The sequence below is a fragment of the Bombina bombina genome, chromosome 4, assembly GCF_027579735.1.
Source record: "Bombina bombina isolate aBomBom1 chromosome 4, aBomBom1.pri, whole genome shotgun sequence".
Taxonomy (NCBI): Eukaryota; Metazoa; Chordata; class Amphibia; order Anura; family Bombinatoridae; genus Bombina; species Bombina bombina.
The window spans coordinates 858,210,913-858,355,091 of NC_069502.1; the positions used below are offsets into that span (position 1 = coordinate 858,210,913).

The 144,179-nt window shown below is 40.2% G+C and overlaps 1 protein-coding gene, 1 long non-coding RNA gene and 1 other non-coding gene across 3 annotated transcripts; 2 read left to right on the forward strand and 1 right to left on the reverse strand.

Annotated features, from left to right (window-relative positions):
• Positions 1-2,557: 2,557 nt before the first annotated feature.
• Positions 2,558-10,263, reverse strand: LOC128655658 (uncharacterized). Its single transcript, XR_008401870.1, has 3 exons — positions 9,939-10,263; positions 9,497-9,595; positions 2,558-2,576 (listed from the first exon to the last, which is right to left on the reverse strand). It is a non-coding gene; the product is annotated as an uncharacterized LOC128655658 (long non-coding RNA).
• A 6,488-nt stretch (positions 10,264-16,751) lies between these two features.
• Positions 16,752-111,581, forward strand: LOC128655659 (gastrula zinc finger protein XlCGF17.1-like). Its single transcript, XM_053709244.1, has 5 exons — positions 16,752-17,051; positions 41,170-41,277; positions 45,191-45,295; positions 74,136-74,249; positions 110,402-111,581. The coding sequence occupies exons 1-5, from the start codon at positions 17,000-17,002 to the stop codon at positions 111,115-111,117; spliced, it is 1,095 nt and encodes a 364-aa protein (XP_053565219.1). The 5' UTR covers positions 16,752-16,999; the 3' UTR covers positions 111,118-111,581.
• Positions 73,023-73,189, forward strand: LOC128658504 (U1 spliceosomal RNA). Its single transcript, XR_008402195.1, has one exon. It is a non-coding gene; the product is annotated as a U1 spliceosomal RNA (small nuclear RNA).
• Positions 111,582-144,179: the final 32,598 nt, after the last annotated feature.

The window sequence follows — 144,179 nt, forward strand, 5'->3', positions numbered from 1 at the left end:
AAGCAACGCCAAAGCCATATATGTCTGCTATTTCTGAACAAAGGAGATCCCAGAGAAGCATTTACAACCATTTGTGACATAATTGCACAAGCTGTTTGTAAATAATTTCATTGAGAAACCTAAAATTGTTAAAAATTTAACTTTTTTTTTTTATTTGCTCGCATTTGGCGGTGAAATGGTGGCATGAAATGTACCAAAATGGGCCTAGATCAATACTTTGGGTTGTCTATTACACTACACTAAAGCTAAAATTAACCCTTCAAGGTCTCTACAAGCTCCCTAATTAACCCCTTCACTGCTGGGCATAATACACGTGTGGTGCACAGCGGTATTTAGTGGCCTTCTAATTACCAAAAAGCAATGCCAAAGCCATATATGTCTGCTATTTCTGAACACAGAGGATCCCAGAGAAGCATTTACAACCATTTGTGCCATAATTGCACAAACTGTTTGTAAATAATTTCAGTGAGAAACCTAAAGTTTGTGACAAAATTTGTGAAAAAGTGAACGATTTTTTTTTCATTTGCTCGCATTTGGCAGTGAAATGGTGGCATGAAATATACTAAAATGGGCCTAGATCAATACTTTGGGTTGTCTTCTAAAAAAAAATATATACATATCAAGGGATATTCAGAGATTCCGGACAGATATCAGTGTTCCAATGTAACTAGCGCTAATTTTGAAAAAAAGTGGTTTGGAAATAGCAAAGTGCTACTTGTATTTATTGCCCTATAACTTGCAAAAAAAGCAAAGATCATGTAAACATTGGGTATTTCTAAACTCAGGACAAAATGTAGAAACTATTTAGCATGGGTGTTTTTTGGTGGTTGTAGATGTGTAACAGATTTTGGGGGTCAAAGTTAGAAAAAGTGTGTTTTTTTCAATTTTTTTCCTCATATTTTATAATTTTTTTTATAGTAAATTATAAGATATGATGAAAATAATGGTATCTTTAGAAAGTCCATTTAATGGCGAGAAAAACGGTATATAATATGTGTGGGTACAGTAAATGAGTAAGAGGAAAATTACAGCTAAACACAAACACTGCAGAAATGTAAAAATAGCCATTGTCATTAAAGGACCAGTCAACACTGCAGATTTGCATAATCAACAAATGCCAGATAACAAGACAATGCAATAGCACTTTGTCAGAAAAAATATATACTACTCATTTGAAGTTCAGACTATTTTAAAAGCTATGTCTATTTCCACTCCCCCTGTACCATGTGACAGCCATTAGCCAATCACAAATGCATACACGTACCATGTGACAGCAATCAGCCATTCACAAATGCATACACACTTATTCTTGCACATGCTCAGTAGGAGCTGGTGACTCAAAAAGTTTAAATATAAAAAGACTGTGCATATTTTGGTAATGGAAGTAAATTGGAAAGTTGTTTAAAATTGCATGCTCTATCTGAATAATGAAAGTTTAATTTTGATTGAGTGTCCCTTTAAGGGTAAGAAAATTAAAAAATGGTCCGGTCATTAAGGGGTTAAATATTTGATCATTTCTTTTTTATTTTGTGTAATTCAGTGTTTATTTTTTTTGTAATTTAGTGAATTGTATTTAATTAAAGTAATTTATTTAATTTTAGTGTAATGTTAGGTTTTACTGTAAGACAGGTTAGGTTTTATTTTACAGGTACGTTTGAATTTATTTTAACTAGGTAGTTAGTAAATAGTTAATAACTATTTACTAACTAGTCTACCTAATTAAAATAAATACAAACTTAGCTGTGAAATAAAAATTAAACCTAAGGTAGCTACAATGTAACTATTAGTTATATTGTAGCTAGCTTAGAGTTTATTTTACAGGTAAGTATTTAGTTTTAAATAGTAATTAGTTAGGTAATGATAGTAAGTTTTATTTAGATTTATTTTAATTATATTAAAGTTAGGGTTAGGTTTAGGGGTTAATATATTTATTTAGTGATGTGGGAGGCCAGAGGTTTAGGGGTTAATAACTAATGTAGGTGGAGACGATGTTAGGGGCGCCAGATTAGGGGTTAATAAGTGTAGGTAGGTGGCGGCGATGTCGGGGGCAGCAGATTAGGGGTGTTTAGACTCAGGGTTTATGATAGGGTGTTAGGTTTAAACATAAATTTTCTTTCCCCATAGGAATCAATGGGGCTGCGTTACGGAGCTTTACGCTCCTTTATTGCAGGTGTTAGGCTTTTTTTTAGCCGGCTATCCCCATTGATGTCTATGGGGAAATCGTGCACGAGCGCGTAAAACCAGCTCAAAGCAGCACTGGTATTTGTGTGCGGTATGGAGCTCAACGGAACCATATTGCCCGCTAACGCAGGTTTTTGTAAAAACTGTAATAGCTGCGATATTAAAGGTGAGTGGTGGAAATAACTTGCAAGTTATTACCGAGCCGCTCATAACGCAAAACTCATAATCTGGCCGATAGTTATTTATAGCGTGAAATCATTTCAGAATCCGGAGTTTTCCCAATTGTGAAGCTTATACCATAGATCGCTCACCTGCAGAGACATCTGATGGCTGAATATTCTGTACAAGGTTTGCAGCTCCTGTGTCTAGATTTTCATCACTGTGACCTGTCAGTTCTAATAAAGAATAAAATAAGGTTTTTGGTTAAATGGATTTACAGGAACACAAAACACAAATGTTTTGTCTTTCATAATTAAAATAGAGCATACAATTTTAAACAACTTTCCAATTTAATTCTATTATTTAATTTGCTTCATTCTCTTGGTATCCTATGTTAAAAGGAGCAGCAATGCACTACTGGGAACTAGCTGAATGCACTGGTTGAGCCAATACCATGAGGCATATATTTGCAGCCACCAATCAGCAGCTTCTGAGCCTATCTAGGTATGCTTTTAAACAAAGGATACCAAAGAACAAATCAAATTAGATAATAGAATTCAATTGGAAAACTGCTTAAAGGGATATGAAAAAACATTTTTTCTTCTTTAAAGGGACAGTCTACACCAAAATTTTTCTTAGATAATCCATTTATTACCCATTCCCCATTTTTGCATAACCAACACAGTTATATTAAAGTGAATGTAAATTTTGATGCTTAAGTGCCCGGTTTTTAAAACTTCGATTAAAAACAGGGGCACTTTAATTCATAAAAATTTTCATTTCACTCCTGTTGTGAAAAAATCTTACCTTTTAATCTTCACAGCAGCTCCAGCTTCCTCCACCCGTTTCAAAGCCTCTTCTTGGGTCTAAAATGAGGCATCGGCTTCCTCCAATCACAGCAGTGAATCAGACACTGAATCCCCCGGGGGGGAAGCTGTGATTGGAGAATGACCTATCAATCATTTCTGACATCAGAAATGGCTTGTGAGACCGGAGAAAGCTGGAGCTGCTGTGAAGTTTAAAAGGTAAGTTTTTGTCACAACAGGAGTGAAATGTAAATTTTTATGAATTAAAGTGCCCCTGTTTTTAATCAAAGTTTTAAAAACCGGGCACTTTAGCATCAAAATTTACATTCACTTTAATATACTTTTTACCTCTGTGATTACCTTGCATCTAAGCCTTTGCAGACAGCCTCCTTATCTAAGTGCCTTTGACAGACATGCAGTGTAGTCAATCAGTGAAGACTCCTAAATAACTTCACGGGAGTGAGCACAATGTTATCTATATGACACACATGAACTAACACTGTCTAACTGTGAAAAACTTTGAAAATGCTCTAAACTAAGAGGCGGTTTTCAACGGTTTAGAAATCAGTTTGAGCCTAGCTAGGTTTAGCTTTTCAAAAATACCACTAAGGGAACAAAGCAAATTTGATGATAAAAGTAAATTGGAAAGTTTATTAACCCTTTAATGACCACAGCACTTTTCCATTTTCTGTCCGTTTGGGACCAAGGCTATTTTTACATTTTTGCGGTGTTTGTGTTTAGCTGTAATTTTGCTCTTACTCATTTACTGTACCCACACATATTATATACCGTTTTTCTCGCCATTAAATGGACTTTCTAAAGATACCATTATTTTCATCATATCTTATAATTTACTATAAAAATTTTTTATAAAATATGAGGAAAAAATGGAAAAAACACACTTTTTCTAACTTTGACCCCCAAAATCTGTTACACATCTACAACCACCAAAAAAAATCCCATGCTAAATAGTTTCTAAATTTTGTCCTGAGTTTAGAAATACCCAATGTTTACATGTTCTTTGCTTTTTTTGCAAGTTATAGGTCCATAAATACAAGCAGCACTTTGCTATTTCCAAACCACTTTTTTTCAAAATTAGCGCTAGTTACATTGGAACACTAATATCTTTCAGGAATCCCTGAATATCCATTGACATGTATATATTTTTTTTTAGAAGACAACCCAAAGTATTGATCTAGGCCCATTTTGGTATATTTCATGCCACCGTTTCACCGCCAAATGCGATCAAATAAAAAAAAATTGTTCACTTTTTCACAAATTTTTTAACAAACTTTAGGTTTCTCACTGAAATTATTTACAAACAACTTATGCAATTATAGCATAAATGGTTGTAAATGCTTCTCTGGGATCCCCTTTGTTCATAAATAGCAGACATATATGGCTTTGGCTTTGCTTTTTGGTAATTAGAAGGCTGCTAAATGCCACTGCGCACCACACGTGTATTATGCCCAGCAGTGAAGGGGTTAATTAGGTAGCAAGTAGGGAGCTTCTAGGGTTAATGTTAGCTTTAGTGTAGCGTAGTAGACAACCCCAAGTATTGATCTAGGCCCATTTTGGTATATTTCATGCCACCATTTCACCGCAAATGCGATCAAATTTAAAAAAAAACGTTACATTTTTCATAATTTTAGGTTTCTCACTGAAATTATTTACATACAGCTTGTGCAATTATGGCACAAATGGTTGTAAATTCTTCTCTGGGATCCCCTTTGTTCAGAAATAGCAGACATATATGACTTCGGTGTTGCTTTTTGGTAATTAGAAGGCCGCTAAATGCTGCTGCACATCACACGTGTATTATGGCTAGCAGTGAAGGGGTTAATTAGGTAGGTTGTAGGGAGCTTGCAGGGTTAATTTTAGCTTTAGTGTAGAGATCAGTCTCCCACCTGACACATCCCACCCCCTGATCCCTCCCAAACAGCTCCCTTCCCTCCCCCACAATTGTCCCCGCCATCTTAAGTACTGGCAGAAAGTCTGCCAGTATTAAAATAAAAGTTTAATTTTTTTTTTATTTATTTATTTTAGCATATTTACATATGCTGCTGTCTAGGATCCCCCCTTAGCCCCCAACCTCCCTGATAACCCCCCAAAACAGCTCTCTAACCCACCCCCTCTGCATTATTGGGGGCCATCTTGGGTACTGGCAGCTGTCTGCCAGTACCCAGTTTGCAGAAAAAAACGTGTTTTTTTTTGTTTTGTTTTGTTTTTCTGTAGTGTAGTTTCCCCGCCCCCCCCCCACAGACCAACCCCCACACCTTGATTGATTTATTTTTTAAAAATGTTACTCCCGTTTTTGTAGCATTTTTATTAAACTTTTTTTCTGTAGTGTAGCGGTTCCCACCGGCTCCCTCCCCGTGCACGCGCACGCCCCCGCCCTCTCGTGCGCGTCAGTGCGCGCCCCCGGTCATCCCCGCCCACGATCCCGCCCCCCCCTCTACATCACCAGGTCCATCGATGGCTGCCACCCGCCTCGGCTCCCACCCACCAACGAAGTAAGCCACCGATCTCCGGTGCAGAGAGGGCCACAGAGTGGCTCTCTCTGCACCGGATGGCTTAAAAAGGTTATTGCAGGATGCCTCGATATCGAGGCATCACTGCAATAACTGGAAAGCAGCTGGAAGCGAGCAGGATCGGTTCCAGCTGCTTTCCAGACCGAGGACGTGCAGGGTACGTCCTTGGTCGTTAAGGGTATTTTTTTAGAGGACATACCCTGCACGTCCTCGGTCGTTAAGGGGTTAAATTGCATGCCCTATCTGAATCATGAAAGTTTAGTTTTGACTTTACTGTCCCTTTAATGATTCAGCTAGGGCATGCAATTTTAAGCAACTTTTTAATTTACTCCTTTTATCAAATTGTCTTTGTACTCTTGGTATCTTTATTTGAAAAAAAAAAAACAACAACAAAAAAAAAAAAAAACAGGAATTTAAGCATAGGAGCTGGGCCATTTTTGGTTCAGCACCCTGGGTAGCGTTTGCTGATTGGTGGTTACATTTAGCCACCAATCAGCAAGTGGTACCCAGGTGCTTAAAGGAACACTGAACCCAAATTTTTTCTTTCGTGCTTCAGAGAGCATAACATTTTAAGCAACTTTCTAATTTAATCCTATTATCCATTTTTCTTTGTTCTCTTGCTATCTTTATTTGAAAAAATGCATCTAAGGTTTTTTTTTTTTTGGTTCAGATCTCTGGACAGCACTTTTTTATTGGTGGATGAATTTATCCACCAATCAGCAAGAAAAACATAGGTTGTTCAACAAAAATGGGCCGACCTCTAAACTTACATTCTTGTATTTCAAATAAAGATACCAATAGAATGAATACAATTTGATAATAGGAGTAAATTAGAAAGTTGCCTAAAATTTCATGCTCTATCTGAATCACAAAAGAATCAGTATCCCTTTAACCAAAAATGGGTTGGCTCCTAAGCTTACATTCCTGCTATTGAAATAAAGATACAAAGAATCACAAAAGAAAAAAAAATGTGTTTCATGTCCCTTTAAGAGCAGTTATCTCACACACACCTGATTATACAGTAATATTACACAACACATCAGTATTTTATTACTGTAATTGGTCTGTCTTCAGGTCCATCATTTACATAATTATTAGTAAAGATTAAATAATTTCAAAATCTGTGTTTTTAAATAAATCAATTACAAAAACACAGTGCGCTGCTGTATAGACGTATTAACGATATTAATGATATATAAAATGTTCGTGTGAACTCCTTGTGTATAGGAGCCTAAAAAACAAGTTAATAACTTTTAGGTGGAAACGGTCCTGCAATCCTATGAACTAAGCGTGTATCTTTGCAGCTCCTCAGATTAAAAGTCCCATAACAGACTTGTCGGTTAGTCAACTAGAAAAAAGAAAGTAGAAAAGCGCAACGCATCTAAGTGCAGATTATACATATAACGATTTTATTCCAATAGCCCCTGTCCCAGAGTGCTACGCACAAGATTAAAAAATTAAAAGTGCACATCGGTTGTGAACAACCAGCAGTCTTGCTTCAGCGTCTGAGTAGTGATCCGCATCCTTCTGTATTCCTGTTGGTTATTGGTTAAAACAGCCTGTGTATTCCACAAACAGTCCGTGCAGGTGAACCAAGTCCAAAATACAACAGGTAAGGAAAGGAAATACCGCTATATATACAGCGAATCGACTAATGATAATTTCTATTGCAGGGTGCTGAAAAGCACTGAGATCTCTCAGCTCACCAATGTGACCACTATATGCGGACCCGGTAGCCTCACTGAAACCTATTTACGTTAACTCACTCAACGTACATTTTGTTCCTATGACCAGGAACTTTTTCAAGAGTGATTTGCCTAATGGGAAATGCCCCTTATATATGCCATGTCCGGAACTGGTTTTGAATTAACCCCTTCCTTACTTAAATACCGAGTAACAATAGATGTCAAAATTAGCTTCATTACATATACGGATTTCTCTTTGTCGGTAACATATAAATGTAATGTAAGACCCAGGATTGTGTAATGTGCCGCCATATAAGTAAAGAGAATAACTGTTTTAATAGTTCTGATGGCTCTTAAGAATTTAAGGTTAAAAGTAGATGTACTTGAATGAGTACCTATGTAGTGTACCGATTAAAGTGCAAGTGTAATTATATCTACATAGGGAGAACCAAAAGAAAGATCAAATATAGATTCAAAGAACACTTAACTAATATAGAGAAAGGATTGGATACACAGTGTGCCATTACATTTTAAATTTGCTCATAATAATAATACTAAGGATCTGGACATTAAAATAATTAAGTGGGTTCCCCCCCCCCCCCCATATTTGGGACACCAACAGACTTCATAGGTTGAGGCAACGAGAAACATATTGGATAAAAGAATTAGACTGCCTCCAACCTAAAGGATTAAATGTTGATTTAGACATCCAATTGTTCCTTATATAATTAACTTTCTTATACTGGTTATCAAATATGTTACCGAGGTAAAATATTTTAGGGGTTTAGATTTTTTTTATGAACTTCTTATATATGCTTGATTTGGATATCTTTTATACCAGATATGAATTTAGGGTTAATATCACGACTTTTTAAATTATATAAATTATTTATTAGTATTATATTAATTTTAAATTATAATATAGATAATAAAAATGATCAATTACATGTTGTTTATTTTTAAGGTCTTTGATTTAATCTAGTATACCGACAATGAGAAATCTGTATATGTAATGAAGCTAATTTTGACATCTATTGTTACTCTGCATTTAAGTAAGGAAGGGGTTAATTCAAAACCAGTTCCGGAAATGGCCTGTATAAGGGGCATTTCCCATTAGGCAAATCACTCTTGGAAAAAGTTCCTGGTCATAGGAACGAAATGTACGTTGAGTGAGTTAAAGTAAATAGGTTTCAGTGAGGCTACCGGGTCCGCATATAGTGGTCACATTGGTGAGCTGAGAGATATCAGTGCTTTTCAGCACTCTGCAATAGAAATTATCATTATTATTTTTATCAGGTATTTGTAGAGCGCCATCAGGTTTCGCAGCGCTATGAACATGGGTGGTATATAAAAAACGATTACAGGGATCAAATGGGTGAAGGGTCCTGCCGAGAGTTGCACTGTTGTAGTCGGCTCTTATGAAGGTGGACTACAAACAGCTGGGCTCATAGGCTTACATGCTATGGGGTTTAAGGGGATAGCAGTGGAGATAGGAAGGTTAGTGTAGGCGTCCCTGAATAGTAGAGTCTTCAGGGAACACTTGAAGCTTTTAAAACTAGGGGAGATTCTTGTGGTGCGAGGCAGAGAGTTCCATAAGATGGGAGCCAGTCTTGAGAAATCTTGTAGACGGGAATGTGAGGAGGTAACAAGAGAGGAGGAGAGTAGATCATGAGCAAAGCGAAGGGGGCGGGAGGGAGAGTATCTGGAGACAAGGTCTGAGATGTAGGGGGGAGCAATGCAATTGAGGGCTTTGTGTGTCAGAGTGAGATTAGCCGATTTGCTGTATATATAGCGGTATTTCCTTTCCTTACCTGTTGTATTTTGGACTTGGTTCACCTGCACGGACTGTTTGTGGAATACACAGACTGTTTTAACCAATAACCAACAAGAATACAGAAGGATGCGGATCACCACTTAGACGCTGAAGCAAGACTGCTGGTTGTTCACAACCGATGTGCCCTTTTAATTTTTTAATCTTGTGAGTAGCACTCTGGGACAGGGGCTATTAGAATAAAAGCATTATATGTATAATCTGCACTTAGATGCGTGTTGCGCTTTTCTACTTTCTTTTTTCTAGTTTTTAAATAAATGATGAAGAAAACATCAACAGCAGCTTCTGCCATAGATCTGTTACCTGCAGAGACGTCCGATGGGGTCTCCACTGGCTGAATACTCTGTTCAAGTTCTCTATGTGCTCCTGTGTCTAGATTTTCATCACTGTGACCTGTTAGTTCTAATAAAGAAGAGAATCAGTTTAGTTTGTTAAATGGAAATGAAACTATTTTTGTTGCACCTAAAAAGGCATCTTAATATATATTTGATTAATGAAAATAAATTATCCGTTACATTTTGCATATAAAATATTTACATCTATAAACAATAACATATATAAATTGATATATAATTGACTTAACATTAATCTATCTTGACCCTTTAAATATATTTTTATTATTTTTGATAATAATCAGACAGCTCATTAGATCACTTGAAAGATTCATTGTGGATTTACTCTCTGTCAGTCAATGTACTGTATGTGCATTTCCTGAGTGAGATATTTATTACAACACAGCGTTTACCTGAGCTCTCATTTCCTGGGATCTCTATAGTCCTTAGTGCTTGGTGAGTCTCCATCATGATGTCCTTGTAAAGCTCCTTGTGTCTCTCTATATACTCCCACTCCTCCATAGAGAAATACACAGCAACATCATCACACTTTATAGGCACCTGAAACACACACAACTTATTAAGCACTGACACAGGGACTGTTTCTGTCACACACTTTTACTGACAGAGGCAGGGTAATGTTACTGAGAACATGCAGAGACACAGACAGAAGGTAGGAAATACACACAGGGTTAGTAAATGGTGTCACTGTGCCCTCACACTGGTATAACTGTCACATTGCTACTGACACAGACAAAAGATAGGAAAACATACACAGGGCCAAATAGGTCAGTAAAAAAGAGTAATTGTGCCATGACTAATATAATTTTTCATTCCCCAGCAGTTCTCACCTCTCTGCTCTGCCGGTGAATGATGCTGTGAGACGGCTTCTTCTTCACAATGGCATATTCCTATAAATTTATATAAGAGAAAATCATCAGATTCAGTTTCCATGGACTAACATTTCTCCAGTTCTTGTTTACTTCTATATTTCTTTAAAATCAAGGGATTTACTTCACAGTCTTGATCACCACAAAGGAATGTAGCAGACTGAATTACTTTGTAGGACCTCTATGGTTTGAAGATGCTGAAGACGTAAGACATTAACATCAATAACAAATGAAGACATTGCAGGACCATTAACCCTTTCGTGCGTTGGTTACCGTGTCTACATCGGAAAAACTGTTCTGATGTAAACAAATTGAAATCTTGCGATCGTGCACATGATCACGAGATTTCAATGATGGGATCGCGTCAAGGGGGTGTCCCTATGATACTAGGCACGCCCTCCAGATCTCGAACCCATCAGGGAAGCGCCAGTGGCTTCAGGAAAGCCAAGCGGTTAGGACGTTTTATTCCATCCTTCAGCGCTAAAGCTGAGCAAAATTCGGACGGAATACAACGTCCTAATGGCGTTAAAAGGTTAATTATTATATTATTTTTATCATCATTGTTTACTTGTATACCACCAACATTTTACAAGACAATAAAAAACTGACAAGACATTATGTAAGACTATACAATGTACATTACTACACTCATATTGACAAACATAAACAAAAGGAGACGAGCGCCCTGCCCTTGAGCACAATCGGTTGTAGATGCGCTATTATACAAGGTGAGCTACAGTTAGAGAGGCTGTCAAGCTTACAATATCACCTTTGGGTGAGATCTAATTTGGAGAACATAGAGTTGAGTCTTTGGGTGATAGGTGTAGTGGGTCCTGCAAGGTAGAACTTTGGAACTAATGTTCTATATTTTTTTGTTTTGGGTATTATGCAGGAAGACCCTTGGGATTTGGAGGCAGCTTATGCCATGGGGGTCATGTAGTAGGGCGAGTGCTTGGAATTTTTATGATGGTTGGGTCATGCAGGGGACGGTACCTTGGGTGCTAGATTACAGTGAAGGATTGTACAGGGGCCCCTGGGTGCTTGGGAAGGTTTTGCAGTGAAGAGTTGTGCAGGGGGCCCTGGGTGCGGGCGGGCATACTGCAATGGAGGTTTGTGCAGGGACCTTGAGTGCTGGAGAGAGGTTTTGCGATGGTGAGTTGTTCAGGGGTCCCTAGGTGCTGGGGAAGGTTGTTCGATGGAGGGTTGTGCAGGGACCCATGGGTGCTGGAGAGGTTCAGTGGATAGTTATGCAGAGGCCCCTAGATGCTAGCAAGGTTTTGTGATGGGGGTTGTGCAGGGGCCCCTGGGTGCTGTTGGAGATTTTGCAGTGAATAGTTGTGCAAGGGAAGCTGGCTACTAAAGGAGACTTTGCAGTGGCGAGTTGTGCCCTGGGGAGGTGCAATAGATAGTTTTGCAGGGGGCCTTAGGCACTAGGGGGACTGAGGAAGGTTTTGCACTGTAGAATTGTGAAGAGGAGCCTGGGTGCTGGGGAGGGGGTATGCAGGTGGCCATGTTGATGTTAGCTAAGTTGAAGTTGATGTGAATCAGAAGCAGCTCTCACCTCTCCTGTCAGCAGGCAGATGATGCTCAGGGCCAGAATCAGGAACTGCTGCCATCTGTTTCCTGCATTTGCTCATCTTGTTTGTCGTCAGATGCTATAAATGTGACACCTGCAAGACGATATAAAGATTAGAGATGTGAAATAACCAGAGCCTTCCTATATTGATATTATAGTAAAGATAAGATTATGAGATATGTTTATTTCACTTATGCACAAACTAATTCTACACATATGACAAGCAGTGTGTAGAGCAGATAACACATAGCAGATGTCACAAGTGACAGTTTTTGTATAAAATGTTTGTCAGACGGCACAGTGGTGATACATTTATTTAATATTTAAAAGCCAGCAAAAATCATGACAAGCAGAAGGTGATTGTATACAGCAGAGCCTGATTATCCTGCATTCCAGGGCACAAGTAAAAATGTGCCCCAGCGCTAGGTTAAATTCCCTGTCGCTTTGGCCATGAGAGGTGTGCGCGAGTCACAGCAGCACTACTCCCAGTTCAGTGTGTAATTACTGTATACAGCCACAGATAGCTTCAGCAGTGTGTGCACTGACAGTGACATGCAGGGGGGCTTCCAGCGTTTAATTGTGAGTGAGAGCTCTGCTTTCAGCTGCTGGATTTATGCTTATCTCTCTCTCTTGCTTTTCTTTCCTTTGTATTTCATAAATCTTACCCCTCACTAATTAGCCCTTTGTGACAGGCAGCGCTGTATCTTCAGGCTGCCCCTTCAACCTTTGTATTTGAGGAGACTTTGTGTAACTGTAAGGTACAGCAGTTTCATATACAGCACAAACTGCACATAAGCGTCTCTACATCTGTAGAAAATCAGCAAGGCTTGCTCTGCTTTGTATTTATTAATTTTCAGAAAAGTAGGATATTTTGCTTTCATTTTTGTTTTAGCTTTACTGTAACTATTCTCAAAAGGCATGGACATGCTATAAATGAGTGCCGTAAGTCTAAAGACCTGCATTTGTATGTATGAATTTATATCTATCTCTCCTTCACACAGCCCCTTCTTCACCCTTTCAGCCCCCCCCCGTTCTTTCAAAGCCCCTTCTCACCATCTAAACCCCCCAGAGACAGCTCTGAGTCTGTTAGCTAGCTCCCACAGTCCTCTTCCCACCCTCACACACAGCCCCTTCATTACCCTCTCTGCCACCCTTTAACTCAATCACACACCTTCCCTAGCCCTCTAAGCCGCCCTCTCCCTTATATGCACTGCTCATTATCATCTCAGCCCCTTCTCCCTCACACACAGACCCTGCCATACTCTTTCAGCCTCCCTCACACACAGCACCCTACTCACCCTTCTCGTTCTCCTATCCCTCAAGCAGCCCCTTCTCCCTATCAGCCTTTCCCTCCCATATAAAGCCCCCTTGTCACTATCTAAACCACTCTCATAACAAAGCAGCTCTGTTAGCCAGTTCCCATATTCCCCTCCTCACCTTCTCAGCGTCCAATCTTCAAATGCAGCCCCCTTGTTACCCTCTCAACCCCCCTTTTGCTCACACACACCTTCTTCATCTTCTTAGCCCCCTCTCTCAATCACACAAGGACCCTTCCTTATTCCCTCTCAGCCTCCCTCACACACACAGCCCCATGGACCTGGTGACCGTCTAAGCCTCCCTTACTCACACACAGACCCCTCCTCACCTTCTTAACACCTCCCTCAGTCCCTACTCGCCCTCTAATTTCTCATTTGCCTTTACACAGCCTATCCCCATCTTCCGTACACAGTCCTTCCTCACATGATGCAGCTCCGCCTAACCTTCCCAGGCCTCCTCTACTCTTCATACAACCCCATCCTCTCACCCAGCGCACACACATTAGACAACGGGCGGCTCTTGTTAGCTCTATCACACACAGTAGACAAATCACAGCTCAGTGCTCACTGTGTACTACATGAATCTGTTACCTCCGTCACTTTTAGCTAAAGTAGTAATTGATTATGACGTCACGCCAGTCACGTGACATCACAGGTCCTTCTTCCGGATAGGATCTAGCTGCCTCTATGATCGGTGTTCTATCGAGAACTCCAATTCATCAAACTCAAATCTGACGTCACTTCCAGCGATTCCATACATCTGATTGGTTCGAGTCTCAGTGAGTGACAGGATTCACAACCAATCAGATGGGCACTATAATCGCCTATCTTCACCATTCAGTCGTACACAATGGCAACTAAGGGTAACTAAATCTTATGTGTCTTTATATATGTGAGGCAGAAAGAGCATCTCTATGATGGTGTATATCTGTGTATAACATACCAGGGAGGAGTTGTTATGATACAGAAATAATATCTATACAATATATATCTGTATGTACTGGTTCCGAGGAGAGTCTGTATGTGTGAGAGCCTCTCTATAATAACATATATCTGTGTATAACGTATTGGGGAGGCGGAACCTCTCTATAATATAATATAGCTGTATATAATGTATTGGAGATGGTTCATCTCTAGAATATATATTTGTATATACAGGGAAGGGGACTGAGTGTGTGAAGCAGAGAGAACCTCTATATAATAGTCTATATCTGTATATAATGTACTAGGGAGGGGGCTGTGTTTGTGAGGCAGAAGGAACCTCTCTACATATCTGTATATAAGGTACTTGGGAGTGGACTGTGTGTGTGAGGCAGAAAAATACCTCTTTATAATATATATCTTTATATAATGTACTGGGGGAAGGGGCTGTGTTTGTGAAGCAGAGGGAACCTCTCTATGATGTTATATATCTGTATATAAGGTACTGGGGAGGGGGGCTGTGTTTGTGAGGAAGAGAAAACCTCTGTAATATTATATATCTGTATATAAGGTCCTGGGGAGGTAGAGGGAACCTGGGTAGCTGTGTGAGAGAAAGATACTGGGGATGTGTGTGTTAGAGGGAAACTATATAATATATATCTTTATATAAGGTACTGGGGAGGGGGTTGTGTGGGGGAGATAGTTGGAACTTCTTTATAATTATAAATATCTGTAAGACTGTATATAAAGTACTAAGGAGGGGCTGTGTGTGAGGCAGAGGAAACCTCGCTATAATGTTATATATCTATTCCAGGGCTGCACCGTTTATACCGGGAAGGGTGTAAACCCTAGTTGGGGGCCAGTAACTCGTATATCACTTAGCCTTTTTTTTATTACACAGATATCTAAGATTTAACCCATTCGATACCAGTAATACACATGTAGTGCAGTTGGACGGCCATTTGGCTGTGTTCAGCTGCTGTCATACACTTGTACGTAAGTGGAGACAGGAAAAAAGAGAGCGCCTGATAGTGCAATATTGTACTGTCAAATCCGGAACAAAAACAGTCACAAACTCGTAAGAAAGGTACTCACAAGAGAGTTGGCACTCACAAGTAGTGCATGCAGGCAGGCTGACCTTCAGCAGCAGTCAGTACGCTGGGGGATCTCTCCTATACAGGATCCACCTTGGATAGATGTCACATAAAACTCGGAGAGGCAGGTCTCTTTATACACAGGATGTGTGTAGGGTTAATCTGTCAGCGGTCCCGGTCAGAAGATGCGACCAAATAGTCGGTCCCGATCTCGGTCACAAGCTGCGGTGGTGGAAGATCAGGCGCTCTCTTTTTTCCTGTCTCCACTTTCTAGATTATCCGATTAACCACCGGTTTGGGAGAGAAGCAGCCTGTGACCCATATGAATTGGGCCAACGCCTTTTCTTTTCACTAACAGTTCTTATAACGCTGACAAAGTCTGCAACCATCCAACAGAACGTTTTATGTTTGAACAGAACTGTCTATGTAAAAGATTTTTTATTTTCTTTGACCTGTTGATACACGCAATTCAATCTATTTTTAACGAACAGATACATTATTAATTTTATATTCCCAACTGCTTTTTTAGTGCCCACCAATTTATTCCATTTTATTTTATTTTAACAACTGTGCTGCATATTGAGGGAACTTGTTACTTTATATCGACATTGAGTTTATATATATATATATATATATATATATATATATATATATAATTTTCATCTGGTAGTCTCATCCCATTTGTTTTGACACATTTTATTTTACACAAATATTGTTATTAGGGCACCTCTATACAGTACCGATTATACTGGCTTGTTATAATTATAATTACGATATTTTTGGCACACTTTTCATTACACACAAGCATTTTCCATCTGCACATATCCTTTGTTGAACTTTTCATTTTCTACGTCTTTCACCCACTGATCCCGTCCTTTACGGCATATCACTGACCTAGTTTAAACTTATCACCACAGCACTACCCCTTACACTATATTTTGTGGTATACCTTTACACAACCGGCGCACCCTATTGTATGCTTTCTTGCATACATATTGTAATATCTTACTTGTACGTAAGTACAAACCTTGTCAAAATTAGGTAAGTCACCCATTGGTGGAACCATAATTTTGATTGGTCTAACACTAAATTTAAATTTTTGTTGACTCTTTTTATTTATTTTTTTAAAAAGGTGAACTGAGGTTAAGTGTGTTATCATACATTATGTGTCAGAAATATTTAAGAAATAATGACGTACATGCTGTTTTTAATGTACTTTATAAAAAAAAAAAAAAAAAAATTACAATATTTTTGTGTTAATGCAAACTGAAACTGGTTTCTTAAAGTGCTTGGTCTGTTGAGAAAAAAAATGGGTTAAAGATCTGTATTAGCAACATAAAATATATATTGTTACAACAGTTTATTTTTGTATTGATCTAGTTTTGATAATCATTGTTTTCTGTTTGATTAATCAGTTTCTTTCACTTTAATCCCTTTTTGACCATGCACAGTAATTCCTGAATCCTGGTTTGTGTATGACGTTCAGATATAGGCGCTGAGCATCCATAATTTACAATATTTCCCTCTACAATGATTAACTGTACATGAGACATTTCTCTCTCTGTGTGTTTAGGCTCCTGTTACTGTTAAGATCACATACAATACACATCACTGTGTTTGTCAGTAAAGAAGAAACATTATAAGAATATATGACAAATTCAGTTGCTGAACAAGACAATGTCTGACAAGACCGAGACCCAAACCTCAGACCTTCCTGATGCACACGGAGGTAAGCAGAATGTCATGTGCATGTCACCTGGTTTTGTCATCAGAATGGGATAATATTTACAGTCCGTAACCTATCTCCTTAAGAAGAATATAAAAACATTTAACACAATACAAAAAAACAGCTTGCACAGAAGAAGTAAAAAAAAGTAATATACTTTATTATCCAATGTTAAAAACACACAGCAGACATGACAATGTGGGAATCTGACATGCTTCGCACCTCACTGGTGCTTCTGCATAGACTAATCCCTCCTTGCCACCAGGCTCCATAAAGAGACATTGTACACTAGATTTTCTTTGCATACATGTTTTGTAAACAATCCATTTATAAAGCCCATCTGGAAGTGTTTTTGTAAACATTTACCGTTTTGCTTATTTTAAAATAACATTGTGCTGATTTTCCAACATTTTAGATGTATACTGATGTCTACAGACTCCTGTTTGTGTAATTGTTCTTCATATGCAGGAGAAGGGAGGGGGGAATGTCTGCTCTTCTTGGTTTCCCAGCCTCTTTCAGTGGGTGTCCCAGTCTAACTTCATCAACAGTTCTAAACTAAAAAAAAAGCTTCTAAGTTTTTTTTTGTTTTTTTATTGAAGACAAAGTTAAAACAAGAACAACACTGGCATAAGATACATACATTTCAGCAAAATTACAAGTACTATCCATTATACATAGTTATATTCACTGTGCAGCTGTCCCCATTTTGTTGTCCCCTTTATCATCCAGACTGACCACTCTTGGGTCCATAAGTAAATTATAATAAAACAATATAGGGTTAGTGTAAAGATGGCATAAAAGTGAGACTATATGAACACAAAGCTGTATTATATATAGAATGTAGGCCATAACTGAACCACACATCAATATTTTAGAATAGACAAGCCCCTTGTGGATGTAGCTTGTATGGGAAGGGAAAATAAATACTTTCTATTAAAAAAAAAAAAAAAAAAAAAGCGTTAGAGTAGTACAAGTAGTGTATTAATTCGCATGAAGGAAGATCAACTTGGTGAGATGTAATGAATTCACTTCCTAAAAAGTGTAAAACAGTTGTAGTTCGCTCCGGTACAGAGATAAAGGAGGCTAGCTGTTAAGGGTTATTTTCCATACATGTCATAAGTAGGCTAATATCATCTAACATATTGAGACATAGGATATCTTCTTTTCTTTTTTTTTTCTTTTTTTTTTATATATATATATATATTCTCCCCCGTTGCTCCAGCTGCTAACCGCGAGGAGAGGGTTATGAAGTTGAGATCTATGATGTCAGCACAATATGTCTAGAAATATTATCAGATCTAATACTCGAGTACAGTATTTCTATCTAACACATAAGCCTGTGTTTTAATATAAATGTATTATGATAAATATTGTAACAATAGACATTTTAAAATAAGTAAAACAAGGAAAGAATAACAAGTAGTAACCAGATAACTCTGTCATCGCTTTATACTGTAGGGTCATACCGAGAGCCCAGGAACAAAGCTACATATACTTATTTATTTAGCCCTATTGATTTGTTTGTACAGCACAGTCTCAATAGATCCATAACATTTTCTTTGTGAAAGCTGAGTGAGGCAGTTCCATGGGATAAGGCATTTCGGCCTAGCGGTATTCCAGGAGCTTTCAAGGGCCATATTAGTCGTTAGAGTCTGCTCCCTGTAGGTTCAATTCATAGTGATTGTCTTTCAGAAATGTGCTCTTGAGTGAGGATCGTGTGTCGTCGTCCCCCCCCCCCCCCACCGTGTCCGCAGCAGTCCAGGGGTCTTCCCCCCCCCCCCCATCTCCCATAATGGCACGGCCAGTGGTAAGGCAGAGCTGCAAGCAAGGAGGGTGCTTGTTTTATAATCGCGGCTCCCCAGAGGCCCCCCCAAACCCCCGCGCTAGTAGATAAGCTCCGTGCACAGTATGCACATTGAACCTACAAGTCAAATTGTGCTGATGTAATGTTAATAAAACAATGGCAAAAGTATTTTGTTTTAAAGAGACATAAACCCCACAATATTTCTTTTATGATTCCTTTATAGAGAATACAATTTTAAAAATATTTTCAAATTACTTCTATTATAAAATTTGCATTGTACTCCTGTTATAATTTGTTGAAGCGATATCTAGATATGTAGTGTGCCCCTGCCTATAGCACTATATAGCAGCAGTTCTGTAAAATGTTATACATTATCAAAAGTTCTAGATGGCAGTACTTTATCCTTCCATGTAGTGCTCCAAACATGTGCACGCTACCTATCTAGATATCTCTTCAACAAATTATAACATGAGTATGAGGCATATCTTTTAATAGAAGTAAATTGTAAAGATTTTTAAAATTATATTTTCTATTTGAAACATACTACTTAGTTCAATAACCTTTTAATTAACTAAATATTTGCTGATTTAATAAGGTTAATAGGCACAGAGCTGTGTAGTTACTATAATATGTAATTGGTGTTGTTGGTCACATATAGGGAGCACTAAATCAGGGGTTTAATAAGGTTTATAGGCACAGAGCTGTGTAGTTACTATAATGTGTATGTGGTGTTGTTGGTCACAAACAGGGAGCACTAAATAAGGGGTTTAATAAGGTTTATAGACATAGAGCTGTGTAGTTACTATAATGTGTGTGTGGTGCTGTTGGTCACATACAGGGAACACTAAATAAGGGGTTTAATAAAGTTTTTTTTTATAGGCACAGAACTCTGCAGTTACTCTAGGCCCGCGATCCCAGCTAGGAAGCCCTAAAGGCTTTAGGACAGCAGAACGGCTAGGACAATCCATGCCGTCCTAAGGACGCTAAAGACCTGTGCGCTTAAGCCAGCATTGGAACGTCATAACAGTGGGAAAGGGGTTATTAAGGTTTATAGGCACAGATCTGTGCAGTTACTATAATGTGCATGTGGTGTTGTTGGTTGCATATAGAGAGCACTAAATCAGGGGTTTAAAGGGACAGTCTACACCAGAATGTTTGTTTTAAAAGATAGATAATCAATTTATTACCCATTCAATAGTTTTGCATAATCAACACAGTTATATAAATACACTTTTTACCTCTGTGATTATCTTGTATCTAAGCCTCTGCAAACTGCCCCCTTATTTCAGTTCTTTTGACAGATATGCATTTTAGCCAATCAGTGCTGGCTCCTAGGAACTCCACGTGCGTGAGCACAGTGTTATCTATATGACACACATGAACTAACACTCTCTAGTGGTGAAAAACTGTCAAAATGCCCTGAGAGAAGAGGTGGCCTTCAAGGGCTTAGAAATTAGCATATGAACCATCTAGGTTTAGCTTTCAACTATAAGAATACCAAGAGAACAAAGCAAAATTGGTGATAAAAGTAAATTGGAAAATTGTTTAAAATGACTTGCCCTATCTGAATCATAAAAGTTTATTTTGGACTAGACTATCCCTTTAATAAGGTTTATATGCACAGAGCTGTGCAGTTACTATATTGTGTATGTGGTGTTGTTGGTCACATACAGGGAGCACTAAATCAGGGGTTTAATAAGGTTTATAGGCACAGTGCTGTGTATTTACTATAATATGTATGTGGTGTTGTTGGTCACAGACAGGGGGCACTAAATCAGGGGTTTAATAAGGTTTATAGGCACAGAGCTGTGCAGTTACTATAATGTGAATGTTGTGCAGTTGGTCACATACAGGGAGCACTAAATCAGGGGTTTAATAAGGTTTATAGACACAGAGTTGTGTAGTTACTATAATGTGTATGTGGTGTTGTTGATCACATACAGGGAGCACTAAATCAGGGGTTTAATAATGCTTATAGGTACAAAGCTGTGTAATTACTATAATGTGTATGTGGTGTTGTTGGTCACATACAGGAGCACTAAATCAGGAGTTTAAAAAGGTTTTTTAGGCACAGAGCTGTGTAGCTACTATAATGTGCATGAAGTGTTATTGGTCACATACAGGAAGCACTAAGGGCTCCATGTACGAAGCGGCGAGAGCTGCTCCAGAGCCTTTGCGGGGCAGGTTCGCATATGCGAGCCCGATTCCTGCAATGTAAGAAGCAGCGATCATAAGACTGTTGATTCTTACACTCTACTCAACCTCTGAGGTAGCGGAGAGAAATCACAGAGAGCTCACTTGCTCTCTGTGATTGACAGTCCCTTCACTCGCGCGATTGGTCACGCGAATGAAGGGGCGGGCATTACACACTCGTTAGAGTGTCTAATGATACATACGGGCCAGCGAACGAACAGATCCTATAATGTGTATGTGATGTTGTTGGTCACATACAGGGAGCACTAAATCAGGGGTTTAATAAGGTTTATAGGCACAGAGCTGTGCAGTTACTATAATGTGTATATGTGGTGTTGTTCGTCACATACATGGAGCACTAAATCAGGGGTTTAATAAGGTTTATAGGCACAGAGCTGTGTAGTTACTATAATGTGTATGTGGTGTTGTTGGCAACAGAAGGAGCACTAAATTTGTGTTCTACTGACGTTTCCAACCTTACTGTTATGGTCCCACTGCAGGGGTTTTTTTTCGTTTTTTTTTTTTTTTTTTTTTTTCAAAGGAGCTTTATTGAAAAAGTAAACAAACATTATACATGAAAGTCAATGGTATGACATAAAAGAATACAGGTCAAATATACAGCATTTGACTAAGCCTTGACAATCATTTTGCTCCATTTTTACAATTTTTAGAAATATTCTGTAACATAAAATATACCTTTTGTAGATAGGCCTAAAAAATTGGGCATAACAAACACATAAAAACCTAACAGGACCAGGAGGAGTATAAAGGTTATATCAACTTATTTCAGCATGTCGTTACTAATAAGAGGGTCGGTGCTTGCATACCTCTCAATTTCGCGTGAATAAAGGAATAGTCAGGAAATGGAAAAGGAGATGTGTGACACGGGAGTAGGGAGAGGGGGGAAGGGGAAGGATGAAAGAGAAGAAAGAGAGAGAGAGAGAAAGGGGGGGAGGAAAAAAAAGGGGGGGTATCTCACATTTTACAACTGTCTGTTCAATTACAGGGGTTCCAGGTCTACTATCTAGCCCATCAGGCAGGCTCCGTCCCACATCTGCAGCAGTGACACATAGACATCCAATTTCTGAATTTTGACATAGTGATATTTTTCCAGAAGCAGGATATCCTGCACACTTTGTTTCCATTCCGCCAGCGTGGGAATCTGAGCTGATTTCCACCTCTGGGGGACAAGATTTTTGGCTCCTGTCAACATTAGCTTTAGGAGGGTCTTTTTCAAACTATCCTTTATTTTATTGGGAAAGTGGAACAACAAAATTTCTGGGATTTTTGGAAGATCCATCTCCAGAATCACCTGAATCTCCCGCCAAACGGAGGTCCAGAAGGGCTCTAAAAGGGAACAATCCCACTAAATATGTAAAATCGTTCCTGTCTCTCCGCACCCTCTCCAGCACCTGTCTGAGACTCTAGGGTAGATTGCCCGGAGCCTAGATGGCGTAAGATACCATCTGCTCATGAACTTGTAGTGAGACTCTTGTATACGAGCTGAGACTGAGACCGTCCTGGCGGCCAGGAAGATACGCTGCCAAGCCTCCTCAGACAGATCCGTTCCCAGTTCTCTGTGCCACATTCTAGTATAATTTGGTAGGGGGCTGTCCTTGGGGTGAAGGAGACGAGTGTAAATGATAGAGATCAAATGTCTAGATGAAGTTTTTTTCGTGCATAATGCCTCAAAGGGTGTAAGGTCCCTCATGAATTGTGTCTTATGTTTGTGGGTGTTTATATAATGTCCTATTTGTAGATAGGTAAACCATGACATTGGGAACTCAGGAAAGTTAGTCAGAATCTCTTCCCTAGTCTTTATTCTCCCCATTAAAACAAAGCTGGTCACTCTGTTATCAAACACTCTGCTCTGTTCCGGGGGCATTCTAGACTGGTAGGTCAGGATTGCAATATATAGGTGTCAGAGGGGAGTACAACGTAGAGACATGGGAGTCCACTTTTATCGTAGCATCCCATACGCCAAACAGTTCCTCCAGCAGAGGGTACTTCTGTATACGTAAAGATCTGTGCTTAGCAGCCGTCCACAATAGGGGGCGACAGGTCTTGCACTTGCAAAACCTCTTTGTCAATAGTAATCCAATCTTTTTGTAGATTACCCTGGCACCATTCAATTATTCTCTGCAGGATCAATGCTTTCCTGTATAGCCTGAGGTCCGGAAGGCTCAATCCACCATCCTCCCTTGCTAAATACATCGTCTTTCTGTTGACTCTCGGTCTGATGCCTTGCCAAACATATTCCTCAATTAAGCTTTGGAACTGTGTGAGAAATGTGGGAGGTAGTGGGGTAGGCAGTGTCTGAAACAAATACAATATTCTTGGGAGCAGATTAATTTTCACTACCCCTATTCGTCCTAGCCAAGAGATTGTTTTGTGTTTCCACCCAGAAAGATCAGCCGCAACTGCACGTCTAAGCGACATGTAATTAGCCTCAAAGAGGTCTGCAGCTGAGACAGCCAAGTGTATTTCAAGATACTTCAGTAGGCTTTCTTTTATTTGAAACGGGCTGTGTTCTTTAAGCCATCCCATAACAGATGGGTCTAAATTGACTCCCAGAACCTCCGACTTAGTGGCATTCAATAAAAAGTTTGAGACCTTTCCATATCTGTCAAACTCCTGTAGCAAAGCAGGAACCGATGCCTCCAGATCTCGCAGTGTGAACAGCAGATCATCGGCATACATACATATCTTACACTCCCGGTCTCCTATTAGATATCCTTTGATTTGTTTGCTATCGCGGATATTACACGCCAGGGCCTCTACCAAGATGGCGAACAGCAGGGGGGGACAAGGGACACCCCTGCCTGGTGCAATTTGAAATATCAAATGACTCGGAGAGGAGACCATTGACCCGTATCCTCGCACTAGGAGAGGAATAGAGGCTAAAAACTGTGTTGATGAACCGCCTCCCGAATCACATTGTCTCCAGAGTGCCTCTAAGGAACTGCCAGTTCACCCTGTCGAAAGCTTTTTCAGCGTCAGTCGACAGCAGGGCGAACGGCAGCCCCCGGTCGACAGAGTGTGAGAGCAGCTGCAACACCTTAAGGGTATTATCCCTAGCTTCCCTACCCGGTATGAATCCGACCTGGTCTAAAGCGATCAAGTCTGGTAGATACTTATTAACTCTGTTTGCTAACACCTTCGCGGTGATGTCCCGCTATCGGGTAAGGTGTTGAACAAGTTCTGGAGGTGTGGTAGAAGTTCCGGGAGAAACGCCTTGTAATATTTTGCACTTAGCCCGTCTGGACCAGGGCATTTCCCACTCGGGAGGCTTTTCAGTGCGTTCGCTATTTCCTCCCCAGACAGGGATGTCTCCAGGAAGGCCACAGCTTCCTTGTCTAATATTCGGAGCCGAGTGGTCTTAAGGTAGTCCTGAGCCAATTGGCTCTGTGTGGGCTCTACCCTTGATTGAGTGTCCAAAGTGGTTTTGAGGTTATAAAGGCCGTCGTAGTAGGCACGGAATACTTCCGCTATACCGCGACTGTCCCGGTAGACCACATTTCTGTGGTCCTTCATAGAGTACACGTAAGCTTTGAGTTGGGATCGCTTCAGTGTCCTGGCCAGCAACTTGCCAGCTTTATCCCCTTCCTCATAGTACCTTTGCCTAAGCCAGATCGCTATCTTGTGATTCTCATCACGGAGAAGCTGTCTAAAATCCATTCTAGCTTGTGCCAGACTACTTTCAATATCATTATTTAAGGGATTTTTCTTATGTTGCTCCTCTAATAGCTTAATATCAGTTAGTAATTGGTTATATCTCAGCCTTCTTTGATTCTGTAGTCTAGCCTTATGTTTGATAAGATGACCCCTAACAACACTCTTATGGGCCTCCCACACAGTGGAGAGGGGCATGTCCTCTGTTAAATTAAATTCGAAGTATTCTCGCATACGTGCTGAGACATCCTCCAGGATGGCCGGATCACCCAAAAGGGTCTCATCCAACCTCCAAATGTAGGAGGTAGGAGGCATATCAGGCCACATCATTTCAAAGGAGACCGGTGCGTGGTCAGATCATGTAATTGGGGCTATATCACTACGTTGTACATATTCAATACCCTGAGAGTTTGTAAAAAAGTAGTCAATACGGGAGTATTTCCTATGGGGATTAGAGTAGAATGTAAACTCTGCCTCAGTGGGGTGTAGCGTGCGCCATATGTCATGCAGCAAATGACCTCTAAGCATCATGTCAATATGTTTCAATATGTGATGAGGCACGCTTGAGAGGCCATTAGAGGTGTCTTGTTTCGGGATTAGTGGAGCATTGAAATCACCCCCCATGATGATAATTCCTTTAGAGTATTCGAGCAATCTACCCGAGAGTGTCTTGAAAAAGATATGCTGTGCTACATTCAGGGCGTATACATTAATCAATGTTACTTTGTAATCAATGTTACTAATTATGTAATAATCCTACCACTATGATGTATCGGCCTTCCCTGTCTCTCACCACATCTTGCGCCTGGAAAGGTACCCTGTGATGTATTAAAATACCCACCCCATTTTGTTTACGGGGACCGGATGAAAAGAGAGCAGTTGGATATTTATGGTTGTGCCATTATGGTTCTGTTAGTTTGGCAAAGTGAGATTCCTGTATAAAAACCACATCCCCCTGAAGCTTGTTCAGCTCTCTTGTGACAATAGAACGTTTACCAGGACTATTCAAACCTTTAACGTTTATTGTTAAGAATCTCAGGGGGTGAACCCGTGGCTTATTATGTCCTGCATTCATTGTTGAAGAGAAAAAAAAAAAACTAACTTAAGAGTAAGGGGAAAGAGAAGAGAAGAAGAGAGAGAGTCAATTGGAAAAAGATAGGGTTGGGGAGGGAAGCGGGGGAGGGAGGGGAGCAGGTGGTCAGGAAAGAGTAATGGATTTAGAAGAGAGGATCCTAGATCTAAGGAGGGTCACAATCTGTGTAGACTGTGTTTGCTGACTATCAAGGATCTCGTTGTATAGTAAGATTCAGATGTAGAGAGGTATCTGAAATATAGTAGTGTTTTAATAACAGGTGTAACAACTATACTGTGTCTAAAAGCGGCCAACTAACCTCTGTGTCGGTTTTTACTAGAGGGAATATGCCTGCGGCCGGCCTATTGTAAAAAAATTTTTTTAAACATTTTGACAAGACCTGAGAAAACAAAATAGTGTAAACAGTAATATAGAACATGTAATTAATATAAACTATTATAATATGAAATATGAATACGAGCCAACATCTTAGAACCAAGGGGAACGTATATAGGTAGAGATGGACTTCTCGTAAAGATATAAGTAATGTCCAGTCCCAAGCCATATAATCCCTGGTAACACACACTTGTCTGCGTAAAGTCCCAAGTTTAAACGAATATCACATGCAGAAAACTTGTATTTATATTTAACAATTTCTCCCACAGGTAGGGTAACTGAACCTTGGGAGTGGGGGGGGGGGCAGGGAACCCACTAGGAATTGTTAATACTCAAGGAGGTCATGATAACCGGGGAGGCTATACTTGGATTGATGTGGAACTCCTATATGGAAAAACAAATCAATCAATTTGAAAACCCTCATCCCCCAATAACAAACATACATCTGTATTAAATTAGGTAGGGAACCTCAGAAAGGGGAGATATTATGAGATAAAAAACAACGGCATGGGATTTACACTGTTACTTAACAATTGCCTAGACAGACCTAACAAGTAACTATGGCAAGGGAAAGACAAAGTCCTTATTAGAAGCTGTTTCATCGTGATGAAGACTTTGTAATGTGATATTGTCCCCACACATTTTAGATCAGTTCCAAGGGAAATAAGCCATTAATCTTACCTCTCCGGTTAGATCTAGCGACTGTTTTCTGGGAATTCCGAGGAGGAGCCTGCAAAGTTGTCTGGGCTAGGAACCGCCACTCCCAGTACAGAGCAGAAATTCTCTAGATCAGACATGGAGCGGAAAATTGTAGATTTTTCTCCATTAGAGGCCACCAGACAGGTGGGGAATCCCCATCTGTAAGGAATCTTGTTCTCCTGTAGAACTGATGTTAGGAAACGCAGTTCCCTACGCTTCTGTAGGGTAGCAGGGCATAGATCAGAGAAGATTTGCAGGGTAATCTCTGCATGTTGAACTGGTTGTTTGTTCCTGCTGCAGCGAAGTATCTCCTCTTTGTCTTTAAAGTTCAACAGCCTAAGGATGACATCTCTTGGGGGGGCTTTTAAAGATGGTTTAGGTCGCAACGCCCTATGCGCCCTTTCTATGATTACCTCTTGCGCCAGCGGTGTTCCCTTGATGGTTCTGAAGAGGTCCTGCAAATACCCCAAAAGAGCAGTGGGATTGATTGTTTCCGGTATTCCTCTAATTCTTAGGTTATTCCGCCTGCTGCGGTTGTCTAAGTCCTCTATTCTTTCCAGAAGACCATGTATAGCGTTGGTGTTTTGTTGTGTCTGAGAGGTGTTGTCCTTCAGCTGCTCCTGCAGTGTGGCCTGTGAGGTCTTGACAGTATTAACCCTCTGAGAGAGTTCAGATAGATCCCTTTTTAATTCACCAAATAAATTCTTGATGTCTGCTGCTATTTCTTTTATATCCTCTTTGGAGGAGAGAAACTTCAAGTCCTCTTTTGTAACATATTGTGATGAATCAGGGGTGTTAAGAGCCATAGCGTCTTCTCTAGAGGGTATCTGTGTCTGTCCGTCATCAGATGTTAGAGGGTCAGTGGGCTTTATATAATAATTCATGTTTCTTGTTTTCGTGCCTTTTTCAGCACCAGGCTGTTTTTTTTTGTGCCATATCTGTATTGTATGTAAAAAGCAGATTCTTCAAGCCCAGTTAGAGTCAGCTTATATCAGGCAGAGTCTCAGGGGTAACAAAAAGGAAGACTAATAAAAAAGAAGAGACACTGCAGATTCACTGTGTTAACTCCTGCAGTATTAATCTAAACCAGAGTTGTTTCCTAGTTGTGAAATAGGAGCAGAAAGTCACGTATGCATAAGATACCAGAGATTTCAGCTTGCCTTTGTCCTCTTGGGTATTTACATATGTCCCATAAACTTCAGGCCTATGGTGTTAACTCCTCACCACCCCACTGCAATCGAACAAGCTTGTGACCCCTGCTGCCCACGGACTCTGTGTAACCACTTATCACTCACATGCAGCAGGCCGCAATCCTCTCTGCTGAGCTGTGGAACCTCTGACCTCCTCCGGTGTGCCAGCGGGTAAGGTATTAGTGCGGGCGGTACAACCGACAAGCCCCACAGGGTCAGGCTGAAAAATGAAGAAGCAGGGTACTTGGCACCTCTCGATCACCTCCCGAAGTGGAAGCTCAACTCCTGTTGTATGCACAAGGCGCCGGGCTCTGCGCGTTCCGTTCCCTCTCCGCTGGCCTCACCGCAGCGGCAGATGGGTATTAGAAAGGCTCTCCGCTGTAAATAGGAAGGCGCTATGAGGTATCTTATCCGCTCTCCTTGTTAGCGGTCAGACTTTTTTAGACACAAGTCGGGTGACGAGCTCAGCGCTGTTACGGCTTGTAGGCCCCTAGATTTATTGCGACCTGACAGCAATGCTCTACGTCGCTCTCCGGGAACACAGGGAGCAGCTTCAATACTGCAACCTGTTTGTTCGAATATTAATTAGTATTGGCTCGCTGGGTTCTTATGTTCAGTTCATAACTCAAGTCTCTTTTTATATTTTGATGGCATTTGGCCGGCCTACGGCTCAGGAGCACTACAAAAACACGGCCATACTCCTGCACAGCCAGGCTCCGCCCCCCCCCCCCACTGCGGTTTTATTCTGTCATAGATTTAGCTTATTACAGACTCATCCCATCTCAGCATGAAAATTATCCTTACCATATAGTGTTAAAGGGACAGTCAACTCCAAAATTGTTATTGTTTAAAAAGATAGCAACATGGTTATATTAGTATACGTTTTACCTCTGTGATTACCTTGTATTTAACCCTCTTCTGACAGCCCCCTGATCACATGACTTTATATTTATTATCTATTGACTTGCATTTTAGCCTATTAGTACTGTGATGTGCGCAACTTCACGGGCGTGAGCACAATATTTTTTATATATATATATATATATATATATACCGTATTTTCCGGCGTATAAGACGACTGGGCGTATAAGACGACCCCCTACTTTTCATGTTAAAAATATAGGGTTTGTGCTATACTCGCCGTATAAGACTACCCCCCTTACCCCCTCAATGAATGCAGCAAGCACACCAAATAAAAATTAAAAAACATCAGATTTCATTTCAATATGGTAAATTTAATGCAAATGCTTATGATATGAAGTTACATAGCAGGCAAACTCTCACTTATAAACATAAGGCTGTTTGTCATTAAGCATGTAAACTCACTTATAAACATAAGGCTGTTTGTCATTAAGCATGTAAACTCACTTATAAACATAAGGCTGTTTGTCATTAAGCATGTAAACTCACTTATAAACATAAGGCTGTTTGTCATTAAGCATGTAAACTCACTTATAAACATAAGGCTGTTTGTCATTAAGCATGTAAACTCACTTATAAACATAAGGCTGTTTGTCATTAAGCATGTAAACTCACTTATAAACATAAGGCTGTTTGTCATTAAGCATGTAAACTCACTTATAAACATAAGACTGTTTGTCATTAAGCATGTAAACTCACTTATAAACATAAGGCTGTTTGCCATTAAGCATGTAAACTCACTTATAAACATAAGGCTGTTTGCCATTAAGCATGTAAACTCACTTATAAACATAAGGCTGTTTGCCATTAAGCATGTAAACTCACTTATAAACATAAGGCTGTTTGCCATTAAGCATGTAAACTCACTTATAAACATAAGGCTGTTTGCCATTAAGCATGTAAACTCACTTATAAACATAAGGCTGTTTGCAATTAATCATGTAAACTCACTTATAAACATAAGGCTGTTTGTCATTAAACATGTAAACATAAAACAGTGCAAGTGGATTAAACTTTTAGGAGGAAGATAATAAACAATAGAGAAAGAGCAAGTGCCGGGCAAGTCGCCCATCATACCGTAACTTCAAGCTATTTTTACCGGTTTTGCTGGCATTTCAGTTTCCCTTTAAAAGCCTTCAAAATCCTCCTGATCGTCATCTGATATCATAAATAAATCAATGATATCTTGTGATACATTTGTAAGGCAGTCATCAAATGGATCTAATTCCGTATCAGATGGTGTGGTCTCAGCTTCGGCTTCCTCTTCATCTTTCCACAAGTAGTCATCTTCCATACCATCTAATGAATTTGATATGTCAGACTTCTTGAAAGACCTGATTACTGTTTCTGCATTAATATCATTCCAGGCTTTTAGGACAAACTTGCATAAAACATCCAACTGTGGAGCACGCATGTTTCCTCCCTTTGTGAATGACTTTTCGCCGCTAACCATCCACTCATTCCACTGTTCTCGAATGCGATCTTTAAATGGCTTGTTTAGGCACACATCCAGTGGCTGTACCAACGATGTCAATCCTGCAGGAATAATTGCTGCATCTGTGTTTATTCTTGCCAGCCTTTGCTTGGTGCTGGGAGTTAAATGAGCCCTGAACATATCCCACACCAGTAGACTACGTTTTTGAATAAGTCCACCTGGTCGTCTGCTCCATACATTATCAAGCCATAGCTTTACCCCTTCTTCATCCATCCAGCCTTTTTCATTCACATGTACAAAACAACCAACAGGGAACTTGAGTTTCGGCATTGTTTTCCTTTTAAAAATAATCATTGGTCTCAATTTGATGCCATCAGCTGTGCATGCCAGTACTACTGTAAAACTGGACTTTTCATGTCCTCTTGTTTTAATTAAAATTGTTTTTTCACCTTTTTGATGGACAGTTTTATTTCCAACCATATCAAAATTCATGGGAGTTTCATCCATATTTCCGGTACTACTTAACATATAGCCATATTTATTGCGCTGTTGTATTACGTATCAATGGAAACTATTTACTTTGGCATCAAGATCTGCAGGTAATTTTTGTGCAATTTTCGTCTTTTGCCTCAGTACCAGATTATGCCTTTCCAAGAATCTACTACACCAGGATACAGTGGCCTTAAATCCGTTGCTGTGATCTGGGTTAGATTTGGCCCACTGAAGTGCAAACAAACGTATTTTATTTCGTGTCACCACATAACCGTTTTGGCAATGCTCATTCACCATGTCTGCAACATGTTTTTCGACTTCTGGCCAATATGGGATACCTCTTCTTAATGCACACTTACCCCTTGGCATACTCTTTAATGCTTTTTCATTTGCTTTCCAGTTCCGAACCATCTTTTCTGTTATTCCATATTGTCTTGCAGCAGCACAATTATTATGTTCCATGGCAAAGTTTATAACTAAGTTTGAAACTGACTTCATATTTCTTTCATCTTGCTTGTAGAGCCATGACTGCTAGCTACTATATTTGTATACTGTACTGTATGTACTGGTGTTGTACTGTAAAAAAGTTAAAATGAAGTATAACAACTTTTAAGCGCACACACACACACACATATACGGTACATACATACACATATACCGGTACATACCTTATATACCGGTGTGTGTATATATACGGTATATATAAGCTAGGACTGAGGGACACATTAGCCCAGTGTACAGCGGAACCTGGGTATAGCTGGCACACAGATCTTGTAGTAGTATTACCGTAAATTAAAATACAATATTATTGGTAGAGGAAGGAGAGAGGGAGGGAGGGAGAGAGAGAGGGAGGGAGAGGAAGGAGAGAGGGATGGAGAGGAAGGAGAGAGGGATGGAGAGGGATGGAGAGGAAGGAGGGAGGGGGAGAGGGAGGGAGAGAGAGGGAGGGAAGGGGGAGAGGGAGGGAGAGAGGGAGGGGGAGAGGGAAAGGCAGGGGGGGGGAGAGAGAGGGAGAGAGAGAGGGAGGGATAGGGAGAAGGGGGGCGAGAGAGAAAAAAAGGGAAAGTGAAGAGGGATGGGGGAGAGGGATGGAGAAAGAGGGGGGAGGGAGAAAGAGAGGGAGAGTGAGCAAAGTTAGCAAAGAAATTCCTTAACCACTGAGGAGTCGCATAATCCATATTACTCAGATGGGCAAGGGTTATCAGAGCAGAGGAGACATTAAGGCATAGTATATAGCAGCATGAAACAGTTCCCTTCGATTTCTAACACACAGACTAACTACTAGCACAGTGTCTGTAAAACTTTCAGCAGTACTGACCTTCTGATACTTTCACTGGAAGACCTCTAGATCACTGGCAATGCAGGGCTGAGAAAAAAAACACTCTAGTGGAAGGCTGTCCCTTTAATCACCCTTCTTTCCTGCACAATTTGCTCCGTAGCAGATGTCACATGACCGCACTGGAATTTGGATGTCTGGCTGTAGTGTAGCAGCTACGGAGCAAATTGTGCAGGAAAGAAAGGTGATTAGCAGAGAAAGATACCGGGTATTTAAAGTGAAGCCTTCCTAGTGTTTTGTTTTAAACATATGCTTGTCTTCAGCCCTTAGCCTTGTAGGGAGTGGGACCCCTCATCAGGACTGGACTCCTGACGGTGGGCTGACTGACTGTCTGACTGAGACTGCACATTGCAAAGCTTCAGCTACTAATATGATATACCGGTATATGATTGATTATATCATATTAGTAGCTGGAGCTTTGCGATGTGCTGCGTCAAAATTTCTACTCCCCATATAACCCGGCCTGCTGTCACCGTGACCAACCTCGCTCACTCAGTCGGAACCAGTGACCCGCAGTCGCACAGACTACTTCTACCTGAATCTGGATTCACTGTCGTCTTCGGCAGGGCAGCACGCCACAAACAAGTTACTCTCAGCAGCTCCCTCCTGCTCACTCTTCTTCCCGCCTGAAGTCTGTGTCGGCGCGACTGCTACGTCATGCTGCTCTGTACAATCAAGGCGCATCATTGGCCAGCACAGCCGGGGGCCTATCTACGGGGGTGTGGGCCTGGAGCTGCAACTCAGTCCATTCACAGTGTGACTAGCGTGTCCGACTCCTCCCCACCGCCTCACCCAGACGTCACACAGCTCACTGGTGCTTCTTACTCTGTGCCTCTCTGTACACAGTCACTAAATAACTCAGTAATAATAAGGCTTATAAAATGACACCCAGCGTGTAAGACGACCCTCGACTTTTGAGAAGATTTTCAAGAGTTAAAAAGTCGTCTTATACGCCGGAAAATACGGAGTGTGTGTGTATGTGTGTGTGTATGCAAATAAAAAGCATTTGATAAGAGGCTGTGTGTAGTGGCTTAGAAACAGGCAGAAATTAAGAGGCTTAAATGTTATTAAGTATATTAATATAACAATGTTGGTTGTGCAAAGCTGGGGAATGAGTAGAAAAGGTATTATATATCTTTTTAAACAATAACAATTTTGCGGTTGACTGTCCCTTTAAAGGGTCATTACTTTTCTGACACAACTACAACAGACCAGTCACTCTTTTGCCCTCCTGGACCTGCTGCTCTCTTCAGAGTTGTTCTATTATTTTAGCCCTTTGCAGGTGCTGTTTGGTAAAGCTCTGCATCTTCATACTGGGCACTGCCATCCTGTAGCTCATTTATTGTCAGATCAGTGATGTTGGTAGCTTTTTTACCGCTGTATTGTGCGCTTTACAATACAGATTAGGAGGTTTATATTTGTGCAGTTTTTATACACAGGTGAAAAGTTAAATAACATATTAAATGGACACATATATATAATACAGAGAAATGCAGCCACTGCAAAATGTAGATCTCCTGCTCTGTATTGTGTACATTGACAGCGGTATTGTGCACTTCTGGTTAAACAGCGTAAAACGTGAATGCATTCTGTGCATGCACACTGCTTCTGTCACAGAGTGTAAGAATACGTCAGATCCAAGATGGCAGCGCCCAATGTATAGATGCATTGATTTACCAGCCAGCACCTGCAAAGGGTTAAAATAAGAGAACAGCTCTGAAGTGCTCGCTCTATATACGGTAGCAGTGCTTATCATGAGCGCATACTGAGGTAGTCTCAGTATTGCACTCTATATATGACTGCAGTGCTTGTAATAACATGCATATTGTGCTCCAAATATGTAAATGCTCCTGAGCAGATCTAGGTATTCTATTATGTAAAGCAGTTCAATTTGGAGAAATTATATTTAGAGAAAAAGGTAAATGTAATAACATAAGAAGCATTGTTTGTTTGTACCCTAGCTGTGTGCGTCTGCAGACAACGTCACTGTGTGCAGCACCAAGGCATCTAATATTCTGTTACCGCTGGTTACATAAACGTATTATATACAATGTGGTGCAGCTCTTCAGTGCGTAGCTGGGGGCAGAAGTATGTGCGGCGCTGGGGGTGTTCTGCACTATCCCTCTGTTTCCTGTCATATTATGATGGAATCCAGCCAGTACTTCCTCTCACTTATATACTGCTTACTCCTTTCTAGTGAGCACAGCACTACACTTCCTCCAGTTCCCTGTAGGTCTGGGCCTGTCTTGCCTACTCCTTCACTGTCACTTGACTTTACCAATATTCCAATAGCGTTATCAACTTTTCAGCCTCCTGGGATTACTGCACACGGACATCTCTGTTAGGATCTCCTGCTTAGCCCTGTATTGTGTATATCCCAAACCACAACAGGTGTACAGAGATACAAAAGGAAAACAGGCGTAATGCTTTTCCTTTTTGGTTTGCTCTATAACCTTTGTTATATCAGTTATGTAAAACCTCACAGCACACTGGTACAGACTGCTACATGCAGGGAGCTTCATTAGAGAGCGCTATTAGCCTAAGGCACACAGTTTAATAACACACAAGAGGGGCCTCTTCTTAGTTAAAGGGACAGTAAACACATTGTAATTACAAGACATTTCTGTTGTGTTGCTTAATGTTTTTAAAACAAATTAACATCCTTTTTACTGCAATTAGTTTTCAATAGCCAAACTCCACCCACTATTGTGTCTTATTTGGAGGAGCCTTAGTCAGCAGACAATAAGGCTGTTCCTGTCATAATGTTGGTATAATTGTTTTGTAGTTGTTATCTGATAAAGCCATTTATGGACAGATATGGAGCAGAGTAGACCTTGAGAAGTGATAAAGGTGCATTTTCAGAGCTAAATTACATGAAATGGGGACAAAATAAATAATAAAATGTATTGGGAAGATGTTTCATTACAGATAGTTAACAATTTATGTAAAAGTCTCATGGCTTTTACTCACCCTTTAAGGTGGATTACATGCATAGAAGATTACTACAATATTCAAGATGCTAGTTTATTTGGACCCATACCTGGTCTCTATTAACCCTTAAGATGGAACACAATTTTTTTTTAGTTGTGCTACTATTCTTAATTCTTGGTTACATTTTTTTTAATTATTATTATTAAAATTAATGTTTGTCAGTTTCTTTCTAAAATGCAATCTAAATAAATATCATAAAAAGGGGGCGTAAGAGAGAGTGGTAAATATTGCTGATATTTTAGATTCTGGTGCCACCCTTACTTTTACACAGGGAGATACGGTATCAGACCATATATTACTGATCTGATAAAGTAAGGGAAATAAAGGCACACAAGAATAAATTTCAAAGCATAAATTAGTTTATTATGATCCCTTATCACATTCCGTGATTCTCTGTATTGGCCTTAACCAACAAAATAACGTGAACACCATATAAACAACACCTAAAGTCTAAGGTGTTACTACCTGCAAAATACCTATTAAAGCATACGTATGCTACTAAATCTAGAGGTATCTAAAACTTACATTCATCAAAAGACCAGATTATATAAAAAATAACATATAAGCACATATCACAGGAATATAGTCATAATAATTACATGTCAAAGCAGCGTGTGAAAGTAAAAGAACAGCTGAAAAAAATCCCTCAAAAACTGTAATGGAGGGAAACAAAATTATGCTGCACTTTATCCAGTAGAATACGAATGAAAAAAAACGTCTTTCATACAAAGGATAGTGCAAGCGTAGTAGTTCTTACTGTAACTTGTTCCAAAGTGTGAGGTATGTATTACTTGCCAGGATACAGCACTGAGCAGTGAAACATACAGGTTCTGTGTCCCTGGTTGATTTCCAAAGAGCAAGCCGCTCTCTCTGTGGCGTCTGATGTCACTGAGAAGGGGAGTGGTGTGGCCTGTAAAATCCTCCAATCGGACTTGTAGATAGAGTGCGCTTCCCGTGTATGATAGAAAGTAATCAGCTGTACCGGCATCCGCAGCACCGAGAAAGAACCAGGCTTTCCCTAGGCTGACTGATCGAAAACACCGGGACTCCAGGATATGCACAGACTTGCCCACACAAATGCGGTGTGCAGATATCACTCGCTCATAGCTTCATTTGCACCTGCATAGACTCCACAGGTGCCTGTTCTCCCAATCCTGTATCATCTTGACATGACGACAAGTTTAAACACCAAACAGTCCTTGAATTAGCACAGATCATATGTTGCTTTTATCAGCATGTTTTTCCTCTTTTAGCCAGCACTTTAACAGGTATGCAGATAGAATGCAGGCAGTAGAAAAGGTATTAAAAGGCTACACATGCACCATAGACCTTAAAACCTTAGACAGTTCTTGTAAACAGGAGTTAGTCGACCTGCTCCTGATTAAACACATCAGTGTTACAAACACAAACCAACAACCGTTTCACCCCCACATCAATTGTGCTTCACAGGGGTTCATCAGGGCTTAATTGAGTCCTTACCGGACTTCCTCTTAAAGAAGGCTCACCTGACATTCCTCAGGTGTGCTTACCTCATCTAGGATAATTATTTATTTAAAGGTGTATTCACATAAGTAAACATGTCACTGTTTGAAAACACAGAAAATCAAAATTTACTGTTCTTATGTGTCAGATTGTGAAGATTACAGTTTGCACACTATAATCTTAGGAGAGAACAGCCTAATTCCTAAGCTTTCTAACACTTTTTCCACAAACAAAATTGATGACACCTTATAAGCATAGCATATGTTCTGCCTGAGAGTGGGAGAGTCAACTCACTATAGAAAACTAGCATACTCCAATTTGTCATTAAGACCTACCGGTGGTACCTAGTATTCAGTATATTAAATCCCATTTTGTTTCTTTCTGCAATAGAACTTTTTCATTATTACCACCTCTACCAGTCGTTATCCCTTTGTCTATTACAGTGAATTTTAGAGATTCTACACTTCCATTAAGGAACGTGCAAAAATGTCTTGCCACATTTGTGTCATTTTCATGAAGGATATCATCCCGATGTTCCTGTACCCGGTCCTTTATTACCCTTTTGGTTTTACCAACGTAAAAGGCCGGGTACGAACAGTGAAGAAGATAAATCACTCCTTCAGATTTACAGTTGAAGAAGAATTTAATGTCAAAAACTTTGTCACTTGAAGTGAAGAATTGTTTGGTGCTATCCATGTGGGCACAGTACACACAGTGCCCACAAGGGTAGCTACCTTTGATTCCCTTATCCCTTCTTAACCAATCAGCATTAGAGGGCTCCCTCACAAATTGACTCTTAACTAAATGATCTCTTAAACTTAAAGCTTTCCTAGCAGTTAGTAAAGGTTTTTCACCAATAGCATCTCTAACTTTATCGTCCAAAGTAAGTACATGCCAATTATTAACTAATGCTGATCTAATATTGGACCATTGATTATTAAACTTAGTAATCTAATTTGCGCCTCTTTTGGCTTTGATTTTTTATTATACAAAATATCGCCTCTAGGGGTCCTACGTGCCTTCCACAATGCTTTTTTAAGGCATTTATTGGAGTAACCTCGTTTAAGAAACCTTTTTTTCATTAAGTCAGCATGCATATCAAATTAGTTAAGGATGAAACAGTTTCTCCTAAGTCGGAGAAACTGTCCATATGGAATACCCCTTAATCAGATGAACAGGATGACCACTATCAGCATGTAAAATGCTGTTAGTGGCATTCTTTTTCCTGAAGTTTTCTGTCACAATCTTCAAACCTTCTTTCTTGATAGTGATATCAAGAAAATTTAGTTCAGTCTTATTGGTTTCTGATGTGAGGATGATGTTCCTGTCATTACGGTTAAGCTCATGAACAAAGTAATGGAATTCTTCTATATTCCCATCCCATAAGACAAGAACATCATCCACATATCTTACCCACATTAACACCTTTTCATTAAAGGTGTAACTGTATCGTTCAAAAATGTCTGACTCCCAAGCCCCCAAATGGAGGCAGGCATAAGTGGGGGCACACACTGCCCCCATTGCGGTTCCCCGTATCTGTTTATAGAGCTGTCCATCAAATGTAAATACATTGTTCTGGAGGACAAATCTAAATAAAGAGATAATAAATTCAGAATGTTCTGAATGAAGGGGACCTTTTGTTTCCAAAAATTTCCTTATTGCCTGGAGTCCAATTTCGTAAGGGATGGAGGAGTATAACCCCTCCACATCTAGAGAGGCCAACAATGTATTCTCATTTACTACCACTCCATCTAGTTTCCTCAAAAGATCCGCTGTATCTTTAACATATGATGTAAGAGATAGAAGAAAAGGACGTAAATATTTATCTACATATTCCCCAACTTTCTCAGTGACACTGCCAATCCCTGAGACGATCGGCCTTCCTGGTGGGCACTTTATAGAAAACACCGGGAAATCAGGGACCAGAAACTTAAACTCTTTCTGATCTATGATTCCCCTAGACCTTGCTTCATTTAGAAGTTTGAAGAGAGAATTTTGTATCTGTGCCAGGGGGTTTGCGATCCAACCTTACATATTGGTTCTTATCATTCAATTGGCGTTTTGCTTCATTCACATAAAGCTGTTCATCCAACAGGACTAAATTCCCGCCCTTGTCGGCCGGTTTGATCACCAACCCCCTGGCCATAGATAATTCCTTCAGAGCTTTTCTCTCTCTAGATTTCAAATTATCATTTGTCAGTTTAGCAGCTTTCCTTTTCCATTTTCTTCACAAAGAGATTGACAGATGGCACTAGAGAAAGAGAAGGCATATATGAGGATTTGGACTTGAAAATAGGTTTTAGATAATTAGCAGGATTATCTTGGGATTCATCAATAAATCCCTCCTGATCATTATCATTTAGTAGGGATTCCAAGTCTTTTAAAGCTAGTTGATCATTGGCATCTAGACTGTCAGAATTTTTATTTTTCATCACTACAGAAAAAACAATTTTCCTAGCAAATAAATGTAAATCTTTCAATACCTCAAACTTATCAATATTAGCTGTAGGGCAGAAAGATAGACCTTTTTTGAGGAGTTCAATGTGGGCAAGATTAAGAGGGAAAGATGAGAGATTAACAATTTGTAATTCATCCTCAAATGGGGTCTCTAGTATCCCCTGCGTGCTCCCCTCCCTCTGAATCTCCCTCTGTTCTGAGCATATTGATCCCCTCTCCCCCTGGTCTGTCTGTGTTATAACTTTGTTTGATTCCCTCTGATGAGGGTTTCTATATTGTGTTAATGTTAGGAATTGTAGCTCTTTAAATGTCACAGACAGGAAATCAATGTCTATAATGACCTGTCCAGACCGTAATGAGACATTTACTAAAAGTAGGTATTTACACTTTTCCAGATCTAATTAGGATAACTAACAGATCAATAAGTGACTTATACCAGTAACTGAAAGATTGTCCCTTAATACTGCAGAGATAATTATAATGGTTTGGTCTCTGGGAGGTAGTAATCTTCAAGCGTTTGCCTTCAGCCGTCTTCACGCACTCACACTTTCAACATAAAATATATACAGTTTCAAACAAGCAATTCCGGATTCATACAGTTATTCCCCTTTGCAGGATGTTTAACATATTTTGCAATAAAGAGGCACTTCAGGTAATAATACAATGTTAAGGTTGATTACCTTGTCCAAGTTTGGCTCCAAGAGGTTGCGGGGGAAGTAGGGGAAAATGCTCCTCTCCGGTCCGTAGATGCGGCGTGAGTGCGACTTCCGGTAACGAGTTTAGTAGTTCCGGCGGCTCTTTGATACCCGGCAATACCTAGGCAGACCAGGCTTCCGAACAGGGATTGCGGGCACAGTAATTAGTGAGAGGTAAGCGCTGCTGACTTTAAAGTTGGATGATAAATAAGGTGATATCCAGCTTGAATAAGCGGAGTAGATTCCAATAGTACAATATTTCCCTTGACCAGGATTAGAAGTAACGTCAGTGTAGAACACATTGACTGCTTCAATTTTCAGGCAAGGTATGGAATGTACCACACCCCATATTTATAGGGAGGTTCAAGTACCTTAGAGGGATATACCTTAAAGGTATATCACAGTCTGGTCTGATATCTTTTCTCCTTTAGGGGGTTCCCAAATGGGTCTTTTCCTTTTGCCTCTTCTAGTCCTTCTCTTCCTTCTCTTGATGTTATTCCAGAGGAGTTTTTTGAGGGCCCTGTCTCAGAGTCAGATATGTCTGTCCCTGAGTCATAAGTCCCCTTTTGGGACTTATATACATAAACCCTTCCATTTTTATAATCCTCCTGATCCCTTCTAAATTTTCTACACTTCCTCATTTTAATATCTGATTTCAATTTAGTAACGTTGGTACTTGTTTCACCATTAAGTTTCTCAAAATTTGGATCACTTTCAAAAGTGTTAACTTTCAAAAGTGCTTTTTCAGCCTCACTTTTGACTTTTTCAAGTCGTCTAATATTTCTTTGTATCATCATTTCCATCAAATCCAAGGAGGTTGAGGATAATTTATCGTTAAATAAATAAATATCAATTGTTGCTATAACTGGCTGTAATTAATAAAAATAAAAAAAATGTGCAATTAACACAAAACATGATACTATTATCTAGATTATTAGGTTTAATGATAATATTGTTGTTTGTACTGGTAGAAAACCCTCTATCTGCTTGGGACCAGATAAGGTTTGGAATTCAGTCTGGATTTTGGACAATTTGCATCTGTAAAATGGGACAGTTTGGAGAGAGGATATAAGAATATCTTATGTTATTTATTTACGTTATTTACATGTCATAAGGCAGCTTTTATATGAAACATAAGCGTAACTTTATATAATTTTAATACTTTTGTATATAGTTACATAGTACCATTTATAAAGATAGTACAGTACTGTAAGCAGAAAGGTAATATAAGTTTATGTTATATCCTGTGCCGTGTACTATCTGGTAACATCCTGCTGTAATTACAGGGCGTCTAGAGGAAAATCCGGGCACTGGGCTATTAAATGTGAAGGAAGAGGATGAGACAGATGACATGAATAGTCATCAGACTGAAATACATTGGTCCCTCCCTGCCGGTGAGTAGTAATACGTGAGAGTCTGCCGGGGCTGTGCACACAGTTACTTACTGCTCTCCCTCCCTGCCGGTGAGTAGTAATACGTGAGAGTCTGCTGGGGCTGTGCACACAGTTACTTACTGCTCTCCCTCCCTGCCGGTGAGTAGTAATACGTGAGAGTCTGCCGGGGCTGTGCATCACAGTTACTTACTGCTCTCCCTCCCTGCCGGTGAGTAGTAATACGTGAGAGTCTGCCGGGGCTGTGCACACAGTTACTTACTGCTCTCCCCTCCCTGCCGGTGAGTAGTAATACGTGAGAGTCTGCCGGGCATGTGCACACAGTTACTTACTGCTCTCCCTTGTAGTTTACTGAAAAAGGTAACAAACAGAGGCGCCACCATGGCCTTATATCGCTGGCACAGGTCAAGACAACAACACAGGAGAATGTGAATACTCACAAACATGAAGCACCCAGCTGGTGCTAGTGGAGCGGGCTGAAACTTCACAGTAGTCCAGCACACTGTTATCCTTATCGCAGGGACAATCATAAATCTTCTGGAATACCAATATTCATGTGCCTATAGGGGCAAAAAAGGCAAACCAGCATGGCCCAATATCGTCTGGACAAGAATAGAATATAACCAAATGATTGTACTTACAAGATGGCAAGTACCTGTAGGTGCAATATCAGCAAACTGGAACCAATACGTCGCCCAGTAGACTAATGCCAAAGACAGTCCTCAGCAAGAACCAGGAACCAAAATGTAGTTTAGCAGAAGGTGATGAACCACACAATAGCAAGTGTATAATTAAAAAGTCTTTAATAACACAGCGATGCGTTTCTCAGCCTACTCAGGGCTGTTTCATCAGGCTATAACAAACGTTGTGATACACTTGCTATTTATCAAAAATCTAACAACCAAGAAACCTTTCTTCTGATTGGGGTGAATTTATTCTTGTCTATCCCATATACACCTCTATTATTCATAACCCCTCAATAGGAATTTCAACAATACGATTTACTTACTTAAAATACAATTAGATATATGATTTATCACTATCACACATATCTCTTGTTTCTAATAACTCCTTGTTACTGAAGCATAGGGACTTAGTTAAAGGAGCCTCTGTACCATAATATATTGCACTCACCACTATTAGTTTATCACATTATTTCACCACATGATGGTTTAACACCCCACGACTTATTTCACTATCCCACCACAGTTTATCCATTTATATACAGATCCCGTAGCACACTAATTCTAGTATGATCTAGAGAATCTAGGCCTCACTAATTATTATCACTTGGCCAGTAGCTGAATTTCTGTTTGGATAATGTAGCATGTATTATCCTACCCTACTATTTCACTTATTTAGTAACCAGCAGCACACTAACGTCTTTAATAATGTGTATGGACATAATCAATCAAAAATGTATATATATATATATATATTCACTAATACTAATTCACAGAGAGTAATCTCTTACATCACATCTCATAATCTTTCCACTTCTGATTTAAGATCATATGCACCATAGCTTTAGTATATATCTTTATGTAACTTATTGATCAGTAATTTGTCCAGTTCTAGTTCTAGCTGATCATCTCTTATGATAATACATCTAAATATATCATAGATATATTTATCCAAAATACGCACATTGCGATGTTCATAAACTGTATCACAAAACCTGTATTATTGATGCTGGATTTTAGGTATCCTAATAGGGTCCGGTTATATCACTTATTTATATGTTTCATAACTGACACACACCTTACTGCATATTTACACATTTGACAATATTTATATATTTTTATTTTAAAATTTTGGCATATGTCTTACTATATGCCCAATCCTTTAACATCTGTAGCTGACAGTATACAACCGACGCAATGATCACGGACGAAACCATTTTCCAATAGATACTTAGCAAATCCTCATACCTTATCCCCTCTATCGGCACTTAGGCACATTCACATAATGCAACAATGCGCCATAGGGACATTACGATAGGTCTTGGTGCATGCTTCTACAAGCTCTCTTATTGGCCCCTATCCAGACTCCTATTCTCACACGATGTTGGATAGGCACACTGTAACCCCCTCACGGATAGGAGGTCCGCTCACACTCCCCTTTACAATGCACGTATCAGCAATGTTCAAATTACTCAGTATAAGGTTCATGACGTATACAAACACAGCTGATTCAGCTACACGCTATACCAACACATAATAGAATATAGCCTTTTTTTCCCAAAGTTTATCAACACGGTCCCTTCACTACATTCCGGTAAGAAAACCAGTATTAATCCTTAACAAATTCTAACAAACGAACAATGTTTTTTCAAAGATCCATAAAACGATTTCTCCAACAAACTATTAGTTAGCTCTGACGGCTAGTCCAAATATAACGACATTAAATGGCAGCCACAGAAGCTGTTCACACTAATGAAATCAAATCAAACTTGTAACTGATTAAGTTGAGCAGAGTGTTTTAACACAATAGTAAGTTAATAAATGTGTTTTTGTTTAGAAGGATTTATGGTTGCTATATTTTATATACATTTTCCTTAGATATAAATACATGTTTTAAGAATCGTTTTTTTTTAACAATTTGCTTCAATTGTGATGGGAAACATTGCAAGAGGGCAATTTTAATGAAAAAAAAAAAAATCTTTTATGTACTTTTAAATTTATTGTATGTTTTTTATATGTTTTACTTATTTGGTTGATCACCTGCTTGTCTAAAGATCACCTGACCTATATGTGTTTACAACTGTTACCATACCAACCTCATCAATGTGATCACAGACAGGTGTTGCATGCTAATTGATCATCCAATTACAAAGGTTTCTTGGTTGTTAGATTTTTGATAAATAGCAAGTGTATCACAATGTTTGTTATAGCCTGATGAAACAGCCCTGAGTAGGCTGAGAAACGCGTCGCTGTGTTATTAAAGACTTTTTAATTATACACTTGCTATTGTGTGGTTCATCACCTTCTACTAAACTACATTTTGATTCCTGGTTCTTGCTGAGGACTGTCTTTGGCATTAGTCTACTGGGCGACGTATTGGTTCCAGTTTGCTGATATTGCACCTACAGGTGCTTGCCATCTTGTAAGTACAACCATTTGGTTATATTCTATTCTTGTCCAGACGATATTGGGCCATGCTGGTTTGGCTTTTTTGCCCCAATAGGCACATGAATATTGGTATTCCAGAAGATTTATGATTGTCCCTGCATTAAGGATAACAGTGTGCTGGACTACTGTGAAGTTTCAGCCCGCTCCACTAGCACCAGCTGGGTGCTTCATGTTTGTGAGTATTCACATTCACCTGTGTTGTTGTCTTGACCTGTGCCAGCGATATTAGGCCATGGTGGCGCCTCTGTTTGTTACCTTTTTCAGATTTTGAACATCAGGATAGCCATCCTTTGACAGAGTGCTGCCTCAACGTCCGGATTTTCTTGTCATCTTTGTTTCTTGGACTTTTTATATTGTTTTATTACTTTATTATTATATTATTTCATTGTTCTTTATTATATTATATTCATCTTCATTGTTATTATTATTCAGTAAGGTGCCTAGCATTCAACACTGTGTGGTCACTCACTATTTAGATCTCACTAAGCCCCCACATAGATTTTATATTGTATTTACTATTGAGGAAGCGCCCCCTAAGGGTGTGTTGTGTTCCTAGTACACATCACTCTCTATATACTTTTTCTACCCTTGTAGTTTACTGTCTGGTTTAAAAACTGGAATGTAACAGATCTCAGCTAAAAAAAAAAAAAAAAAAGAAGAGAGGGAAAAGGTGCAGAATGTGTGTATTTAGTGCTGTTGTCTGTCTAGGAAATAAACTGCTTTAGGGTAAAGTTATAAAAACGAAATCATGTGATATAAAAAACAAATCTTCTTTATTTGTACAGACGCAGATAACACTGATATAGTGAAAGTTGAGATAACAGAAGATCTGTGTTTGAAGCATGAGCTGGAAGCATCAGATGAGGAAACCAGTGACGGCATCAGCTCAGGTGAGGGTGCACGTGTGTTGTGTGTGAGGTACGTGGGTTACAGGTGAGTGTGCACATATATTGTGTGTGAGGTACGTGGGTTACAGGTGAGTGTGCACATATATTGTGTGTGAGGTACGTCGGTTACAGGTGAGTGTACATTTATGTTGTGTCTGAGGAATATGAGTTACATATGAGGAAACCATTGACAGTGTAAGCCCATGTGAGCGTGCACTTGTGTTGTGTCTGAATGATGTGGGTTACAAGTGAGTCTGAGGGATGCAAGTTACAGTTGTATGCATGTATGTTGTGTCTGAGGTACGACGGTTATAGGTGAGTGTGCTCTTATATTGTGGGTGAAGTACGTGGGTTACACATTTACTTTCAACTTGCAATATGAGCACTCTTTAACTTGCACGCAAAAACCCGATATCGCTTGCGCGCAAACATTGGGGCACCACTTCTAATCTAGCCCATTGTGTGTGAGGTACGCGGGTAACAGGCAAGTGTCCACATATACTGTGTGTGAGGTACGTGGGTTACGGTTGTGTGTGCACTTTTCTTTCCAATGGCATGAAGAGTTCACAAATCCATTCTAATTACTAGTGGGAATTCAACTCCTGGCCACCAGGAGGAGGCAAAGAACACACAAGCAAAAGCTTTATGTATCCTCCCACTTCCCATAATCCCCAGTCATTCTTTGCCTGCGTACATTTTAGGAGGTGTGCGAGGATGATGTCTAAAGATTATCAAGTTTTAATCCTTTAATGGGTATTTTCCCTGCAAGCAAGGATTGGGGCAATGCTGCGTCCATGTAATCCTCTTTAGTAAGAGTAATGGTGGCTATTAGCTGTTCGATGTCGGTGAGGTAGTCCTTACTTTAACTCCATAAAAATTATGCTAACCCCTATATGGAAAACCAGGGTTGATTACTCTGCTTTTCCTTTCTCTCCAGGTCCCTGTCAGAGGTCATCTGAGTCTGTCAAACTGGAGATGCGGGGTACCTGCCTGCAGTTAAAGTTCTAGAGTCACTGTCAGGATGAAGATTTACTGGCTGGCCTGGAGCTACTGAGAAAGCTGCAAGATTGGTAAATCCCTGGATCCCTTATCCCTCGATGGCTTGTGGTTTAAGTGAGGGGGGATTAAAGGCTAAAGGTGGGAGTTTTGCCACTTTGCTATTTGCACCTCAGTGGGAGGCATAATGGTGAACTTATTAGAGAAATTTGGCTGTTATAAAGCTTTTAGGTTATAGCTTCTTCATGCCAGTAAGTTTATTTTTGCAGCAGCGGCGCCTATGTTTAATGGATGCACCGTTTCTATGGGTGTAGGCACCACACGCTGTGTCTGTGAGGTCTGATATGGAGCATTTGGACCCTCTGAGTACCCATCGTATGTGCCCTGGGAACAGAGGTATTTGGCCACAACTCTTTCTCGGGTTATTATGGGGCTTCGGTTTCTATAGTCCTGACACAACCTTAGAGCTTTCCTATACTGTGGCGATTACCGCTTTTATTGTATGCGCTGTTTCTATGGAAGATCACTATGCGTCTCTGTTTATACCTCTGCACAGTATAGATGGCGCCATTTTAAGTATATGGCTCGTTGCGCTGCGTTCTTTTTCCGCCATTGACTGGGTTTTTGGCGCACTTTCCCCTTTTACCGTTGCGAGACTCCTCTCAACATACCTAGCTGTATGCTTGTCTCTTGTGTTATCGGTAGGCTTTATTTTCAGAGGGCAAGTGTAACTGAGTTATAAAGCAATCCTTTCACTTGAGCAATCCTTTCACTTTGAGGTGATTTTGTAGCGATATGATTAAGATACAGGCATTTATGAGGATATATGCAAAAGTGTATGCTTTTTATTCAACGTATGGTGTTCTGAGTTTTACATGATTTGTTGGGTGATACTGAATTTTTAATTGGGAGACTGACGTTTTTTTATTTTAGTTTAAAGACTGGTCTCTCCGTTTTCTCTGCATTTCCTTAATGTCTGCTGCCATCTAGTGACTGTTTTTTTGGTACTGCACCTGGTAAATATTCAGCTTTTCATCATAATGCTGATATTTCAGAGATGCTGACATATATCTATCTATATGTCTCTAGCTGACTGTTATAGACAAAGGGATAATGTTCATGTCTGTGCCTGGTGTAGGTAACATTGAAATGTTTAATCTAGATGGTGATTTTTTGCGTATATGTAGTAATATACTCTAAGCCTGTTGTTCATATTTTTCCCTTATTTTTGTTCTGCAGATATTTACTGGAATTGAATACATGCTTTCTTGTTGTAACATGAAATATCCTGAGGGCAGATGATTTTGTCCTCTTTATAGTCTAGGTAAGAGATATTTTTTCTCTACAGAGACTCTTCATATCAGTTGTAACAGGTATAATTCATGAATTTGTGAATTGATCTATTCTGCATGTATTGTCATATTCCATATCTACAATAGGGCTCTAATGTATAGGGGCTCTTTATATTTAATTCTCTCATGTTGAGATGAATGTTCCAAATATCTGTGACATGAATTTCCTATGTTAGCTGAAAGGGAAATACTGTATTTATTGATCTCTCTCAGATTGAGGTGATTTTAAATTATGTATGTGACATGTCTTTCCTATGTTATCCATAGGTGTTTTATACATTGTTCTCTCATTTTGAGGTGATATTTCTTATGTCTGTGACATGTATTTCCTATATTATCTATAGGAGCTCTATATCTTTTTTTTTTTTTTCTTTTTTTTTCTTTTTTTTCCTTTTATTATTGAGAAAAGTAAAATTCATATTACAGACACCACTACAGGATTAAAACCGCATTGATGAAATTTTCAGTTACCTTTTGAGAGCGATAAACCAATGGTCTTGGTACAACAATTACAATCTTTTGTCGGTGTAAAGTAAACATATTACAAAAGGACCATATCAAGAATAATCTGAGAGAAGTTATATTATTGTGGGTTATCTGTAAAGGCTCTCAATTTTTAACTTTTGTAAACAAAAATAAACACAATAAACAAAATATACAAATCAACAACAGTATAGATATTCGTAAAAACATAATTTATGTAAGAACTTGCCTGATAAATTCATTTCTTTCATGTTAGCAAGAGTCCATGAGCTAGTGACGTATGGGATATACATTCCTACCAGGAGGGGCAAAGTTTCCCAAACCTCAAAATGCCTATAAATACACCCCTCACCACACCCACAATTCAGTTTAACGAATAGCCAAGAAGTGGGGTGATAAGAAAGGAGCGAAAGCATAAAAAATAAGGAATTGGAATAATTGTGCTTTATACAAAAAAATCATAACCACCACAAAAAAGGGTGGGTCTCATGGACTCTTGCTAATATGAAAGAAATGAATTTATCAGGTAAGTTCTTACATAAATTATGTTTTCTTTCATGTAATTAGCAAGAGTCCATGAGCTAGTGACGTATGGGATAGCAGATACCCAAGATGTGGAACTTCCACGCAAGAGTCACTAGAGAGGGAGGGATAAAATAAAGACAGCCAATTCCGCTGAAAAAATAATCCACAACCCAAATCAAAAGTTTTAATCTAAATAACGAAAAAAACTGAAATCATAAGCAGAAGAATCAAACTGAAACAGCTGCCTGAAGTATTTTTCTACCAAAAACTGCTTCAGAAGAAGAGAAAACATCAAAATGGTAGAATTTAGTAAAAGTATGCAAAGAAGACCAAGTTGCTGCTTTGCAAATCTGATCAACAGAAGCTTCATTCCTAAAAGCCCAGGAAGTAGAAACTGACCTAGTAGAATGACCCATAATCCTTTGAGGCGGGGATTTCCCCGACTCCACATAAGCATGATGAATCAAAGACTTTAACCAAGACGCCAAAGAAATGGCAGAAGCTTTCTGACCTTTCCTGGAACCAGAAAAGATAACAAATAGACTAGAAGTTTTTCTAAAATCTTTAGTAGCTTCAACATAATATTTCAAAGCTCTTACTACATCCAAAGAATGTAAAGACCTCTCCTTTGAATTCTTAGGATTAGAGCATAATGAAGGGACAAGAATTTCTCTACTAATGTTGTTAGAATTCACAACCTTAGGTAAAAATTGAAATGAAGTCTGCAACACCGCCTTATCCTGATGAAAAATCAGAAAAGGAGATTCACCAAGAAAGAGCAGTATAACTCAGAAACTCTTCTAGCAGAAGAGATGGCCAAAAGGAACAAAACTTTCCAAGAAAATAATTTAATATCCAGAGAATGCATAGGTTCAAACGGAGGAACCTGTAAAGCCCTCAGAACCAAATTAAGACTCCAAGGAGGAGAGATTGACTTAATGACAGGCTTGATACGAACTAAAGCCTGCACAAAACAATGAATATCAGGAAGATTAGCAATCTTTCTGTGAAAAAGAACAGAAAGAGCAGAGATTTGTCCTTTCAAAGAACTTGCAGATAAACCTTTATCCCAAACCATCCTGAAGAAAACTGTAAAATTCTAGGAATTCTAAAAGAATGCCAGGAGAACTTATGAGAAGAACACCAAGAAATGTAAGTCTTCCAGACTCTATAATAAATCTTCCTAGACACAGATTTACGAGCCTGTAACATAGTATTAATTACTGAGTCAGAGAAACCTCTATGACTAAGAATCAAGCGTTCAATTTCCATACCTTCAAATCCTGATGGAAAAATGGGCCTTGAGATAGAAGGTCTGGTCTTAACGGAAGTGTCCAAGGTTGGCAACTGGCCATCCGAATGAGATCCGCCATTACCAAAACCTGTGAGGCCATGCTGGAGCTACCAGCAGTATAAACGAACGTTCCATTAGAATTTTGGAAATCACTCTTGGAAGAAGAACTAGAGGCGGAAAGATATAGGCAGGATGATAATTCCAAGGAAGCGACAACGCGTCCACTGCTTCCGCCTGAGGATCCCTGGATCTGGACAGATACCTGGGAAGTTTCTTGTTTAGATGAGAGGCCATCAAATCTATTTCTGGAAGTCCCCAGATTTGAACAATCTGAAGAAATACCTCTGGGTGAAGAGACCATTCGCCCGGATGTAGCGACTGGCGACTGAGATAATCCGCTTCCCAATTGTCTACACCTGGGATGTGAACCGCAGAAATTAGACAGGAGCTGGATTCCGCCCATACAAGTATCCGAGATACTTCTTTCATAGCTTGAGGACTGTGAGTCCCACCTTGATAATTGACATACGAAAGATATAGGCAGGATGATACTTCCAAGGAAGTGACAATGCATCCACTGCTTCCGCTTGAGGATCCCTGGATCTGGACAGATACCTGGGAAGTTTCTTGTTTAGATGAGAGGCCATCAGATCTATTTCTGGAAGTCCCCACCTTTGAACAATCTGAAGAAATACCTCTGGGTGAAGAGACGATTCGCCCGGATGTAACGTTTGGCGACTGAGATAATCCGCTTCCCAATTGTCTATACCTGGGATATGAACCGCAGAAACTAGACAGGAGCTGGATTCCGCCCATACCAGAATTTGAGATACTTCTTTCATAGCGAGAGGACTGTGAGTCCCTCCCTGATGATTGATGTATGCCACAGTTGTGACATTGTCCATCTGAAAACAAATAAACGACTCTCTCTTCAGAAGAGGCCAGAACTGAAGAGCTCTGAAAATCGCACGGAGTTCCAAAATATTGATTGGTAATCTCGCCTCCTGAGATTCCCAAACCCCCTGCGCTGTCAGAGATCCCCATACAGCTCCCCAACCTGAAAGACTCGCATCTGTTGAGATCACAGTCCAGGTTGGGCGAACAAAAGAGGCCCCTTGAATTAAACAATGGTGGTCCAACCACCAAGTCAGAGAAGACCTAATATTCGGATTTAAGGATATTATTTGTGATATCCTTGTATAATCCCTGCACCACTGGTTCAGCATACAAAGCTGAAGAGGTCTCATGTGAAAACGAGCAAAGGGGATCGCGTCCGATGCAGCAGTCATGAGACCTAGAATTTCCATGCAAAAAGCTACCGAAGGGAATGATTGAGACTGAAGGGTTTGACAAGCTGAAACCAACTTCAGACGTCTCTTTTCTGTTAGAGACAAAGTCATGGACACTGAATCTATTTGAAAGCCCAAAAAGGTTACCTTTGTCTGAGGAATCAAAGAACTCTTTGGTAAATTGATCCTCCAACCATGTTTTTGAAGAAACAACACGAGTTGATTCGTATGAGATTCTGCAGAATGTAAAGACTGAGCAAGTACCAAGATATCGTCCAAATAAGGAAATACTGCAATACCCTGTCCTCTGATTACAGAGAGAAGGGCACCGAGAACCTTTGAAAAGATCCTCGGAGCTGTTGCTAGGCCAAACGGAAGGGCAACAAACTGGTAATGCTTGTCTAGAAAAGAGAATCTCAGAAACTGATAGTGATCTGGATGAATCGGAATATGAAGATATGCATGCTGTAAATCTATTGTGGACATATAATGCCCTTGCTGAACAAAAGGCAGAATAGTCCTTATAGTCACCATTTTGAATGTTGGTATTCTTACATAACGATTCAATATTTTTAGATCCAGAACTGGTCTGAAGGAATTCTCCTTCTTTGGTACAATGAATAGATTTGAATAAAACCCCAGCCCCTGTTCCAGAACTGGAACTGGTACAATTACCCCAGCCAACTCTAGATCTGAAACACATTTCAGAAATGCCTGAGCCTTCACTGGGTTTACTGGAATGCGAGAGAGAAAAAAATCTTCTCACAGGAGGTCTTATCTTGAAACCTATTCTGTATCCTTGAGAAACAATGTTCTGAATCCAAAGACTGTGAATCGAATTGATCCAAATATCTTTGAAAAATCGTAACCTGCCCCCTACCAGCTGTGCTGGAATGAGGGCCGCACCTTCATGCGGATTTAGGAGCTGGTTTTTGACTTTCTGAAAGGCTTGGATTTATTCCAGACTGGAGAAGGTTTCCAAACGGAAACCGTTCCTTTAGGGGAAGGGTCAGGCTTCTGTTCTTTATTCTGACGAAAGGAACGAAAACGATTAGTAGCCCTGTATTTACCTTTAGATTTTTTGTCCTGAGGCAAAAAGCTTCCTTTCCCCCCAGTAACAGTTGAAATAATAGAATCCAACTGTGAACCAAATAATTTATTACCTTGGAAAGAAAGAGAAAGCAAAGTTGACTTAGAGGACATATCTGCATTCCAAGATTTAAGCCATAAAGCTCTTCTAGCTAAGATAGCTAAAGACATATACCTGACATCAACTCTAATGATATCAAAAATGGCATCACAAATAAAGTTATGAGCATGTTGAAGAAGTTTAACAATGCTATAAGCATTATGGTCTGACACTTGTTGCGCTAAAGCCTCCAACCAGAAAGTTGAAGCTGCAGCAACATCAGCCAAAGAAATAGCAGGTCTAAGAAGATTACCTGAACATAAATAAGCTCTCCTTAGAAAGGATTCAATCTTCCTGTCTAAAGGATCCTTAAAGGAAGTACTATCCGCCGTAGGAATAGTAGTACGCTTAGCAAGAGTAGAAATAGCCCCATCAACTTTAGGGATTTTATCCCAAAACTCTAATCTATCAGATGGCACAGGGTACAATTTCTTAAACCTTTGAGAAGGAGTAAATGAAGTACCCAGACTATTCCATTCCCTAGAAATTACTTCTGAAATAGCGTCAGGAACTGGAAAAACTTCAGGAATAACTACATGAGGTTTGAAAAACGAATTTAAACGCTTAGTAGATTTAGTATCAAGAGGACTAGACTCCTCCATATCTAATGCAATTAACACTTCTTAAAGTAAAGAACGAATAAACTCCATCTTAAATAAATATGAAGATGTATTAGTGTCAATATCTGAGGCAGAATCTTCTGAGCCAGATAGATCCTCATCAGAAACAGATAAGTCAGAATGATGACGGTCACCTAAAAAGTTTTAAAAGACCTTTTACGTTTACTGGAAGGAGGAATAACAGACAGAGCCTTCCTAATAGATTTAGAAACAAATTCTTTAACATTAACAGGGACATCCTGAACATTAGATGTTGAAGGAACAACAACAGGTAATGGATTATTACTAATGGATATACAATCTGCATTAGAAAGTTTATCATGACAATTATCACAAACAACAGCTGGAGGAACAGTTACCAAAAGTTTACAACAGATACACTTAACTTTGGTAGAACCTGCATCAGGCAGTGTCTTTCCAGAAGTAGATTCTGATCCAGGGTCATGTTGAGACATCTTGCAATATGTAATAGAAAAAACAACATATAAAGCAAAATTATCAAATTCCTTAAATGACAGTTTCAGGAATGGGAAAAAATGCCAAATGAACAAGCCTCTAGCAACCAGAAGCAATGAAAAATGAGACTGAAATAATGTGAAAAAAAGGTGGAGACAAGAATGACGCCCACAGTTTTTGGCGCCAAAAATGAAGCCCACATTATTGGCGCCAAGTACAACGCCTATATTTTTTGGCGCCAAGTATGACGCCACATCCTGTGACGGCGAAAACGACGCCCACAATTTTGGCGCAAAAAACGTCTGAACGTCAAAAATGACGCCACCATACGCAAACTTCCGGCATCAATTAGGGCGCCGGAAATGACAAAATATTTGCGCCAAAAAAGTCTGCGCCAAAAATGACGCAATAAATTGAAGCATTTTCTGCCCCCGCGAGCCTAACAGCCCGCAGGGAAAAAAGTCAATTGAAAAATTTTTAAGGTAAGAAAAAATTTATTTATTCATATGCATTATCCCAAATAATGAAACTGACTGTCTGAAATAAGGAATACTGATTATCCTGAATCAAGGCAAATATAAGTTTAAACACATATATTTAGAACTTTACATATAAAGTGTCCAACCATAGCTTTGAGTGTCATAAATAGAAATAAGATTTACTTACCCCAAGACACTCATCTACATATAGTAGATAGCCAAACCAGTACTGAAACGAGAATCAGTAGAGGTAATGGTATATAAGAGTATATCGTCGATCTGAAAAAGGGAGGTAAGAGATGAATCTCTACGACCGATAACAGAGAACCTATGAAATATATCCCGTAGAAGGAGACCATTGAATTCAAATAGGCAATACTCTTCTTCACATCCCTCTGACATTCACTGCACTCTGAGAGGAAAACCGGGCTCCAGCCTGCTGCGAAGCGCATATCATCGTAGAATCTAGCACAAACTTACTTCACCACCTCCATGGGAGGCAAAGTTTGTAAAACTGAATTGTGGGTGTGGTGAGGGGTGTATTTATAGGCATTTTGAGGTTTGGGAAACTTTGCCCCTCCTGGTAGGAATGTATATCCCATACGTCACTAGCTCATGGACTCTTGCTAATTACATGAAAGAAATAATAATTATGTATCATAGGTGAGCAAGGCACCGCAGATATGGCCTACAAAAGGGATTCAATAAGTATTTATTCTGGGTCGTGATGCATGTTAAGTAAATCAGAATCAGAGTACAGCACCGACCACTCTCCTCTAAGAGCAGCTGTTAGCATTACTTCATGCTGTGTGAAGGGTATCTGTCGCTGTTTTACAGGGGGGGTCTCTAAAAAGGGTTTCCATTTTTTAAGGAGTGTGTAGTCTGTGCTTTGTGTCAAGCATGACGTCATGTTGTTCGACAAACAGATGTCTATAAATTAAATGCTTAAACTGTGTCAAAGTTGGAGGCGCTTTGGAGCACCATAAAGTTAGCATACATTGTCTAGCAATTAGGGTAAAGAGAGTTAGTAAGGGTTGGAGCTTGCTTCTGATATTGGTCCAATTAAAAAAATAGATGTTGGGGGCGTGTCTAGGCAGTGGCTGAAATAACAGCAAAAAAAGAGGCTCTGTATGGAAGAATGAGAAAACTGCAGTCTATCTCATGATATTGGCAAAATCCACAACAGAGCTATTTAGATTTGGAATCACTGACTTCCATAGTGTCAGATCCACTAATATTTGTTATTTGAATGATTTACAAGACTTGTTCTGGCCTGCTGTGAACTCTGATGGCGGCCTCAGTACCCCCCCACTAACTGCTATAATGCACCACAGGCTAGTCCATCTATGGCATCTAACTATCACATCATCATGGAGTTAGCTATTTCTCTCTTACAAGAGCCGAGTATCTGCCTAGACCAGCACCACGCAGCCTGCATGGACATACTGAAATTTACAGTCAGCTCACCCACTGCTACAGCTATTACCAACATCTTTAATACTAACAGCACGGATGTCCTGTTTACCTGGTGCGACGCTGCTGGGCCCCAGCGTCTGTCTCATGCAGCGGAATGTGGGGAGAGAATAAGAAATGAGTTACAGGCGCAGAGAGGGGTGACAGTAACAGAAGTTACTGAACCTGAACATTTCACAGATACTCTAGCAGACCTTGAGACACAGTCACAGGAAGATGGAGGAACACAATTAACCAGGAACCTATCCTGCGCACACCAACAGTCACTGCAGAGCTATTGCCGACAAGATCTCAGCGTGAAGCTACATGGAGGTGTTGGCTCTCGATGGTCAGGGACTTATGAAGATTTTCCTCGATAATCACGGAACTCCCAGGATATTATGCTAAGCATGGCGCCCCTTTCGAGAACTGGAGTGGGGTAATTGGTTAATGTAGATGGAGCAGTAGTCTTATAAATTCAGGCTACACTGACTTTGGTGGCATACTATTTTACCTCCACCTTTGAGACTAGCACTCATAACCTTATTGTATAATACATTTCCTGGATCGTGGCTCATAGACAAACGATATCCTTTTTGACTACCTGATAATCAGAGTGTGGAGTCATACTGCCCTAGGCATTGCAAGCCTAATCTGAAACTTTAAACATTTAAAAATTAAATTCAGCTTTAGTTAAATATTGGTAGTTATTAGAGCTCATTTAGGCATTGGACCTGTTGTTATTATTAATCATCAAGACAGATAGTTGTGTATGCCTCATATTTCTCTAATCACTATAAAAGGGCTTACAATAACTAGAAGGGGTCCATTTTCTTTCCAATATATATGAAGTTCCAATATTTACTAAGTATCACCCCTTATAGCTATGTTATTTCATATCAGATGTCAGATTGCTGCTTAGATGTTTACGTTGAATGTACAATTTATAACCATGATGAAAGGACTTATAGGTTATCACTTATGGCTCACAATAGAAGGCACAGCAAATGTCTACACCCACAATTAGGTAGGTTAAGGACCTTTTAAGATATGCATATCTCAAAAGCAATGACACCATAAAGCACACTAAATTAAAATTTAAGACCCTTCACATTGTATCTATTTTCAGTCACTTAGGTGAAGTACAAAAATCACACTTTATGGTATGTCTGTTATTATCTGTGGCCACAATACCTTTTTAGTTTACCTCCAGTGAGTATCCTCTTAACGTATACGTCAAGGTGTAGCCTCTACCTCACAAGGGAGCCTTTATATATCTAAACAATCATAATTTCCTGGGTAACCAACACTACTTGCCTCTTGAGACTTACTTTGGATATTAGGAACCACTTAAAGCTCACAAATATTTAAGATCAGTAACCATACAGTTTATAAATAGCTCTACTTGTATAATAGCTCACTTTTATTGTATACCTCCTAAATGCTTGGAACAATGAGATATTTTGGATCTCTATAGTTTAAAGCTTAAAGTTACACTGGTTCCTGGAAGTAAGATGTTGTATACCCAGAAATTAGGGTGCTTTGATTCTATTTCTAATAATAATAGAAATAATTGCGAAGTTGTAAATATGCGTAGAAGTGGTTATTTGGGATATTATACTTATCTTTCAGTTCTTGGAATGACCTGACGGTGTGCAACAGAGAATCTAATACATCACTCACCCTTCGCAATCCCCTCTCCCACCAGATACGGAAAGGTGCATGATCGTCACCTGCAGGGAAATCTTTATTATCTCTAAGGGGGATGAATTTAGGGGAGCATTGTGGAAATTTTAGTAGGTTGTGAGCCTGAGACCAGACCTTAAGCGGGTCTTGATATTGAATGTTGTTTTTGACCTGAGGAGGTAATTCACTGCTAGGGTAATAAGGCAAATAAGATAGTGTATAGGGTGAGACTACAGCTTCTTCCAAGGTCAAATCATAGAAATGTGCTGAGCTGGGTTGCTAGTCCGTTACAAGTCATAACAAGGCAGCCCAGTTATAAAGTTTAATGTTTGGTAGGCTCAAACCTCCGTTATCGTAAGAGAGAGGTAGAGTTTACGAGCGGCTGTTCTGTTTTTTTCCCCCCTGCCATAGAAATTGTCCAATAGCTTTCTCTAGAGCTCTCAAATCATTTTTAGATATTAACAGCGGCAGCATAAGAAAAGGGTAGAGGAGTTTTGTGAGCAAAGTCATTTTGAGCAGATTTATGCGGCCTGTGAGGGACAAGGGGATATTTTTCCAATTGGACAACTGGGAGTATAATGATTTACATTTTCTTGATATGTTTAACTCGTATAAAAGGGTTTTTGTGTAAGCCAATTCCTAGGAATGAGAGTCGAATACTTCCACAAAGGGGTAAGATGAAGCACTAGGAATGCAGGTGAAGCCATAGTATTTCTGACTTTGTTTTGTTAATTTTATAACCTGAGAATTTACCAAACAGATCCAAAGTATCTAGAACTACGGGTATATGGGTCTGGGGGTCTTCGACAAATAAGGGCATGTCGTCTGCATACAGTGCAAGTTTGTGGACGCTATCTGCAATTAACACTCCCGTAAAGATCTGCTTAAGCTTTACAGCTAAAGGTTCTAGTGCCAGGTCAAAGATTAAGGGTGACAGGGGCATCCCTGTCTGGAGCCCCTTTCTAGGGTAAAATCTGGAGAAAAAAGGCCATTAACCGATATGCGAGCTAAGGGAGTTGTGTAAATTATACGAAGCACATGTATAAAGTGCCCTTTAAAATTAAATCTGCCAAGTGTATCGAAAAGATAAGGCCATTCAACCCGGTCAAAGGCCTGTTCCGCGTCACAGGATAGGAGAAACACCTTTGTGAGTGTATCTTTAGAGCCTGTCCTATCTCTCTACCAATAATGATTTATAATATGTAGTACACGTCTTAGATTGCTCATAGATGTACGTTGGAATATAAAGCCAGTTTGATCGGGGTGTAATAAAGTAGGCACAATGCTTTTTTAACGATTGGCTAGGATTTTAGTGAATATTTTATAGTCTGTGTTAAGGAGGGGAATAGGACGATAGGACTCCGGGAGAAGATGGTCTCTGCCGGGTTTTAGGAATGAGGGTTATATGTGCTGAGGAGAATGCTATGGAGGGGGAATTATCTTCCTGAAGGAGACCATTGTAAAGGTTAGTCAGAACAGGGGCTTTTTGGGGCTGTAGAATTCGGTAAAATTCGGTTGGGAACCCAACAGAACCTGCCGCTTTTCCTATTGCTAAAAACTTAATAGTGTATTGTAGCTCTCCTATAGAAATAGGTGCATTTAAGGAATCCATGTGTTCACTCTTGAGTTGCGGCAGTGCAATAGACTGCCAGAAGGTATTCAGTAATTCCGGTGTCGCTGTTGGTTGCTTGGTGTACAACCATTTAAAATAATCTGCAAAACATTGCTCTATGTCTTTGTGAGATTTATATGTTTTGTCGTTATATTTCAAGGCTGCCACCTCTCTTCTGGTAGTGTGCTTATTTACTAATGAGGCTAGTAACCTACCAGATCTGTTTCCAAATCTATGATATTTACCTGCTGTTTTTAAAAGAGTAGAGGCTGCCTTTTGCTTAAGGAAAGCATCCACCTCCTCCTTAGCTAGGAGGAACAATTTATATGCTGTTTTAGAGTTAAGGTCGCAGTATGTTTTGTAGGGGTGTTGTATGTTTTTTTTTGAAGGTTGATATATTTTTGATGAGTTTTATGTTTTAAATCGTCAACATAGGAGATTATTTGCCCTCTAAGGACCACTTTAGCGGTTTCCCAAAACAGTTTGGGGTTGTTAAGATGCTGTTGGTTGTCAGCGTAGAAATCATTCCAGTATTGAGTTAAGTATTTGTGAAAGGCTTCTGAGTTATATAAGTAAGTCGGAAATCTAAGCTTATTTCTGTTCAGATTTGGTCGGTGGTGTTGGATTGTGAGTTCTATAGGGGCATGGTCGGAGAGCAGTATATCATGGATTTTTTCTTGTCTGATTCGTAGTATCACTGTGTCTGAAACTAAGAACATAACAATTCTGGACATAGATCCGGCAGTCTTTGATAAGCAATTATAATCTCTATCTGTTGGGTGTCTCCTTCTCCAAATGTCGCACACCGCCAGGTCAGTACAAAGTTTGTTAAAGACTCTGTTTTTGAATTTGACAGCATATGTCCTAAGTCTGGGGTTAATATTAGTGGGTTGGAGCCAAGTTCTGTCAAGTTTTGGGTCGGGGGCTAGATTGAAAGCTCCCCCTATTATAAGGGGTGAGTTTAGGAATGGGGTCAGTGCTTGGGTAAATTTATTCCAGAAGGAAATAGTTTTGTAGTTAGGTGCATACATATTGCATAGGGTGTATTCTACATTATTTATTTCTCTTGTTAAGTGTATCCAGTCCACGGATCATCCATTACTTGTGGGATATTCTCCTTCCCAACAGGAAGTTGCAAGAGGATCACCCACAGCAGAGATGCTATATAGCTCCTCCCCTCACTGCCATATCCAGTCATTCTCTTGCAACTCTCAACAAAGATGGACGTAGTAAGAGGAGAGTGATGTATTATAGTTAGTTTTTTAACTTCAATCAAAAGTTTGTTATTTTTAAATGGTACCGGAGTGTACTGTTTCATCTCAGGCAGCATTAGAAGAAGAATCTGCCTGTGATTTCTATGATCTTAGCAGAAGTAACTAAGATCCACTGCCATTCTCACATATTCTGAGGAGTGTGGTAACTTCAGAGAGGGAATGGCGTGCAGGTTTTCTTGCAATAAGGTATGTGCAGTTAATATATTTCTAGGGATGGAATTTGCTAGAAAAATGCTGCTGATACCAGATTAATGTAAGTTAAGCCTTAAATGCAGTGATAGCGACTGGTATCAGGCTTATTAACAGAGATACATACTCTTATAAAAGTGTAATAACAAAACGTTTGCTGGCATGTTAATCGTTTTTATATATGTTTGGTGACAAAACTTATTGGGGCCTAGTTTTTTTCCACATGGCTGGCTTGATTTTTGCCTAGAAACAGTTTCCTGAAGCTTTCCACTGTTGCAATATGAGTGGGAAGGGCCTATTTTAGTGCTTTTCTGTGCAGATAAAAATACTGACAGAGACATTCAGCTTCCCTCTGCATGATACAGGACATCTCTGAAGGGCTCAAAAGGCTTCAAAGTCGTGTTTGAGGAGGGTAACAATCACAGTAGACTGTGGCAGTTGTTGTGACTGTGTTTAAAAAACGTTTTTGTCATTTATTATTCTGTTTTTGTTATTAAGGGGTTAATCATCCATTTGCAAGTGGGTGCAATGCTCTGCTGACTTGTTACATACACTGTAAAAATTTTGTTAGTGTAACTGCCTTTTTTCACTGTTATTTCAAATTTTGTCAAAATTTGTTTCTCTTAAAGGCACAGTAACGTTTTTTATATTGCTTGTTAACTTGCTTTAAAGTGTTTTCCAAGCTTGCTAGTCTCATTGCTAGTCTGTACAAACATGTCTGAAACAGAGGATACTTGTTCATTATGTTTAAAAGCCATGGTGGAGCCCCATAGGAGAATGTGTACTAAATCTATTGATTTCACCTTAAACAGTAAAGATCGGTCTTTATCTATAAAAGAATTGTCACCAGAGGGGTCTGTCGAGGGGGAAGTTATGCCGACTAACTCTCCCCACGTGTCGGACCCTTCGCCTCCCGCTCAAGGGACGCACGCTAATATGGCGCCAAGTACATCAGGGACGCCCATAGCGATTACTTTGCAGGACATGGCTGCAATCATGAATAATACCCTGTCAGAGGTATTATCCAGATTGCCTGAATTGAGAGGCAAGCGCGATAGCTCTGGGGTTAGACGAGATACAGAGCGCGTAGATGCTGTAAGAGCCATGTCTGATACTGCATCACAATATGCAGAACCTGAGGACGGAGAGCTTCAGTCTGTGGGTGACGTCTCTGAATCGGGGAGACCTGATTCAGAGATTTCTAATTTTAAATTTAAGCTTGAGAACCTCCGTGTATTGCTTGGGGAGGTATTAGCTGCTCTGAATGACTGTGACACAATTGCAGTGCCAGAGAAATTGTGTAGGCTGGATAAATACTATGCAGTGCCGATGAGTACTGATGTTTTTCCAATACCTAAAAGGCTTACAGAAATTATTAGTAAGGAGTGGGATAGGCCCGGTGTGCCCTTTTCCCCACCTCCTATATTTAGAAAAATGTTTCCAATAGATGCCACTACACTGGACTTATGGCAGACTGTCCCTAAGGTGGAGGGAGCAGTTTCTACTTTAGCAAAGCGTACCACTATCCCGGTTGAGGACAGTTGTGCTTTTTCAGATCCAATGAATAAAAAATTAGAGGGTTACCTTAAGAAAATGTTTATACAACAAGGTTTTATTTTACAGCCCCTTGCATGCATTGCACCTGTCACTGCTGCGGCGGCATTCTGGTTTGAGGCCCTGGAAGAGGCCATCCATACAGCTCCATTGACTGAAATTGTTGACAAGCTTAGAACTCTTAAGCTAGCTAAATCATTTGTTTCTGATGCCATTGTTCATTTGACTAAACTAACGGCTAAGAATTCCGGATTCGCCATCCAGGCGCGTAGGGCGCTATGGCTCAAATCCTGGTCAGCTGATGTGACTTCAAAGTCTAAATTACTCAACATTCCTTTCAAGGGGCAGACCTTATTCGGGCCTGGTTTGAAAGAAATTATTGCTGACATTACTGGAGGTAAGGGTCATACCCTTCCTCAGGACAGGGCCAAATCAAAGGCCAAACAGTCTAATTTTCGTGCCTTTCGAAATTTCAAGGCAGGTGCAGCATCAACTTCCTCTGCTTCAAAACAAGAGGGAACTTTTGCTCAATCCAAGCAGGCCTGGAAACCTAACCAGTCCTGGAACAAGGGCAAGCAGGCCAGAAAGCCTGCTGCTGCCTCTAAGACAGCATGAAGGAGCGGCCCCCTATCCGACAACGGATCTAGTAGGGGGCAGACTCTCTCTCTTCGCCCAGGCGTGGGCAAGAGATGTTCAGGATCCCTGGGCGTTGGAGATCATATCTCAGGGATATCTTCTGGACTTCAAAGCTTCTCCTCCACAAGGGAGATTTCACCTTTCAAGATTATCTGCAAACCAGATAAAGAAAGAGGCATTCCTAAGCTGCGTACAAGATCTCCTTGTAATGGGAGTGATCCATCCAGTTCCGCGGACGGAACAAGGACAGGGGTTTTATTCAAATCTGTTTGTGGTTCCCAAAAAAGAGGGAACCTTCAGACCAATTTTGGATTTAAAGATCCTAAACAAATTCCTCAGAGTTCCGTCATTCAAGATGGAAACTATTCGAACCATTTTACCCATGATCCAAGAGGGTCAGTGCATGACCACAGTGGACTTAAAGGATGCCTACCTTCACATTCCGATTCACAAGAATTATCATCAGTTCCTGAGGTTTGCCTTTCTAGACAGGCATTACCAATTTGTAGCTCTTCCATTCGGGTTGGCTACAGCCCCAAGAATTTTTACAAAGGTTCTGGGCTCACTTCTGGCGGTCCTAAGACCGCGAGGCATAGCGGTGGCTCCTTACCTGGACGATATCCTGATACAGGCGTCAAGCTTTCAAATTGCCAAATCTCATACAGGGATAGTTCTGGCATTCCTGAGGTCGCATGGGTGGAAAGTGAACGAAGAAAAGAGTTCTCTATCTCCTCTCACGAGGGTTTCCTTCCTAGGGACTCTAATAGATTCTGTAGAAATGAAAATTTACCTGACGGAGTCCAGGTTATCAAAACTTCTAAATGCTTGCCGTGTTCTTCACTCCATTCCGCGCCCCACAGTGGCTCAGTGCATGGAAGTAATCAGCTTAATGGTAGCGGCGATGGACATAGTGCCATTCGTGCGCCTGCATCTCAGACCGCTGCAATTATGCATGCTCAGTCAGTGGAATGGGGATTACACAGATTTGTCCCCTCTACTAAATCTGGATCAGGAAACCAGAGATTCTCTTCTCTGGTGGTTATCTTGGGCCCATCTGTCCAAGGGTATGACCTTTCGCAGACCAGATTGGACAATTGTAACAACAGATGCCAGCCTTCTAGGTTGGGGTGCAGTCTGGAACTCCCTGAAGGCTCAGGGTTCATGGACTCAGGAGGAGAAACTCCTCCCAATAAATATTCTGGAGTTAAGAGCAATATTTAATGCTCTTCTGGCTTGGCCTCAGCTAGCAACACTGAGGTTCATCAGATTTCAGTCGGACAACATCACGACTGTGGCTTACATCAACCATCAAGGGGGAACCAGGAGTTCCCTAGCGATGTCAGAAGTCTCCAAGATAATTCGCTGGGCAGAGACTCACTCTTGCCACCTGTCAGCGATCCATATCCCAGGTGTAGAGAACTGGGAGGCGGATTTTCTACGTCGTCAGACTTTTCATCTGGGGGAATGGGAACTCCATCCGGAGGTGTTTGCTCAATTGGTTCTCCGTTGGGGAAAACCAGAATTGGATCTCATGGCGTCTCGCCAGAACGCCAAGCTTCCTTGTTACGGATCCAGGTCCAGGGACCCAGAAGCGGCACTGATAGATGCTCTAGCAGCGCCTTGGTTCTTCAACCTGGCTTATGTGTTTCCACCGTTTCCTCTGCTCCCTCGTCTGATTGCCAAAATCAAACAGGAAAGAGCATCAGTGATATTGATAGCGCCTGCGTGGCCACGCAGGACCTGGTATGCAGACCTAGTGGACATGTCATCCTTTCCTGGACAAGGTCCTTTCAATCATCCGAATCTACTTTCTCTGAGACTGACTGCATGGAGATTGAACGCTTGATCCTATCAAAGCGTGGCTTCTCCGAGTCAGTAATTGATACCTTAATACAGGCACGAAAGCCTGTCACCAGGAAAATTTACCACAAGATATGGCGTAAATATCTTCATTGGTGTGAATCCAAGAATTACTCATGGAGTAGGGTTAGGATTCCTAGGATATTGTCCTTCCTCCAAGAGGGTTTGGACAAAGGATTATCAGCTAGTTCTTTAAAGGGACAGATTTCTGCTCTGTCTATTCTTTTACACAAGCGTCTGGCAGAAGTTCCAGACGTTCAGGCGTTTTGTCAGGCTTTAGTTAGAATTAAGCCTGTGTTTAAACCTGTTGCTCCTCCATGGAGCTTAAACTTGGTTCTTAAAGTTCTTCAAGGGGTTCCGTTTGAACCCCTTCATTCTATTGATATCAAACTTCTTTCATGGAAAGTTCTTTTTCTGATGGCTATTTCCTCGGCTCGAAGAGTCTCCGAGTTATCTGCCTTACATTGTGATTCTCCTTATCTGATCTTTCATTCAGATAAAGTTGTTCTGCATACAAAACCTGGGTTTTTACCTAAGGTGGTTTCTAACAAGAATATCAATCAAGAGATTGTTGTTCCATCATTATGTCCTAATCCTTCTTCAAAGAAGGAACGTCTTTTGCATAATCTAGACGTAGTCCGTGCCTTGAAGTTTTACTTACAGGCTACTAAAGATTTTCGCCAAACATCTAACCTGTTTGTTGTTTACTCTGGACAGAGGAGAGGTCAGAAGGCCTCGGCAACCTCTCTTTCTTTTTGGCTACGGAGTATAATCCGTTTAGCCTATGAGACTGCTGGACAGCAGCCTCCTGAAAGGATTACAGCTCATTCTACTAGAGCTGTGGCTTCCACCTGGGCCTTTAAAAATGAGGCCTTTGTTGAACAGATTTGCAAGGCTGCAACTTGGTCTTCCCTTCATACTTTTTCCAAATTTTACAAATTTGATACTTTTGCTTCTTCGGAGGCTGTTTTGGGAGAAATGTTCTACAGGCAGTGGTTCCTTCCGTTTAAGTTCCTGCCTTGTCCCTCCCATCATCCGTGTACTTTAGCTTTGGTATTGGTATCCCACCAATTTATCCCTGATAAATTTATTTCTCTTGTAGTGTATCCAGTCCACGGCCTGCCCTGTCCTTTTCAGGCAGGTCTAAATTTTAATTAAACTACAGTCACCACTGCACCCTATGGTTTCTCCTTTTCTCGGCTTGTTTCAGTCGAATGACTGGATATGGCAGTGAGGGGAGGAGCTATATAGCAGCTCTGCTGTGGGTGATCCTCTTGCAACTTCCTGTTGGGAAGGAGAATATCCCACAAGTAATGGATGATCCGTGGACTGGATACACTACAAGAGAAATAAATTTATCAGGTAAGCATAAATTATGTTTCTCCAACATAGGTGTGTCCGGTCCACGGCGTCATCCTTACTTGTGGGATATTCTCTTCCCCAACAGGAAATGGCAAAGAGCCCAGCAAAGCTGGTCACATGATCCCTCCTAGGCTCCGCCTACCCCAGTCATTCTCTTTGCCGTTGTACAGGCAACATCTCCACGGAGATGGCTTAGAGTTTTTTAGTGTTTAAGAGAAGATAGTTGTGCTTTCAAAGATCCTATGGATAAAAAATTAGAAGGTTTACTTAAAAAGATGTTTGTTCAGCAGGGTTACCTTCTACAACCAATTTCATGCATTGTCCCTGTCGCTACAGCCGCGTGTTTCTGGTTCGATGAGCTGGTAAAGGCGGTCGATAGTGATTCTCCTCCTTATGAGGAGATTATGGACAGAATCAATGCTCTCAAATTGGCTAATTCTTTCACCCTAGACGCCACTTTGCAATTGGCTAGGTTAGCGGCTAAGAATTCTGGGTTTGCTATTGTGGCGCGCAGAGCGCTTTGGTTGAAATCTTGGTCAGCTGATGCGTCTTCCAAGAACAAGCTACTTAACATTCCTTTCAAGGGGAAAACGCTGTTTGGCCCTGACTTGAAAGAGATTATCTCTGATATCACTGGGGGTAAGGGCCACGCCCTTCCTCAGGATCGGCCTTTCAAGGCCAAAAATAAACCTAATTTTCGTCCCTTTCGTAGAAACGGACCAGCCCAAAGTGCTACGTCCTCTAAGCAAGAGGGTAATACTTCTCAAGCCAAGCCAGCTTGGAGACCAATGCAAGGCTGGAACAAGGGAAAGCAGGCCAAGAAACCTGCCACTGCTACCAAGACAGCATGAAATGTTGGCCCCCGATCCGGGACCGGATCTGGTGGGGGGCAGACTCTCTCTCTTCGCTCGGGCTTGGGCAAGAGATGTTCTGGATCCTTGGGCGCTAGAAATAGTCTCCCAAGGTTATCTTCTGGAATTCAAGGGGCTTCCCCCAAGGGGGAGGTTCCACAGGTCTCAGTTGTCTTCAGACCACATAAAAAGACAGGCATTCTTACGTTGTGTAGAAGACCTGTTAAAAATGGGAGTGATTCATCCTGTTCCATTAGGAGAACAAGGGATGGGGTTCTACTCCAATCTGTTCGTAGTTCCCAAAAAAGAGGGAACGTTCAGACCAATCTTAGATCTCAAGATCTTAAACAAGTTTCTCAAGGTTCCATCGTTCAAAATGGAAACCATTCGAACAATTCTTCCTTCCATCCAGGAAGGTCAATTCATGACCACGGTGGATTTAAAGGATGCGTATCTACATATTCCTATCCACAAGGAACATCATCGGTTCCTAAGGTTCGCATTCCTGGACAAGCATTACCAGTTCGTGGCGCTTCCTTTCGGATTAGCCACTGCTCCAAGGATTTTCACAAAGGTACTAGGGTCCCTTCTAGCTGTGCTAAGACCAAGGGGCATTGCTGTAGTACCTTACTTGGACGACATTCTGATTCAAGCGTCGTCCCTTTCTCAAGCAAAGGCTCACACGGACATTGTCCTGGCCTTTCTCAGATCTCACGGATGGAAAGTGAACGTGGAAAAGAGTTCTCTATCTCCGTCAACAAGGGTTCCCTTCTTAGGGACAATAATAGACTCCTTAGAAATGAGGATTTTTCTGACAGAGGCCAGAAAAACAAAACTTCTAGACTCTTGTCGGATACTTCATTCCGTTCCTCTTCCTTCCATAGCGCAGTGCATGGAAGTGATAGGTTTGATGGTAGCGGCAATGGACATAGTTCCTTTTGCGCGCATTCATCTAAGACCATTACAACTGTGCATGCTCAGTCAGTGGAATGGGGACTATACAAACTTGTCTCCGAGGATACAAGTAAATCAGAGGACCAGAGACTCACTCCGTTGGTGGCTGTCCCTGGACAACCTGTCACAAGGGATGACCTTCCGCAGACCAGAGTGGGTCATTGTCACGACCGACGCCAGTCTGATGGGCTGGGGCGCGGTCTGGGGATCCCTGAAAGCTCAGGGTCTTTGGTCTCGGGAAGAATCTCTTCTACCGATAAATATTCTGGAACTGAGAGCGATATTCAATGCTCTCAAGGCTTGGCCTCAGCTAGCGAGGGCCAAGTTCATACGGTTTCAATCAGACAACATGACAACTGTTGCGTACATCAACCATCAGGGGGGAACAAGGAGTTCCCTGGCGATGGAAGAAGTGACCAAAATCATTCTATGGGCGGAGTCTCACTCCTGCCACCTGTCTGCTATCCACATCCCAGGAGTGGAAAATTGGGAAGCGGATTTTCTGAGTCGTCAGACATTGCATCCGGGGGAGTGGGAACTCCATCCGGAAATCTTTGCCCAAGTCACTCAACTGTGGGGCATTCCAGACATGGATCTGATGGCCTCTCGTCAGAACTTCAAAGTTCCTTGCTACGGGTCCAGATCCAGGGATCCCAAGGCGGCTCTAGTGGATGCACTAGTAGCACCTTGGACCTTCAAACTAGCTTATGTATTCCCGCCGTTTCCTCTCATCCCCAGGCTGGTAGCCAGGATCAATCAGGAAAGGGCATCGGTGATCTTGATAGCTCCTGCGTGGCCACGCAGGACTTGGTATGCAGATCTGGTGAATATGTCATCGGCTCCACCATGGAAGCTACCTTTGAGACGAGACCTTCTTGTTCAAGGTCCGTTCGAACATCCGAATCTGGTCTCACTCCAGCTGACTGCTTGGAGATTGAACGCTTGATCTTATCGAAGCGAGGGTTCTCAGATTCTGTTATCGATACTCTTGTTCAGGCCAGAAAGCCTGTAACTAGAAAGATTTACCACAAAATTTGGAAAAAATATATCTGTTGGTGTGAATCTAAAGGATTCCCTTGGGACAAGGTTAAGATTCCTAAGATTCTATCCTTCCTTCAAGAAGGATTGGAAAAAGGATTATCTGCAAGTTCCCTGAAGGGACAGATTTCTGCCTTGTCTGTGTTACTTCACAAAAAGCTGGCAGCTGTGCCAGATGTTCAAGCCTTTGTTCAGGCTCTGGTTAGAATCAAGCCTGTTTACAAACCTTTGACTCCTCCTTGGAGTCTCAACTTAGTTCTTTCAGTTCTTCAGGGGGTTCCGTTTGAACCCTTACATTCCGTTGATATTAAGTTATTATCTTGGAAAGTTTTGTTTTTGGTTGCAATTTCTTCTGCTAGAAGAGTTTCAGAATTATCTGCTCTGCAGTGTTCTCCTCCTTATCTGGTGTTCCATGCAGATAAGGTGGTTTTACGTACTAAACCTGGTTTTCTTCCAAAAGTTGTTTCTAACAAAAACATTAACCAGGAGATTATCGTACCTTCTCTGTGTCCGAAACCAGTTTCGAAGAAGGAACGTTTGTTGCACAATTTGGATGTTGTTCGCGCTCTAAAATTCTATTTAGATGCTACAAAGGATTTTAGACAAACATCTTCCTTGTTTGTTGTTTATTCCGGTAAAAGGAGAGGTCAAAAAGCAACTTCTACCTCTCTCTCTTTTTGGATTAAAAGCATCATCAGATTGGCTTACGAGACTGCCGGACGGCAGCCTCCCGAAAGAATCACAGCTCATTCCACTAGGGCTGTGGCTTCCACATGGGCCTTCAAGAACGAGGCTTCTGTTGATCAGATATGTAGGGCAGCGACTTGGTCTTCACTGCACACTTTTACCAAATTTTACAAGTTTGATACTTTTGCTTCTTCTGAGGCTATTTTTGGGAGAAAGGTTTTGCAAGCCGTGGTGCCTTCCATCTAGGTGACCTGATTTGCTCCCTCCCATCATCCGTGTCCTAAAGCTTTGGTATTGGTTCCCACAAGTAAGGATGACGCCGTGGACCGGACACACCTATGTTGGAGAAAACAGAATTTATGTTTACCTGATAAATTACTTTCTCCAACGGTGTGTCCGGTCCACGGCCCGCCCTGGTTTTTTAATCAGGTCTGATAATTTATTTTCTTTAACTACAGTCACCACGGTATCATATGGTTTCTCCTATGCAAATATTCCTCCTTAACGTCGGTCGAATGACTGGGGTAGGCGGAGCCTAGGAGGGATCATGTGACCAGCTTTGCTGGGCTCTTTGCCATTTCCTGTTGGGGAAGAGAATATCCCACAAGTAAGGATGACGCCGTGGACCGGACACACCGTTGGAGAAAGTAATTTATCAGGTAAACATAAATTCTGTTTTTTTGCTGTTAATATGAGAAATCTGCCCTCCATGTCCCTATAGGTGTGTAGTATATCAACCTGGAGTTTTTTGTTAAACAAGATGGCGAGTCCCCTACTAGAGCTTGTATGAGAGAGGTATGACATCGTCCCCACCCAGTCTCTTTGTAATTTGTTGTGTTCTGTGTCTGCCAGTACTAAAATAAAAAGGTATCTCTCTTTTTTTTAATAGCATATTTACATATGCTGCTGTGTAGGGTCCCCTCTTAGCCCCCATCCTCCCTGATCCCCCCCCCAAACAGCTCTCTAACCCTCCCCCTCTACCTTATTTGGTGCCATATTGGGTACTGGCAGCTGTCTTCCAGTACCCAGTTTATACAAAAAATCTTTATATATATTATTTTTATTTTTTTGTAGTGTAGCTCCCCCCCCCCCCCAAAAGACCATCCCCTCCTTTCTCCCACTTAGAAGTATTTTTTTTTCTGTAGTGCAGCGGTTCCCACCCGCTTCCTCCCCGTGCACGCGCCCGCCACCTCCCGTGCACGAGCGCATGTCCATGCGCACCCCCGGCGACCACTCCCCCGATCCCGTCCCCCTCTTAATCATAAAAGCCATCAATGGCCTCCCACTTTTGCTCCCACCCACCAACAATTTCCGGCCATCGATGTCCGGTGCAGAGAGGGCCACAGAGTGGCTCTCTCTGCACCGGAGGGGTAAGAAGGGTTATTGCAGGATGCCTCGATATCGAAGCATCACTGCAATAACCGGAAAGCAGCTGGAAGCGATCAGGATCACTTCCAGCCGCTTTAAACCCCAACGTCGTACAGGGTACGTTGCTGGTCTTTAAAGACCAGTTTGTGCAAGACGTACCCTGTACGACATGAGTCGTTAAGGGGTTAAGGTACAAATAAAATAAAGTAAAGCAAGGAGATTACTTCTTATAGTTGTTGGTAACAGTATCACAGCAATTCTCCTTTAATGTAGGAAGCACTACTGATGTATCACAAATACGCTGTGGAAACCAGGCGGTGTACCTGCAGGCCTATTAGATCTAGCTGACACAGTGCACGCTTGACTTGCTTACAGTTCTGATGTCGTTCCACCTAGATGGCTCTCACTCCTCCAAAACTCCTTACTCTATCAAGCTCACTTGCTGATCCTGTATTTCTCACCCTGTTCTTTGGGCAAGATGGTGCTTTCGCGCTCTTGTCTTTACTTAATCCGGAGGCTGGGGATCAGGTATTTTACCCCACACGCTCTGCTGGCCAGAACAACTTGCGCTCCCAGTGTTAATGGTGACGTCGCTGCATAAGGGTATTACGTGGGAGCAGGTAAGGTGTTGAAAATGGCTTTTATAACTGCCGTTATACCGGAGTTCTGCAGATCTGTTCCCTCACTTTAGCTCCGCTTACCGGAACAGGAGCTCTATATCTTAATCTCTCTCTTACAGAGGTGATTATTTTCTAATATCCGTAACATGTATTGTTTTCATGTATCGTTTTCATGTATCTTATTATGTGGACACTTTTTTATTTATATATATATATATATATATATATATATAGATCATATTTTATATATATATTAATCTCTGCTATAATCTCTCTCAGGTCGAGGTGATATTTCCACATGTTGGTGATATTCTTGGCACATTGGAGATATGGATATCACTATCTCCTAAAGATTTTGAATCCCTTCTTATTAAAGCGATTTCGGAGATGTCTCTGACATAATTTTGACCATCATTATGAATATATTCATATACTTCCTTGATGATCAGGGATTTTGAGGATCTTTTAATCTTTCTCTTGTAGAGGAGATGTTATTCTCATTCCTGTGACACATTGTATGATCCGAATCAATTCATTTGGACTCTAAGGAGTTGTGTGCCTTCTTATCTATGTAAATAGGATTCCATGATATATTCTCTTATGAGAGGGTATAATACCTAGAACATCTGTTCTGTTTCACATGTGCATTGTCTGGTTGTCTTCATTATCGTTTTTGGATATGGGATGTCTCAACATGCTCTGCTTTATGTCCTTTATTGATCCCTTTCACAAAGGATAGTGTTATTGAGGTGTCCTTGACTCCTTGTAAGTAATTGTTGTTGTCAACAGGTTAATTACTATCTCTATAGTATGGAGGTTTGGGTTTTACTCCCTTTACTTTTAAGGAGGTAGCAGGGCTGTTCTGATGTTTCTTTTAAAGATTTATGCTATAGTTCTCCAGAGTTGTTTACTCTGTCTTTTTCCCAGGTCCCTGTCAGAGGGCGTCTGGATCTGGCAGACCTAGGATGCTGTGTCTGTTAAACAGCTGAGGCTCCTTAGATATATAACAAGAAAGTGGATACCCCAAAATAAGGGGTTTCCAAAAGTCTAGGCTGAACTAGCACGACTGTAAATAATAAAGACTCAAGAGACATCTGTATCAAAAATTAAAACATCCTTTAATAAACCACACATATCACAATCATACCACATTCATACATGGGGATCCCAAGTAAGTAAAAGTCATTTGGCCGAGAGAAAACTTCTGGTGCACCAGGGAGAGACAAATAGGTATATTTTAAACAGAGTTGCTGAATATTGTAATCCAAAGGGAGTTCAATCTTTATCATGTGTGTCCCCAAAGTGCCGCTCAGCAAACTAGCCGGACCAGAACCCACGACCCAAGGAAATGGTCAAATCACTTAAAAGCATACCTTAGAAGCCGTGCGTTTAAGAGATATTCACAGGTGCAGGAACCATCGTTTCCTCCTTTTTGCAAAAAGTGGTTAACAATACTACCTGTGTCCGTGACGCTAACGGCAAAGATATCTTCAATGCTTAAGTGTAGTGTGGTCTTCCAGGACAGGTCAGGGCTAGCAGGGATCCAATGTGGCACAGTGGATATCCTTATGTTTATCCCTATTCTGTCTTTTCTCCGGGAGGGTCTGGAGTAGGGTTGGTCTGTCAGCTTTATTGAAGGGTCAGTTTCTTTAGCGTCTGACTGATTTCCGGATGTACAGTCCTTTATCAGGTCCGGGTCAGGATCAAGCTTTTTTTTTTTTTTGCCTGTGTTTTTTCCTGTTGCTCCTTCTTGGAGCTTTACTTTTGTTCTTCAGGTTCTGCAGCGGGCTTTGTTTGAGCCTATGCTTTCTGTTGATTTTCTCTTTTGTTTTATCTAGCTCTTTACAATGGCAACCCCTTATCCTGATAAGGTGGTTCTTCATTCCAAATTGGGATGTCTTTCTATTCTTCCTGGCAGGGGAGTCTTAGCCATAGTATCTAAGGTTACTTCTTCCAGAATGAGGCTGGTTCATTGCACTCTGAGCCCGCTGACATCTGAGATTTCCCCACATGTGGGAAACTCGACTGCACAATTTATGGTTGTGGGGGTCTGCAGGCGCGCTTTCCCCTGAATATTCTCAGGTAGAAAGTTTGTGACTCACTGTGGTGCATGATATAAATTTATATCCAGGCTTCTTCTGGGTTTTTTTGGGGCTATCCTCTGCCCTTGTTGGTGATGTTGGCGTCATTGGGGTCAGATGGACATGTCAGCTCTTCTTTCCTTTTGTTTGAGCAGTGTTATTGGTTTGGACTAGGAGGTTGCTGGACTTTGACCTCCTGGAGTTTTTTCGCCTCATTGGCATATGACTGTTTATTCTTCACGGCCTTTAAGGTAAAGTCTTCTGGGGAGAAATTTGCAAGGTGACTGCTTGGTCCTTGTACTTTTTTTTTTTTTTTTTTTTTTGTCTCAGTTGAGATTTCATTTGGGAGAACGGGATTTTTTATGTGGTGGTGCCCTCATTCTAGGTCCGCCTGTCTTGTTTCTCCCTCCCATTCCATTCTGTGTATTCTAGCTTTGGTATTGGTTCCCAATAGTAATTATCCCTCTTTGTGTTCATAGTAATTAGAATGGATTTGTGGACTCTCCATGCCAATTGAAAGAAAACAAAATTTATTTTTACCTGATAAATTATTTTCTTTCCTGCATGGAGAGTCCACAACGCTCCCTTGTTTCATTTCAAGACGGTGTTCCTCTTCTCTTTCCGTATTTCCTCGGCTGAATGATTGGCGATTATGAGAAGTAGGAGGATACTTAAAGCTTTTGCTTGGGTGTTCTTTGCCTCCTCCTGGTAGTCAGGAGTTGAATTCATCAGGTAAGCATAAATTTTATTTGTTGTGTCTGAGGTTTTTGGGATATAGGTGAGTGTGCATAGTAAGTGTGTTGATCTACCAAATAATTATCTCCTATGCCCATAGTAATTTCTGGATGACCAAATGATTTTCATATACAAGGAAAGAGATATTAATGAATTCCACGGACACTACAAACTACTTACACATGTATTCTTATTGTACAGGCCGTTTGGATGTGATGCCTTCAGGTGGCTCGACAGTTGAGGACGGAGGAAAACCATATGTGTGTGGTCATGTGAAGACTGAGGAAGATGAAGTTCCTATAAATATGTCTACAGGTGATTAGCGCATATTAAGTGAAGGGAAGATTCTGTGATGGTGACATTTTGTCTCATGTAAATGACAGTTTTATTTATCAGATGCTTACACAGCAGACACAAGTTAATGTGCAGCTTTAGAATGTATCAAGTGTGCTCCATTCCTAACCATTTAGGGCTAGATAACAAATAGAGGCTGTGACAGACACCGGCTACCGCGACTGGGTAGCTCCGCCAAGAGAGTCCTTCCTGTACATGGAACTTGTAGCTATAGAGTGGAGAAAAGTTGTCATAGCCAGAGTCCATCCAAATAACCAGACAAAACCAGTATTTAGGTGAAACCCGAACATACTTTATTATAAAACACACACACTTATATACACCCAGCTCATCATGATAAAGGTCTTATCTGACCCCCAGTAGTGAGCCAGGTAGTAGGGGGGGTGGGGGTAGCCTAGGCAGCCTGGTATCCGTGACTGTGCTCCCCCCTGAAAAGTCTGGCAGACCCTGCTAGATCCACACACGGGTCGGCCTGGGGCTGTCCAGTGAGCTACTCCAATTTAGTTTGCCGGGAGAGACCATCAGCATTTCCATTGCTCCTTCCCGGCCGATACTGAATGGTGAAGTTGAAGGGCTGCAAGGCTAGGCTCCACTGCAACAGTTGTCCATTGTCTCCAGAAACCCGGTTGAGCCAGATCAGGGGGTTGTGGTCCGTGAGTACGGTGAAGGCCCTTCCATATAAGTACGGTTGTAGTTTCTTAAGGGCCCATACACCAGTGCCAAGCATTCTTTTTCCACCGCTGCATAGCCTACTTCTCTGGGCAATAGCTTCCTGCTGATATAGGCCTCCTCATCCACCTGGCTTAATACGGCTCCCAACCCGAACATAGAGGCATCTGTGTGGACACAAAAATGTTTGGATGGGTTAGGAGCGGCCAGGATAGGTGCGGAAGTTAGAGCTGTCTTTAGGCTTTGGACGGTGGCCTCACACTCGGGGGACCACAGGACTTGTCGGGGGTAGCCGTTTTCTTGTCAGGTCGGTCAAGGGTTTGGCCAGGGCACTATATTTGGGGACAAACTTGTGGTAGTACCCTGCTGTCCCTAGGAAAGCTAAGACCTGGGTCTTGGTTTTGGGGGTTGGCCAGTTCGCAATTGCCTCAATCTTGGTCGTTTCCCGCAGCCTACTCGGTGCCCAAGATACTGGACCTCCGAGCACGTTACCATCCACTTGTCTGGCTTGAGCGTCAGACCTGCAGCCTTGATGCGGTCCAAATTGGTACCTAGATGGACCAAGTGGTCCTCCCACGTATCGCTGTAGACAGCAATGTCGTCCAGGTATGCGCAAGCATAATCCTGGAGGCCATCAAGGAGATGATCTACCATCCTCTGGAAGGAGCATTCTTCATCCCAAATGGCATGTCCTTAAACTGGTATAGGCCGAATGGGGTGATGAATGCCAGTACTCCTTGCAGAGGTCTAGGGTGGTCAGGAAGTTGCTGCAGGCGATGCGGTCTAGGAAGTCATCCACCCTGGGCATGGGGTAGGCATTGGTCGTGGTTCTGTCATTGAACCTACGGTAGTCTACACAAAATCGGGTGGTCCTGTCCCGCTTGGGTACCAGTACCACCGGGGATGCCCAGGGACTGTTGAATGACTCAATAACGGCTGTGTCCAGCAACTCCCTGAGCTTGCTACGCATACTTTCCCTAACTGATTCGGGACCCTGTATGCTGGCTGCTGCAGGGGTGCCTGCCCTGGGGTCTCCACTTGGTGCACCGCTATGGTGGTGTACTCAGAGTCAGTGGAGAACATGTTTCGTCGGCTCTCTAATACCTGCCTGACTTGTTCCCTCTGCACAGTCCCGAGCCTCTCATCTAACTTAATGTCCCCTACGCCTGTGGGCGTCTCATTCCGTCTGGGTAGCTCCAGCATGGGGACACTCTCTGTGTCCTTCATGGCAGGAGCGCATATTTGTGGCTACTTCTTCCGGCCTCTCCTAGTAGGCCTTCAGCATGTTCACATGTAAGGTCCGGCGGACCCATTCATCTTAACATTTGGCTGCCAGGTAGGTCGTATCGCAGATTTGCTCTACCACTTAATAGGGTCCCTGCCAGGAAGCCTGTAGCTTGTCTGTCTTGACAGGCTTCAGGGCCAGGACCTTCTGCCCTACGTCTAAGGTACGGTTACGAGCATTCCTGTCGTACCATTGCTTCTGCCTACCTTGGGGGACCTGAAGGTTCTCTCATACTCTAGTGGCGAGCTCCTTCAGTCGGTCCCTGAACTCCAGGACATACCCCACAATGGAGTGTCCTTCCCTAACTGATCCTTCCCAATGGGTTCTAAGTAAGTCTAGCTGCCCCCTCACACTCTGGCTATACACTAAGTCAGAGGGGGAAAACCCAGTGGATTCCTGGGGCACCTCCCTGTAAGCAAACAGAAGGTGCAGCAGTTATATTTCCCAATCTTTGAGAGAGGCCGAGAACGTCATAAGCAGCTGCTTCAGGGTTCCGTTAAACCTCTCACACAGCCCGTTGGTGTGGGGGTGGTATGGAGAGCTTGGCAGGGGTCTTATCCCGCAACGCTCAGTAGCTGCTGGCTGAGCTCAGCAGTAAACTGGGTCCCCTGGTCTGAGATGATCTCCCGGGGGAAAACACACTCTGGCAAATATTCGGAGAAATGCATCGGCCACTGTTTCTGCCTGGATATTGGCCAGAGTGATTGCCTCCGGGTATTGGGTGGCATAGTCTACCACGGTCAGAATATACTTTTTCCCTGATGGACTGGGACAGGGCAAATGATCAACAGTGTCAACAGCTACTTTGCTGAAGTGTTCTTCGATGATGGGGAGGGGGTGTAGGGAGGCTTTGGAGTGGTCCCCTGTCTTGCCTACTCTCTGGCAAATGTCACAGGTCCAACAGTATTGGCTAACGTCCCCTGAGATCCCTGGCCAGAAGAAGGTCTGATTCAACCAGTGACAGGTCCTAGTAATCCCTCGATGTCCTGCCAGGGGAATGTCGTGCCCCATGTGCAGCAGGTTGTACCGATACTTTTGTGCTTGGGCATCTGCCTGCCTCCTCCCCCCTCTGTAACCCTGTATAGGAGCCCTCTGTCCCACTCAAAATGCCCCCCCCCCCCCCCTAGCCCCCCTGGATCGGTCCCTGCCCAGGCACGGTAGGGAGTCAATGTCCGGTCCCTCAATGTCTCCTGTGCAAAGTCGGTGGGGGACGCCCAGGAGGTCGGGTCAGCTGTCGGGGTAGGAGTCGGGGAGTAGTGGCTTACCTGGGTTCCCAGATCGTGTGCTGTGGCATAACATCCGGCTTGCTGGCGGGTGGTAATTGGGTAAGCGTCAGTGTGGCTATCCAAAACAAAGGAGGAGGTGAGGTGCCACAAATCGTTTTCCAGCAAGACCTCTGTGAGTAAATGAGCCATGACCCCTACTTCCACAGCACGGGAGCCGGCACCCCAATCCAGGTGAACCTGTGCTGTAGGGATCCGGAGCAGCTTACCCCCAGTCACACAAACTGTAATGGACCTCCGTGTCTGGTCCGAATTGGTGACCATGTGTGGCTGGACAAGGGTAATAATTGCTCCGCTGTCCTGCAGTCCTTGTGCCTGCTGGCTGTTGATCCAGACAACCTGGCAATGGTTGTCAGTGTTGCTGCTTGTACAGGGTCCACCTCATGTAGGACCCCAAACTCTTCCTCTGTCCAAGTGGCGGGGCTCTCTGCCTCCAAGTAGTGAGCGGAGGCACTGGAGCCTCCAACGGGTGCTCTTGTCCATTGAGCCGGGGGTGGGTTGCTCGGACAGTTTGAACATGTCCGATCTGAACTTGTAACATAGGATTCCTGTCTTCTAGGGTGGACTGGGCCTGGAGGAGCTTGGGGGGTTGCCTACTGTGCCGGGGGTGCCGGGGAGTCACCGGTGGGCAAGCCGAAGCTGCAGTGGTGTGACCCACCAGGCGAGACTCGGGTCACACCTAACGTTGAGCATCCAGGAGCTGATCGGCCAGGACGGTAGCTTGATCGACTGTCTCAGGCTTTCGATCCCTGAACCATTCTCGTACCTCCAGGGGAGTGATCATAGAAGTGTTCGAGAAGAATCAGCTGGGAGGCTTCGGCCAGGGTGGTTACTTGGCAGCCTGCAAACCAGTAGTCCAGGGAGTGGGTGAACTGGTGCGCCCACTCCGTGAAAGGCTGCCCCTCCTGCTTACTTAGTCCTCAAAACTTCAGCCGGTGAGCCTCCAGCGTGATGGCATATCGGGCTAGGATGGGTTCCTTAACCTGGTCATATTTCCTTTTGTCCTCTGAGGGGATAGCTTTGAAGGCATCCAAGGCTCTCCCTGATAGCTTCCCAATCAGGAGGGTAACTCGGTCGGCACTGGCAATGCGCTGTATTTCACATTCACCTAGATTACAAGTTTTGCGCTATAGAGGGTGCTTTATTTCACCCTCCATATCGCTGCCATTACAAGTTTTTAAAAAGCCGCCTTGTGCGTGCGATATGGTTGTGATGAGCTCCATCCAAGGGCTGAGAATACGTGCTCGTGCACGCTTTCTCCATAGACATCAATGGGGAGAGAGTGTTAGAAAAGCGCGGAATGCGATCGCCGTAACGCAACCCCACTGATGTCTATGGGGGAAAAAAAGCTACGTTTAAACCTAACACCCTAACATAAACCCCACGTCTAAACACCCTTAATCTACTGCCCCTGACATCGCTTACACCTACATAAACTTATTAACCCCTAAATTGCCGCTCCCTACATCGTCGCCATCTAAATAAAGTTATTAACCCCTATTCTGCCGCTCCTCAACATCGCCGCCACTATAATAGTTATTAACCCCTATTCCCCCGCACCCCAACATTGCCCACACTATAATAGTTATTAACCCCTATCCCGACGCTTCCCAACATTGTCGCCACTAAATAAAGTTATTAACCCCTAAACCTCTGGCCTCCCACATCACCGCCACTAAATAAACCTATTAACCCCTAAACCGCCAGCCCCCCACATTGCAAAAACCTAAATTAAACTATTAACCCCTAACTTAACAACCCCCTAACTTTAAATTAAAATTTCAATATCCCTATCTTAAAATAAATAAAAACTTACCTGTGAATTAAAAAAACCTAAGTTTAAACTATATATTAAACTAACATTACTTTTATATTATTAAAATAACTACAAATTTAAATAAACTAAATTACACATTAAAAAAACCTAACACTACTACAAAAAATAAAAAATACTAAGTTACAAAAAATAAAAAACACTAAATTACGAAAAATAACAAACAAAATTATCCAAAATAAAAACAATTACAGGGACAAAACTGGTGTAATAAGGGGGTGTGCCTAGGCAGCGGCCATGTTAGGTCGCAATATCTGTAGCTCCGAGTATGATCTCTCTAATCCGCCGGTTAAAGAGCCCATCCTGCAAGCTATCTTAAAAATTACCCTCAGACTTACACGACTCATGAACTGCTGAGTCGATTGGTATAAAGTTAGCAGGATTTATGATTACCGGACCCAGATCTGGACCGTTGAGACCTCTGGCGGCGGCCTCACCATGTGCACTCAACACCCCCCCCCCCCCCCCCAGTTTAGGGGGTATAGCAGTCACGCTTGGACTGCTCCTACTCTAGCTACATAAGAAACAATACAGTGTTTATAGAGGCTACACAGGGCAGTGAGCTACAATCATTTGGTGTTGGAAACTGTCCGCCATGTCAACAAGGATTGATCTGATTCTGGAGGAGATGCGCATAAGTATTGACGAGCACTTCCACTGTCTCATCAGAGATATTGAGGCCCTGATTACCCCGAAGTTGGCTCAATATACAAGTGGCAACAAAGAGACCCTATTGATTGGGACAGAAGTTCTGCAACAAGATGACCCTGTGGATCATATAATACCGCCAATACCTACTTCGGAGATGTCTTCCGAGTTCTGCCGTCCAGGGAGGAAGATCGGGCATGTTGAGTTGCTAAACCGGCCGTAGAGTGAGGCGCTGGTGACCGGAGGAAAGTCTAATAATGAGAATCTCCCCATTTCTGAATATGCGGGAAACAGTGCAGCCGTGGTGATTGAGGGATGCCAATCCAATGTGTGTTTACCCTTTCTACATACAAAGTGCAACTCTCTGGGCTGTGTAGGTGAAATCTTTGCTCTGGGACAGATGGCAAGACAGCCAACGTGGAAAGTATCGGGTGAGCACGCTATGGAACTAAGCTTGTACTCCGGTGGGACAGTCCGATTTCTGAACTGGTCCATTAACTCTACCTTCACTTTTCATTTCAAAACTGGTGTAGGGTGACTTTAATTTAAGTTTAGTACTATTGTGCAGGGGAAAATTTTGGTCATCCTCCTAGATGATCAGAAAATTCCTCCTGAGAAGGACTTTACTGGATTCTTATTAGATTACAATAATGATCAAGTTTTCAAAGTGTCTGTTAAATCTGGGGTACCTGTGTTTTTTATTTAACGCTGCTATTTGCCTGGACAAGTAGTCAGTTCTGTTTTTTTGTTTTTGTTTTTTTTTTCTCACTGCTGCTGTTTTTGTCTCCTAGAACTAGTTCATATGTTAGTATCTACGTAGACAAGTATGTTAACTGTGGGGCTTGGCTTTCTCCTGCACAGATATAAAGTCGCTAACTTGTTTATGCACTCAGCTTAGATCAGTATAAGTAAACGGATTTTGAGAGCATCTGGTTTTTTATCTCCCCTATTCATTGCAGCACATTGTATAATTTTCCTACCCAATCTGCCTTTGGTACTCCTAGTTAACTACTATGTTGAGGTCGCTTTTAGTACATAAAGCCATATGGGATGGACTGGTATTCAGGGTAGTTTTTCCTTATTATTATTGTATACCCTATTCTGGTGTGATACTCTATCTACATAGTGGGACACATGGCAATCCATATATATATATATATATTTCGCGTCTCAACTAATATAATAGCCATTTATATATATCAGAGTGGTGGAGGTGCATCCCTAGATTAGTCTACCCGCATTTCTTTCCCAATACCTGTAACATGAGATTGTGTTCTTATAGAGCCGCCAGCCAACACTTAGAAATTCAATATGACTTTACAGGTCTCCAGTTTGTTTTACTATATCATGCCTCAGTGCCCTGGGTATTTCTGTTGTTAACATTTATATTCACTGTTGTTATGTTTTAATAGTGTTCTGGAGGTCCATAAGTGGCCTCATGTTATTATAATCCCCTTAATGTCCAATTTATCTGTCTTGGGGGTCCAAAAGTGGCCTCATTAGTCTGAAGGGGACTGGAAAATTTTGAGGGTTGACACGTGATATTTGCTTTTTTGCATAACAGGTATCTCTTTATTGCAGTTAATATTTACTCTGATAATTCATTGTTATATAGGACATATGTTAGTATCTACTCTACTATAAGCAACCTGAATACAGGGAGTCAGAATTATTAGGCAAGTTGTATTTTTGAGGATTAATTTTTATTATTGAACAACAACCATGTTCTCAATGAACCCAAAAAACTCATTAATATCAAAGCTGAATAGTTTTGGAAGTAGTTTTTAGTTTGTTTTTAGTTATAGCTATTTTAGGGGGATATCTGTGTGTGCAGGTGACTATTACTGTGCATAATTATTAGGCAGCTTAACAAAAAACAAATATATACCCATTTCAATTATTTATTTTTACCAGTGAAACCAATATAACATCTCAACATTCACAAATATACATTTCTGACATTCAAAAACAAAACAAAAACAAATCAGTGACCAATATAGCCACCTTTCTTTGCAAGGACACTCAAAAGCCTGCCATCCATGGATTCTGTCAGTGTTTTGATCTGTTCACCATCAACATTGCGTGCAGCAGCAACCACAGCCTCCCAGACACTGTTCAGAGAGGTGTACTGTTTTCCCTCCTTGTAAATCTCACATTTGATGATGGACCACAGGTTCTCAATGGGGTTCAGATCAGGTGAACAAGGAGGCCATGTCATTAGATTTTCTTCTTTTATACCCTTTCTTGCCAGCCACGCTGTGGAGTACTTGGACGCGTGTGATGGAGCATTGTCCTGCATGAAAATCATGTTTTTTCTTGAAGGATGCAGACTTCTTCCTGTACCACTGCTTGAAGAAGGTGTCTTCCAGAAACTGGCAGTAGGACTGGGAGTTGAGCTTGACTCCATCCTCAACCCGAAAAGGCCCCACAAGCTCATCTTTGATGATACCAGCCCAAACCAGTACTCCACCTCCACCTTGCTGGCGTCTGAGTCGGACTGGAGCTCTCTGCCCTTTACCAATCCAGCCACGGGCCCATCCATCTGGCCCATCAAGACTCACTCTCATTTCATCAGTCCATAAAACCTTAGAAAAATCAGTCTTGAGATATTTCTTGGCCCAGTCTTGACGTTTCAGCTTGTGTGTCTTGTTCAGTGGTGGTCGTCTTTCAGCCTTTCTTACCTTGGCCATGTCTCTGAGTATTGCACACCTTGTGCTTTTGGGCACTCCAGTGATGTTGCAGCTCTGAAATATGGCCAAACTGGTGGCAAGTGGCATCTTGGCAGCTGCACGCTTGACTTTTCTCAGTTCATGGGCAGTTATTTTGCACCTTGGTTTTTCCACACGCTTCTTGCGACCCTGTTGACTATTTTGATTGAAACGCTTGATTGTGCTGCATCCCTCTGCAAGATATCTCACTATTTTTGACTTTTCTGAGCCTGTCAAGTCCTTCTTTTGACCCATTTTTCCAAAAGAAAGGAAGTTGCCTAATAATTATGCACACCTGATATAGGGTGTTGATGTCATTAGACCACACCCCTTCTCATTACAGAGATGCACATCACCTAATATGCTTAATTGGTAGTAGGCTTTCAAGCCTATACAGCTTGGAGTAAGACAACACTCAATAAAAAATATTTTTAAAAAATGGTGTAATAAGTAGTGAGCCAGGTAGTGGGGGGGTAGCCTAGGCAACCTGGTATCCATGACAGTGGCCAACCGATAGTGCAGGGAACGTTATACCTAGTGTAACACTCTAAGAAAAGGGCACAATCTGGCATTATAAGTGAAAGTGATAAGTGAAAAAGGCTTACCAGAGAATTGTAGCATAGCCAACATATGCTCCCTCTACCTTAAAACAATAGTGCACGGTTATTGCTCATATTACAAATTACACACACACAGTTACATTATATTTATATTTTTATATATATATATATATATATATATATATATATATATATATATATATATAGTCATGTGAGAAGAATAAAAGTACACCCTCTTTGAATTCTATGGTTTCACAGTACGTATCAGGACATAACAATCATCTGGTCCTTAGCAGGTCTTAAAATTAAAGGGACACTGAACCCACTTTTTTTCTATCATGATTCAGATAGAGCAGTGATTTTTAACCTTTTTTTTGCCGTGGCACACTTTTTTACATTAAAAAATCCTGTGGCACACCACCATCCCAATTTTTTTTTTAAAATCACACATTGTAGCCTAATACAGCATATATATATATACACATACACACAAACACACACATACTGTATGTATTGTGCTGTTATGCCATGCCTCCTACAAACTACCCCTGCACTGGGAGTAAAAAACAAGCAAAGTTTAAAAAATGTCACACTGTTGTCAGTCTGCCGTGGCACACCTGAGGATCTCTCACGGCACACTAGTGTGCCACGGCACACTGGTTGAAAAACACTGAGATAGAGCATTCAATTTTAAGCAACTTTCTAATTTACTCCTATTATCAAATTATTTTCATTCTCTTGGTATCTTTATTTGAAATGCAAGAATGTAAGTTTAGATGCCGGACCATTTTTGGTGAACACACTGTGTTCTTGCTGATTGGTGGGTAAATTCACCTACCAATAAACAAGTGCTTTCCATGGTTCTGAACCAAAAAAATAGCTTAGATGCCTTCTTTTTCAAATAAAGAAAGCAAGAGAACGAAGAAAAATAATTTATAATAGGAGTAAATTAGAAAGTTGTTTAAAATTGCATGCTCTATCTGAATCACGAAAGAAAAAAATTGGGTTCAGTGTCCCTTTAAGTAAATACAACCTCAGATGAACAGCACATGACATATTACACTGTGTCATGATTTATTTAACAAAAATAGAGCCAAAATGGAAAAGCCGTGTGTGAAAAACTAAGTGCACCCTCACTGCATCCATAGGAATTAAGAGGCTAAATAGCAGCAAGGTGCTGCTAATCAAATGCCTTTTATTAATTGATCATCAACAAGTGTGACCACCTCTATAAAAGCCAAAGTTTTAGCAGTTTGCTGGTCTGGAGCATTCACATGTGTTGACACAATATGAAAGTGAAAAGACATCAGCAATGATCTTAGAGAACAATTTGAAGTTCAGCATTCTACAGTGAGAAAGTGTATTCACAAGTGGAAAACATTCAAGACAGTTGCCAATCTTCCCAGGAGTACACGTCCCAGCAAATTCACCCCAAGTTCAGACCGTGCAATGCTCAGAAAAATTGCAAAAAAACCAAGAGTTTACATCTCAGACTCTACAGACCTCAGGTAGCATGTTAAATGTTAAAGTTCATGACAGTTCAATTAGAAAAAGACTGAATAAGTATGGTTTGTATGGAAGGGTTGCATGGAGAAAGCCTCTTCTCGCTAAAAAGAACATGACAGCACGGCTTAGGTTGGCAAAGTTGCATCTGAACAAACCTCAAGACTTCTGGAACAATGTCCTTTGGACAGACAAGACCAGAGTGGAGATGTTTGGCGAAAACCAAACACAGCATATCAGCACAAACACCTCATACCATTTATCATTTAAAGCTGTGGTTGCCCATATGCGTTAGAACAAGCAGGGGGGTTAGATCACTCTTATGTAATATTCTTGAAAATCAAATGGTCAAGTTACTACTGTGAATGAGATTTTATCACCTTCATTATGCATGTTTGTTACAGACACACATTGCTTAAATCAGTGCAGTGATTATGGATTGCAGTAGTGTTTTAAAGGAACATTAAACAGTAACAACAATGTACACAAAGTAATGTTATCTACAGGCGTCTTGTACAATTGTGCATTCATACAGTATATAGCATTATAAAAACATTTTTCAAAGAAGATATTTGTCCATTGTGCTCGCTTTGTCCTAAACACATAAGCAAGTCTCCTTTTTACTGATTGCTAGGCGCCTTCATTGTTTGCCCATGTGCTATAGAGGGTTAGCAAAACCTAAGTTAAAATATAGCACTGCACTGCAGAGGGTACGTGTGCCTTAGTGGTACATTTCAAAATGCTAGATTTCTGATTTAGTATTGTTTTACCTTTTTTAAATTTATTACCCATGTTATTGTTTTAATTTCGCTTTTAAATAATACACATTTTCCGTAGATGCGTGTGGAGCCCTTTGGAAATCAGTCAACATGTGGCCACTCCAAACTTACTGGCTTCTAAATTTTTAGGCTGCCTCTTTGCTTTGTACAAATTTCCCAGCCCTGCAGTACCCCATACAGAAAAGGACACTTATATGTATATAGTCTAATAAGGAGATATACCAGTTCTATTATTTAGGTTTAGCGCAATTTAGAGTTTACATTTTATTTGCATTAAAGGGACATACATTTTTTTTTTAATTAGATCATTAAAAAAAGACTGAAACTAATACATTTCTGAAAACTCAGACCTTGCTTCACTTCATGTGCAAAGCCAACCCAGATCTGATAGTAGAGTAATTCATTGTGATGTGCTTTTTGGGGGTTAGTGCAACTCCATAAAGCATTGGTGATTTTGCAATTTAAAATGAAACTAAACTGCAGTTTTCAGAGTGTTAAATTTGTCCTTAATTCAAAAACTTTTTTGTTTTAAATAAACTTTTATACCACTTTTTTTAAAATGACTGATTACTTATAAAACTTACACTTGGATAGGAAAGTCAAAATTACACTATGCTTACAGATGGACACTTTTAAATTTACTTCTACTTTCAAATGTACTCTTGGTATCTGTTGTTGAAAAATAGTATTTACATATCCTATTCTACTGGTGATTGGTGCATGCACACATTTGTCTCTTGTGATTGGCTTACTAGATGTGTTCAGCTAGATCCCAGTAGTGTGCTGATGCTCATTCAGAAAATAACAAGAGACTGGAGCAAATTTGACAGTAGAAGTAAATTGGACATTTGTTGTTTAAAAACTATGGGCAAGATTACATATGCGCTGTCGCCCGCAAAAGCCGCCGACGCCGGTTTTTACGCGGTCTTGGTATCGCATATAGGGCGCCGCATATAAATGAGGCACGTATATTTCACCCGTCGGTCGCTATTTTTACTCCCACAAGCTAACATAAAACAACGTCGCAAATCAGTATCACATATTCAGCGCAAGGGCTTACACAGCGAAAATGGAGAAATTTTACTCCATTTTCACCTCGCCGCACATAGGCATACGCAGCAAGCCTTGTGCTGAGTATGTGAGTACCGTAACTCCCCGAAAATAGTAAGTAACACCAAACACATGCGCAATATCTATCTACCTCCTGAAAATAACTAAAACCTAACGCATGTGCAATATCTACCTACCTGTCAACCGCAATAACTAAAAAAGTATATTAACCCCTAATCCGCCAACCCCCACATCTCAATAAACCTAATAAATGTATTAACCCTTAATCTGCCATTATCCCACATCACAATAAACCAAATAACTGTATTAACCCCTAATCTGCCATTAACCCACAACGCAATAAACCTAATAAAACTATTAACCCAGAGGTACGAATCGAGCCGGACCCGGGGGTCATTCTGTTCCTCTCCCTACCTAAGTTGATTGGCCTCGGCAAAAAACCTTTACTATTGATAATGATTACGGCTGCAAAAAAGCTAATACCTAAGTTTTGGAAATCTAAAACAATTCCTTCCTTGGAGGATTGGAAAATAATGGTGTCAGACCTATTATCATTGGAAAGATACCATTATCTTAAAACTAGCAAACTAGAAACATACAAAATGATGAAGTCACTTTGGAATCACACAATCTGAATACACCTACTGGGACGAGTCCACTTGACCATCCAATTCCTTGGATATGTGGGCAACTTTCCCCTTCCCCCCCCCCCCCTTTTTTTTTTTTTTTTTTCCTCTCTCCCCCCTTGCCCCCCTCTTTTCTTCCCTTCTCTTCTTTGCCCCTCCCCCCATCTTAAACTCGACCTATTCACTCATCCAAATACCCCTCCTCTCCTCCCCCTACGACTATTTATGATATTTCTTTCTTTTCTTTAATTCAAGCTTGGATCTCTGCATCTACTATGTACATTTATCTTTATTTTAAAAAAAAAAAAAATTTGTTAAACTGTTTGATTTTAGGGGCACCACTTGTTTGATAATATTCGTCTGATTCACCATTCTGTCACCCCTAATTCTTACGTCTAGTATGATGGCAACCTTGGCTAAGCAAAGTCTTATATTGTCATTACATTACGTGTATACATAGAATCAGTTGTAAAGCCTGCTTTTACTTGACACAGTTTTGTATTGTATATTGTTGCTGTCAATTTCGATACCATTAATAAAGATGATTTAAAAAAAAAAAAAAAAAACTATTAACCCTGAATCTGCCAAACCCACACAACGCAATAATCCTAATAAATCTATTAACCCCTAATCCGCCAAACCCCTACAATGCAAATAACTAATTAAATTACTAAGCCCCCTAGCCTAACACCCCCTAAATAACCCCAATTACCTAAATTAAAAAATACTAAGTAACAATTAAAATAAAAAAAGCTAACATTACTTAAAAATAAAAAAATTAAATCAATCTAAAATTACCAAAATTAAAAAAGTCTAACATTACAGAAAATAATAAACAAAATTATCCAAAGTAAAAAAATTGAACCTAATCCCTATGAAAATTTAAAAAGCCCCCCCAAAAAATAAAAACACCACCTAATCTAATGCTAAACTACCAATAGTCCTTTAAAAGGGCCTTTTGTAGGACATTTCCCTAAGTTAAACAGCTCTTTTACCTTAAAAAATAACCCAACAAACCCTTTTAAAATAACAAAACCTAACGCTAAAAAATCCTAAACTACCCATTGCCCCTAAAGGGGCATTTCTATGGGCATTGCCCTTAAAAGGGCATTCAGCTCTTTTAAGAGTGCCCAATAAATCCCTAATCTTAAAAAAAAAAATCCTAATTCTAACCCCCAAATAGATACTCACCGTTCCTGAAGTCCAGCGGAGAAGGTCCTAATCCAGGCGGTGAAGTCTTGTTCCAAGCTGCGGACATCTTTTTTCAAGCGGGGACCACTTCCTTCTTCATCCAGGACCAAGTCAGAGCGGAGATGAGCGCGGAGCAGGACCGCAGAGCCATGGAGCATCCTCTTCATACGATCGCCGCAGTACACTGAATAGTGAATGCAAGGTACGCGTTTAAATATGGCATCCCTTGCATTCCTATTGGCTGATTTAATTCTTCAAATTCAACTCAGCCTATAGGATGAGAGCTTCTGAAATATGATTTGAGTAGCTCTCATCCTATTGGCTGATTTGAATTTGAAGAATCAAATCAGCCAATAGGAATGCAAGGGACTCCATATTTAAACGCGTACCTTGAATTCACTATTCAGTGTACGGCAGAGATCGTACGAAGAGGATCCTCCATGGCTCCGCAGTCGCTGGTCCTGCTCCACGCTCATCTCCGCTCTGCGCTGGCTTGGTCCTGGATAAAGAAGGAAGAGGTCCCCGCTTGGAAGAAGATATCGGCCGCTTGGAAGAAGACTTCACCGCCTGGAACAGGACCTTTTCCGCCGGACTTCAGGAACTGTGAGTACCTATTTGGGGGTTAGTTAGAACTTTTTTTTTTTATAGATTAGGGATTTATTGGGCACTCTTAAAAGAGCTGAATGCCCTTTTAAGGGCAGTAAAAGAGCGTAGTGTAAGTTTTCTTTATTTTGGGGGGTTTGTTGAGTGGTTGGTTTTACTGTTAAAGGGGGGACTTAGTATTTTTTAAGGTAAAAAAGCTGGTTAACTTAGGGCAATGGCCTACAAAAGGCCCTTTTAAGGGCTATTGGTAGTTTTGCTTTAGATTAGGGGGTGTTTATATTTTGGGGGGGTTTAAATCACTTTTATTGAGGTTTTGCACAACAAACATAAAACATTGATTGCCTTTTAACAACAACAAAAAAGAATACAAAAATACAAATAAAATTGAGCAAAATAGTACAACAATTATAAAATAAACAGTAGATAGGCTGGTGAAACCTCGATTTTGCAATGAAATAGCGTAATAGACTGACTGTTTTGGGGCCCACTTGTAGGCCAAATGGTCTATGAACGTAAGAGATAACTGACAGTCAGATGGGTGGATCATTATGATGAATATATAGTGAAGGGAGGGGGATTTCAGCGGGCAAGCGCCACTATTTAAATGAGGGAAAGGGTGGAGGGGCGGAGCCGTGTATAAAAATATCATGAGGAATGCGGCAGAACCTCTAAAGTTGTTATCTGAGAATTAGTTGCAGGGCAGAATGTCAGCATATACCATATGACCTTTGGCATCTTGAAATATATGGGCTCTTAGAAGAGAGTATAACAGGGGGTTATGCTGAATATATAAGTTGATACTACTTGGAAGGGTTATATACTAAAAATATTAAGGGAAATCTGGAGCCTATGTTAATATTAAACATATGGGGTAGACAATCTATTGGATGAAAATATGTACATATTATGCTAGCTACCAAACTTAGAGGGGAAAGGTAATTATGCTAAAATTATGTGTTTAAAATTAAAGGGAGATGACATTAGGGGTAGGCAAGAGATAGCTGCTATAGCATACATTAAGATAAAATATTGGTATTAAATATTAACTATGCAATATAAAGCATAATCATTGAGTGGTATAACATCTCAAGAAATAGCTATATTGATAGTAGATAATGACACTAGCAAGTATAACAGTAATGGTATGTAGAAGTTATTCAAACCTAGCCCTTAAGGGGAATGCATATATTAAGCATAGAAACATTTTGATTATCCTGGAATGTATATAATTAGATTATAGATTTATTGTTTTTTTCCTCAAGTTGCCCTAATACAAAATAGGTCTAAGTATGGTATAAAGCTTAAACATGAATTGGGTGTATTGTCACGCCAGATATAGGGCATCTATAAATATCTACATAAAGACATAGTGAGGTTTACCACAAGGTCTAAACTGCATAACTCTTAAATGTCAAAGACTGATCAATCACCCTCTATATAGTTTCATATTCAGTGGGTATAAATACAAAATAATACCACTATAGGGAGATTTCCCTGCATGTACTGAGAAGGCAATGTCCTGAGAAAGCTATGTATCTCCCACGTATAAGCTTATAACAAGCTATAACTGAGATATAATATATATAACAATGATTAAGATAGATTGTAATATGTTTTACCCTTATACATCTATGGGGTTGGTATAACCATACCAAATATAAAATGCAGACAAATGTGCAATAAACACAAACATTAAACGTAAATAGGTTAGTATACGATAAACAATAAGATGGGGTGATTGTCTATGCCTATATTGCTACTGCGGGCTAAAAACAGACCTAGGTATGACATGATGATATATATCTAAAGAGAAATGCTCTTTATAATGCTTGTATATGTGAACATTGAGGCTCTATAAGGAATAGAAATGCCAATATTGCAAATAATACATAATCTTAGAAAATATAGAAATTGTTCCTTAAAGGATTACTTTCTGTTATAATTTTTAAGCTAAACAACTAACATATTAAAGTTAATAAACATTAATTAAAACCTACTGACCTATATTTTCTCCAAAACGAAGTTTTATAACGTTCTAAAAGTTATATCTTTTATTCGCCGATGATGTCACGTTATCCTGCCCACTATTTTCAGCACTGAGTGTTCAAAATACTTAAACCAATAACTTTGTGTTTAAAGCGCCATTTTGAAACCTAGGTATTGTAAACGGATTGGTACAGAGCAAAGGATACCCACGGAGTGGGTTTGGAAAACAATTAAATTTGCAGACAAGATTTCTGATATACGGTAGAGATATGTTAATGAAATGCTATTGATAAAAAGCGTATTTAGGGTAGTTAGTAACAGGCATAGAAAATATTTACTTACAGTGGCCCTTTAAGGGAGCACATATTTTGTATAACCACAGTAAAGAGCCAGGTCACATAGATGACTAGTGAGTGATAAGGAGAACTGCAGGGGGGAGCTGTATAGAAGCACTAAGGCAGTGATAAGACATACCCCTTAATCAAAAATATAGTTCTGTAACACCATTTCTAACAATCCAAAGGCCTGTGTAAAAGGATTATGCATCTATACCTATGAGAATAAGCACATGTCTATGTATCTCATACATAAGCAGTAATGAAAGCTGGCCCTATACAACATAACATTTGTGGCCTAAAGTGTGCTAGCCAAGCTGTGCAGACATAAACCGTGTATTCGGTATATTAGAGATCATTTTTAAGAAAGTATTAAAATCATATAGTCCATGTGAATTCATGTAACCAGTGAAATGATGAAGGGTAGCAGTGATCAATGACTAAAAGGTCCACACAATGTCTCAACCACTATGCTTAAAAAAGTTACGGACAACTGTGTTAATGTCTCTGTGTTTGCAGTGGGGGGAGCAAATGTAAAGCTAGCCACCTGGGTCAAAAGGGCTCCTTAGATATCCATCAAGCGCAAAGGAGATCAGCCTTTCGGTTCTCCGCCACAGACCAGGGCATGCCATCATAGGAAGATCGCTATTGCAACCTCTCAGTTGCAAAGTAGCAGAGAGATATATGTGAGCAAGCGGTAGTGTCATCTTCTCTGTCCCAGTCGCCTTTAGTGATGCCTGGGTCCCTACAAACACCATCTCTTCGAGCAGAGCGAAGAATCCGCTGGGTGAGTCAGAGCTAGGGACCAGGTCTGGAGCAACGCGATGTTCAGCAGGCAGCAAGACATTTACCTCGGTACAAAAAGTAGTTGCGTGCCAGCGATACTGGTGCTTCAGGCTCAGATGTCCGTGAGGGCTTGTAGGCTCTGTGGAGTTAGCCTCTCGCTGTCGAGATCCGGCAGAATTTCAGTCTCCGTGGTCAGCCTCTATGGCAAGTGGGGTAATAGCAATCTCAGTCTTGAGCATAGGTTTGGATAAATTCCCACCCAGTGGTATTTGTTGGTCAGCCGGCTCATGAGGAGCTGATTTCTTTCATGTAATTAACAAGAGTCCATGAGCTAGTGACGTATGGGATATACATTCCTACCAGGAGGGGCAAAGTTTCCCAAACCTTAAAATGCCTATAAATACACCCCTCACCACACCCACAAATCAGTTTTACAAACTTTGCCTCCAAGGGAGGTGGTGAAGTAAGTTTGTGCTAGATTCTACGTTGATATGCGCTCCGCAGCAAGTTGGAGCCCGGTTTTCCTCTCAGCGTGCAGTGAATGTCAGAGGGATGTGAAGAGAGTATTGCCTATTGAATGCAGTGATCTCCTTCTACGGGGTCTATTTCATAAGGTTCTCTGTTATCGGTCGTAGAGATTCATCTCTTACCTCCCTTTTCAGATCGACGATATACTCTTATATTTACCATTACCTCTACTGATTCTCGTTTCAGTACTGGTTTGGCTTTCTACAAACATGTAGATGAGTGTCCTGGGGTAAGTAAGTCTTATTTTTTGTGACACTCTAAGCTATGGTTGGGCACTTTATTTATAAAGTTCTAAATATATGTATTCAAACATTTATTTGCCTTGACTCAGAATGTTCAACTTTCCTTATTTTCAGACAGTCAGTTTCATATTTGGGATTATGCATTGAATTATCATATTTTTCTTATCTCAAAAATTTGACTTTTTTCCCTGTGGGCTGTTAGGCTCGCGGGGGCTGAAAATGCTTCATTTTATTGCGTCATTCTTGGCGCGGACTTTTTTGGCGCAAAAATTCTTTTCCGTTTCCGGCGTCATACGTGTCGCCGGAAGTTACGTCATTTTTTTGACGTTATTTTGCGCCAAAAATGTCGGCGTTCCGGATGTGGCATCATTTTTGGCGCCAAAAGCATTTAGGCGCCAAATAATGTGGGCGTCTTATTTGGCGCTAAAAAATATGGGCGTCGCTTTTGTCTCCACATTATTTCAGTCTCATTTTTCATTTGCTTCTGGTTGCTAGAAGCTTGATATTTGGCATTCTTTCCCATTCCTGAAACTGTCTTATAAGGAATTTGATCTATTTTGCTTTATATGTTGTTTTTTCTCTTACATATTGCAAGATGTCTCACGTTGCATTTGAGCCAGAAGATACTACAGGAAAATCACTGCCTGCTGGATCTACCAAAGCTAAGTGTATCTGCTGTAAATTTTTGGTAGCTATTCCTCCAGCTGTTGTTTGTAATATTTGTCATGACAAACTTGTTAAAGCAGATAATATTTCCTTTAGTAATGTACCATTGCCTGTTGCAGTTCCCTCAACATCTAAGGTGCAGAATGTTCCTGATAACATAAGAGATTTTGTTTCTGAATCCATAAAGAAGGCTTTGTCTGTTATTTCTCCTTCTAGTAAACGTAAAAAGTCTTTTAAATCTTCTCTCTCTACAGATGAATTTTTAAATGAACACCATCATTCTGATTCTTTGGACTCTTCTGATTCAGAGGATTCTATCTCAGAGATTGATGCTGATAAATCTTCATATTTATTTAAGATGGAATTTATTCGCTCTTTACTTAAAGAAGTACTAATTGCTTTAGAAATAGAGGATTCTAGTCCTCTTGATACTAATTCTATACGTTTGGATAAGGTTTTTAAAGCTCCTGCGGTTATTCCAGAAGTTTTTCCTGTTCCTAATGCTATTTCTGCAGTGATTTCCAAAGAATGGGATAAATTGGGTAATTCATTTACTCCTTCTAAACGTTTTAAGCAATTATATCCTGTTCCGCCTGACAGGTTAGAATTTTGGGACAAAATCCCTAAAGTTGATGGGGCTATTTCTACCCTTGCTAAACGTACTACCATTCCTACGTCAGATGGTACCTCGTTTAAGGATCCTTTAGATAGAAAAATTGAATCCTTTCTAAGAAAAGCTTATCTGTGTTCAGGTAATCTTCTTGGACCTGCTATATCATTGGCTGATGTTGCTGCAGCTTCAACTTTTTGGTTGGAAACCCTAGCGCAACAAGTAGCAAATCGTGATTCTCATGATATTATTATTCTTCTTCAGCATGCTAATAATTTTATCTGTGATGCCATTTTTGATATTATTAGAGTTGATGTTAGGTTTATGTCTCTAGCTATCTTAGCCAGAAGAGCTTTATGGCTTAAGACTTGGAATGCTGATATGGCTTCTAAATCAACTCTACTTTCCATTTCTTTCCAGGGAAACAAATTATTTGGTTCTCAGTTGGATTCTATTATTTCAACTGTTACTGGTGGGAAAGGAACTTTTTTACCACAGGATAAAAAATCTAAAGGTAAAAACAGGGCTAACAATCGTTTTCGTTCCTTTCGTTTCAACAAAGAACAAAAGCCTGATCCTTCGTCCTCAGGAGCAGTTTCAGTTTGGAAACCATCTCCAGTCTGGAATAAATCCAAGCCTGCTAGAAAGGCAAAGCTTGCTTCTAAGTTCACATGAAGGTACGGCCCTCATTCCAGTTCAGCTGGTAGGGGGCAGGTTACGTTTTTTCAAAGAAATTTGGATCAATTCTGTTCACAATCTTTGGATTCAGAGCATTGTTTCAGAGGGGTACAGAATTGGTTTCAAGATGAGACCTCCTGCAAAGAGATTTTTTCTTTCCCGTGTCCCAGTAAATCCAGTGAAAGCTCAAGCATTTCTGAATTGTGTTTCAGATCTAGAGTTGGCTGGAGTAATTATGCCAGTTCCAGTTCCGGAACAGGGGATGGGGTTTTATTCAAATCTCTTCATTGTACCAAAGAAGGAGAATTCCTTCAGACCAGTTCTGGATCTAAAATTATTGAATCGTTATGTAAGGATACCAACGTTCAAGATGGTAACTGTAAGGACTATATTGCCTTTTGTTCAGCAAGGGAATTATATGTCCACAATAGATTTACAGGATGCATATCTGCATATTCCGATTCATCCAGATCATTTTCAGTTCCTGAGATTCTCTTTTCTAGACAAGCATTACCAATTTGTGGCTCTACCGTTTGGCCTTGCTACAGCTCCAAGAATTTTCACAAAGATTCTCGGTGCCCTTCTGTCTGTAATCAGAGAACAGGGTATTGTGGTATTTCCTTATTTGGACGATATCTTGGTACTTGCTCAGTCTTTACATTTAGCAGAGTCTCATACGAATCGACTTGTGTTGTTTCTTCAAGATCATGGTTGGAGGATCAATTTACCAAAAAGTTCTTTGATTCCTCAAACAAGGGTAACCTTTCTGGGTTTCCAGATAGATTCAGTGTCCATGACTCTGTCTTTAACAGACAAGAGACGTCTAAAATTGATTACAGCTTGTCGAAACCTTCAGTCACAATCATTCCCTTCGGTAGCCTTATGCATGGAAATTCTAGGTCTTATGACTGCTGCATCGGACGCGATCCCCTTTGCTCGTTTTCACATGCGACCTCTTCAGCTCTGTATGCTGAACCAATGGTGCAGGGATTACACGAAGATATCTCAATTAATATCTTTAAAACCGATTGTTCGACACTCTCTAACGTGGTGGACAGATCACCATAGTTTAATTCAGGGGGCTTCTTTTGTTCTTCCGACCTGGACTGTAATTTCAACAGATGCAAGTCTTACAGGTTGGGGAGCTGTGTGGGGATCTCTGACGGCACAGGGAGTTTGGGAATCTCAGGAGGTGAGATTACCGATCAATATTTTGGAACTCCGTGCAATTTTCAGAGCTCTTCAGTTTTGGCCTCTTCTGAAGAGAGAATCGTTCATTTGTTTTCAGACAGACAATGTCACAACTGTGGCATACATCAATCATCAAGGAGGGACTCACAGTCCTCTGGCTATGAAAGAAGTATCTCGAATTCTGGTTTGGGCGGAATCCAGCTCCTGTCTAATCTCTGCGGTTCATATCCCAGGTGTAGACAATTGGGAAGCGGATTATCTCAGTCGCCAAACGTTGCATCCGGGCGAATGGTCTCTTCACCCAGAGGTATTTCTTCAGATTGTTCAATTGTGGGGACTTCCAGAGATAGATCTGATGGCCTCTCATCTAAACAAGAAACTTCCCAGGTATCTGTCCAGATCCCGGGATCCTCAGGCGGAGGCAGTGGATGCATTATCACTTCCTTGGAAGTATCATCCTGCCTATATCTTTCCGCCTCTAGTTCTTCTTCCAAGAGTAATCTCCAAGATTCTGAGGGAATGCTCGTTTGTTCTGCTAATAGCTCCGGCATGGCCTCACAGGTTTTGGTATGCGGATCTTGTCCGGATGGCATCTTGCCAACCATGGACTCTTCCGTTAAGACCAGACCTTCTGTCGCAAGGTCCTTTTTTCCATCCGGATCTGAAATCCTTAAACTTAAAGGTATGGAGATTGAACGCTTGATTCTTAGTCAAAGAGGTTTCTCTGACTCTGTGATTGATACTATGTTACAGGCTCGTAAATCTGTATCTAGAGAGATATCTTATAGAGTCTGGAAGACTTATATTTCTTGGTGTCTTACTCATCATTTTTCTTGGTATTCTTTTAGAATTCCGAGAATATTACAATTTCTTCAGGATGGTTTAGATAAGGGTTTGTCCGCAAGTTCCTTGAAAGGACAAATCTCTGCTCTTTCTGTTCTTTTTCACAGAAAGATTGCTATTCTTCCTGATATTCATTGTTTTGTACAAGCTTTGGTTCGTATAAAACCTGTCATTAAGTCAATTTCTCCTCCATGGAGTTTGAATTTGGTTCTGGGAGCTCTTCAAGCTCCTCCGTTTGAACCTATGCATTCATTGGACATTAAATTGCTTTCTTGGAAAGTTTTGTTCCTTTTGGCCATCTCTTCTGCCAGAAGAGTTTCTGAATTATCTGCTCTTTCTTGTGAGTCTCCTTTTCTGATTTTTCATCAGGATAAGGCGGTGTTGCGAACTTCTTTTGAATTTTTACCTAAGGTTGTGAATTCCAACAACATTAGTAGAGAAATCGTGGTTCCTTCATTATGTCCTAATCCTAAGAATTCTAAGGAGAAATCGTTACATTCTTTGGATGTTGTTAGAGCTTTGAAATATTATGTTGAAGCTACTAAATCTTTCCGAAAGACTTCTAGTCTATTTGTCATCTTTTCTGGTTCTAGAAAAGGTCAGAAAGCTTCTGCCATTTCTTTGGCATCCTGGTTGAAATCTTTAATTCATCTTGCCTATGTTGAGTCGGGTAAAACTCCGCCTCAGAGGATTACAGCTCATTCTACTAGGTCAGTTTCTACTTCCTGGGCGTTTAGGAATGAAGCTTCAGTTGATCAGATTTGCAAAGCAGCGACTTGGTCCTCTTTGCATACTTTTACTAAATTCTACCATTTTGATGTATTCTCTTCTTCTGAAGCAGTTTTTGGTAGAAAGGTACTTCAGGCAGTGGTTTCGGTTTGAATCTTCTGCTTATGTTTTTCATTAAACTTTATTTTGGGTGTGGATTATTTTCAGCAGGAATTGGCTGTCTTTATTTTATCCCTCCCTCTCTAGTGACTCTTGTGTGGAAAGATCCACATCTTGGGTATTCATTATCCCATACGTCACTAGCTCATGGACTCTTGTTAATTACATGAAAGAAAACATAATTTATGTAAGAACTTACCTGATAAATTCATTTCTTTCATATTAACAAGAGTCCATGAGGCCCACCCTTTTTTGTGGTGGTTATGATTTTTTTGTATAAAGCACAATTATTCCAATTCCTTATTTTATATGCTTCGCACTTTTTTCTTATCACCCCACTTCTTGGCTATTCGTTAAACTGATTTGTGGGTGTGGTGAGGGGTGTATTTATAGGCATTTTAAGGTTTGGGAAACTTTGCCCCTCCTGGTAGGAATGTATATCCCATACGTCACTAGCTCATGGACTCTTGTTAATATGAAAGAAATGAATTTATCAGGTAAGTTCTTACATAAATTATGTTTTTAGTAGTGCCAAGAGGTCATGAAAGTTCTCCTCCATCTGCCATGCTAATTGTTCTAGCAAGAATTGAACCATTTTGTGGAAGTCCTCCGTAGGTGAAGGTGCCATCTTTACAAGTGCGGCCAATTTATGGAGCAAATTAGTGTAGAGATAGTCTGGTCATCAAACTATTACTGAGCTTTTAGGAATTGCGGCTGAACTCTGTACCTTCGTTGCAGCTTTGGTGTGTGTACTTCTAGGTACCATTCCTCCTTCCAGCTGCAGAGTCTGATTTATAATTCAGTTTGTGAGATTGGCTAATAGGGGTCTATATTAGGGGGTTTAGGTTATATATAATTATCAAAAATCCCCCAATAATAGGATTTAGAGCCGGAGCTCTTGCCGTATGCGTCTAGTCAGCTTGGCAGTTGACTCCCCCCCCCCCCCCCAGGGCTTTTTTATTCTCATAGGTATTAAAGGGACACTAAACCCACATTTTTTCTTTCATGATTCAGATAGAGGATGCAATTTTAAGCAACTTTCTAATTTACTCCTATTATCAATTTTTCTTTGTTCCCTTGCTATCTTTATTTAAAAAAGCAGGAATGTGATGCATAGGAGCTGGCCAATTTTTTGTTGAGAACCTGGGTTATGCTTGCTTATTGGTGGGTAATCCTCCAATAAGCATGCGCTATCCATGGTGCTGAACCTAAAATGGGCTGGCTGCTAAGATTTACATTCCTGCTTTTAAAATAAAGATGGCAAGAGAACGAAGAAATATTGATAATAGGGGTAAATTAGAAAGTTGCTTAAAATGTCATGCTCTATCTGAATCGTGAAAGAAAAAATGTGGGTTCAGTGCCCCTTTAAGTTTATTTTTCTTTTGTAAGGTGTATCCAGTCCACGGATCATCCATTACTTGTGGGATATTTTCCTTCCCAACAGGAAGTTGCAAGAGGATCACCCACAGCAGAGCTGTCTACATAGCTCCTCCCCTAACTGCCACTTACCAGTCATTCTCTTGCAACTCTCGACAAGCATGGAAGCAGTAAGAGAGATGTGGTGAAATGTAGTTGATTTTTTCTTCAATTCAAAAGTTTGTTATTTTTAAATGGTACCGGAGTTGTACTATTTTGGTCCCAGGCAGAAAATAGAAGAAGAATCTGCCTGTGGTCTCTAATGATCTTAGCAGGTTGTAACTAAGATCCATTGCTGTTCTCACACATAACTGAAGAGAGAGGTAACTTCAGCGGGGAATGGCGTGCAGGTTATCCTGCTATGAGGTATGTGCAGTTTAAATTTTTTCTAGAGGAATGTAAATGCTAGAAAATGCTGCTGATACCAGATTTATTTAAGGTAAGCCTGATTACAGTGATTTAATAGCGACTGGTATCATTTTACTGTCAGAGGTAATTGCTGGGTGTGTTTAAACATTTTTATATATGTTTTGGTGATAAAACTTTATTGGGGCCTAGTTTTTTTCCACATGGCTGGCTTAAATTTGCCTAGAAACAGTTTTCTTAGGCCTCCCACTGTGTAGACATGAGTGGGAGGGGCCTAATTTAGCGCTTAATTGCGCAGTAACTTTTGCAGACTGAGACATCCAGCTTTCCTCAAGAAGTCTCCTGAATGCTATAGGACCTCTCTAAAGGGCTTTTAGGCTTTCCAAAGTCGTTTGTATGGAAAGGTAGGGCCACAGCACAGCTGTGGCAGTTTGTTGTGACTGTTAAAAAACGTCTATATCGTTTTTTAAACTAAGGGGTTAATCATCCATTTGCAAGTGGGTGAAATGCTCTGTTAGTTTATTATACACACTGTAAAAATTTCGTTTGATTTACTGCTTTTTTTCACTGTTTTTCAAATTCTGACCTTTTTTATTCTTCTTAAAGGCACAGTACCGTTTTTATTTTTTGCTTGTTAACTTGCTTTAAAGTGTTTTCCAAGCTTGCTGGTCTCATTGCTAGTCTGTTTAAACATGTCTGACATAGAGGAAACTCCTTGTTCATTATATTTAGAAGCCATGGTGGAACCCCCTCTTAGAATGTGTACCAAATGTACTGATTTCACTTTAAGTAATAAAGACCATATTTTGTCTTTAAAAAATTTATCACCAGAGGAATCTGACGAGGGGGAAGTTATGCAGACTAACTCGCCCCACGTGTCAGAACATTTAAATCCCGCTCAAGAGACTCACGCTCAAGAGGCGCCAAGTACATCTAGCGCGCCCATGGCGTTTACTTTACAAGACATGGCGGCAGTCATGGATAATACACTGTCAGCGGTATTATCCAGACTACCTAGGTTACGAGGAAAGCGAGACAGCTCTGGAGTTAGAAGAAATACAGAGCATACTGACGCTTTTGTAGCCCTCACAATATGCAGAAGCTGAGGAAGGAGAGCTTCTTTCTGTGGGTGATTTTTCTGACTCGGGGAAGAGGATTCAAACTGATTCTGAAGTATAAACATTTAAATTTAAGCTTGAACACCTCCGCGTGTTGCTCAGGGAGGTTTTAGCTGCTCTGAATGACTGTGATACAATTGCAGTGCCAGAGAAATTGTGTAGATTTGATAAATACTATGCAGTACCTGTTTACACTGATGTTTTTCCAATACCTAAAAGGTTTACAGAAATTATTACTAAGGAATGGGATAGACCAGGTGTGCCGCTCTCCCCCTCCTATTTTTAGGAAAATGTTTCCAATAGATGCCGCCACACGGGACTTATGGCAAACGGTCCCTAAGGTGGAGGGAGCAGTTTCTACACTAGCTAAGCGTACTACTATCCCTGTCGAGGACAGTTGTGCTTTCTTAGATCCAATGGATAAAAAATTAGAGGGTTACCTTAAGAAAATGTTTATTCAACAAGGTTTTATTCTACAACCCCTTGCATGCATTGCCCCAGTCACTGCTGCTGCGGCCTTCTGGTTTGAGTCTCTGGAAGAGGCTTTACAGGTAGAGACCCCATTGGATGATATACTTGACAAGCTTAGAGCACTTAAGCTAGCCAATTCTTTTGTTTCTGATGCCACTGTTCATTTGACTGAACTAACGGCTAAGAATTCTGGTTTTTCTATTCAGGCGCGTAGGGCGCTATGGCTTAAATCATGGTCAGCTGACGTTACTTCAAAGTCTAAGCTGCTTACTATTCCCTTCAAGGGGCAGACCCTATTCGGGCCTGGTTTGAAGGAGATCATTTCTGATATCACTGGAGGAAAAGGTCATGCCCTTCCTCAGGATAGGTCCAAATCAAGGGCCAAACAGTCTAATTTTCGTGCCTTTCGAAACTTCAAGGCAGGTGCGGCATCAACTTCCTCTAATACAAAGCAAGAGGGAACTTTTGCCCAGTCCAAGTCGGTCTGGAGACCTAACCAGACTTGGAACAAAGGTAAGCAGGCCAAAAAGCCTGCTGCTGCCTCTAAGACAGCATGAAGGATTGGCCTCCGATCTGGTAACGGATCTAGTAGGGGTAGACTTTCGCTCTTCGCCCAGGCTTGGGCAAGAGATGTCCAGGATCCCTGGGCGTTGGAAATTGTATCCCAGGGATATCTTCTGGACTTCAGAGCTTCTCCTCCAAAAGGGAGATTTCACCTTTCACAATTATCTGCAAACCAGATAAAGAGAGAGGCATTTTTACACTGTGTTCAAGACCTCCTAGTTATGGGAGTGATCCACCCGGTTCCAAAGGAGGAACAGGGACAAGGATTCTATTCAAATCTGTTTGTGGTTCCCAAAAAAGAGGGAACCTCCAGACCAATCTTAGATCTCAAGATCTTAAACAAATTTCTCAGGATCCCATCATTCAAGATGGAGACTATTCGTACCATCCTACCTATGATCCAGGAGGGTCAATACATGACTACAGTGGATTTAAAGGATGCTTATCTTCACATTCCGATACACAAAGATCATCATCGGTTTCTCAGGTTTGCCTTCCTAGACAGGCATTACCAGTTTGTAGCTCTTCCCTTTGGGTTAGCTACAGCCCAAAGAATCTTTACGAAGGTTCTGGGGTCACTTCTGGTGGTCCTAAGGCTACGGGGCATAGCAGTAGCCCCTTATTTAGACGACATTCTGATACAGGCGTCAAATTTCCAAATTGCCAAGTCTCATACGGACATAGTTCTGGCATTTCTGAGGTCGCATGGGTGGAAAGTGAACGAAGAAAAGAGTTCTCTGTCCCCTCTCACAAGAGTCTCCTTTATGGGAACTCTAATAGATTCTGTAGAAATGAGGATTTACCTGACAGAGACCAGGTTATCAAAACTTCTAAATTCCTGCTGTGTTCTTTATTCCACTTCTCGCCCTTCGGTGGCTCAGTGTATGGAAGTAATCGGCTTAATGGTAGCGGCAATGGACATAGTGCCGTTTGCTCGTCTACATCTCAGACCGCTGCAACTCTGCATGCTCAGTCAGTGGAATGGGGATTACACAGATTTGTCCCCTCTACTAAATCTGGATCAAGAGACCAGGGATTCTCTTCTCTGGTGGCTATCTCGGGCCCATCTGTCCAAAGGTATGACCTTTTGCAGGCCAGATTGGACAATAGTAACGACAGATGCCAGCCTTCTGGGCTGGGGGGCAGTCTGGAACTCCCTGAAGGCTCAGGGATCATGGACTCAGGAGGAGACCCTCCCAATAAACATTCTGGAACTAAGAGCGATATTCAATGCTCTTCAAGTTTGGCCTCAGCTAGCGACAATGAGGTTCATAAGATTTCAGTCGGACAACATCACGACTGTGGCTTACATCAACCATCAAGGGGGAACAAGGAGTTCCCTAGCGATGTTGGAAGTTTCAAAGATAATTCGTTGGGCAGAGATTCACTCTTGCCACCTATCAGCTATCCATATCCCAGGTGTAGAGAACTGGGAGGCAGATTTTCTAAGTCGACAGACTTTTCATCCAGGGGAGTGGGAACTCCATCCGGAGGTATTTGCACAATTGGTTCAACGTTATGTGTTTCCACCGTTTCCTCTGCTCCTTCGTCTGATTGCCAAAATCAAGCAGGAGAGAGCATCAGTGATCTTGATAGCGCCTGCGTGGCCACGCAGGACTTGGTATGCAGATCTGGTGGACATGTCATCCCTTCCACCATGGACTCTGCCTCTGAGACAGGACCTTCTACTTCAGGGTCCTTTCAACCATCCAAATCTAATTTCTCTGAGACTGACTGCCTGGAGATTGAATGCTTGATTTTATCAAAGCGTGGCTTCTCCGAGTCAGTTATTGATACCTTAATTCAGGCATGAATGCCTGTCACCAGGAAAATCTATCATAAGATATGGCGTAAATATCTTTATTGGTGTGAATCCAAGGGTTAGTCATGGAGTAAAGTCAGGATTCCCAGGATATTATCTTTTCTCCAAGAAGGATTGGAGAAAGGATTGTCAGCTAGTTCCTTAAAGGGACAGATTTCTGCTCTGTCTATTCTTTTGCACAAGCGTCTGGCGGATGTTCCAGACGTTCAGGCATTTTGTCAGGCTTTAGTTAGAATCAAGCCTGTGTTTAAACCTGTTGCTCCACCATGGAGTTTAAATTTGGTTCTTAAAGTTCTTCAGGGGGTTCCGTTTGAACCTCTTCATTCCATAGATATCAAACTTTTATCTTGGAAAGTTCTATTTTTGGTAGCTATTTCCTCGGCTCGTAGAGTTTCCAAGTTATCTGCTTTACAATGTGATTCCCCTTATCTGATCTTCCATGCAGATAAGGTAGTTTTGCGTACCAAACCTGGGTTTTTACCTAAGGTGGTATCTAATAAGAATATCAATCAGGAGATTGTTGTTCCGTCATTGTGTCCTAATCCTTCTTTGAAGAAGGAACGTCTATTACACAATCTTGACGTGGTTCGTGCTTTAAAGTATTATTTACAAGCTACTAAAGATTTTCGTCAAACATCATCTTTGTTTGTTGTCTACTCTGGACAGAGGAAAGGCCAAAAGGCTTCGGCAACTTCTCTTTCGCTTTGGCTAAGAAGTATAATACGCTTAGCTTATGAGACTGCTGGCCAGCAGCCTCCTGAAAGGATTACAGCTCATTCTACTAGAGCTGTGGCTTCCACATGGGCCTTTAAAAATGAGGCTTCTGTTGAACAGATTTGCAAGGCGGCGACTTGGTCTTCGCTTCATACTTTTTCAAAATTCTATAAATTTGATACTTTTGCTTCTTCGGAGGCTATTTTTGGGAGAAAGTTTTACAGGCAGTGGTTCCTTCTTTACAGGCAGTGGTTCCTTCCGTTTAAGTACCTGCCTTGTCCCTCCCTTCATCCGTGTACTTTAGCTTTGGTATTGGTATCCCACAAGTAATGGATGATCCGTGGACTGGATACACCTTACAAGAGAAAACATAATTTATGCTTACCTGATAAATTTATTTCTCTTGTGGTGTATCCAGTCCACGGCCCGCCCTGTCATTTTAAGGCAGGTATTTTTTAACTCTAAACTACAGTCACCACTGCACCCTATAGTTTCTCCTTTCTCTTGCTTGTCTTCGGTCGAATGACTGGTAAGTGGCAGTTAGGGGAGGAGCTATATAGACAGCTCTGCTGTGGGTGATCCTCTTGCAACTTCCTGTTGGGAAGGAGAATATCCCACAAGTAATGGATGATCCGTGGACTGGATACACCACAAGAGAAATAAATTTATCAGGTAAGCATAAATTATGTTTTTTTATTTTGGATAACTTTGTTTATTATTTTCTGTAATGTTAGCCTTTTTTATTTTTGGTAATTTTAGATTTTTTTTTTTTATTTTTAAGTAATGTTAGTTTTTTTATTTTAATTGTAACTTCTTATTTTTTATTTTAGGTAATTGGGGTTAATTTAGGGGGCTTAGTAATTTTAGTTATTTGCGTTGTGGGGGTTTGGCGGATTAGGGGTTATTAGATTTATTAGGATTATTGGGTTGTGGGTTAATGGCAGATTAGTTTTTTTTTTTTTTTTATTAGGTTTATTGCGATGTGGGTTAATGGCGGATTAGGGGTTAATACATTTATTAGGTTTGTTGCGATTTGGGTTAATGGCGGATTAGGGGTTAATAGTTTTAATAGGTACTTTGCGATGTGTGTTAATGGCGGATTAAGGGTTAATAGATTTATTAGGTAGTTTGCCATGTTGGGGTTGGCAGATTTAGGGGTTAATACTTTTACTAGGTAGATTGCGATGTGGGTGAATGGCGGATTAGGGGTTAATAGTTTAATTAGGCATATTGCGTTGTGGGTGGTTGTCAGTTTAGGGCTTAATACATTTATTATTAGTTGCAATGTGGTTTTAAGTGTCAGGTTTCTTTTTGGGAGGCGGGTTAGACTTTTACAGGAGATTTGATTTTTTTTTTCTTAAGCGCCAGCAGTTTCTAAAGTGCCGTTAGTTGCTGGCGACTCCAGAAATTTGTATTTACGCTAATTTCTGAACATCGCTAGTTTATCCGACTAACGATACTTTATGAACTGCCGACGCTGTATATGTAATAACCCGTTGTGCAAGGTGAAATTACAGGCGGCGCAGGTTTTAGCAGTTGCGCTGAAGCCTGCGCCGCATATGTAATCTCGCCCTGTATGTCTTGTTTGAATCATGAATGAAAAATGTTGGGTTTTTATGTTCCTTTAACTACACTAACAATAAAAATATTCCCAGGTGATCAAATGGTACAGCATGTAGTGAAGAGGAAGCAAGTTGTAAAAAGTCAATATAAATCTGACTGCAAATAACTTAATTAATTATATATTTCCTGGTTTTGACCCTTGGCCCGACTCCTTGCTTCTGATACTTGCTGCCTGAACTGACCCAAATTATTATCCTGACGATGCTTATTGGATTTTCCTTATCTGTACCTTGCCTTGCACTTATTTATATATATATATATATATATATATATATATATATATATATTTATATTGTTTTCTGTTCTCTGCCACTGGGTTTCACCTCTTGCACACAGGGTAGCCCTGCTCCCTGACATAACTCAGCCTATACATGGAACCCTTGAGATCATCAGAAACCATTGCCTGCCTTTCGCAACAGCTGGCGGGCGATTATGACACAAACCCTCCAGGAATTACAAGCCAGTCGCAGCAAGTAAGAGTTCAGGAACAGCTCACAGCTGAAGCTACACCTTTACCTTCCTCACCTCCCGCAACACCATCTCCATATATATGAGGTCATGACTAGTGAACCAGCTATTGCTCTACCTGACAAATTCACTGCCAATCGCAAGGACTACCAAGCTCTCTTCACTTCCTGTGAATTGTTGTTCTCTTTAAAACTCTACACCTATGACACTGATTACATAAAGGTGTGTACTGTGATATCACTGCTTTAGGGTCCTCCTCATACATGGGGCACATCAACTTCTGCACAGTAATAATCCATTACTTACAACCTGGGAATCATTTGTTACCGATATGAATGTCCTCTATGCTGAGCCACTGCCCGTCGTACCCTACGATCCTTACGACAAGGAAGAAGGCCAGTGGAGGACTATATTACTGAGTTCAGGCAAGTGGCCTTTGACACTACACTAAATGATGTGGCCCTCATTGACCAGTTCCGTATAGGTATTTCTGACCAACTGAAAGATGAACTTGCACAGATTGGGATACCTGCTATTCTGGAAGAACTGATCCTTTAAGTGACTCAATTGGATCGCCGCTTCCAAGAGAGAAAGCAGGAGAGACAGAATGTTATGCCACCATTGCCTAGATGTTTATATTACATTCCCCCTCCTGTTCTAGTGATGTCTCCAGCTACTGGGGCTACAGATCAAGTGGAACCTATGCAGATCGGATTGGTTCGTGGGCCATTGTCAGCTGTAGAAAGGGCTAGAAGAAGAAACCTCCATATTTGCCTGTACTGTGCTAAGCCTGGCCATGTTCTAAAAGATTGTGCCATAAGACCATCGATGGGTACGTTGCCAGCTCTGTCTATCTGTCTTAACATGCCAATTTACAATTCTTCTCATCTGTATTCTTGCAGCTGGACGAGAACGTCGTTGAAGTCTCTGCTATTATCGATTCTGGTACCAGCAGCTGTTTTATGGATGCCACTCTATCTTCTCAACTAAACATTCCTATTTGATAGAAGAAACAGCTTTCCCTACTTCATGTGGTGGACAGCAGTACCTTGAAAACCGGTCCAGTCACTCAGGAATCATATCCGGTTGTACTCCGCATTGGAACTCATTATCGTGAGGTTGTTACCAGGGATATTGTTCCCTCACCTTTATTCCATGTCATCTTGGGTATCACTTGGCTACGGAGGCATAACCCACAGATCGCCTGGATTACCGGACAGCTTTCATTCAAGTTGCTTCACTGCTCCTCCAATTCTCTACTTCCTAACTTTACCCCTATGGTACTCCTGGTTTCCACTACTAAGACATCTCTACCCACCAGATACCAGGAATTTGCTGATGTCTTTGAGAAGAAAGGAGCCAATGTATTACCAACTAATAGGATATATGACTACCCCATTGATCTTCTTCCTTTGGCCCCACTTCCTCATGGCTGTCTTTACAACCTGTCCGAGCCTGAAACCAAGGTTTTAAAAGAATATATTGAGGAAAGTTTGGCGAAGGGGTTCATACGTCCTTCCACGTCACCAGTGGGTGTAGGTATCTTTTTCGTGGGTTAGAAGGATGGTGGCCTCCGGCCCTGTGTGGGTTATCACGCTCTCAACAACATCACAATAAAGAATCGTTACCCACTTCCTCTTATTTCCGAGTTACTGGACAGAGTGAAAGACACTTCTTCACAAAAATTGATCTTAGGTGTGGCTACAATCTCATTCGTGTTAAGGAAGGGCTTGAATGAAAGTCCGCATTTCTTTCTTGATTTGGTCATTTCGAGTATCTCGTAATGCCTTTTGGGTTGTGCAATGCCCCTGCCACGTTCCAGTATTTTATCAACGATGTCTGAGGCCGATCGTAAACGCAAACCCCCTTCTATGTACAAGGTAGAAGACAAAGTATGGCTAGCTACTCGACATCTTCGATTGTCCTGTCCTACCAAGAAACTAGGTCCTTGTTTCCTCTGCCCTTTTGACATCAACAAAGTGATCAACAACATCACTGTTCAGTTAATCTAACCGACACACTCAAAATCCACCCTATTTTTCATGTGTCCCTGTTGAAACCTTTTTTTGCTAACCCTTTCTTTGGTTCGGTGGTAGTTCCTCCTCCTGTATTGGTGAATAACGATGAAGAATACAAGGTCCAAGACATCCTAGACTCTCGTAGACGTCTAGAGTATTTTTTCCACTGGAAAGAATACCTTCCTGAGGAACGTTCTTGGGAGCCTGTTGGTAATCTCGATGCTGCTGCCAAAGTACATGCTTTCCATCAAAGACATCCTGACAGGCCTTCCCAGGTTTGCGTCCAGACCGCTCCTTGGTGGGGGGCTCTGTCATGGGGCCAGTGGTGCCTGCTTACCTGGCCGCCAGCAGGTATGGCAGAGGGCACTGTCACAAGTTACTCCTGTGGCTGTAACAGCGCCTGACAGCACGAATGCATGTGCACGAGTGGGTGCGCGTTTATGTGCGCGTATACATGTAAATTTGCCCAGGAGACTTGTCAGGTGTCTGCCATCAGCAGGGAGAGCTTCACTGACATGCCTCTCCCTCCTGTTACTCTATTGTTTGCAAGGTATCAGAAGCTTCCCTGTTGCCCAGACAACGGCACGTTTCTGGACTCTGCTGGGTTTAAATTCCAGCCTGAGCCCTGACTTGTTGCTGAGTTATTCTACCTGTATACTTGCAGTAACTAAGCGTTTGTTTTAAGTCCTGTTCCTGCCTCCTTACCCCACTGTTTTGATTTCCTGGTTTTAACCCTTGGCCTGATACTTGCTGCCTGACTACCCAAATTATTATCCTGACAACGCTTATTGGATTTTCCTTATCTGTACCTTGCCTTGGATTTATTTATATATTTTTTTCTGTTCTCTGCCACTGGGTTTCACCTCTTACACACAGGGTAGCCCTGCTCCCTGACACCATTCTAGAAATATATATTTGCATATGATCACTAATATAGTTTATTTTACATATTATATATTACCTTTTATATAAAATAATAATCTGGTCTTTTTTTTACAAATAAAGAATATATTATATAAATGCAACATCTTAAAAAAAAAAAAAATCCCTCATGTTGCATATTTAAACTCTTTTAAACTTGACTCACTTTCCTGTGATGTAAATGCTCTTAGCCTTTTTCAGTTAACTTTCGTGGTTTGATGTTATTTTCGAAGTTTTGCAAGAGATGATATCCTATTGATTTTACCAGTATTGGGGTCTCTTTAAAGGGACATTAAACCCAATTTTTTTCATTCATGATTCAGATAGAGAATACCATTTTAAACAACTTTCTAATTTACTTCTATTATCCAATTTGCTTCATTATCTTTATATTCTTTCCTGAAAAGCATATCTAGATAGGCTCAGTAGCTTCTGATTGGTGGCTGCACATAGATGCCTCATGTGATTGGCTCACCAATGTGCATTGCTATTTCTTTAACAAAGAGTATCTAAAGATTGCAGCAAATTAGACAATAGAAGTAAATTGGAATGTTGTTAACATTTTTGGGTTTAATGGCCCTTTAACCCTTTCCAGCTAAACAATCCTTATCTATGGGGTATAAAAGAATTACCTCAGTAATACCATCAGCTGTAAAGCTGCTAATTATACCAGAAGGTGTTGTTGGCAACTGTTAAAGTGACACCATTGATTATTTTCTCTTTTGAAGGTTTTATATATTTCTTTGATATACTACAGGAGACAGGGACATTTTCACCATTTTAAATAGAAGCACACAAGCAGTAGTTATAAAGATTAGTTTTGATACTAAAATAATTATATTACTACCATTTTTTGTGAGCACAAATGTAAAAGCTCTAAATACCTTTAAGAAAAATAATAGGTAGAAAATACCAACATTAATTTCAATTTAGTTTAGTAGTTGACAAATAAGGTATACATGGAAATCTATAAAAAAAAAAATTGTTTCTAGTGTCTAATAAAAAGTGTATGGGTCACAGCCAGTCACAGTTAAAATATCATCAAAATAAATATGCCATTAATAAATAACATTACTCCCATTGTGTTTCTTTTCAACAGGTGAATTCACAAGCATTCATTCAAGAGAAAATATGTTTCCCTGTTCTATATGTGGGAAATGTTTTAACCGTAAAGAAAATCTTGTTGTTCATCAGAAAATTCATACAGCAGAAGAAGGATTTTCATGTTCTGAATGTGGAAAATGTTTTACTTGGAAATCAGCTCTTATTAGACATCAAAAAATTCATACAGGAGAAACACCATTTTCCTGTTCTATATGTGGGAAATGTTTTAACCGTAAAGGTAATCTTCTTGATCATCAGAAAATTCATACAGGAGAAAAGGGATTTTTATGTTCTGAATGTGGGAAATGTTTTCTCAGCAAATCACATCTTTATAGACATCTGAAAATTCACACAGGAGAAAATACATTTTCCTGTTCTATATGTGGGAAATGTTTTAATCGTGAAGGAAATCTTGTTGCTCATGAGAAATTTCATACAGAAAAAAAGGGATTTTTATGTTCTGAATGTGGGAAATGTTTTCTCAACAAACCACATCTTTATAGACATCTAAAAATTCATACAGGAAAAATGCCATTTTCCTGTTCTATATGTGGGAAATGTTTTAACCGTAAAGAACATCTTGTTAATCATGAGAAAATTCACACAGGAGAAAAAAGATTTTCATGTTCTGAATGTGGGAAATGTTTTACTCTGAAATCAAGTCTTATGAGACATCAGAAAATTCATATCAAAGGAAATCAAGAAAATTAAAGCTTAACCTCTTAAGTGCAGAGGGACATGTAGTTGTCACCCACACAATACCTAGTGCTGATAATGACTACATGTTGTCCTCCGAGGGGCACTTTTGGAGTTGAGGCACCTTCTGCACCTCAAGCGGTTACCAGGTGGCCCAGTGTATTCATTATCCCCAGGGTCCCCTATATAGGTTTGAAATTGTTTTACAAAAATAAAACCTGATTTAAGGCCAGTGGTGGGCCATTGAACAGAGGGCCCTGGTGCAAAAAAACTTTTTGGGCTCCCCAAGACATCCTGCACTTGCATAAAAGCATATCACAAGTTTAGGGTGAGATATGTATGTATATATGTATAAAGACAGCATTATATTAATGTATAAAACCATGTGCACTTCACATCTATATCTGTTGCTTTTGATTTTTTTTATTTATTTAATGTGCCAGAGAAATAAGTAAATAAATTGGAACATATTTGATCAATTCAGAACTCTATTAGAAATTTTAGAAGCAATATTTATATTCATGTACACATAAAATTACATGAAACATTTGTTGCTCCATTACTGGTGTATCAGATCTTTGCATGCTAGGGGGCATGTTAGGTACAGAGTCATTTAATACATTAATACAATAGAGGAAAAATCTCAGTGTTGCTGTGCTGTGACAGGGAGATGGTGCAGACGGAAGTGATAGGCTTCACTAACTCTGTGAGAGCAGTGCACACACACAACGCTTTACTCCACCACCGCTACTTTTACCACAAAGACTCTATCTCTGTGCCTGTATGTAGGTAATGATAATGGTAAGTATACTGCTTGCTAAGGCCCCCCTCACACTCGGACCCAATGCCACTGCACCATTTGCACCACCTGTAGTTCTGCCCCTATCTAAGGCTAAGCGCATACAATCCGGGAGCTATATTATTGTTACTATTGTCTGGTAGTGTTATCACAAGGCTATGCATTAACACTGCAGTAGATATAAAGTAAACATAGAATGTAAGCTGCTCCAAGCAGTGAGAAAGGGAGACTCTGCACCTAGTTTAGCACCACTATAGTATATGTTTGTGTGTGAGTAGAAACATAATATAGCACAGGAAGTGCTTATAGTTTAGCTGACACTAATAAAAGCTAAATGTTAACCGTAATCTTTAGTTATTGAAACTGCATTTCTTAATTATTATTTTTTTGTGTCACAACTTACTTTAACTTAGTCTATTTAAGAACACTGACAAGAAACCATGGTGTAAGTTTGTAAAGCTCCATTGTTCCGGTGTTATAAGGTCCATTGTGGTGAGTGGCTCATTTTAATTATAACAGTAAGAGTCCATTGGTAGCAAACCAGGTGGTTTGATGGATCACATCACTTACAGATTGGCACAGACAGTGACATAACAGGTCTTTACATATATATTATCAATATGAGTCATAATAGTGTAACAAATAATTGACTAGTACAAATAGTGAGTGGAGCGCTGGGAAGAGGAAGTGGAATGTACAAAGCAGAGGGAGAACTATTGTATATTGGGTATCACAGAGTACTGGGCCAATTTAAATGTTTGTGGAACTTTCTCCAATGTACAAAATGAGGTTTTGACACATAGCATAAAATGTTCCTGGTGACAGCACTTATTATTACGTAAAATGTGTAATATTTCCCTACCTCTCCATGGAGTTTTTGACAAAATAAAATCATGTTTTGTAACAAATAAAAATGAACATTAGGCTAATAAACACTGACATTATCTATCTAAATATCAATATCGGTAAGTTCAGCTTTGATTCCAAAAGGCTGCAGATTTTACACCTCATGGGCTAGATTAGGCGTTGCCCTAACTATTACGTGCGAACGATAAGGGTTATCTTGTGGGTCTTTATGCACGTTAAAAGTAGCGCATGTATTACAAGTTGAAATTAAACACATGCACTTGAGCGCAATTGAATTTAACGCACGCCGGGATGTTGTGACTTCAGCGCTCTGGTTAACTGTTGCACATTTAAAAGAAAAGTTGCACTCATAATAATACTATCTAATAGAAATTATTTTTTTTTAAAAATATTGCCTAAAAAAGTTATATGGGCTCAAAAATATGAGGTCTCAGGTGTAAGGGCTGCAAAGGGCTTTAACCCCTTAATGACAACTGACGTACCAGGTACGTCCTGCAAAAACTAGCAGTTAGTGACAATGGATGTACCTGGTACGTCAGTTGTTTAAGAGAGTGCTGGAAGCGATCGCAATCGCTTCCAGCAGCTCTCAGGGTATTGCAGTGATGCCTCGATATGGAGGCATCCTGCAATACCTTTTAACAAGCCTCCGATGCAGAGAGAGCCACTCTGTGGCCCTCTCTGCACCGGTAACAATGGTGCTGTGTTCCGGGGGGAAGAGAAGCAAGGAGGCGGCAGCGTGCGCACGTGGGGGCGCGCGCGCGCATATTAGCCACTGACACCAATGGAAAAAAATAAAAAGTTCAAAACATTAAAAAAATATATATATAAAAGGATCTGGGGGGGCGGTTGGGGGTATTGAGGGGGGGGGCTGCTACACTACAGAAAAGTTCATAAATATTTTTGGGGGCAAAAGTTTATAAATATTTTTGGGGGCAAATTGGGTACTGGTAGACAGCTGCCAGTACCCAAGATGGCGGCAATTAAGTAGCAGGGAGGGTTATAGAGCTGTTTGGTGGGGGATCAGGGAGGTTGGGGGCTAAGGCAGGGCTCCATTACAGCAGAATACATTTTTTTAAAAAATAAAATAAAAAAAACTCCTTTTATTTAGTACTAGCAGACTTTCTGCCAGTACTTAAGATGGCGGGGACAATTGTGGGGTGGGGGAGGGAAGAGAGCTGTTTGGGAGGGATCAGGGGCTGGGATGTGTCAGGTGGGCGGCTGATCTCTACACTAAAGCTAAAATTAACCCTGCCAGCGCCCTACAAGCTACCTAATTAACTCCTTCACTGCTGGGCATAATTCACGTGTTGTGCGCAGCAGCATTTAGCGGCCTTCTAATTAACAAAAAGCAACACCAAAGCCATATATGTCTGCTATTTCTGAACAAAGGGGATCCCAGAGAAGCTTTTACAACCATTTGTGCCATAATTGCACAAACTGTTTGTAAATAATTTCAGTGAGAAACCTAAAATTGTGAAAAATTTAAAGTTTTTTTTTATTTGCTCGCATTTGGCGGTGAAATGGTGGCATGAAATATACCAAAATTGGCCTAGATCAATACTTGGAGTTGTCTACTACACTAAACTAAAGCTAAAATTAACCCTACAAGCTCCCTACATGCTCCCTAATTAACCCCTTCACTGCTGGGCATAAAACACGTGTGGTGCGCAGCGGCATTTAGCGGCCTTCTAATTACCAAAAAGCAACCCCAAAGCCATATAAGTCTGCTATTTCTGAACAAAGGCAATCCCAGAGAAGCATTTACAACCATTTGTGCCATAATTGCAGAAGCTGTTTGTAAATAATTTCAGTGGGAAACCTAAAGTTTGTGACAAAATGTGTGAAAAACTGAACATTTTTTTTTAATTTGATCGCATTTGGCAGTGAAACGGTGGCATGAAACATACCAAAATGGGCCTAGATCAATACTTTGGGATTTCTTCTAAAAAAAAATTTATACATGTCAATGGATATTCAGGTATTCCTGACAGATATCAGTGTTCCAATGTAACTAGCGCTAATTTTGAAAAAAAAAGTGGTTTAGAAATAGCAAAGTGCTACTTGTATTTATGGCCCTATAACTTACAAAAAAAGCAAAGAACATGTAAACATTGGGTATTTCTAAACTCAGGACAAAATTTAGAAACTATTTAGCATGGGTGTTTTTTAGTGGTTGTAGATGTGTAACAGATTTTGGGGGTCAAAGTTAGAAAAAGTGTGTTTTTTCCATTTTTTCCTCATATTTTATAAAAAAATTTATAGTAAATTATAAGATATAATGAAAATAATGGTATATTTAGAAAGTCCATTTAATGGCGAGAAAAACGGTATATAATATGTGTGGGTACAGTAAATGAGTAAGAGGAAAATTACAGCTGAACACAAACACCACAGAAATGTAAAAATAGCCATTGTCATTAAGGGTAAGAAAATTGAAAAATGTTCCGGTCATTAAGGGGTTAAAGGGACAGTAAACCCAAAAAATTTATTTCACTATTTAGATAGAAAATACCATTTTTTAAAAGTTTCCAATTTACTTCTATTATCAAATTTGTTTCGTTCTCATGTTATTCTTTGTTGAAGGGATACCTAGGTAGGTAGTGTGCACATGCCTGAAGCACTAAATGACAGGAAATAGTGCTGCCATCTAGTGCTCCTGCTAATGTATAACATTGTTGCAAAACTGCTGCCATTTAGTGTTGTGGACACGTGCACACTCTTGAGCTTACATCCCAGCTTTTCAACAAACTAACAAGAGAACAAAGAAAATTTGATAACAGAAGTAAATTGGAAAGTTGTTTAAAATTGCATGCTCTATCTGAATAAAGAAAGAAAAAATTGGGGTTTTATGTCCCTTTAACATAGATATACATACATGCATACACATATCTAAATATGTATGTTTATATGTGTTTACATATGTATTTATATGTGTATATATGTATTTACAGACATATATACACAAATAAACACATAAATACATGTTCTATACATAAAAACACACACAAGGGCAGACAACTCTCTGCCCTCAAAAGGGAATAGTGGTCAGTAGGTTTAGTATAGAGGGTTGTACCTAATGTATTCTGTGAAATAAAAATGGATAAATCCAGAAAGTATATGCTATATAGGTATAGATATATAGTGTACTAAAAAAACATCAGACATATATAGAAATGTTTTTATGAATAAATAGAACATATTCTGCTATGTGAAGAACATTGTAATGTGACATATTAATATTTTCATGTCAGGTTAGCGCACTTGAGAAAATGCGATCGGGTTTGCGCAAATTGTTGGGTCTTTTTTTCCCCAATTTTCACGCTCCATTGAAGTCTATCGGGGAATACGTTAAGGTGGCTGTGATATTCTAACTTTGGCTTTTTGCACGTGTTGGGTTAGTGCTCATGCAAAAACTTTTTACTTTCAACTTTTAATACGTGCGGTACCCGACACACGCAAAAATCTTACTTTAAGTAGAGTTAGCGCAAGAGCGCAAATTACCGCTCCACTCGTAATCTAGCCCTCTGTGTGTTAATGGTGAATGTGATGTGGCTTCTGCTGAGTCCATCAGACAAGGAAATGTCCTTCTGACCATGTTATAGTGCTACATGTATCAGTATGGCTACACCCATCCACATATTTAACTTTTAAATCTCACCAGTGGCGTCACTAGGGTTGGTGTTACCCGGTGCGGTAAGTTATGGTGTCACCCCCCAGAAAGCAGACACACACAAAAACACAGGCACACACACATACAAACACTCAGACACACTTAAAAACACACTCCGATGCACACACAAACACACAAATAATCAGACACACACACAAAAACTCAGACACACACACACACACAAAATATGTAAACTGCACTGCATTAACCTCTTAAGGACATATGACGGAATTTTTCCGTCATAAAACAATTGAGCAAACTGAAAGCTGTGTCCTTAAAGGGTTAATTATAATGCTCATGCCTAGAGCTGATTCCTGGCTCAGCAGAGCATTAAATGAAAGATAAACAGTGCACTCTAAAAATAAATCACTAAAGAAAAGGTTTAGGCGCACAAACTATGAAAACTCTAAAAAACATAGAGTTCATCCTTGAGCCATAAAAACGTATAAGTTTCATTGAATTCATTAAAGAGCATAAAATGGACAAGGAAAAACAATCCTAGGCCCAAGTACTGGTCTGACTGGTTTCGGTCCTGTAGACCGTAATCATAGACACAATAGGTGACACCTGTGAGCACCTTTTATACCATACAAAACACTTTGGCTTAACCTCTTAAGGACATATGACGGAATTTTTCCGTCATAAAACAATTGAGCAAACAGAAAGCTGTGTCCTTAAAGGGTTAAAAACAAATGACCTAGGAAAGTAGAAAAAGCTCTTAAAGGGGTATACACATACATAGATATTAATGGGATCACTTAAGCACAAAGAACAATACTGAGTTAAACTAAATGGGTAATACATAAACATTTAAAAAAATAAGTAAGGTAAACCTATATAAATATACAAAACCACATCAAATATAGAAAGTACTGAGTGTGACCTGTAAATAGGAATTATATGGTCTCTCAAAGTACATACAGCTTATGTAGATAAATAAGTCCTCACCAAAATATAAATGATGTTAAATATTGGAACTTTTGACAAATGAGGTAGATAGAAGGTGCTAAAAAGTGTAAGTATTTAACCTCCATATTAATGGCCATTGGAAATTCATTGTACAATAGTCACTAGGAACCCCTAATAATATTAAATCCCTAAACACACTTTTGTGAAAATTCTGCTCTCTGACTCTGTTCGAAGTCTGTCAGTGCACAGCCCCCGGCCGCGTGCCTACCGCTTCTTATGGCCAATCACCTTTGCATTCTGCCCAGACCCCCGCCTGCACTCCCCTCTTACCTCTTCAGTGTGCACTTAGTGTACCATAACCATACCGGTCTGGTGGGCATCATACGTGGCTCCTTCACTTTAGAGACAGTGTCAGACAGTCATGCGGTCAGGTGCCAGGCATCCCCCTCACGATTTCCGGGTTCCCGTTTAGAGAGACAGCACAGCAGTGATTGACTCCACTGCTCCACACGTCACTGAGCAGTGAGCACAGATAGCCAGGCAAGTTTAGACTAGCAGCGCAACTTCGCAAGCCCCACGGCACGCCCACAACATTCATAGTGAAATTGGGCAGGGGAGGAGCAAAGTACAAACAAGCAAAAGCAGCCGGGAAAACTATTTGTGGAAATTGCAGCGCTGGCTCAAGGGGCAAAAAAATTAAGTGTGCCTACAACTTCCCCAGTCCCACTAATGTTCACAAATGCTGGCCCCTCTAATACTTATACTTTATTTATGAAGAGCCAACATATTCCGCAGCGCAGTCCATGGGTACAATTAATTTAAATAAAACAATGATATAAAACTTGTAATAGACAAGACAACATTTTACAAACACATACAGGAGGAATTGAGGGCCCTGTTCCCATGGGAATGTGTGTGTGCATATAGTTGTAGGTGCATGTGTGTATATACAATATGTGTGTGCATGCATATGTGTGTGTGTATATATGTGTACATGTATGTGTGTGTATGCGTGTGCTCAAATACGTATATTTGTGTGTGTGCACGTATGTGCATGTGTATATATGTATGTGTGTCTGAATGTGCATGTGTATATATGTATGTATGTATGTGTGCATGCATATAGATGTATGTATATATGTATATGTGTCTGTGTGTGTGCTTATATGTGTGTATGTATCTATATGTGTGTATGTGCATTTGTGTGTGTGTATATATATATACTGTATATGTGTGTGTCTATGTGTATTTGTATATGTGTGTATGTATGTGTGTGTGTGCGTATGTGTATGTATTTGTCCGTGTGTGTGTTTTAAAAAAAAATTACATTACCGGCTTCTTGGAGGACTTCTTGCCGCTTCGATGAAGACTTCTCCCGACTTCTTGGAGGATGGATGTCGGATCTTCAAAACTGTAAGTGGATCTTCAGGGGTTAGTGTTAGGATTTTTTAAGGGTTTATCGGGTGGGTTTTAGTTTTAGATTAGGGTTTGGGCCTGCAAAAGAGCTAAATGCCCTTTTAAGGGCAATGCCCATCCAAATGCCATGTTCAGGTTTTTTTTAGTTAGCTTTTTATTTGGGGGGTTGGTTGTGTGGGTGGTGGGTTTTACTGTTGGGGAGTTGTTTGTATTTTTTTACAGGTAAAAGAGCTGATTACTTTGGGGCAATGCCCCGCAAAAGGCCCTTTTAAGGGCTATTTGTAGTTTATTGTAGGCTAGGGTTTTTTTATTTGGGGAGGGGCTTTTTTATTTTCATATGGCCCTTAAATTAGGTGTAATTAGTTTAAAGCTTTGATAATTTCTTTTTTATTTTTTGTAACTTAGTGTTTATTTTTTGTGTAACTTAGTGTTTGTTATTTTTTGTAACTTAGTTTTTTGTAACTGTAATTTTTTAGTGGAGATTTAAATTATTTAAATAGGGTTAGGTGTTTAAATATATAATATAGTTAATTTAATTTGTAGTTTTATGTAAGTTTAGTTTAAAAGTTAGGGTAGATTAATTATTAGTTTAATATAACTTAATGTAATTTTAGTATAACAGTTAGGGTAGATTAATTAATAGTTTAATGTAATTTTAGTTTAAAAGTTAGGGTAGATTAATTATTATTTTAATATAGTTTAATTTAATTTTAAAGGTAAGTTTAAATTTATAATAAGATAGGGATGAGTTAATATTTAATATAAAGTTAGCGGGTTGTTAGGTTTAGGGGTTAATAGGTTAATTTAGGTTATGGCGATGTGGGGGGCTGGCGGTTTAGGGGTTAATAACTTTATTTAGTTGCGTTGAGCTCCGGGAGCGGAGGGATAGGGGTTAATAACATAATGTAGGTGGCGGCGGTGTAGGGGGCGGCATATTAGGGGTTAATAAGTATAATGTAGGTGGTGGTGGGCTCTGGGAGCGGAGGAATAGGGGTTAATAAGTTTATTAGAGTGGGGGTGGGCTCCGGGAGCGGTGGGATAAGGGTTAATACATTTATTTAGTTGCGGCAGGGTCCGGGAGCGGCTGGATAGGGGTTAAACAGTTTAGTATAGTGTGGGTGCTTAGTGACAGTATACAAATAAAGCTGTGAAAAAGCAGAAGAGCAGCGAGATCGATGACTGTTAGTTGACAACAGTCCGCTGCTCATCGCCCCGTACTTGGTGCGCGGCTTTTTGACAGCTTTTTTGTTAAATATGGAGAGCATATTCAGGTCCGCGGCAGCGAAGTTAGGCAATGTAAGGCGAGCGTATTGGTGCCGTCGAATGCAGCACAGTTGACGGGTTGATAAATAGGCCCCCATCTGTGATACTAGATATAGGCATGCACATTTTTTTTTTTTAACCTGAAAGTGATTGACTTGAACACAATTGCTTGTCTCAATATTATCAAATTAGTGAGATCTGCTAAATCAGAAAATTCAGTCTCCTGAATATGGAAGAATTGTTTTTTTAAGACAATTTTACGTACAAATTTATTTGTATCTATAAGTGTGTTAAGTAAGTCAAAATTGTGTGCCGGTGCATAGGACAAACCTTTTATCAAGTAGATCAAGTTCAGAATCAGTGGGCTTGTAATTAGAAAGGTTAATTACCCTTATTTCTTTACTGGTTTGCTTACTCTGCTGGGGTAGCGGAAGGCGGACCCCCCTTGTTTAGGAGTACTTGTCTTTGGGGGCTGTTTGACAAGTGCTCTCAAGTTTTTTTTCTACCACTGCTAGAATCTATTGCATTTGTATTAGTGTCAACATTGTTTAATATATTGTCCTTATCAGTAGATTGAGGATTAGAATCATCTTGATTATCTGTGTCTATACTAGAAAATGTGACTCATCCAGGTGTACTACTGCTTTTGTTATTTTGGATGTATTATATTTAGATTTATTAGTGGACCTGTTTGGTTGTATTTTTTGCCAGGAATATACTATGTCTAATTCGTAATCTTTAACATCTCTATGGTATTTTTGCACTTTTCTATCAGAAAGTACTGTATCTAAATTTTCCATAGTTTCATCAAGATTTTTTGCGTGGATTCAAAATGTTGTAACAGACTGCATATTTTATTTACCTCTATAAGTAATGAATCCCTCTCCTGTTTTTATGGTTTAACAGCTGTTTCATTAACGTAATTGAGCAGTTAGTAAGGGTGGTATTCCACTCCTCCATAAAATCAGGTTTGTTGGTAGCAAATGAGGGATATTTTTTCATTCGTAGCCCTCTAGGAACTTTGTTTTCTGAAATATATAGTTCTAAAAACTCTATATTCCACCACAAATTGGTTTCTTTAAACCTGAGCTGTTCTAAGTTGGAAAAAGCATTAGTAACTTCATCCTCCTTAATTGAATCACAAATTTGTAAGTTCCCTTTAAGAGCTGTCTCCATTATTCGTTTCCTTCTTCTATCATCTATAACCCCAGTGGGTATATTACTTGTAGCCATAATGGAGAGAGCTTTTACCACACACCGAATTAAAGTACGTTATATGAGTATTGTATTGTATAATCAAGAACAAGAAAGGGTATCAGCAAAGGAAATAAGATTAAACATATAAAGCAACAATGTATGCCGATGCTCTTTTCATAAGAGACTAACGGCTAGATTACGAGTTTTTGTCGGTAAGGCTTGCGGTGCTAACGCTTAGTTTATGCTCACCGCTCACCTACAAACAACGCTGGTGTTACGGGTTTTTACAAACTCGGCGTTAGCCGCAAAAAAGTGAGCGGAGAGCAAAATTTAGCTCCACATCTACACATGCTCGTGCACGATTTCCCCATAGGAATCAATGGGGCAGATTTGTGGCGGCGACGTTGGGGGCGGCAGATTAGGGGTTAATAAATGTAGGTAGGTGTCGGCGATGTTAGGGACGGTAGATTAGGGGTTAATAAAATTTAACTAGCGCTTGCGAGGCGGGAGTGCGGCGGTTTAGGGGTTAATATATTTATTACAGTGGCGGCAATGTCCGGTCGGCAGATTAGGTGTTAAAAAATTTATTTAAGTGTTTGAGATGTGGGGGGGGCTCGGTTTAGGGGTTAATAGGTAGTTTATGGGTGTTAGTGTACTTTTTAGCACTTTAGTTAAGAGTTTTATGTTACGGCGTTAGCCCATAAAACTCTTAACTACTGACTTTTAAATGCGGTACTAGTCTTGACAAGAGATGCTGTACCGCTCACTTTTTCCAAGACTCGTAATACCGGTGTTAGGCAAATCCCATTGAAAAGATAGGATACGCAATTGACGTAAGTGGATTTGCGGTATGCTCGAGTCACGGAAAAAAAGTGAGCGGTACACCTGTACCTGCCAGACTCGTAATATCAGCGGGCATTAAAAAGCAGCGTTGGGACCTCTCAACGCTGCTTTTTAAGGCTAACACACGACTCGTAATCTAGACATAAGTATTTTATATAGATTTTTAAGTAAATAGAAAGTCCCTTTTGAAGGAGTCCTTTAATAAATATATATTCACATTTAAAAGTGAGATAAAATAACAACCGCAATTCGATTGTTATTGAGAAAGACAGGGATTTCAGCACAGCCTTTCTTAATGTAAATGCTAAGCGAATGCAAAGCTCCGCATTTAGCGGTATGTGAAGTCCATTCTCATCCACCACAGACTTACAGGGCATACAGAGGACTGATATTCTTATATAAGACACATGAACCAAATAAGCAAAAGAAGCACAGATAGACTTTATGCTTGAACACAGTTAACGCTGTCAAAATTTATTAAGTATATATGATAAACAATAGGTACGCTGAAGCCTAAAACTGTAAAGGGTATGGACTGACAACACCTCCACTAGAGGGTGGTTACGTGCTAGACGTAAAATCCGCCACCGTAGTGATCCATGAGGATCTATGTCAGTACATAAATCTGTTTAAGTGACCTAAACCAAGCAGCATAAACACATTTAACAGCTGAATCATACGTAGTGGAGCTAATGTGTAGCTCTAAGTATTGTGCACAATACGTTATTTAGCCAGCATTTCAATAGTCATCCCCAATTCTCATGACAAGGAGCAGTATAGACTGTAGGGGATGAAGAAACAACTCCAGTAACAGCGGGCACCACCAATATAATAAAAGGTATCTGGTGTCATGAAAATTAATTCTGGATCTATGTTTATCAACCCCAAAATACAGTCTGACTGAATGCTAGCAGTTTGGTTTAAACATACATTTACTTTTTACAGATATAAGGTAAGACAAGAAGGACTGTGAGGGTGAGAAAAACAACTCCAGTATTCAGCGGACACCACCACTATAATAAGAGGTATCAGGTGTCATGAATGTGCAAGTATCTGGATCTATGTTTAAACAGCCCCAAAGCGAGTCGTTTTGTCTTTTACAGTTAATATTATGCAGATAGCATTATAACAATGTCTTGCAGAGTCTATCAAACATAATAAATAATTAAATGGTTGCACACAAGTAGTTGTTTAAGTGGTGTATATGTAACACCCACAGACAGTCTTTGATATGTCCAGTTAGACAGTGCCGTATTTACACGTAGTGCATCAAAGCACCCTCCGGAATCCGGGTATAGTAACAGACTGGTGTATCAAAGTTTATAGAATTATAGGATCAACTTGTTATACAACCGTATTATTCTTTTCAGCGAGCAGACTTTCCAATTCTGTTGTTATGCAAACTGGATCAGCATCATAGGTTCACCATCGAACCGGTATTTGAACAGCGTGAACGCCACAACGAACTGTCATTCAGGCACGTCCACCTCCACTTCCTACGTCACTGCCGACGCGCGTTTCACCCCCCACGTGACCGCCAGTGATCACAGGGGTTTCCTCAGGGCAAAGCGGATACTGAATCTAGAAGCAGCCGCGTTATAACTTTCCTTCCCGCTGCTCATTGGGAGATTCATAAGCAGGTAGTCGCCAATCATAATCCTTAGGCGAGCCACAGCCCAAGTATATGCATATAAGAGGAATAGGTGAAAATATATCGTGAAACTTCTTATAAACAATTAACTTTAAAAGGAGCCTTCAGTACATAAGTCAATAATAGAATAAAAATACCTAGGAAATTGTATGTACCTAAACAAGATGTTATAAAAGTACCTTTTTGATTATGACATGTACTTGGCATTAAATCGATAAGTTATCAAAGCATAATTTAATCTATACATTGGTTCATGTGTATTAAAGTTATAGAAACATTTTTAATTTATTTATTAGATACCGTTTAGGTGCACCCTAGCACAAATCTTAAGGGGAACTAAGGCTACTATGTTTCACTTCCGAAGAAGCATTTTTTAAGAGATTAGCAGATTGAGTAAAGGTACGTAAATATATTATTTGGCTAAATTTAGAGATGGAAGTTTAGTCATTCTATAGGTCAACAGTACATCTCCTTATTTTAGGAATGCAGCAAACTCAAATTTCTCATTGAGCCCTTTAGGCATCACTGTCTGTAACTTGTACATCCATTCCGTTTCCTTTTTAAGGAGTACATTGTCAATGTCCCCCCCTCTGCCAAAAAGTGAACAGGATTCAATGCCTGTTACTTTTAAAGCTGAGGGGTTACAGTTATGGTGTTTCATAAAGTGATATGCCACTCCACTTCTGATGTCACCCTCTTCTGCTGCCTTAATGTCATCTCTGTGCTCAGAGACCCTATCCTTCAACATTCGTCTTGTTTTTCCTACATAGAAGGTCGGGCAGCTGCAGGATAACAAATAGATTACATTTTCAGTCTTGCAGTTAATAAACTGTTTTATAGGGTAGACAGTGGAGGTTGTGGCAAAAGTTTTTGTGCAGACAATGAATTTGCAGACAACACAGTGTCCGCACTTGAAGCATCCCTTGATTTTTCTGTGCTCTTCCAGCCAATCTTTCTCACTTGGACTCTTTATAAAGTGACTTTTAACTAATTTGTCCTTTAAATTTGGAGCCCTCCTGGCAACCAGAGAGGGTTTATCTCCAACTATTTTCCTGATCGTCTCATCAGCTTTTAGAAATTGCAATTTTTCATCCAAAATTGTGCGAATCTTCTCCCAATGACAATTATAAAAGAAAGTGTGGGGGAGGGATAGCGCTAACGAATAGCTGAGAGCCAAATATCTAAAAAACTCTAATGAGATAGTACATTACTTGTATAATTAAACATTAAAAAATCGAATTAAAATTAGCGTATCTAAGTAGCCAAAAAAAGGAGGATTGGATATATATGTACAAATAAATCAATATTTATTATAACAATATAAGATAAATTCTAACATAAATTCTAACAGATAACTCCTATAAAAGATGCCGGCATCAGGTAAAAAATGAGTGTATCTAAAAGACTGCAATGAGAGTGACTATCTGAGATTCTCAAATAAACAAAGTTATTAGCAGCATATATGACTAAACAGAATTATTAGCAGCATGTATGACTAACCAGAATTATTGGCAGCCTATATGACAAAAACAGATAAAATAACTACAAAGTCTATTAAAAAGTGTTTGATATCAGTATTCCCAAAATGGAGCTGATCCGTGGGTGATGTTTACCAGTGTGATCTCCTTAGGGGGTAATGTTACCAGTGTGTCAATTCAAAGACCGGGTAAAAACGGAGTGATGTGAGAAGTAACTTTATCTTCTTTCTGTATGTCAATTCAAAGACCGGGTAAAAACGGAGTGATGTGAGAAGTAACTTGACAATTATATTGGGTAACGAAACGCACTCTTTTATCTTCTGATTTTTGCTTTGTCTTATAGAGTAGATTGTCTCTTTCTGCTTTTCTAGCTCTATTTAATGCATATCTCAAATCTGTTAAACATTTCTATTGCATGTGCATCGAATTTATTTAGGCTTGAACAATTACGCCTTAGGCGTAAAAATTGTCCTACAGGGATACCCCGTATTAAAGATTTGGGATGGTGACTAGATGCTTCTAAGATATTATTTGTGGCAGTGGCCTTACAAAATATTTCTGTGGCCAAGTTTTTCCCTTCTATCTTGATTTTTACATCTAGAAAAGTGAGTTCATTAGTATTGAAGTCAAAAGTCAACAGAATGTTGTAGCTATTCTTATTAGGCACCCCTACGAATTATTTAAGGGACTCTTCCGTCCCCCTCCAGAGGAGGAAGACGTCGTCCACATAGCGTAGCCAGATAAGGACATGTTCATCAATCCAATTTTGTAGTTCGTTGAAGACTGTTTGGGTTTCCCATAAGCCAAGATGGAGACAAGCATACGATGGGGCACATGTTGCCCCCATCGCTGTGCCTCTGATCTGTTTGTAAAATTTTTTATCAAAAGTGAACACGTTATTATTTAACACGAACTCTAAAAGAGTCAATACAAACTCAGTGTGTTTTTTGTAGGCTGGACCTCTACTTTCCAGAAACAATCTCGCAGCTCCCAGGCCCACATCGTGTGGGATGGAAGAGTAGAGTCCTTCCACATCCAAAGATACTAGGAGTGTATCTTGCTCCACCTCTAGACCATACAGTTTCCTAAGAAGGTCACTGGTGTCCTTCACGTAGGAGGTCAGTGTCAGTAGAAAGGGCTTCAAAAATTGGTCAACATAGTTCCCCAGGTTCTCAGTAATGCTCCCAATACCTGAGATGATGGGTCTCCCGGGTGGTTCCCGTAGGTTTTTATGTAGTTTGTGGCTGCAATAAAAGACTGGAACTCTGGGGAACTTAGTGTACAGATACCCCCATTCACCTTTGCTAATAATGCCATTTTTTCTGGCATCATTTAACAAGTGTAGGAGGTTGGCTTGTATTGATTGTATAGGGTTTTGAGGTAACAGTTGATATTGCTCCTTGTTTCTGAGTTGTTTTTTAACCTCTCTCATGTAGCTGGACTCCTCCATGACAACCCTTTATCAGCCTGTTTTATAACAATTCCTGATTTATTCATAAGGTCTGATAAGGCTCGTCTCTCATCATATTTGAGATTATTCTTGCTTATTCCAGGAAAGGGAATTTTATTAATTTCCCTTTCCACTTCTTTAACAAAGAGATGGACAGCAGGAACTAGCATTAGGGGGGGCATGTAATCAGACTTTCTTTTTAAACCTGAGTCAATTGAGACCGTAACACTTGTCTGTTGCCCTTCTTGAGTCTCCAGAATAGAGGCTTCATCTGGAGGATCATTGGAGTTTATTAATTGCACGAGGTCAGAAACAGCCAAAATATCCTCTTTGTCAATGTTTCCTTCAATATATTCTACATCCGTAGCATTAGCTTATCTCCCTTTCATTATAGAGGATAGAACCACCTTACGGGCAAAAAGGTTAAGGTCTTTTATCACAGTAAATTTATCCAAGGGATTTGTTGGACAATAAGTCAAGCCTTTCTTTAGTAGACTTATATGGGCATTATTTAAGGGAAAGGAGGACAGGTTGACTATTTGTAGTTCATCACTACTATTTGGGGGGGAATCTATCAAAAATCCCCCCTGTAATCTCGACGTGTTCTCATCCTCGACCCTGCTCCTCTCCTCATATTCCTCCCCCTTCTCTGGGGTCTGCCCCTTTCTCTGGACAGGTCCATAGGACTTGTATCTATTTCTGTGCCTTTTCCTCCCTCCCCGTTTCCTTTCTTTTTAACCTGTGCTCTTAGCCCCTCGTTTTTTGATGATTTATTATCCCCTTCAACATCAGAGCAATCTGTCTCTGAGTCAAAAGAATTTTTATTTAAGTAATAAGTGTATACTTGGTTCTTTTTGTAGTCGTCTTGATCACGACTTAGTTTCCTACATTTTCTTTGTTTAATTTCTTGTTGTAATTTGGAGACTAAGTCTTTAATAAATATAGTCGCCGTGGTGACTGTGGAAGGGACTTTAACATAGAAAGAATTGCGGTTACTTTATTAATTTACCCCATGCATATTGAGCCCGCTTTAAGGAGGATTAAGAATTTGATGACCAAAGTTTTTTTGAATATACACTTTCGACACTTGACTTTCACTGGTTTACGGGGGCTGATTTCCACATACATTTCATAGGTTATACCTGCATCAGGAGCGTCTGGCAAGCTCCAGGTTCTTCTTCTTTTTTTAGCCCCAATCCGCTTACAGGACATTGCTCACTAGCTCCCTATTTAATAGGTATACGTACATATTTTGTGTCCATATCAACCCTTTTTATAATCATTTGTTAAGCCCACACTATCAGCTTACTACGTGTTTTACGGTTACTGGATAAATATGATTATGGTTCTTATACTCTGGACAGTAATATTGTTTTGAGAACGTTAATATTTACATTCCACAATTTGGCTTGTTGACAGCACTAACCATCTATATCCGTAATCCTCAGGAGACATATTAAAACATATCAGTTGAGGATGCTCAATATTTATACCAATTACAATATATTGTTCCCATTCTTTTCCTTCTAGCCAATCATGGAAACTCTGGATAATATGGCAATTGAAAGTACATCTTCCATTATACAGCAGATGGCATTCTATTCATTGAGAAACCCTAATGAAGTTTGCAACAGGAACTTTGATACTATATTTTCTGTGGACAATTCTAATCAAATATAGGTGTTAATGGTCAAAGCAGAGAAAATGAAATATGATAAATGGACTTTAGAGAAATATGTAAATTTAAAGATGATACCAAGGGGATTATGTATTAACAAATTCCCCACTTTTGAAGTTGAGGACCCTAAATATAAGGATGAATGGAATACAGTTCTTGATGAATGTTCCTTTAGGCTGATGTTCATTATTATCACGTTCAAAGATAAATTACTATTAGATATTAGTGAGAAAATCACTTCCTTATAGCAACATTTGTTTAAATATCAGGGTATACCTGAATATCTTACCTGTGACAAAATTTTATTTGACATAGTAGAAAAATCCTCTGGTGAAATAATACAGGTTAAACATACAAAGTTTTTAAGGGATTGGACAGATTACCAAACAAATAACATTCACATAGAGCAGAGGAAAGATAGGTCTAATTTCTACCGTAGTAACAACAGAAGGAATTTTAGACGTAGAGGGAAGAATTCCAAGGGTCACAACAACAAGAAAACAGTAACATTTTCTGACACAGAAGCTGATGATAATAGTGGTGATAGTAAGACTGACACAGCTGGAGAACAAACAGAAACAATCATCAATTATAATGCCAGTGTCTCATATGTGGAACCAGCAGCTGTTAAGAAAAATGGATTCTCTAACAAATATGCATTTAATATTAGTGATAAGGCAGAGAAGCCACAAGATGGAGCTAGAAACAAATTTGATGCAGCTTTTTTAGTCCCAACGACCACACACAAACAGCCACCAGGGAACACAACACAACAAGGAGGGAGAGGGATGGGCAAATCCCAATCTCAGGTGAACAGATATGCCCTAAGGACAAAAAAGGACTAAGAGACATAAGAAATAATAAAGTCATAAACCTTTCAGATATATTCCTCACAGAGGAACAGGATAGAGTCCTGAACTATGGTCTTAATTGTGTGCCTAGTGCTGGATTCAATCACTTTAACACAATAGTAGACATCAACAGAATGGTAAGAAATCTAACAGTGCGAAAGCATTTCTTTACCAGTAATGAGGAGATTGAACCCAGCACTATGTCCAATCAGACACCTACTATTTTTTTTATTTTTTTTCCTTCCTGTTGTACTGTTTTTTTTTTGTTTTTTTTTTATTGAGGTTTCATTCCAGGCATACAAACATATTACAAAATGCAGAGAACATTAAAGTAGAATGCGGTGTGCATCATTAACATTAAATACATATAAGTGGTAAATATAGTAACTGATAATAGTATAAGGTGCCCTTCCAATTGCAAACCTTCTAAATGTAACATAGGAGGTCACTCTTGGACCTCAAAACATGCAGCAGAGATATGAATAGAAGGTGATTATATCTGTAGAGACCACTTTTGGGTCTCGCATTGCAAACCTCATTTTAACATTATTTAAGTAGACTCTGATGGGATATTCTTTAGGAAATAGTATGATAGTTCAATGGGGATAATAATAAAACTATATGTGAATGATCTGTTGGATAACATCAAGGGATTATATATATATTTTCTTTTTATATTTTTTTTTTATTTATTTATTTTAAATAGCATGATGATAGGCTACTGAAATAGATAAAAGTTCATTTAGGACACTGATATAGGTAGGACCCCAGGGAGCTCATAGTATGGGTCACATCCAATAAAGGGCACTTACCAGCCCTAGAATTTGACCCAATCTTAAGGAGTGGGTATAATCAACATTTGTAATGTTAGAGATAACTAACAGTTCCACTATGGGGGCAGGGGAACTACGGGAGAAACAAATACCTCAACATGAACCGTTGCCAAATCCCAACTATGGGTAACTGGTATGGACTAAATATTAAGGGGAAAGAAAGGTCCCCTAACTATGATCTGCTGCTTCACAAAGGCAAAATCCCTAGTGAGTGTGTAAAAGGATGGAGCCATGGATAAGCCATAAACCCAATCCACATCTTCATATCTCAGTTGGCAAACCATGCTATCTCTGCCTCAGACAGCACGGAATAAGGAGGGAAAAGTGATATGGATTCAAGGTAAGAACTTGCAAGAGTATTAAAAATACACATGTTCTTATTACACAAAGGAACAGCAAGACATGCGTTGATTGTGGGCCCACAGTATGTGTTAACCCAAGATTATAGCTCCACATAATGCTAAATAAGCTTCAACCGATCAAAAACAGTATCATATACTAATGCTCACCAGCCTCTGTGGTATATGTAAAATGCAACAATACAATAAGCAGTGTGATGGTTTAAGAATATTACCCCTTATGATAATACAACAAACTACAATCATAAATTATATCTTACATTGACTTTCACCCACGGTTACAGTATATTATGAAAACTCAGCCTTGGGAGCCCACAGCTTAACTTGTTTTACACTGGGAGATAGTAAAATGTTGAACATTAATAATAGAAAGACGACAATTGGCATTACCTACTACAGCGTATTATGGTATTTACAAGGACTCAGCAGTTGTTCGTAGAGATCCCTTACTAAAGTCTGACATGTCGCTCCTAAGCCTGTATTTATTAGAGGCCTCACAAACAATGGGAGGAAAAAAGAGGAAGAAAGTGCCACTGATAGAGATCTTTCAGGTGGGTCGCTATACAGATTTACCCCACTCTGAGTCTGTTGGATGAACTCTTGTGCTGTTGCGAGGTAAGGCGTGGAGAGAACGTCTCTATACCACTGTTGATGTTGTCTGTAGAATCGCTGATGCCACATTTCATTAGTGCAAATAGGTTTTTAGTCTTAGCGAGGACATTTTGGGTCTAGGATGCTTGCCACTGGGTTTTTGGATCCTTGTAAAGATAGTAGCAGAGGCTTTCGAGGAAGGCAATATTGTGTATGTATTACTGCCTTTCCGCTTTCTGCCGGCTGTCAAGCTATGATGGATCTCTCCGACAGGGCTCAGGTGTGGTGTGACTGGCAGCGCAGCAGCCTGCTGATCCGCTTGACCCCTCAACGTAGAACGATTCAGAGCAAGAGGTTGAGTTGGTGTGGGCAAGTTTGCTGCGGCACAGATTTCAGGCCGGGCTGGTGTAAATGTTCTCTCTACGTGACGCTTGTCTGCCTGAGGTATGTTGATCTGCAGTGCACCGGAAAGGTTCTCTCTCTCTTTGGTGGGCTCCCCTATAGATGCCGCCATGACACCAATGTCCATTCTGTTCAGTCTATCTGTTCAGAGCAATCTTTCAAGGCTACAGCTATTTTCACCCTCAAGCCGTGAAAAATGATCACTCAAAATAATTTTGATCTTTTCAAGTAGAATGGCTTCACTGGGCTCCATCTGATAGTTATAGCTAGAAAATCCCTGTTGAGTATATGTTGAATTAGTACTCTCCTGGTACTTTGTAATGACAGAGACACGGAGGTGCCCTGCCGGGGGGTTGTTTAGAAGGCCACAGCCTTACAAAGTCTCCGGTAAATTGTAGCTGGTCTCAATTTTGATAAAAGAGATTGTAAGTAGATGGGCTTCTTCAGCTGTATCTTGTATGATAGCTAGTCAATGGTAGGTGCAAAAGGCGATGGTTGATAGATTAATCAAGAAGCCTGCAGGAGCTGACAATTAAGCAACCTGTCATGGCCGCTCCCCGGAAGTTCCCCCTGTTGTACTGGTTTTCTTTAGCATTCTTTGGTTAGTTTTGTTTGGTGGTTGGTTTACAAATTAGCTCATATAAACATTGCCTAACTTTTTAAATAGAGACACCACATGCATAGTGACGTTTACCTGGGGACTACATCATATATCAGTTGTTATCTTTAAAACAAAAATCTACATATTTTAACATCATTTGCTAAATTTACAATTGGAAGTCTTTAAGTGCTGAGACTACGTTTTATTTTTGTGTAATATCACGAGCAAGCATTGTATAGTATAACAAAAAGTGGACATGTATGTAAAACACCACACATCAAAGACAACCGTTACGGTTCTGTACATGGGCACACCGACACCTACTATTTTAAAACATATGCACCTAGATTTAGAGTTCTGCGTTAGCCGTCAAAAGCAGCGTTAAGGGGTCCTAACGCTGCTTTTGGCCGCCCGCTGGTATTTAGAGTCAGGCAGGAAAGGGTCTAACGCTCACTTTCAAGCCGCGACTTTTCCATACCGCAGATCCTCTTACGCCAATTGTGTATCCTATCTTTTCAATGGGATCTTCCTAATGCCGGTATTTAGAGTCTTGGCTGAAGTGAGCGGTATACCCTCTACCGACAAGACTCCAGCCGCAAAAAAAAGTCAGTAGTTAAGAGCTTTATGGGCTAACGCCGGTTTATAAAGCTCTTAACTACAGTGCTCTAAAGTACACTAACACCCATAAACTACCTATGTACCCCTAAACCGAGGTCCCCCCACATCATCGCCACTATAATAAATATTTTTAACCCCTAATCTGCTGACCGCACACCGCCGACACCTACATTATCCCTATGAACCCCTAATCTGCTGCCCCTAACATCGCCGACACCTACATAATATTTATTAACCCCTAATCTGCCCTCCGTAACATCGCCGCCACCTAACTTCAAGTATTAACTCCTAATCTGCCGACCGGACCTCGCCGCTACTCTAATAAATGTATTAACCCCTAAAGCTAAGTCTAACCCTAACACCCCCCTAAATTAAATATAATTTTAATCTAACAAAATAAATTAAATCTTATTAACTAAAGTATTCCTATTTAAAACTAAATACTTACCTGTAAAATAAACCCTAACATAGCTACAATATAACGAATAATTATATTGTAGCTATTTTAGGATTTATATTTATTTTACAGGCAACTTTGTATTTATTTTAACTAGGTACAATAGCTATTAAATAGTGATTAACTATTTAATAGCTACCTAGTTAAAATAATTACAAAATTACCTGTAAAATAAATCCTAACCTAAGTTACAATTAAACCTAACACTACACTATCAATAAATTAATTAAATAAATTACCTACAATTACATACAATTAAATAAACTAAACTAAATTACAAAAAAAAACCCCACTAAATTACAAAAAATAAAAAAAGATTACAAGAATATTAGGCTAATTACACCTACTCTAAGCCCCCTAATAAAATAAAAAAGCCCCCCAAAATAATAAAGGTCCCTACCCTATTCTAAATTAAAAAGTAACCAGCTCTTTTACCAGCCCTTAAAAGGGCTTTTTGCGGGGCATGCCCCTAAGTAATCAGCTCTTTTGCCTGTAAAAAATATATAACCCCCCCAACATTAAAACCCACCACCCAAATACCCCTACTCTAACCCAAACCCCCCTTAAATAAACCTAACACTACCCCCCTGAAGATCTCCCTACCTTGAGTCGTGTTCACCCAGCTGGGCACCGATGGACCAAAAGAGGACATCCGGAGCGGCAGAAGTCTTCATCCTATCCGGGCAGAAGAGGACATCCGGACCGGCAGACATCTTCATCCAAGCGGCATCTTCTATCTTCATCCATCCGGAGCAGAGCGGAGCCATCTTCTTCCAGCCAACGCGGATCCATCCTCTTCAACCGACGCCTACTCGGCGAATGAAGGTTCCTTTAAATGACGTCATCCAAGATGGCGTCCCTCGAATTCCAATCGGAATTAAGGTAGGAAAAATCTGATTGGCTGATCCAATCAGCCAATCAGATTGAGCTTGCATTCTATTGGCTGATCGGAACAGTCAATAGAATGCAAGCTCAATCTGATTGGATCAGCCAATCGGATTGAACTTGAATCTGATTGGCTGATTTAATCAGCCAATCAGATTTTTCCTACCTTAATTCCGATTGGCTGATAGAATCCTATCAGCCAATCGGAATTCGAGGGACGCCATCTTGGATGACGTCATTTAAAGGAACCTTCATTCGGCGAGTAGGCGTCGGTTGAAGAGGATGGATCCGCGTCGGCTGGAAGAAGATGGCTCCGCTGCGCTCAGGATGGATGAAGATAGAAGATGCCGCTTGGATGAAGATGTCTGCCAGTCCGGATGTCCTCTTCTGCCCGGATAGGATGAAGACTTCTGCCGCTCCGGATGTCCTCTTTTGGTCCATCGGTGCCCGGCTGGGTGAACACGAATCAAGGTAGGGAGATCTTCAGGGGGGTAGTGTTAGGTTTATTTAAGGGGGGTTTGAGTTAGAGTAGGGGTATGTGGGTGGTGGGTTTTAATGTTGGGGGGGTTGTATTTTTTTTTACAGGCAAAAGAGCTGATTATTTAGGGGCATGCCCCGCAAAAAGCCCTTTTAAGGGCTGGTAAAAGAGCTGGTTACTTTAGAATAGGGTAGGGATCTTTATTATTTTGGGGGGCTTTTTATTTTATTAGGGGGTTTAGAGTAGGTGTAATTAGCCTAATATTCTTGTAATCTTTTTTTATTTTTTGTAATTTAGTGTTTGTTTTTTTTGTAATTTAGTTTAGTTTATTTAATTGTATGCAATTGTAGGTAATTTATTTAATTAATTTATTGATAGTGTAGTGTTAGGTTTGATTGTAACTTAGGTTAGGATTTATCTTACAGGTAATTGTGTAATTATTTTAGCTGGGTAGCTATTAAATAGTTAATAACTATTTAATAGCTATTGTACCTAGTTAAAATAAATACAAAGTTGCCTGTAAAATAAATATAAATCCTAAAATAGCTACAATATAATTATTCGTTCTATTGTAGCTATATTAGGGTTTATTTTACAGGTAAGTATTTAGTTTTAAATAGGAATACTTTAGTTAATAAGATTTAATTTATTTTGTTAGATTAAAATTATATTTAATTTAGGGGGGTGTTAGGGTTATGGTTAGACTTAGCTTTAGGGGTTAATACATTTATTAGAGTAGCGGCGAGGTCCGGTCGGCAGATTAGGGGTTAATACTTAAAGTTAGGTGGCGGCGACGTTGGGGGGGGGGGCAGATTAGGGGTTAATACTATTTATTATAGGGTTTGCGAGGCGGGAGTGCGGCGGTTTAGGGGTTAATAACTTTATTAGAGTAGCGGCGAGGTCCAGTCGGTAGATTAGGGGTTAATAAGTGTAGGTAAGGTAGCGGCGATCTTGGGGGGACAGATTAGGGGTTAATAAATATAATATAGGGGTCGGCGATTTTAGGGGCAGCAGATTAGGGGTACATAGGTATAATGTAGGTTGCGGCGTTGTCCGAAGCGGCAGATTAGGGGTTAATAGTATAATGCAGGTGTCAGCGATAGCGGGGGAGGCAGATTAGGGGTTAATGATTGTAAGGTTAGGGGTGTTTAGACTCGGGGTTCATGTTAGGGTGTTAGGTGCAGACTTAGAAAGTGTTTCCCCATAGGAAACAATGGGGCTGTGTTGGGAGCTTAACGCTGCTTTTTTGCAGGTGTTAGTTTTTTTTTCATTCCAAACTGCCCCATTGTTTCCTATGGGGGAATCGTGCACAAACACGTTTTGCCAGCTTGCCGCTACCGTAAGCAACGCTGGTATTGAGGGTTGAAGTGGCGGTACATTCGGCTCAACGCTCCCTTTTTAGAGCCTAACACAGCCCTTCAGACAACTCTAAATACCAGCGTTGTCTTAAGGGTGCGTTGGGAAAAAAAGCTGCGTTAGCTACGCGGGTCTTTACCGACAAAACTCTAAATCTAGCCGATGGACTTCTCTGAAGCTTGTACCAGAGAAACACTGTTAACATTACAAAGTCAAGAAATTCCAGATTTATTAAATGAGAAGGAAACACATAGAGGTTTTAGAACCAAATCCTCTTTTTATCCAGTACACTCTTGAGGGGGAGTTTTATAATCTTTTCAAGAAAGGGTAATAAGGGATTTAGAGATATTACATAAGGAAAATAAAGAGAAGTTACCCCTACATAAGCATAATTTGTCCTATAAGGAAAATAGAGCCATCAATGAATTAGAGGAAAATTCCAAGATAGTGATACGAAAATCAGATAAAGGTGGGAGCATAGTCATTCTTAACAGAACGTATAAGAAATTATAAGACAAATCAATAAAACGGACAGATATACCAAACCAACAAAAAATCAGTTGAATGACTTTAAACTACAACTGTCACATCTTTTGGATGAAGGATTACATAATGGTTTTTTAGATAAACAGACACCGATATTTCATGTATTTCCTAAAGTACATAAGAGTCTTATGGATGTTACAGGCGTTCCCATTGTCTCTGTGATTGGTTCCCTACTAGAGCCCCTGTCATAATGGGTTGATTAAATTTTACAACCCTTAGTTTTAGAACTAGCTAGTTACTTAAGAGACTCTAAACAACTAATTCAAATATTGGAAAAACATGGACTACTTTATCCAAATGGATAACCTTGGATGTAGTGTCACTCTATAGCTGCATACCACATGATAGGGGGCTATAGGCAGTTGGTTACTTCCTCTCACATAGAACCACACTTAGCAGCAATATGCAAGTGTATGTTTTAAAAATCATTGAATATCTGTTGACACATAATTAATTTTGTAATGAGGGGGATTTCTATCTCCAGAGGTGCGGCAGAACAATGGGGGCTAAGTTTGCCCCCTCCTACACTAACCTATATATGGGTTGGTAGGAGCTGTGCCACATCTATGGAGATGGGAATCCCTTCAAACAACACACATCCTTATATAAAAGATACATTGACAATTTACTTGTTATATGGGAAGGAGACATGACGGTTTTAGATCAATTTCTAAATTACATTAAAACCATAGATAATGTGATTACATTTACATATGAATTCCATGTTTCTAGTATCAATTACTTGGATCTCACACTTGTGGGTAACGAGAATAAATCCAAGGTTGAGACTAAGATATACAAAAAAACAATTACTAAAAATTCATATACATGCTAAAAGCAATCATCCATTACAAACCTTTAAAGCAATAGCTAAGGGTCAACACCTTAGAATTAAAAGGAATTGTACTGACCCCAAAACATATAAAGAGGAAGAATCACAATTAGATAGAGATCTCAGAGTGAGGCAGTACAGTATTAGTATTATTAAGGATGCATGACTTTCAGTGGCCCAGATTGACAGGGATACACTGCTAAAAGACAAAAAGGTTACCAATCCCAGAGACAAATCAAAAGAGACAAAGGAGATACAATTTGTGACACAATATTCGAATCAATACAAAGAGGTGTGCAATATTATTAAAAAACATCTTCCTATGTTGTCAGCTGAAGATTGTTTCGGTTTAAATCCACAGAAACAAGTACGGTTCTCTTACAGGAGAGGGAGAACATTGGGTAATATTGTTTCCCCATCCGTACCCATTATACAGAAAAAACAATCATCATGGTTACAAGTTAATCGATTACACAAATGTGGATTTTCAGATTGTAAGGCATGTAAACATGCTGCAATAGGTAGTTCTTTTACCTCAGTCATCACAGGAGAGAAATTCAATATTAACAGTTGTGTAATCTGTAGAACAAAAGGAGCTGTATATTTGAGTGCAATTTATGCCATTTACAATATATTGGTAAAACTTTGCGAGAAGTAAGATCCGGTATAAGAGAACACTTGTCAAGCATTACTGTAGACATGGAATGGAGTAGAAAAAGAGAGGATAAGCTACTACCAATAGCTAAACATTTCATAGACAAACATGCACGTAACACGGATTCACTAAGATGGACAGTTGTGGAAAAAGTCTCCCTCCCTGTCAGAGGGGGTGATTTGGATACAATCTTAAGTAAACGTGAAGTATATTGGATATGCTGTCTAAAAACCGCAAGGCTTCAACTCTAGATTCGATCTAGTTAATCATTGGCAATAAGATCAGAGATAAAATAAAACATATAGAGCAATGCTCTGTCTCTCAGAGAATAATATATTTAATCATTCCTCGGACAAACAAGTACTTAAGAGGTGTTGCAGTTGGAATGACATCCACCAACCCTACTTCCAACTTTATTAACCCCCTTCCCCTCCCACATCAACCTCCCTTACATATAGGCAGGGCCGCCACTAGAAATTTTGGGGCCCCTGACTTAACCATTGATCAGCCCCCCCCCCCCTCCTTTGACATGTGCAATTTTTGACCAAGTGACTAAAACATATATGCACTTTATTTTAAAGTGTCTATTTAAACTTGGAAATGTTGTAAAGGTAGTAACATACAAACACACAGACACACTCATACACTGAAACACTCACACATAAGGATTCACATATAGACACTCTAGCAGACATGCAGAGAAACACACTCAGACACCCAGCACTTGTTTACATTGACCTGACAAGTAATGAGGTAAACTACAGTTTTGTAAAAAAAAAAATGAGATTTAGAAAACAAAATATGGAGTTCTGATTATCTTTTTGTAATGGAAGATGCCAACTAAATGATGACAACAGCATGCAGTGGCTGAAAGGAAGGGCCCTGAACTGCCTAAACAATACTTTAAAGGTTAAATGGTGGATTGGTGACTTATGGAAAGGTCTCATTAGTCTCAAAGTCTGTAGAAAGATGTGAATAATCAGTAGTAAGGTCAAAATGTCCTAAAAAGGAACAGACAATGGACACACACACACAAGCTCAATCTTGCACATACACCCAAGGAAACACCAACAGAGACAGCCTCAGAAAACACACAAAGACACACACACACACAGAGAGAGAGACACCCACAGAAAACAAACAAAGACATAACACACAGTGAGACAACCACATAAAACACAGAAATACATATATATGCACACCCTCACTGAGACATCTACAGAAAACACACAAAGACATACACACACCCTCACAGAGACACCTACAGAAAACACACACCCTCACAGAGACATCCACAGAAAACAGACATACATACATACATATACACACACACCCTCACAGAGACATCCACAGATAACACAGACATACACACCCACCCTCACAGAGGCATCCAGAGCAAATACACAAAGACAAACATACACCCACCCTTACAGAGACACCAATAGAAAAGCTCAAAGACATATGCACACACCCTCACAGACATCAACAGAAAATGCACAAAGACATACACACCCACCCTCACAGAGAGACCCACAGAAAAAAAATACATACACACTCATAGAGACACAAACCAAAAGCACAAAGACATAAACACAGACACCCACAGAAACACTCACAGGAGGAAACATTTATGCACCTTGCATCCCCTAAATCAACAGTGTGTGACATGCATGATAAAAAAAAATGCAGAAATTAAGAGATCACTTTTTAAAGAATCATATTTGTAAATGTGCAAACAAAAAGAATTCTGTGAATTCAAAATTGTACATTAATGATCTGGGTAGATGGCTAGATGAAGAAAAGTACCTTTAAAAGGTTGATATATGTTTGTTTGATTTTTCCCCATTTTCCCCAACCAAGAGCACAACTTCAAATACAGTGTACAAATGTTCCCATCTGTCAGCTGTACTTATGGATTTTGAAAATGCTGTACTCTATATGGTCTTGGTGGAACCATAAGCTGTGGTACTCAGTCTCATACCATTAGATCTGGTTAATTGCAGGATTTAGGCTTGTTGGTATATATTTCAAAATTAAGTCAGCTGTAGAGTAAACTGAACAGTTTTAAGTTAACCTGTCTCATTTCAAACACTGAGCAATCTTAGTCTGAGAGTATAACATGTTATGCAGCTGTAAAAATCTTTGATAAAATGCCTGTATTGAGGAGGAAACATTTTTGCATGGTTTTAAATATAGGATTTCTACAGCATTGTCAAATAATCATAAATACACTGCTGCTAATAAAATGTGTTTTTATGGACCCCTGGCCCCACCATACAACTACTACTACACTGAAGTTACAATCCGAAATTGCACAAAGAAATAAAAAAACATTTGCTAAGTAATTCCTACCTCCTCTGCAAATGAAAGTGATCTGCCGTCTGACTCAGGCACACACTGTACAAACAAAGTGCCAAGTTTGTCTCACACTGTGCATAGTGGTTTAGTGCACACTAAGAAATCCTCTCAAATGCTAATAATTTACTCCTTGTAATAACTTTTCCCATGCTCAATTAGCACTCTGCTGTAGTACCCACTGGTGGCTGCCCCCCTGGCCCATTGGGCCCCTGACAGGAGTCACCCCTGTCACCCCCTGATGGCGGTCCTGGTCCCTCCTTTGAAATGTTTTTGACAAAACTATAGTACTTCCTATGTTATCCTGAAGAAGCGATTATTTGAATTGTTAGTTACTGTTGATGACATCTTGGTGATATGCACGTGTTCTTTAGCAGCTATTCTACAGTGCATATTTAGTCTCTGTGAAACAGTACAAGCTCTGGGCTGAGCCTGTATCTAGTAACCATATGAGATTTTATTCCAGTTAAAGTGATAGTCACCTTTAGCATTTTTAAAAAGCTAGCCTGAATCTATGCAATAAATTAGATATAGCTTTATTCATCATTTGGAAGTGAAGATGCACTATAACATTCTTTATTTCATTCTTCATTCTATTCATTCTATTACAATACCCCCTCTGGCTGGCAACTGCAAAACTATTTTTAGTCATGAGGAGACTAAATTGTTTCTTTGTTGTTTTCCATTTAATTCAAACAGGGCTATTTTATGTTTAAATATTTTTTATTAACTTACATAAGTTTTATGAAACATTTACATCAGAGTTTGTGTAACAAATTCCAGAATATATAAAAACACAACATGTTCCCAGAGATTACACATTTCAGATTCATGAAACTAAAATATTTGCGGATTACATAACAAAATTCTGTAACTTTGATGCATTACAGTACATTCGACATTACTAAACAAAGTCATCTATATATAAGATATCAACAACAGGTTAACTAGTGTTAGTAATTCTTCTTCTTTGCTGGGGGGGGACATCAACATATAAAGTGACAACTAAGATAATAACTCAATGAATGCTCGGCAGGAAGTTATTCCGCCACATACAACTAGACAGCCTCGGCTAAAGATAGTTAATTGCTCACCGTCTCCCTACCGATCCAGTAGTACCAGATCTGAATAACAGCGTCTCTATTGTTCAGTATCCCACCTGCTAGTTTGTGTATGTTATAAGTGTGTTGTATTTTATTTTCTATTTCTGTCCACGAGGGGGTACCTGACTTCCATAGTCTCGCAATGCAAGTTCTGGTGACAGTACAAAGGATTTTGATAAAAATGTTGAGATGCTTGTTATATTTGGCAATATGTTCATGTAGTAGGGCCTGTAGCATTGTGAGTGCAAATTCCTCTTCTATTAGGTGGCTAATAAAAATGGATAATCGTGTTCATAGTGCCCTCACTTCGGTGTAATCCCACCACATATGTTTATATGATCCCACTTCCCCACAACCTCTGTAGCATAGATTATTGCCGAATGGGTGCATATGAGCGGTTTTAACCGGTGTCAGGTACCATCTAAAGAGTGTCTTCATTGTATTTTCTTTCAGGTCTGCACTCAGCAGGCCTTTGTCAGCAGATTGAAATATCTGCTCCCACTCCTCCACCTCTCTGGATACATTCAAATCTTTTTCCCATGCTCGTATTATAGAAGATTTGGACTTGTTTGGGCAGGATTGAATAGTCAGATAGAGTTTGGATACAGAGTGTTTGGTGCAATGGGAGTTGGTACTATATGCTTCTATGCTGGTAGGAGCCTTACTCGGGGACTGTCTCAGAAACGACCGAAGTGAGGAACCTAATTGTAAATAAAAGTACCAATGGAGTGGCAATGGCGCTATTCTCTCTTGTAAGTGGCAAAACGAAATCAAGTTCCTATTTTCTAAGATATCTGCAACTCTGTATAACCCCTTATATTCCCATTTCGTTATCTGCATCCTCCATTCATCAGGCATTAAGTATCTTAGTGGGGTTGAGAGGGAAAATTCTGGTAGTAGGTTATTCTTTTTCACTACTGTCGCCCATGTATGTAGTGTGTGATCAAACTTGAAAGGTTTAGAGGCCATCTTGACAGATTGTGACAGTCGTGCATCCCAGAATATTGAGTCTGGTTCCCCCCAGTGCTTCCAGTATAGGCCAGACCACCTCTCCTGATCTCCTCAACATCAGTCTATCCTGAGCTACTCTAGCTGCTTTATAATAGTCCATTAACTTAGGTGCTCCTATACCGCCCAACGATTTATGTCTAGCTATTATGTCTTTTGAAACTCTAGCCGACTTGTTTCCTCTAAGAAAGGAGATCAAATCAGTCTGCCTCTTTTCCATCTCTGGTCTGACAATCTTAATAGGTAGAGCTCTGAATAAGTACAAAAGTCGTGGTAGGATATTCATTTTTACTGCAGCTAATCTGCCTAGCCAAGAAAAATTGTAACCCCTCCCTTTCGATAGGTCATGTCTGATTTGCTTAAATAATGGGGTGTAATAAAATTTATATAATGAGTGGGTTTGTGTTGGAAGGTGTATTCCCAAGTATTTAATTGTGTGTTTCATCCATTTAAAGTCAAAATTTAATTCTAACAATTTTTGAGTGAGGTGGGGGATTGCTATGGGTAGGACCTCGCATTTATCGGCATTGATCTTATATCCCGATATTCTCGAGAAGATATCTAGGACCCCATACAGATTAGGGAGAGATAGAAGTGGCTTGGTAATAGTTAGCATTATGTCATACGTGAAAAAGGGCCAGTTTGTATTCCGATTTCGCTATCTTGACTCCCGCAATATCAGGGTAAGTTCTAATCCTGGCCGCTAGCGGCTCAATACAAAGGGCAAATAAGAGTGGCGAGAGAGGGCAACCTTGCCTCGTGCCATTCAGTATAGGGAAGCTTTTGGACTTATAGCCCGCAGAGGCCACCTGGGCCCCGGGGGATGAGTATATCGCCTGCAAGGCCATCATAAATGAACCATTGAAACCCATTTTCTGTAGTGTTATGGACATATACTTCCAATCTATTATATTGAACGCTTTCTCCGCATCCAAAGAGAGGAGAAAAGAAGGTATTCCTGATCTATCCAGGTAATGTGTCAGGTTTGTCATTCTTCGGATGTTATCCGGGGCTTCCCTGTCCATTATAAAACCCACATGATCCAGGTGGGGCAATAGTAACTTAAGGCGATTAGCCATAATCTTTGTGAAGATTTTCAGATCCTGATTGATCAAGGAGATCGGGCGGTAATTTTGGCATAATTTATGGTTTTTCCCTAGTTTGGGAATCACTACAATCTTAGCATGCAACAATTCCGATGGTATGGGGTTGCCTTCCATTATATGATTGCATAGTTTTGTAAGGTGGGGGACTAATGTAGATTTAAACAATTTATAATATTCCCCCGGGAATCCATCTGGCTCCGCTGCCTTGCTTGGTTTAAGATCTTTAACCACCCCAATACCTCCATGCAAGATACTGGTGCATTAAGAGTCTCTTTTTGTTCCTTAGAAACAGGGCTATTTTAAATGGACATATAACCCTAAATAAATTAAATCATATGCAGATGTATTTTACAGTTTCAATAAAGTACTTTGTTTTCTATAACGTAATGAGAGCCACCATGTTGAAACCTAAGTTTAGCTAATGTAATCTACTCTTCTGAGGATAGTTAGGTTCAGATAAAGTGTGCCAATGTTAAAGGGACAATGTAAGCTATATTTTACTCCCTTTGATGTGTTCCCAATTATCCATTTTACCTGCTGCACTGTAGTAAATTGATTACAAATAGCCCCTTTACATTTATATATGCATTTGAAATAGCTGATTTTGCCTGTGGTATTCCTACCTATACTGAAATTAGATTTTTCCCAAGTGCTTCCTTGCATCAATTGTGTATTTTGTGTGCTGCAGCTTGTCCATGAAACCAATCATCAAAGATCTAACCGAGCTCTTTGTAGTTTATATTATCTGTGAGTGCAAGAAGTTGAAATTATGGGTACAGAGGTATAGATTGTGGACCTTATCTTTCACGACCTATTATTA

What these genes read in the sequence shown, in the direction of transcription:
- LOC128655659 (XM_053709244.1), top strand. Translation starts at nt 17,000, where the DNA reads ATGTCTGACAAGACCGAGACCCAAACCTCAGACCTTCCTGATGCACAC. An exon ending in ACATTGGTCCCTCCCTGCCG is followed by an intron (nt 41,278 to 45,190) that starts GTGAGTAGTAAT and finishes TTATTTGTACAG; the next exon opens with ACGCAGATAACACTGATATA. An exon ending in CAGTGACGGCATCAGCTCAG is followed by an intron (nt 45,296 to 74,135) that starts GTGAGGGTGCAC and finishes CTTATTGTACAG; the next exon opens with GCCGTTTGGATGTGATGCCT.